The sequence below is a fragment of the Zosterops lateralis genome (assembly GCF_965231275.1).
Source record: "Zosterops lateralis genome assembly, chromosome: 1".
NCBI lineage: Eukaryota > Metazoa > Chordata > Aves > Passeriformes > Zosteropidae > Zosterops > Zosterops lateralis.
The window spans coordinates 132,168,377-132,300,416 of NC_139762.1; the positions used below are offsets into that span (position 1 = coordinate 132,168,377).

Consider the following 132,040-nt stretch of genomic DNA (forward strand, 5'->3'; position numbering starts at 1 on the left):
GGGAGGCTTATTTCTGCCAGCTCACAGCAGGATGATGAGGATAGCACAAGTGCTGAGTAAACACCTGAGGAGGGTGCTCCTCCAACATAGCAACAAGGGTTGTCAGACTTGGTCAGTCAGCACAGCTGGTCCACAGCCCCAGGGAATTCAAACCCTTCCTCTCCCACACCCCAGCATTACGCCCAAGCCACATGACTGTGGGATAGCTGGAGAGGAAGGGAACACTCTCTGTCTCATCCCATGAAAAGAAAGAAATCAAGATTCAGGCAGGAGGAGCAAAGTGAGGCTATAGGTATCATTTCCCAATGGTGGAGCTCAAAGGGGTTTTGGAGGTAGATAATTTTAAACCCCTTGCACAGACACTGCACCAATAGCATTGAGTAGGTGGTTGGTCTGAGGAAGGTCATCTAGCAAGCAACTAGCAGAACTGGGAAAAAATGTTACCTTAGACCCTTTCCAGTAATCCACTTACTTCACAGACCCTCCAATTAGGCATTCCTCTGGCAGAGACAGACCATAGTTAAATGCTTACATCTTCCTCCTATCCCCTATCCAGGCATCAGATTTTAACCAAACCTGTCCTGCCCCTGCCTAGGCCCCCTTCCACCAGCCAGATCATGCACAAAGGGCCTTACATGACTGCACTCACCCTCATACACCCTGGAGGAGTGGCATGGGACATATTCATGCTTCATGGTGGCCCACACCAGTTTATTCATTCCAGACCAACCTTGCATCTTTGGTTAAATTGATGAGACATTACACATGGGCTACAATAAAAACCCCTCATGACCTCTGGGAAATAAAATCGCTGAAGAGGGGCCTAAAGGTCTGTTTAAACCTTTGTCCTGTCATTTTTTCAGACTAAGTAGTGCATGAGCACAGCCGAAGATCCAGCCTATTTTGTAGGAAGTGTAGACTTAATAAATCTGTCTCAACTCCGGTTGTTCAATGAGAAGCTGTTATAATGGGAGGAAGTCGGCTGAGCTCAGATTCTTCCCTGAGATAAAAGTTCTGGGCTAGACGAGAAAATAGCTACAGCTTTTTCTAAAGAGCTAGTGAAATAAAATCATCAGAGGAAGTACTCCAAAACCCTTCAATACAGCAAACTATGTAAGCAAGCAGTACAAGCAAAGATTACATCATTGCCAGAAACAACCAAACAGCCCCATCAAGATAATTACCAAGTATGAGGTAAACAACTGGATGAGAGTACAGGTAAATTCTGCTAAACCAAATACTGAGCATGTTAGCCTGGAGAATTGAATAAGAGCATTTCAAGACATAATGTTAATTCATCAGCTCTCACCATTATTCTTGATCAGAAGTGCTTGTGTTTCAATACTGTCTTGGGAAGCTGTGAACATCAAAGCCCAGACACACACACACATCCAGGTCCACCAGCTCTACCAGGCAAGTATGAATCTCCAGCAAGCAGATGATAACAAATAGCAGGAAGCCCATGAAAATACATCTTAAGCCAGCTCTGGGAACAGGAATCAAAGCCACAGTTTAAGTTACTTTGATTCGGCCCCTGTGTAGAGACTAGAAACTGAAAATCAAAGTGGGGCTTGGTACCTTTTTAAAGGAGCCAATTCACCACAACCTAAATGAAAAGAGTTAGTAGCTCCCACAGAAGTGCAGGTACAATTCTCAGCTGAGATGTGAGAAGCTCTTTTCTCTTTTCAAGCTGGTTACACAAAGAAGTTTACTTTGAAATGTGTGGTGTTGCAATGTAATTGCTTCATAAAAACCAGTGTGCAGGAGCAGTCTCCAAATGAACACAGGGCTCCTTCCCGAGTCATTGTTTCTACCTGGAGACAAAAGAGCAAGGATGCTTTAGCTGGACACCAGGGCACTCCAGGGTGGAGTTGCTAGGCTGTGGGATAGCTCCAGTGGCACCCAGTGGGGCAGGTGACAGAGCATAGCCAGAAGTCACAAATTTCCACCCAGATGTTCACACCATCAAATTTCTGTGATTCACCTTTTGGGTGTATCATTGTTCAAGTTACCAACAAATCGCTATGAAGAAACCAGCTCTCCCCAAAGTAACTGGGCATAGGTGGCCATCACTGTGGGGATACTTGGCACACCAGTGTCAGACAGCTGCAAGATTTCCAGATAGGCAGAACTCTTCCATGTAATTTTGGCTGCTGTTTCCCCAGCTTCATCTGCCTCACCCAGCAGCAGTATCACAAGTACAAGGATGCAGAGGAGAAAAAGAAGGAGTTCAATATGGTGCTCTTCTGGTGGAACTGCATTTCATATGTCTTCCCTCCTTGTAATGAGCTTGGGAGAGTGGAGAGGAGTATGCTGAGGGCCACCACTGGCCCACAGAACGTGCTTCAAAGTGTGAAAAGGCACTTTTCCACAGTTACCTGAGAGATACTGCATCAGACTGCCTACTCGAAAGGATACAGTCATCACCATCCAGAAAGGTGTTGTCAGAGCAGCATGTGGGAATCCCCAGGTCTTGGAGTGTTGTTAGTTTCACCTATGAGGGTCCCTAATTTCACTGGCTTGGCACAGCCCTTGCTGTTGTTATCTCTCAGCCAAGGCTTGCATTTAACAAATACAACCAGGTATGGGTAACTGGGTGCAGTCCTGGCCTTGGTGGGGCAGACCACCCAAGAACAGGATCACTCCCACTTACCTGGACCAGTCCCATCTTGGGCTATGCCACTGATGGTACCTCGAGCCTCACAGTTTTCCAGTAAAACATCATCTAGGAGTTGTCTGTTCTATATCAGGCCTCCTGAAAACCTCACAGAGGTCTTAGCTTTACAGTGTATGTAATTCACCAGATTGTCACCTGACTCCACTACTGGTAAAAAGAGAACTACCATCTCACTTAAGAGTGTCATTAGCATTGGCAGGGTTTTTTCTTTAGTTCTTAAAAGGTTTTGTGAGCACCCTCTGTGTGTGACTCAGTAAGATATTGGTGGGACATCTGGACCATAGAAAAATCTATTTAGTGGCTGCAGGAACAGTGACAGGCTAGGAGCACAGTGCTATTCCCCATCACCACAAGCTGTGTGGAGACACCAGCCAGGCTCTATGAGCTAAGGGTGATTGGTCCCCTCTCTGCACCAGAGAAAAGGGGACTAGCTTCACCTGGAGACCAGGGTTTAGATGTTATAAGGCTGGCTTAGGAGCCTGTGTTGTTTGTCCATCAGAGTGAAAATTTCCAGAGCATGTGTCAGACAGCCCTCCTACACTGATGCTGAGAACAACACCTTGGATACAGGCCTGACATAATACTAGGAATATTTGTCATGATTTATGGTATGCAGTATCACTGATACAGTGACATGACCTGATAAGATGTGTGAGACATCTCCTTTGCTGTGATGTGCAAGTTCTGCATGCTTGGCAAGCTTTTATTAATTTTAAATAAAGTGGGGAATGTCAATTAACTGTGGGAAATATGTCAGCCTTTGTTAATGCACTTTGTAGTCCTTTATTAATTTTTCACACTGCCATGGATGCAAGTCTGCTTAGAGGAAATACCAGTTGTACACAGTGTGTTTCCCTGCAGGGTCCTGTGTTGGGAGGCAGGGAGTGGAGAGGAGTGGGAGGCTCTCTGTTATTGCTCAGTTTTCAGAGTGCCTGAGTGCACTCATGAGTGTATCAAACTGTGCAACTTGTGCATAATCAGTTTGAATGCCTGAGTGCTGCCTGTGGGGCCTCTCTCCCTGCCTGCAGCATCATTCCAAAAGCTTAGATTCTTTTCTAGGTCATGATCAATTTTATATATTGGACTACATGTTGGATAATGCTGGTGCATTAAAAAAAAGTAAAATTCAGCTTTAAAAGCACAAATCTTAGACAAAAGCTTTTTCTTCCTGGGAAGTGCAATGCTTTAATGCTGTGCAAACAGAGCAAAGGCAAAGGGCTTATAAAAGGACAAGGGAGATTCTGGTATACAGAGCTGAGTGCTCTTGGCATGCTGTGGAGAGCCCTCCAGTGTGTGTGACCAGCTTTCCTTTCCAGGAATCTTGGGAACTGGTGTGACATGGCTCTGTAATCTGCTCACAACATCAAAGGTGGATCCACCTCCACGAACAATTTTTGCACTGGTTCTTTGATATCAGTCCTGCATTCCCTGGACTCTGCCCCTCCCAAAGCATCACACCCCTGTCCTGCACATTTGCACATTTCTCAGGGCTCAGATAAGGTCACCAAATGTTTCTTTCTTCACTCTCAGTCCTCTCAGTGTGAGCCTGGAAAGGAGCAAAGTCAAACCCCTGAATTTTGCAAGAGAGAACTTCCAGCTCTTTAGGGAGTTGGTGAATAAAATTCACTGGGAAACTGTCCTTAAGGACAGAGGTGATGACCAGTGCTGGCAGCTCTTTAAGGCCCCTTTTCTTAGAGTGCAAGAGTGCTCTTCCAGTGTGTAGGAAATCAAGCAAGGCAGGCTAGAAACTGACATCAGACTGAGGAGTAAGAAAGAAATGCACTGCCAGTGGAAGCAGAAACAAGTGACCTGGGGAGAGTACAGGGACACACAGTTCACATGCCTAGGAATGGGGTCAGGAAAGCCAAGGCAAAGCTGGAACAGGACTTGGCTAGAGATGTAAGGAATTACAAGGGATTTCATAAGGACATAGGTCAGAAAAGAAAAGGCCAAGGAGAGTGTAGCCTCTGTGATAAAGAAGGGTGAAACTGATATGGAGAAGGCTGAGGTAGTCAATGAGTTCTTTGTCTCAATCTTCACTCACAGCCAGGCTTCCCACTTCTCTCAAGTCCCTGATCCTCTGGGTAGGTGTGGGGGGAGTGAAGCCCCTCCCTCTGTAAGTGAAGAGCAGGTTCAGGATCACTTGGTGAAGCTGAATAGCCACAAGTCTATGGGACCTGAGGAGATGCATCCCAGGGTCCTGAGGGAACTGGTTAGTGTTGTTGTTAAGCCACTCTCCATCGTATTTGAAAAGTCATGGTGGTCAGGTGAAGTCCTTGGTGACCAGAAAACTGGAGACATCACTCCCATTTTTAAAAATGGGAAAAAGGAAGATCCAGGGAACTACAGACCAGCTGAGCCTGAGAACACCATGTCGCAGAACCTTCTAGAAGACCTGCTAAAGCACATAAAAGACAAGGAGGCGTCAGCCAGCACATCTCTACTGAGAGCAAATCATGCTTGACCAATCTGGTGGCCTGTGTTGGAGTGATTGCAAGAGTTAGTAAGAGAAGACCAAAAGACATCAGTTATCTAGTCTTCTGTTAGGCCTTTGGTATGGTCCAACACAATTTCTTTATCTCCAGATTGAAGAGGCAAGCATTTGATGGGTGGCCCATTCAGTGGATAAGGAATTGGCTGAATGAATGCAGCTCATTCATTGTAAGAGAGTTGTGATCAATGGCTTTGTGTCTAGGTCGAGGCCAGCAGTGAGTTGTGTCCCTCAGGGCCTTGTCTTGGGACCAGTGTTCTTCAACATCTTCATCAGTGACATAGACAGTGAGATCAAGTACACTTTCATCATGTTTGTAGATGGCCTGAAGCTGAGCAGTACAGCTGAGACAAAAGAAGAACGAGATCACTTCCATGGGGACCTGGACATACTCAAGAAGTGGCTCATGAGAGCTTCCTGAAATTCAGCAAGTCCAAGTGCAAAGTGCTGCACCTGGTTCAGAGAAATCCCAGATATAAGCACAGATTGGAAGAAGTCATTGAGATCAGTTCTGCGGCAAAGGACTTGGATGTTCTCAGGGATGAAAAGCTGGGTATGACCCAAGAGCGTGTGCTCACAGCCCAGAAAGCTGACCACATCCTGAGCTACATCAAAAGAGGTGTGGCCAGCACATCGAGGGAGGTGGCTCTCCCCCTCTACCCTGCCCCAGGAGGTCACCACCTGGAGTACTATGTCCAGCTCTAGAAGCTTAAGTACAAGAAAGATGACTACTACCTGTTAGAGTGGGTCTAGAGAAGGGCCATGAATATGGTCAGAGGAATGGAGTGCCTCTACTACAAAGACAGGCTGATGTTCTGCCTCAGCTGGTAATGATCTGGTATGATCTATCCTCATAGATTTGGGATCCCAGAGGAGGCAGTGTGCTTTGGGCACCTGAAATGCTGGCCACCTCCCTTGCAGCCCTGCTCTGAGTCCAAATGGGCTTTAATGCTGCTTTTCCATGAATCTGAAGGCTCGTGGAAGTAACCTTATCAAAGCTTTACTAACAGGACTCTGCAGTATATGTCCTGCTTGGACTCCTTACAGTTCTTCTGAGAGAGAAATGCCACTTAAAAATTGTTAGCAATAGGAAATGCTTGTGTGACTATTACAGGGTTTTGCACTGGCCAAAGTGTGCTGGATGACAGGAAAATGGACTGTATGAGGTGCTGGGAGAGAGGCAGGGAAGGGGATGAAGGGCTGGCTCTGGGGCATGCAGGCTCCCTCTTGCATTCCATGTTTGGAGGGAGGGAGGCTGTAATGTGGAGTTCTTCCTCAGTACCATAAACTAGTCTCAGATGGAACTGCCAGGGGATGCATCTTCCTCTCCAGCCACAGCTGGACTGGCCTTGCACACCCAGGGCTGGCAGGGAGCTGAGCTGGCTGAAAGCCAACACTATGTGGCTCCCCCACCCAGTCATTGTGTCATTGCACTGGTGCCAGTGTTAGTGCCAGGATGGGAGATACTAAGAGTGGCTGGGCCCTCAAATTATACCAGCAGGGTGTCCCAGCTTGGAAGGTTCCTTGAAAGACATCTGGCTCCTGGCTGACTTCTTCCTTCCTTGTCCATCCAATGCTCAGTGCAGTGCCAAAGGGGAGATCAGTTCTCAAAGGCCACAGGCATGTTAATAAATCAAATGGCTGGAGCATTCTTCCTTGACCCTAAGGGCAGGTGGCACAGCTAAACTCTCCTCATCCATCTTCTTCTTGGGGAATGGTCCTTGGACTTTTCATGTCCCCCAGACTGGGCTGGACTGTAGTATGGAACCAAAGTCATGCTGGAGGGTGCTCTAGTAGCAATTAAATGGCATGATGGGGCAACGAGATGGCTCAGAAGGGTGGATGCCAGAGTGCAGGATTCAGCTGCAACACAACATGGAGGTATGGGAGGAAGCCCACAGGGAGCCACCAGTTGCCACAGGGCAACTTATCCTGCAGGATCATTCAGGGTTCTTTGAGAGGCAGTGTGCTCTCTAAGTATAGACTCCCTCCTGGCCCCAAAGTAAATATGTATCTGTAAAAATACTGTGCATTGCATAGGTGACATTGCTGTAAGGAATCATGCCTTTCAGTGTTATGCAGTGTTTGGATAGCCCAGAGACCTGAGAAATGCTGCACAGCCTGCTCCTTGAGGGCCTTTGTGGCAAGATCTTCAAATGTCCAGGCCTCTCCATGCTGATATTTAAAGGTCAGTTGTATTCTGAAAAGTTACCTTGATAGACATAGTGAAAATTTGTCTTTCTAATTAACAAATCTGCCCAGCTAATAAGTGAAAATGTTAATTTCCAGGTATGCCAGTTCAGGGTAAGTTCAGCAGAGAAAGCCAGAGCAGCTTTTTTCTGTGTCCCACCCTCAGTAGTAAGGGCTGTGTAAAAAAGGCTTCCAATTCTGCAAATGTGGCTGGAGTTGAAATAGAAATGTGCTATCTTGGGTGAGGAAGTTCTGCAGCCTTAGCTGGCATAAACTGTAGCAAATCCTTATTTTAGTGAGTGAATTCCCCAGATGTGCCTGGGAACAAGTCAACTGACTACAAAAGATCTGTTTATCCACAATCACTATTTAGAGTAAAACTGCACTTTGAAGTTTGGAAAGCACTTTCGCAATAGAGGGGTTTGCCCTGATGTCCTTGTCCAAAAATAGTGGCTTATTTTTGTCCTGCTAACACATGCCAGCTGGCTGCCACCCTCCATTCCTGACGCAGCTGCATTTCAGTTCTGCTGTTTATGTAAAGTTTGTGCAGTGTGATTTAGAGTCCTTTGGGATGAAATGTACTATGTAAATATAAACTCTTCTTTCCAAAGTCTTTCTGTAGCCATTAAGGGCCTAATTCATCACACCACCCAGGAGTTTACACCAAGAGTTGGCCAGACAGATGCAGATCCCAGCATCATCTGGCATCTCGTGGGTTCAGTCTCTGGAGGAAGCTTCCATGAGCAGCTTCTGGAAACACCACAGTACTCAGTGTTCACAGCACTCAGCCCCAGCTTGGCCCAGGATTTGGAACATCCAAGTGGAAGACTGAAGACATGGGTGTAATTTGGCATTTAACTACATAAATTTGTTGTTTGCTAACAGATTGGAATCTGGATTTGGAGTTTTGTATATTCCTTCACACTAGGCTGTAGGATAGTTTGGATCCATCTGGTCAATTTACCAGTACAGCTGAGTGGGTGATAAGGAAGAGGGTGTGCTACAGCCATCTAAGTGCTTCCCTTGAAAGGTCAGATATGTCCATAATTGGGAATAAGGTGCAAATATATTGCTTTCACAAAGAAATAAGCCCTGCTGAGGAGTTGGGAGAACTGTGAATCTGGTCCAGTTTGATTATATCTTGCCATCTATTTACAAGTATGGGCCTATCCCAGACTATATGCAACGCATATCCATAATTCACACTACACAATACCAAATGCAACATTTGCAACATAGCAAAGCAGATGATCTGCAAGATATGGCTGCCTATTTAAATAGTGTCCTGAATACATATCCATAAGAATTTCCATGTCACTTCAGTTGTAGAGACTGGGAAAATGTGGGCCAAAAAAAAAAAAAAAAAAAAAAAAAAAAAAGGTAAAGGCAAAGATTGAAAATCGAGGATGGAAAACTCAAAGGTCTAGGATCACATGCTTACAATACCCTCACAGCACTTCAGTCAGGGATATTCAGCCTCCCCTGATTGCAGCAGAAATTACATTGAACAAGAGTTTTCCCTTAGATTTTAGAAGCTACAAAACGTGGAGAAGACTTCATGCGCCTTTAACAGCAGGTGAAGTTGAAATTTCACCTGTGCCCAGCCAGCACCAACTTCTGCAAGCCCAGGCAGAGCCTGTGACATGAAATCACATCCCCATATTTGTGAGTTGATAAGCAGAATAGTTTGCAGACTTCCAGCTACACCTCCTGCAGATGATTCAACTCAGGTGAATGTCTCTGCCTCTAAGAGCAGAAGTGTGGGGCAAACCTGAAAGTGGGTCTCCTTCCCCATAAGTCTCTCTCCTTTGCAATGAATTCAGTTTTCACATGTGCAATAGCAGCAGCACATACTCTCAGGATAAGCCTTTCATGCACACTTTGAATCTGCACTGCAGCCACACAGGGGGCAAGAAAGGGGAGCTGCCTCAGACAGAGGCTGCTGAGGATCTCCTTGTCAAAACTCAAACATGAAAGGACACTTGTGGACTTCTGTCTCAGGCAAGAAAAATTACCATCAGAAGCAACTTGCTATGCCTGGTATGAAATGCTGATCATTGTTCATTAGAGCAGGGAGGTCTGCTCTGGCAGTCCGTGCTTCTCAGAACACCTTGGTCATACCAAAAAAGCTCTGCGTAAGCATTGGGACAACATTTTGAAGATGACCCGGTGCCTTTCTCAGAGAGGCTACTGGGACTTCACAAAGCAGGTGGGACTACTGCACCAAGAATTAAAACCTGGAGCTGCTGAATTTAAAACAACCAGCAAGACTAACCTGAGCATTGAAAAGGCAGAGTAAATATAATCCAGATCTCCAGGCCAGCGATGTTATCCTGCTGCATTTATGGGATGATGCAGCCCATTCCAGCAGAACCTATTTCCCTCCTGGGGAATGGACTCACTTGTCTGAAGGTAGAGGAGACCATGGCCATCAAACCCAGATCAACCTCATCCCTGACTCCACCTGCTGTCAAGTCCCACCAAAGCCCATGTAATCACCTTTTACCGTGTCCTTAAGCCTGACTGGATTCCCACTGGGCTCCTGCAGTATGTGCTGGAAGGTGAGATCTGCTCCCTGTGCTATTCTCAACCAGCAGCACACAGTCCCTCTTGTTTTGCCCTTACAAATTCAGAGAAAAAGGGAAATTATTTGATTTCTTCAAATGTGCCCAGGACTGTTTGAGTCTACCTGATCCCAGGGAAGAAGATGGAAGCATCCTGTACCCTTTCCATTTTCCTCTTTATCTCCATGACCATTACTGCTGCACCAAACTTAGAGCATATTAGATAAAAATGAATTGTGGAGGAATTTGCAGAGGAGCTTAGGAGAATATTTTGGGTCCAAATGAGCTCAGAACCAGTGAGGAGGAGAGACTGGCTGCAATGGTGATCCTCACAGACTTCCAAGACTGGGGTGACCATGATCCCCATGCTGGTCCTTTGGTTTTGTGGAGCCAAAGGCACTGTGAGATGTCAACCTGTCCTTTAAACAAAACAAAAAAATTAAGTATTACCAGAACCCTTTCATGTCTGGAGAGAGATGAAAGATTCTACTGCATGTTACCTGTACCTTGCTGCCACAGAGGTTGCTGCTTCACTCATGGTGAGCACATCACCATCACTGAAACACGGGACTGGTGCCCATAACATGACACATTCTTACCAGAAGTGTACAAAAGGGAATTACCTCTTTTAAAAACCTCCTCTTCCAGGAGCAATCCTAGCTCATTTTTTCTCTCCAGGATTCCCTCTCCTCCTTACACTCACAATGTTTTTTACCTCTTTTTTCATCCCTGTTTGGCAAAGAAAAGTTGTTAATCATCATGGGAGTTAGAGGGGAGCAGAAGGTGCATCAGAGGCTGCTGAAGGGACAGTGGTGTGTATTTGCCTATCTCTGGTGTCAGCTGGTTTTGGGATGAGTCAGGAAAATAAGTTAGGTAACAAACAAGTGGGAGAGCTAATAGACCAGTTGGTAGCGTGGCAAGGGTGCGTCCACTGCTGACTCAGAGACCTAATCAATGTCTTATAATTTCTCACACCTTCCAGCTCCAGCATCAAACCTCCAAGGGCTCTCATCAGGGGATTAATTCCTCCCTCTCATTTTCATCAGGAGCATGTGCTTGAGCCCTCTGCGTGGGAAACAGACACATCTTCTCCATGTGGCAGAAATACCCAGCCAATAATTACACCCATCAGCTAATGGATGGACACACATCCCAGCCAGTTGTACTAGGTACAGAATGCAGATATAATATCCCCAGTTGCAAGCACTATCAGGAGCCCAAGGAATTATTAGATATATTTTATAATGGAATAAAGAGATTGTAAGGGAAATGGAATCTCAAAGGAAAAAATTCAGACATCCTGAAGACAACAAGCAGAGGTACTTAGGAGAGTGCATATTATGCTTAAACACAAATCCATCACAAGCAGCTGAGTCCCATGTCACAGAATAAGGTCATCTCTTGGTATCATTCTATGAGAGCTATGAAGATTCACCTGAAGATCCATTGTGAAGGCTGGAGGTCATGTTGTCAAAGGACTTGTCCTGAGAAGAAAGACACAGGATGAATGCTAGCCCAGCGCCGTGTACGTGAACCTTGTCATACTGCAAGACTCTTCAGCACCAGGCTAAAGTAGGGCCTTCTTTGGCTCCTTGGACAAATGGACACCTCCTAAGGCTCTTTGTCTTGTCCTTGTTTTTTTCCTCACCTGCTCTCTTATGGCCCTTCACTCTGGACAGGGTTATGGTGGTTGCTGATTGCTGCTGAACATTTCAGACAGACTTTTTAGCTCCCTCAATGTTTCTGACCCTGCCCCATCCTGGACACAGCTATAAATGATGTTCCTTCTTCACATCTTGACCCAGCTTTTGTTCTATTTTCTCTCCCTCAGTCTCCAAGGTGGTTGGCATATGTCTTTCATCTACCTGGCATGAGCTCCATGGGTATGCAATGGGCACAGAAGCTAATTAGTGACTGATGCAACAGGATTTAAAATTTAACCTCGTGGTACGGCCATGCCTTGAACATAAATAAGGCACATGCTTTTGGGTGAACATGTGGGGTCCTTTGAGAGCACTTTAGAGGAAAGAAACCTGCTGCTCAGGAGAGGTGTGACCTCTGCAAAAAACCTCTGAAATACTCAGAAGACTTACTATGTGCTACTCACACACTGCTTTGAAAACTTCCCTCAGTGGCTCAACTACTTGCAGCAGCAGAAGGGCATGAAAATGTGAAAAGCGAAAAATTCACTATGAATATTTAGAAAGAGATATATAGGAGAATTTAGAAGTCAAACTTTAAGATGGCATCCATTTCTGACTCCCCTCTGGCCCTATTTACTCAAAGAAATCAAGTTCAAACAAAGGGAGCAAAATCAAGGAAAGGATGTTTCTAAAGTGAAGTTATTAACAATAAATAAAATGAGAAAACAAATCAAAATAAGTGCATCAAGATGATCTCAATAATCCCAGCACAAAACCAGTTAATCCTTGTGAGTGTTAAGAGAGGCTCTTCAGGAAGCAGCTGATCCTTTGGTTACAAACATACGAGAGTCAATTTAGCCTAGAAACTGGAGCTGCTTAAATAGTTTACTTTTGAGACATTACTATCTAATGTTCACGTCACGGAGCCAGTTATAAAGCTCCTGTCTTAGATTTCCATTCTCACATAGTAGGTAACCCTTTCCTCTCCTCTGCCAGCAGATTCCAACAGATGACACATTTCAACAGAACAACTCTAATAAACAGAATTTTGACAGATATTACCCAGAAACTATCTGGGGCAATGGCAAGCAATCTTTTAGCACAAAATAATTTTCCTTTATGAGCCAACATTTAAATCTAAAATGTTTTCTTTAGAGTACAGATTTTAGGGACAGGCACATGCATGCATGCACACAGCAATGCTTTCATGGCATAGAGTGAAGTCTAAGAAAGTCCAGGCATTTCCTAGACATCAAACACAAATAGTAAACATCACCACTTCCCAGAGGACTGGGCCTGGAGCTGCAGTTGCAGACACAGCAGATATCCTCTTGGCTCAATGCTTCTCCTGCACAGACCTTGTCTGGGCTCTGGCTGGGAAGCAGAAGACAGGGACAACATAATCAGCAGAGTTTTGATAATGTCTCTTTAAAACAACTGTACTTGGAGGGACTGGGGAGCCAGTCTTCTCTCAACAGGCTCATTGACCTTAAAGGTGATATCCCAGACTAGTCCTTAGGGTTCTTGAACTTTACTTACTCAGCCTGGTGACATCTCCCTCCTCAGGCTGCAAGCAAATCTGCTGCAAGCTCTGATTTGGAACTACCCCAGAACTAAACTTAGCAAGGGGCAGGTTTGGGAAAAGTCCCATTTGCATCCACACAATAAAAAGTATTTGATGCCTTATAGAGCAGACACTGTACGTCTGCAAACATTTCCCTAAGCCTTTGTTTCCCTCCCTCTCCCCTGTTTTGTAAGTAAAAAAATTAACATGCAAGATGTTTCCTGAAGATTTTGGCATAGTCTTATCTGGATAAAAGGTCTCATGATGACTCTGTTGCCAACTTATAGAAATTTCAACACAAAACTATTCTATAAAAATAGCTGCTTGCCAGGGTTTGTTTGTTTTCTTCCCAACCACTGATTGACATTCCCTCATCTGCAAACTCAAAAATAAACGTGTACAATTTATTACTTCTGTCATCATTCTTCTCCTAAAGAAGGCAACTTACAGTCAGTGTTCTATTTTGGAAATAAGCTAGGAGTCAAGCAGTTTGTCTCTTGTACACTTTTAGAGTAGCAAAACTTGCTAGTTATTTCTTTGCTGACTTAGCCTCTGAGTAGTGCTGGGCATGCTGCCCGAAGCTTCCACAGCTGATTCCAAAACCTCCTGTACCCCACCATGAACAGTACTTGCAGTAGCCTTTTGCAGAAGGACTGACCCTGGGGTTTCCAAGGGGCTGGGATCTTACTACCATCCCCTGAGGAGACTGCTCTGGCTGAAGGGTGAGGGACAGGGAGCAGGGGCTGAGCCCTGAGAGCTTTGCCCAGGGATGATGCTTCCTATTCGTGTTCACAACCCTGCTGATGGGCACTGAGCAGCAGTCAGGCGGTGTCACCCTGAGCCCCATTGTGAGGGAAAATCAGAGAGAGAATGGAGGCATCATGTTCCCCCCTCCACAGCTGGCTGCCCTTCTTTCCCACATTTTGGAGAAGCAATGATGATAGTACCATGCTGATACTGCCATTATACTACAATGTAATAAAAACGTATATTCTGTGCTCTGGAATCCTACATTCTTGGCCTTGCCTGGTGGGGTAGAATCCTTGTCTCTCATCCACATAGTTTGGAATCTGAGGGTGAACAATTCAGTGGGAGTGGGAAGACCCACTTTTCTACCCTCCATCACAGACTTGTTTTGTGACAAGGAAAAGATGTCCAGAGCTACAGAGAAGTGCTCACTGGGCTCATCCTTTCAGAACCAGACCCTAACTTCTGTGCCTGAGCTCTCCATCTCCAGTTAGTGAAAGAAGCACTTCCCTGTGTCCTGTTGCGAAATGTACTCAAAACTGAGGAGCACTCAGTGATGGGGACAGATGCTCACTCTAACCTGGGGATTACTGTCTTAGCATGTCTGATTGTTCTTGGTGGGTCAGGACCATGCACACTGGTGGAAACTGAGCCCTGGCTGCCACACTGGCTTTGTGGGTGAAGCAAGGGGCTGGAGGTGAGCTTCACCCAGGGCTCATGGCAAGGGCAGCTCCAGCAAGAGGAGGAAGTGGGCCCTCCAAAGAGGAAGGAAAGGGAAGATTCAGACCCAGTCACTTGGTATAAACATTAAAAGGATTTTGCATGCTTGTATTTTTTTTTTTTTTCTCAGAGAAAAATTACGCTGCTTTGGGTTTCCGTGGTTTCCTGGTTTCCCTGGTTACCTCTCAGTATGGAGTAGGGGATGAGAGATGAGGGGAAGGAAGGAGGAGCCAAAAAAGGCAGGGGCCAATTACAAAGATCCTGAGCAAGGCAGATGACGTCAGCAGAGCTTTTTTCCCGGGAAAAAGAACAAAAAGGCAGAATGGATGTCTCTCGGCAAGGACAGTGGCCGTGTTTTGTACCCTTTGATGTTTTATAATTCAAAAGAGGGAGAAGATTATACAACAAAATTAATCACCAGTGAAAGCTGACAGCCCACTGTTTAATACTTCCTTAAAGTTAGAAGCAAGAGGATCATTGGTGAGAGAACCATGATGCAAAATAGGAAATCACAGCAATGGGAGTACCTGGGACCATGGGCAGACTGGCAGGCAAGGGCAGGCTGCTGGTAAAGGCTTTTGCAATGGACCATTGCAGCCAGGCAGGAGAAAAGTGTTAATGCAATTCCATGTCCAGAGAGCTCCAGCACAGCACTCCTGGCCAGCCCCATCCTGCAGAGTCTTGTGCAAATCATCCCCTCCCAAAAATCAACAGGACAATGTATGCAAGAAAGGCTTCCTTACATGGCCAAGTTTCCAGTCCTTTAGTGAAAGTCCCATGCTGTTTTCAAGTGGTCAAGCTTTGAGTAAGGACTAAACCAAGCCTGTGTAAACCCTCTTTATACAACCACATGTTTCAGTGGTTGGACAAGAAATCCAATCTGATCCCAGTGGCAGGGTGCCAATAATCCTCTCACCTTTCTCTTAATATCCTGTGACTCAGTGATATATGTCAGGCCATTTAAACCCCAGCAGCAGAATTCAGGTGCTGCGCCAATTATATTGAGTGGATGGGGAGATCTGCTAGTTGAACAAGAAATAGGTCAGAGGAACGATTTAGCTAATAAATTATATTAATGAAAAGTTCTTTCGGGAGCTGTTGGGCTGGTAGTTCTGCAGAGGAGAAGAGGGTCAGCAGGAGCAAAAAGGAAAATGGGAGGGCCTGGAAGTAGACCTCAGTAGAGCAATGAACAGGCAACCAAGAAGACGGGAAATAGGATGAACTGAGTACATCTGGTCTCTGTGGCACAGACTGTGCTATAACGGCACTGAACAGTCTCCACATGGCACAGAGGTGCTTGGGCTAGCTTGTGTTGGGGGAAAACTGCTGCCCTAACTGAGCTTCTCTGCCCAGGTCGAAATAGAGAGTTTCTCATCAAGGCCCCTTAGCTAGAATAAAGTGTCTAACCAGTACAGCAATACTGGCCTCCAGCCCAGGCAGTGGCTCACAGCATGGGGCATCTTTGTACAACATTTCATTCACCCCTCAGAAATATCTACATCCCTGTCCAAAATCTGCTCATGTCAAGTCTTTCCAGTGCTGGGCTGCATGAAGTCCAAGTCTGGTGTCTAGATATGGAGTTAGCAAAACTGAAATCGCTGCCAGGAACACATAGAATCCTTAGGTTGCCTTCATTACCAGTTTTGCTTTGAAATAATTCCTAAGGACTACTTTGTTCTGTTCTGGGTTTTGCAGGTTTGTGTTCTGGGAAATGCAAGGGAGAGTTTCTCTGCAGAGTCCTGTGGCTGCATATGTTCTACCTGTAGATAAATAAAGACTAAACACTCCTTCCAAAGGTACTAATGGCATCTATTGAATGTTCTACAGGGAAAGCAGGACGTTACTGCATGTTGGGCAAAAATTAGAAAAATTAGTAAACAAGGTACATTTGAAGTTTTGTTTCTGCTTGTAATAACAGAGATAACTTCAAAGTTATGTTGTCATCACTACAAACAAAGGCATAGAGATTAGTGACATCTAATTTTAGGTGTTTTGAAGTTAGATGACTGTTCCTAGCCAGAGGCATAGAGAGGAGTCCAGCTGGGACTGCTCACTTTGGAGCTGTCTCTCCTGGGCACCTCTTGTAGGATGAGATAAGCTTCTCCTGGCGGTTTCTCTCCACCATTTTCAGACAAAGCCCAGCAAATTGATTTCAGTTATCTGACTGCTGAGTGCACCGTGTCAGGTGTACAAGGTCCACCTGTACTTTCTGTGGTGGCTGTTGACAAAGTAACGTCCCCTGCCCCCAGAGCTCCTGCTGATTGTGCTCAGGCCTGAAACTCCTCCTAGCAGCTAAGGACAAAACTGATGCTGGCAGGAGATGGGCAGGGAAAGGAGCACCTCCCTACAGAGAAGACATTTTGGATTTCTGGTTTCTCATTTCTCTCTGCCATACAGCATCCAGTCCACAAAGTTTATTGCATATTGTTAGTGAATTTAATTTAGGGCTGATGCTGAGCAAACCACAGAAACAGGGCCTTCATCAGAGCACTTATTTTTGCAGTAAGATGTGAAGAAGTATTTGAAAAATAATCTCCAGTATTCATGAGATGTTATAAATTCGTTCTTTTATGTATTAGAGACAAGGCAATAAATGCCAAAGGGGATTTATTGGTTATTGCTGCTCTGATAAAAGGGTCATTAAGAGTTGTAAAAGTCTAAACGATAATGGGGAGATGTTGTAAATGCTGTAAGTGAATAGAATGAAAGAACATGATATACCCGTCAGCTGAGGTCACTTCCTAATAGTTTATAACCCTCTTCTAAACACTGAAGAGAAATCTGGGTTTGTCCAGCCAGGCAACTGAAAATTCCCATCAGTCACCCCAAGCTGAGCTCCAGGAGCTTCCTAAGCAGCCCCTGACTGACAAGCATCCTGAAAAAGCCCAAGCCTGCAGAGTAAGTCTCTATACCATGTGGGCTGGTCTCTGAAAGGGCAAGTATGGGGCACGGGGGTGTGTCATCGGTGGTACAGCACCACCAGGTGCTGTTCTGAGAAAGGCACTGAAATGGTCCTGCGGAAGAACAGACCTACATGCCCCGAATCTGTATCTCTGATGCTGACAAGCCTCATCCTCCTCTTAAATGCCAAGGGAGATTTTTTGAAATATCCCAGCAGGTCTGCTGGCTATTTGCTTTATCTGCCCTGCACACAGCATCTAACTAATAAGTCCCATAAAAATTTAAATGTGAAAACCATTTTAAAATGAACACCATTAATTCCCACAGCATATTATTAGCAGAGCTGCTGAAAGCATCTGTTATTAAGGTCTTCAGCATGTCCCTTAGGAGCCTTGTTTTCTGTTGTTTGTGGTTTTGTCAAACTTGAACTGAAATTTTTCATTCTGAATCTCTGTCTCCTGCTGAATTACTGTAGAACATTTCAGGCAGAACAGTACAGCTACGAGGCTAGAGGAAAAGACATAATTTTGTCTGTGTTAAAGTAAGACACTGGTGACTTTTTCTTTGAGGAAGGCTAATTTCTCTGCACTAAGAAGTCTGTCATGACAGCTTGATTTCTTTTCAGTGATCTGCTTTTTTACAATTTCATGGGTAAATTAGGGAAGTTTAGTAAATTGCGTTCTTCAGCAGTTAAAAAAAATCAACATAACCAGTCAAGATGCAGTATATGACATCCAATTTCTTTGGTGTGTCCAGCCCAAGGTGGCCATGACCTTACCTGCAGTTACAGGAGAGAATGTCAGTCCAGCAAGGGCTAGATGTCAGATCTAAGGGGAGATTGTAAATTTAGGTCCCTAATAGGAGCTGTGAATATAGCCATAAAGAAGTTGCCCAGTGTGAACGCAGAGCTGTGAGAGATGTAGAGCCTGATTTATAGAATATAGGTGGGATAAGTTGTGGGAAAGAGGGAGAGGAGGTTTTCATCAGGGCAAGAAATTGTGGATGGAGATGGAGTGTCTGTGCAGGAGGCTTTGAATTTGCTGGAGAGTTTGCTGCAGTAGCACCTGAGGGAAGTGTCCTTGGTTTGTCCTCCCCACTCTCTTGTGTGGGTAAAACACCCCCCTCTCCTACCCCTTGGGAGTGTTATTGCAATTGTCAGGTTAAACATCTGCAGATGGGAAATGTTGTGGACCCTGCACATCCACTATTTTGCTGAACTACTCCAGCAATACAAACATACGAAAAACCCTGAGTAAGAATAAGTAGCTGCCTCCAAAGCAGAGTTTGATGAGTGTACAGTAACCAAGGGCTGGGCACACTCAGCACAGAGTAAACAAACGGCTCATCCTGAGCACCAGGGCAGGAGAAAACACCAGTGGGTGATCATATGGCTAGAGATAAAGGTATCATAAATAATTTGCCACCAGGAAACAAATGTTAGTTGAGTAAGCATCCTAATTCCGGCATTTCTTAAATTTTCAGTGTTTACCTTTGCAACCCAATCATGCTTTTGGCTTCTGTGATATATTTGATGTCGTGGCACACTGCATATTGAGACACTGCTGACTGTCTCTGACCTAGTAAGTGAGGCACGCTGGATTTATTCCCATAACAAGACTGGAGCAGGCACACTGCAGACGTTCTCTGCAGCAGATGAGCTAAGGGGCTTGACATTTCACCTGGCCTTAATTCCCCCAGACCAGGCAAAGAGCAGTCAAAGCTCCTAGTGACACCTGATGGAATGCAGAAACTCTGTTGAGCCCAGCTTGGTTAGCAACTTATGTGCTCTGGGAGGTACTGTAAGTACCTTGAAATGTCAATTACACACCCATAAACTAATCTGAAGAGGATTAAAAGATTGGTTGGCATTTGAGCAAACAAGAAGGATAGTTCTTTTCCTAGGGGGATCTATGAGTCATCTTTTATTTGACAAGTCAGACAACTTTCAGATATTAAAATACATCTTGAAAATACTTCTAAACCCTTGATTTATTTTAATCCAAAGAGAACTGTTGTTGACTATACCTGGTTTTAAAAGCTTTTCATGTTTTGGTCAGGAGCAAGTACAATGATTCATTTTACAGCTTCACTATAAAATATAAGGACTAAATAATTTCTAAATGTCATATGAAATGAAAAGTTATACTTTGAATTATTTACAGAGTACTCACAAATAAGGAATTTGTAGAGAAAATAGGGACAACTATGCATACACAATAGGGAAGAAGTTTGTCAATAAAATAGTGTAAACAACTATAAATTGTAAACAACTGTAAACAACATTTTAAAAACAAGTAACAGTATCAGAGGTTTCTCAGACAAATATCTTCAAGTAATTGACTAATGATGACATTAGTCAGAAAAAATAGGACCAGTCCCAGCCCAGCAAATTATCAGCATCCCCAGAGAGGATAACCTCATTTCCAGGGCACCACTGAGAACAGACAAACAAGTTGGTTCTGTTTTACATTTAATTTTTGTTTTCTTGTTGTTGTAAATTGTATGCTGTTGTTCTGGTTTTCAGTGCTTATGGTTAAGTTACTTACAAGCAGCATGACTGTAACTTTGAGAAAATAATTGTGGATTTATTTACAAGATATTCATTTACACTTGTGTAAATGAGTAGCGAATTCTCCTCCAACCTGTATGTTCTCACCTGGCATTCTTCCTGTTGGCTTGCTTTTAATTACTTCTAATATGCATACTAATGCTCTTAATAACTTGGCTCATGAAATCTACATCTGCACTGGGCTTTTAATTTACAACTTGAATGATATTGTTTTAATTTATTTCTTTCCAATAACAAAGCAGCTACTGAGGCTTCAGATGTGATCAAAGGGTTTAAACATTCCTTTGGTGTGCAATGGGATGCTTGCTGCTCTACCAGTACCTTTCCTAGAGTGAGGCTGGAACACACATAGGACAACCCTGCACTAGTACTGGTCAGTACTTCATCCACTGACAGGCCCTGAGCATCCTGCACACAGGAACCTTGTTCTCTTCATCAGTTCCATTCTTGACTCCTCTACACCTCTCCTTTTCCACATTTAAAACAATCTCACAACCTTCATAGAAAGCAATCTGCCACCTCTACCCCAAACCCAAACCTGCCTGTGGTTGCTGTTTCTTTGTTTGTTCATGTGGCAATCTGGCTTCCACAACTGGCAGCTCAGCAGGAGCCTCCCATGCACTAAGAAACCTCACATCCAGGGATGGCTTAGAAGTCGTGACTGTAAAAGAAAATGGGAATTTACTTCCTTTTTTTTTTTTAAGGCAAATCAGAAATATAACTGAGATTATTCGCCAGGCATGTGGCTTCTGGAATGTGAGTTGAAAGCAAAACATAAAATGAACATAATGCTTTAGAAGTCAAGAGAAGCAAAACCACTGCCAAGAATAATTTGTGGATTACTTGATTACCTTTATTGTGTTACACAGTAAATAATTAAAAAGTAAATAAATTCTGAGGTCACATAGCAAATAGTAATTGTGACAGATAATTTACATGGTAAAAAGTTCTAGGTTTGGTCTAGATATTTAAACATAAACTAGTTTTCTGAGAAACAATGTTTTATATCCGTGCACTTTAAAAGCTCTTTAACTCTGCTGTACTATGTGGAGTAAATAAAAATCAAACTCTGTATTTACATACACTGAATGTGCACAGTAATGTGTTTTGAGAGTTAATAATGCATGAAGGGTGCTCAGGGTAGAGGTGGAAGCTTGGCCTCTGGTTGTTGAAAACTTTAGATGCAAAGGGGGTCATGCAGATTTAACTGTAACCTGCAAGCTTTGTCTGGGGTTTGTTGGTTTGTTGTTTGAAAACAGAAATTTAAAAAAAAAAAAGTTTTACGAAAAGCAAAATGAGAGAAAGGTTTCAAGTGAAACAAATACCAGCTTTAAGAAAACTTTTACTACAAATTTACAAATTTATATTTATTTACATTCTATATTAAATAAAATATATTGTAATAAAATAAATCTCTTAAAAATAAACCTCTTAAAAATAAACTACTGAGAAGATATTCATAGAAGCTTTGTGAACTTCTTCATCAATAACATACTAGACAATCCACACTATATAATCTCCTTACATAGTCCCCTATATTTGCCCTATGTATCCTTGACCACCAATCTGTGCTTCCTGGTGTTTAGTCTTTTTCTCTCTTTCTAAGCCACACAGTTGTGCTCCTCAGGCACAATTCATGTGGTTCCTCACACCTTTCCCAGCCAGCTCTCTCAGAATGGGGTGAATGGCCCCCAGGAGACTCCTTTCTCTCTCCATTTTCTCAGCTGGAGCCGGGATGATGAGCTGGAGCAGCACACAGGCACTCATCTCAAGATAGGCAAGAGAAATCCTACCCTCTTCCCAGTAACTCTCATTTCCTGGTTTTCCCAGGATTAAACAGTGCTGAACTGTTTGGCCCCAGAAGAAAAAGGAGGAAACAGAACAACAAAGGAGAAATCTGGTTCCAATGGGAGCTGTTGATGAAAAGCATTTAGGCAGAGCTTTAAAAGGGAGGCAGAAATAATCACTTGTGTCTCACTTCAAGTGACACACATCAATAAAGCAGTGTGAAAGCAAAGGGATCTGCTGATCTTCAGAACAGAGCTTCCATGAGAAACCCATTTTGTGATTTGGTTCAGGTATGTCAGGAGTCATTAAATCAGGAAATTACAAAACTGAAGGCTGGTGCTATTAGGAATCAGATGGGAGCACAAAAAATGGATGAATTCTGTACTGATCAATTTAATAAAAAATAGTGGCAGTTTGAGAGCTGACAAGCAATCAAACAAGATCAAAGTTCTCCCACAATGGCTGGTATCAGATGGGGCATGGTGTTTGCTAGGTGGGAAAGGCTGCCCTGCCCTTCTCCACCATGAACCTGTTTGTGGACAAATATATTAATTCAAGGTCCCAAATGACTTCAGTATTTCAGGCTACCAGCCTGATCCTCAACTGCAATTGAAGCTCTGTTTATCAGTGCTAACAACCTATTTCGCAAGCAAGCCTTTATTTTGGCTGACATGCTGTATTCCCAAAGGCTGATGTAAGATGGCTCACAAATGTCTGGTGACAAATCTCTTCCATCCTCTCTAATTTCCATGTGAAATCAACTTGCATGTATCCCAGATTATATACAACCAAGCAAGGAGACGGTGTCTTGGCACAAGCAAGTTTAAATCCCCCAGGTGCAAGGAAGGAGAAACAAAGATTCATTACAGTAATAAAGTTTCACCCTTCTAGGGATGAGGTCAAATGAGAGCAGCACAGCGCTGGCTAACAGGAGAGCAGATCTTATGTACATGGGAGCTATCAATAAGCCCTCTGACATGTGTCTGTTGAGTAGGGTCCATTGAGGGAAAATATCTACCTTATCACTGAACATTTCACAGGGCAAGAAATGTTCATTGGGCAGTGTTGCACAAGTAGAATCTTTTTTTCTGTCTAAATTTGCTTTCTTAGCTTATTTACCTTTGAACCTGGTCAGCAAGTGGTGAGTTCTGTCAAACTGTATGTTTAGTCCAATGGAAAAATGCTATATTATTTTGTAGCAATTTTTCTACAATTTTAACAATTTTGTATTTACTGAGAATCCTTTCTTTGTAATGATGGAAATTCAGTGTTTAGGGTTGGGAACTGTTCACTGGAATCAAGTCTGGAAACTGGAAGGGTGCACGCCAGAATGCTGCCCACTTCTTTAGAATCAATGAAAACGTGCATTCTCCTTAATACACTACCAGGTATTAGTATGGTTTTCACAGACTAAAAGCTGCTGCTGAAAATGACAAAGCGAACTGAAAAGTACAACTAATATCTAGGTTGCAACATGTTGCCAGGACATTCCTGAGAAACAGGAGCCTCCTGGGAGCAGTGTAGGTGGCATTCACTCACTTCGGAGCTCCAGTGTTTATACCAAATTGCATTTCCTTGCCACTGCGCATGCCAGAGTAATTTAATTTAGACTCTGCCCTTGTAAAGACCCTGCACTCCCTCCACTGCTCCCCACTGCAGGCACAAGCAGCAGCCACAATCTCCCAAAGCCTCTTGCCCCTCCATTCAGTTCAGCAGAATTTCATGATATATACATTAACTTGGATTTAATTTGGTTCTTCTCCAAATGCCAACTGCAAAAACAGGGCTGAGGAGGAGAAGGGAAGAAAACTCCACAAACAAGTGTGATACCTGCAGGCCAATAGTTCCATTAACTTTTCCAGGGAAAGGCAGGCACTCTTGTTTTCTAGCAGTCTATCAGTTTTCTCCCTATTTATATATGTACTCTTTGCCTGAGTCATAAAGTGTCTAAATGAAAATTTATTGCAGGCACTGGCTATTGATTTGCAATCCTGCACATCTGGAAGACATGACCCTAAAAGAATGTTCATTCTTTGAACTAATGAAAATTTAAACTCTAGCATAAAAGAAAATGTTTCAGGATAAAACTGACATTTTGAATGAACATCATCAATGCTTGGGTTTATTTTATAGGTAAATCCTGTTTACTAAATACACCAGAGAAGTTTCAGTGATATTTGTGGGGCTGATTGAATTCAGTGAAGCCACACTGGAGACTTACAGAAATTAATTACACCCTCCTAAGTATATTGCAGAGAATGGTTACATGATAGCTGCTTCTCAGGATCCCTGAAGTCAACGGGATGGATACTATAATAGTCTCTCTTAAGTTCCAGAATTTTTTCTGTGAATGAAACAAGCTACTCCGTGACCAAGCAATTCAAGTAAACTCCCTCTGGGAGGGAATCCAGGTTTTTCCCTCTGTCACTTTGTGTTTCATTCAGTCATATCTCTGCCAAAACCACAGAGTTCAAGGACTAAGTGTAAATTTCCTGTCAATTCCTGTCCAAGTCATTGCTGCTGACATTCTGACTCACTGAAGAGGAAGATATTATCTATCTCTGTCAACAAACATCATTCTTCTTGCAATTCCTAGGGCAGGACCAACTCTTCACCTGTAAGGTCAGAGTTACATGAAGTTGGGAAGGATATTTAACAAATTAACATGATGTACACAGGAAAAAACAGTGCAGTCAACTAAGGCCAACCACAAAGCCTGATTTCCTCAGATTCTCCCATCAAAAAAAACATATAAACATTTGGCACTTTCACTAGCACTGTGCACCAACATGTTGACTCTTTGCTCATCTGAACTGTACATAAATTAATTTCTCCTTAAGCTTCTTAATAATAGATCTTGTATCTCCCTGCCATCCAGGTTGTCTGTTTTATATGCGTAGATTGTGCTTGACTTAACTCAAAATAACACAGATTTACAAGGAAGCAAAGAATCTGCTTTTGTTTTGAGAGTCATAGGTGGAATGGACTCTGAGGTGGAATGGACTTAAGAGTCCAACTCTTGAGTAAATACCCATCAGAGGGGATAGAACCCACAACTTTGGTGTTATTGTACCATGCTCTAACCAACCAATATCAGAAAGATGACTGTATTCTGATCAAATGTCAAATTTAACCACCTTTTGCTTGAGCAAAGCCATCACTTTCCTTCTGTCTCTCCACTTGGCAATGCATATTTTGTCTTGTGTAAGTATTGCAATAAGGTATTACAGTAACAGTGACTATAACAGTGGTAATGATATCACTAATAATAATTATCTTGAACTAATATAGTGCCTTTCTTCTGGGGATCACACTGTGCTTTAAAATCATCAATGCAGGCATCTCCTCTGGAGCTTCCATCTGAGTGGAGGAAGCTCAGATCCCTGCCTAGCCAGCTTGTCTCTCAGGGCATTGCTCCTTTTGTGGATTGCTCTCCATCTAAGCAATAAGGTTTCATCCAGAGCTGAATGACATAACAAGCTAGAGAGGGTACCAGAAGTGGGACAATGACACCTGCTAAGAGCTGAGAACAAATTCACTGCTTTCTGCACCCAAGGTTTGACCAACCTGATGCATACCAGATGGTGGGACAGCTCAAGAAGAAATATGCAACTGCAAAAATGAGCCCAAGGCAAGTGGCATAAATGGAAGGGGAGGATACTTCACATGGAGAAGGAGCAAGAGAGTCAAACCATGGTTTGTATGCTTAAATTTGTTACCCCAACTGATGAAACTGCATCTGTTAAGAAGAGGAAGAATCTGTCTGCAAACAAGCTAGTGACAGTCTAGTAACACTACGAGATTTGACAACTGGAGTAAATTATTCCACGTCTTCAGACGACCCAGTTTTATCACTGGATTTATCTCTCATCTTCATTAATTACTATTGAAATTGCAGGCAGCAATCCATTTACCATAGAACAAGCAGGAAACAGAATATTCAAAGTATGATGAATCAGTGCTTTAACTAGCCCAAACATGATGGGCAACACTTGCTGCCGTCACTGGTGATTCCCCAAGAAAAGCACTTATGTAACTGTACAGTTATACATAATTACAGAGTGATAGGCATCCTGCTTACACACTAGTTCTGTTTGTTCTCTGCATTTTTCATAGTGCCCTGTGTCTCATAAAAGCATTTATACAGACTGATAGAGGTGCCAGTCAAATTAATCATTTCAAATGGGGCCGTTCAACTCAGACAACTCCAGGCTTGGAGAGCATCAGTTCTGGAAATGATGTCAAGGCCTGGCAATGCTGGCTGGGATTGAAGAAAAGCTCAGGAAACAGAGCTGCCCTTCCTTAGAGGAATCACACTTCTCTGTAACAAACTGCCTGGCTTATGTTTCCTCCTTGGAAAATTACAGCTGGGATTATCAGAGCTCCTTCAGAGTCAAGAATCTGCATCCCAGATGGAAGTTGCACCCTACTGCCAAGTATAGTCCCATTCACTTCTTTTCCTGCTGTCTAGGAAATCCTAGCAGACAAGCAGTAGCTTGGTAATGGCTGATCTGCCTGGTCAGAGTGTGTTTTGCCTGTGCTGGAGTCTGTTTCTACTCACTCCAGTGAAAAGCAGTACCAGCTGCAGAGAGCTGCCTCAGCCCAAGATGTTTTAATAACACTAGATACAGCTTTTGAGAAGGGATCTTGTGTCTGCTTAGTGTTTGGGCTATGACTTGTATTACTGATTTATAATCTTCAAGTACCAGGCCAAATTGCTTCCTGCTTAAAGTTGGAAACCCATCAAAAGCAGTGCTATCACCCTTTCTTCTGCCAGCTGTAACATGGTCAGACAAGAATGTGGGGCTAAGACTGGTGGTTGCTATGTTGGGATGGGAGATGTGCCTGACTAGTGCATTTAGTAAGACATTAACATACATTAAAGATCACGTTGCTCCACTTCCCTGAAAAATACTTATATAAAAAAGACCAGCACAATATTCCAAGAGCAATTCCCTAGATGTAATCAGTCATTCCTTGCTGATGTCAGTGCCAGGGATGAGGTTTCAGTGACCCCAGTCATGCCAGGTCTGCCCTTCAGGGACAACATAGGGCCTGAAAAGAGACCTGAATTTTGGTGGCTTGTCTTGCACTAGCTGAAATGTTTTCTAAGTCCTTCTCAGCAGCACCTGTGTGATGACACCAACTCTGTCATCACTCAAGGTGTGTTACTGGGAATGCCACTGGAAGCAGGGGAACGAGGTGCTCCTGGTCAAGCAGCTGATGAATGGTGAGGATTCTGCAAAGGGAGGCAAGGGATGAGGCTGCCTTTCCATGTTGGCAGGACAGACTGTGTGTGGACCAGCTCCTTCACCCTCAGAAATGCAGCCCAAACAGCTGGGCACAAAAGAGCCTCCAGATCCTGAAATCTGCAGGGGATGTTCAAAAAACCAAATGGTATCAAACCCAGGAAGAGGCAGAAAGGGGAAATACAGCTTTGAGCAATCATAGAGAAAACAAGCATAGCTCTGACCCAGCAGAAATGACAGTGAAATCAAAGATGTGGGCTGCAAGGGTTGTCGTCATTAGCAATAAAAATACCCAAATTGCAGTTTAGTAAGAGCTGACCAATATACTAGGTGGCAAAGTGTGAGTCAAAGCAAGTGCAGAGCTGTGAGTCATCCACCTCAAAGGGCTTTATCCTTGGATAAAAGTCAAAGAGACAGCTCAGGGAGAAAAAAGGAGTGTGGGAAAGGACAGAGACAAGAGCAGAGCAGTGGGCCTCCTCACACAGCAGAGGCCACGTGGAGGGCAAGGCAGCTATCAGCCACTTATGCTTCCTTACTGTTATTTCTGTCCAGGTACACAATAGTCTGCATGTTTCATAAATACAAGGGTCAGCCTCCTGCTCTGGGGAACTCCACCTGCAGCAGAAACAAGAACTAGAGCAAGAGCAGAAAGAAGGAAGTGGTACAGAGAGCAAGTCACACCACTAAGGGTGTGTGTTTGTCTGTGTGTGTGTGTTTAAATGAAATAATATTTATCAAGATTTTTCTCCTGTAGTCCATTTATCATGACTTTATTACTGATACAGTGTTCTGCAGGTACTTGGGCTGAAGAAGCAACACAGCAATTAGTCAGCTGACATGGCTTGGTCTTATGAGGTAAGATTAAAAGCAAGAAACTAACAGAGAAAATTACAGGTCAAATAAAGGCAACTGATAAGGATCAATGCCATTTAAGAGGGTGAAAACACAAAGAAGGAATTCTTTCGGGTGGGATGGAGAGAGAAAAAAAAGAAAAAAAGGAATGGAGGAGATGATGAGATGGTTAGAAGGACGTAGAAGAGAAAGTGTACAGGATGGGAGGCTGTCGAGAATCACACACATCTAAGCACAGGGTGACATAAGTTAGTTCTAGATTACAGGGAAGCACAAGGAAGAAGCAAAGAAAATGAATATGCAGGATCTCATGCTGCTTCAAGGACAGTGAATACAAGAGGCAGTGTAGAAACAACAGGAACATGGTCATGGCAATCACACCTGTAGCGTCCTCCATCTGTGGAGGAGCGCTGTTTAAAGAAATTCCAAAGACCTCAGGAGAAATCAAAACATAGATTTACCACCAGAGGATTGAAGCTAAGAGAGAACAGAGCCAAAGCATGTTTCCATGTCCCCAGCTGAGTTTCAGAGTGCAAATCTAAATCAGCTCCCTTGATTTAATGTGTATTTTCCATGTTTTACAATACAGCAGATGACAATAGAACCTGGCTCACTTATATCCTAGGCAAGGCAGGCAGGAGCTGAAGCAATCAAAACCACTGGAAGCTGTGCTGAAATAAGATAGGAAAAGAATTAAATAGGTGGCGGAAAAATCCCAGAGGTTCTACATATTTTGTGTAATTTAATTTTCTTAGGACTTCCTGGGTCCAGTTTTAAGTAATGCTTCCTTATTATTATAATCCCTCAATATCCCCCCCACTTATTTCCTTGCAGTCCCCATATCACTGGGAGAGTACACCTTTCCAACTTAAAGCAAAATTTTTGTCCCACATACACTTTTGTAGGCACTTTGTTTTTTACACTTTAGTAGAAGAGGTACAATTTTGGGGAGAGAAGAATCTAAAATAATCAAAATAAGCAAAACCACTCTATACTGACAATTTAGAACCGTAAGTTAGCAGCCTGAAAATGAACCCTACAAAAGGCTGAAATTAGGAGAATGAGTGAAATATCCCCAGTCACTACCTGGTTATTGAAACACTACATATACTTCTAGGCATGGGATCTTTAACAAACAAAAATATAACTTGGTTTGTTTACAAAATAAACAACTACATAATTTTTAAATTTTGTGCAATGACAGATGTACCCAGTATTAATGCATTATACTAAGGCCTGTGTCTGTCTCCTGACAACAATCTCTAAAGGAGGGAAAGAATGACTGTTAAACTGGAAAGCATCACTACCATGAACTTGCAAATAAAAAGGAAAGTTATGTCTGCAGGGCTTAGAAATAATATGTAAACAGAGAACAAATGCCACCATGCAGATACATGATGCATGTTTGCACAGAGAAAGCTTGGAAAAAGAACACAACATCCCTGTATTTATTCATTGTAATGTATTACAGCACAATGTTTAGGGCACATAATAAGCTGTCAAATGAAATAACTTTCATATAATATTAGTTACAGAAAGCATTTTGGAAGATTGAAGTGCAACAGCAATAACATTTTCAATATTACCTTAACAATCATTTCAGCATATTCATTCTGGGAGAAAGAAACTTGCATGAAAAATGATTTTTGGTTCTCCCACCTTCAAATATGCCATTTATTTCCTTAGGAATAAATGGAAATCGAATGAGCAGGCTGGATTTTTCACTTCTCTGCTAACTATACAGTTACGCACGTAAATAACTTGATGTGCATTTATAATTTTACTGAGATCAAGGTGTGGGATGATCCATACTGGAGCATCAGCAGAAAACTGAAGTTGCACAATAAATGCAACAAGGTAAACTATAAAACAGCAAAGAAGGCTTAAGAAAAAAGAATATCTAGAGCATGACTGAGCAATTATTTATGTCTGTCCCATGTGCAGATGGTCTGAGCACAAATATTTAAAACTGCTTTTTACTGTTCTTTTCATTGCAATTATTATTGTTGCTTATTCCAGGAACTTAAAAAAATCCTTAAACTAACAAACAAACAAAAAACCCCAGATCAAACACGATGCCTCAGCAACGCAACGGACAATTTGTGGATCATTAAAAACATAAGCAACTCCTTTCACTATGCAATAAATCAACAACTGCAGAAGTATTTTAGATTTTATTAAAAAACCCAGGAAACTTATAAATCTCATTTTACACTGCGACAAGACGCACATATTGCTTTAGTTTTTCCTTGCAGCTGCCAGACAAGCAGTCAGTTTTCCAGCAGCTGATGGGCTATTGGCCTGAGGGCAGGGCAGGAGAGACATGGAGCCTCCGGGGGCAATTCCCATAAACCTCCCAGGGGCAATTCCTATAAACCTCCAAGGGGCAATTCCCATAAACCTCTTCCACAGGACTGTTACCAGCTCTGTAATCACAGAATCAATGAGGTTTGAAAAGGCCTCTGAGACCATCGAGGCCTATCTCTGACCCAACACCAAGTGTCACATCCAGCCTTTCCTCCTCCAGGGACAGCGACTCCACCGCTCCCCCGGGCAGCCCATTCCAATGTCTGACCAGCCTTTCTGTGAAAAAACTCCTCCTGATGCCCAACCTAAACCTTCCTGGGCACAGACTGAGGCCATGTCCTCTCTCTGTCCCATCTCTGGCTGCCTGGGAAAAGAGACCGGCGCTCCCCGGGCTACAACCTCCTTTCAGGTAGAGAGCGATCAGGTCTCTACCTGAGCCCGGAGCCTTCTCTTGTCCAAGCTAACCTGGGGCCCCGCGGCCTCTGGAGCGGGGCTGGAGGCAGGAGCTGCCGCAGGGGAGCCCTGACACGGCCCGGCTGTGCCCCGGTGCATCCGCCGTGCCCCGGTACGCCACCGCTGTGCTCCGGCCGCCCCCCGCGCTCGGCAGCCGCAGTTCCGCCGGTGGGAGGAGGCGCGGGCCCGCTCGGCTCGGCTCGGCTCGGCTCGGCTCGGCTCGGCTCGGCTCGGCTCGGCTCGGCTCGGCTCGGCTCGGCTGGCCGGAGGATGCGGGAGCACTCCCGCCCCCGCTGCCGGCGGGAGGCGGGCGGTGGTGGTGGCGGTGCGGGTGAGGCGGACGCGTCTCCCCGCAGAGAGCGGCGGGGGGAGCCGGCGGAGGGCGGCGAGCCCGGGGCAGCGATGGAGGAGGAAGGTGAGGGGCGGCTCCTGGGGCCGCGGGGCCAGGCGGAGGCGGCCGGGGCCAGGCCGGTGGTTCAGGCCGGCGGTGCGGCCGCCCCTGGCGGTTTGTGGAGCTCTGGGCTGCAGGACACGGGCCGCCTCCCGGGCCAGGCCAAGGCAGCCCGTCCCTTGCAGCCCCGAGCGGGAGGCCGGGCCGGTCTCTAGGGGCTATGGGGTCTTTTTATCTTCCCTGGCCTGGCATAGTTTCTGGGCAGAGCGCTGTGGATGCTTCCCTGGGTGTACTTTCTCTTTGGCATCCTTCCGTATGTTTTAGCCAGTCCTCTCGTCTCGTTAAGTGTTAGCATCCAGAAGAGGGCTAGGGAGGTGGTGAAGGGCCTGGAGGGGAAGCTGTATGTAAGTCACTTGGTTTGTTCAGCCTGGAGGAGACTGATGGAGACCTGATGGGAGTCTGCAGCTTGCTCAGGAAGGAAGAGGAGGGACAGGCACTCTCTTCTCTGTGGTGACCAGTGGCAGGACCCGAGGGAATGGCCTGGAGCTGCCATGGGAGGTTTAGGTTGCTGTTAGGAAGAGATTCTTTACCCAGAAGGTTGCTGGGCACTGCAACAGGCTCCCAAGGGAAGTGGTCACAGCACCAGCCTGACAGAGCTCAAGAAGCACTTTGACAGTGCTCTCCGGCACATGGTGTGGTTATTGAGGTGTCCTGTGCAGGGTCAAGAGCTGGACTTGGACCATCCTTGTGGGTCCCTTCCAACTCAAAGTGATTCTGTTTCACTTTTAGCACCTACACGAGCATTCTTCTCCATGTCTTTTCAGTGCAAACCCCCTTTGTAGGGGGTAGGAGATGGCGTTTAGTTTTCTTGGAGAAATCAGCAGAAATAAAACTGTTAATAGGCACCCAGAAAAAGGCAGGAGCAAAACAAGCATATGCAAATCTGTCCCATGGCGTTTTCCAGCCTTCCAGCTGTTTGAGGATTTCTGTATCCTTAGGAGTCTCCTGTTGCTTGTCCTCCACAACTGTGTCCATCTTCTTATGAATCTATGCAAACTCTTGGTTTTACAGGATGTTCTTTGAGTAGGAGTGTTCTTCATGAAGGTGCTGTGCAATGAGCTGGTTCTTTTTAGCCTGACTCATTAGGTTTATTTGTGAACTTCTCATATTAGAAAAGGTAAATCACTGCTCTCTATTCAGAGTGTGTTTGTGCAGTTCATTAACTAGTAGACATCTGGCAAGTTTCTGCTGGTCATCCTCTTTTCTAGACTGAGGCATCTTCAGTTTGTTTCTTCATTCCTTGTATGGGAGCCATTGCACAATTTAAATCACCCTCATGGCCCTTCTCTGAATGTTTCCCTGCTCTATCTTATCCTCCTTTAGATGAGAAGACAAAAATTACAGACAGTGCTCAATTAGTAGGTGAAAAGTAGATGAGTATAGTGGCACAAGGTAGGAATGAGTTATGTTTTTCTGCAGTTGAAACACAAAAATAAGTGGAATGCATGTTTTCTGAACAAGAACTTGTTTGAACTGGGGACTTAGAGGGAACTGAAAAGCAGATGGAAAATTATGGGCTGGATAGAGAGTTACTAGAGGCTGTCATCAGTTTAAAATTCTAGATAATTTTTAATTGTTACCTTGTTTGACTTTAATTTCTGATGAAAGTATTCTCTGAAGGATTCATTTAAGTGAAAACAGCACTTTTCTTTGTGGCAGCAGCAGCAAGAAACAGAAGTAACACACTCACATCTTGTGTTATTGCTTTGGGGGGGAATATGTTGAACAGTCTTGAAAACCAAGGCGAAGATCATTTGCTGATTGAGATGTTGTTGTTTCAGAAGTAGAATTTTAAATTGTTACTTCTTTGGGAGCTTTCTATTACTGCTATTAATGCTTTATACATTTGTTACACTTCTGCTATGGTTCACTTCTCTGCCAGAGGAGCAAAGACCTTTTCCTCCAGTGCTCTCAGTACTGGTGCCTTGGTCATAACTAGGATGGCAGGGGCACTCAGTTGTCCTTCCAGGCACATACCTGCCCACCTTTGTGATCTAGAGTTTTCTCCCACTGTGTTTTGCATGATTTTTAACTGCAGTGCACTTGGTGCACAAATTATCATTGCTGATAAATTTCTGATATACATGTCACGAAGAGATGCTGGTATAGATATTATTTTTATATGGTTGATATGATGATCAATGAAAACATTTGTTATTTGTTAAATGCTGTTTTTAAACAACATTTTGTGTTGTTTAAAAACTTTCCAGTTCTAGTCTTGGTTAGGAAGGTAGACATTTTCTGTTCGTTCCATGAAAAATGTTACCATTGACATCTTGGTTTGCTCAGAATGATTTATAAACTGCTCTGTTAGCACACAGGTGTCCTGATACAGGCAGACATCATTTTAACCATTTATATTTCTATCTGTAGTTTCTAACTTTTAGATCTAGTGGCTGGGAATTAAAAGCAGACTGAATTAGAATTGAAGTAATACACAACCAGAGTACTTAAAAGCTTTGTTGTGGGGTGTGAAGATTGACACTTCAAGTTTGAAGTTGAATGGGTTTATGAAGGAGCTGTTTTAAGTCCAGAAGAAAATTGGAAAATCTCAAGCAATGTTGGACAGTTGGTCAAACATAAGAGCTAAAAATTCTGGAGCATGAGTTGCAGTTATATTAAGTTCATTACACTTTCAGAATGACATAAATATTGTGGGGTATCTTTAATATAGGAATTATAAAATACTTTTTGCAATGAGTCTTTTTGTATGCAGATTTGCAGTCTGTGAATTAGCCTCGTTGCCTTTCAGACTGTAAAATAAATGGGCCAGGACTTCAAACTGTTGCTGCTCTCAAAAAAGTTAACAGAAGCCCTTGGTCTTGTGATGTGATCTATGTGGCTGAGCAGGCTGGGCTTTTTAATTATATGTTAGACTAAATAATCATAAATCTGCTTAGTTGCAGTCGATCCAAAAACAGGAAAAAAGTGATATTACATTTCCTTTATAAAAGCCTTTGCCATATAAATAATAGACATCTCAATTTAAAAGTAATGGACTAGCCCAATTTTTGTATGACACTGCTATAGCAGCCTAAAACCAGGATGAGAGTAGAATGGAATTGGCACCAGTTTCTCCCAGTGTCTGCATCAGCTTATCTAAACTACTGATTTCCTTCATTTCTGTTCATCAAATGAAATAAAACCAGTTAGCTTCCAGTTTGGATTCTGGCTAATCCAAGAGTATGGCCTCAAGAGAGTACTGTGGTTTTTTTCTAAGGAATAACATAAGAATTGATTTCTGTAGTTATATTTGTATTTATGTAGTTATATTTATATTTAATCTGTTTTATTGTTATTTTAGTTAGGCATGTGACGTACTTTAATTGAGACTTTGTCAGATATATCTTCCATGGGATTGAATCAGGAGCAGTAACTGGCTGCTCCCTGCTGCTGTGTGAATTTCCCAGTGTGATTTTAGGTATTGTGTTGCAGTAACTTAAAAAAAAAAAAATGTCTTCAGGGGCAGCAGACCTGCGACAGAGAAAGAAACAAAACTGCACTGAATCTGACAAAATGGCTCCAGAGGAGAGAAACAAAGAAAATTCAAAGCTGGGAAGGTCGCCAAAATGTAAGCTACAGAGTTTTTAGCTGACTTGATTGTTTTTTTCATTATTCTCTTACATTTTATGGGAAGATATTTGTAGCACAGTAATTTATAACAGACTTCCTTTGAATGAGGTTTTTGAATATTTCAAGAGGGAACAGTCATGCACATTAGAGTTCTTTAATAATTTTATGTATTGGAGAGTGAAATGGTAGTCTTGGACTGTTTTAAGCTTGGGGAGGTAGAGGCAGGGGAGTTAAGAAATTTATTATTACTGTTTGCTTACAAATAAATATTTTTATTGTTCCTGGAATGATCTTCTGGTTGGAAGCTGATACACATGAAGTAATGGTACTGAAACAAGAACAGACAAAAAGTCCTTACAGCTTTTCAGGAAACAGAACTAAAACTAGGATTAATTTTAGGCAAATGCTCACCAAGCTACCAAAAACTTTTATGTTAAAAGTACACAATAACTCAAGGGAGCTACAGATGAAGTAGAAACCCTTTGAATGAGTTTGGTAAAATTCAGATTTTTCTGTTCTTATACTCAAAAACAGAATGGAAAATAGAATTTCTCAGAAATCATGTTAGATGTGGTATGCTACTTCTGTCTGTTAATGTCCTTAAGAAGTTTGTGGTGTTTTGTGTAGAATCTAGAGTTTGCTCTATTTATCTGGAAGAGGCATTTCCTTCTTGGAATTCATCTGAAAACAAAGTTTGCTGGAGAAAATTTGCAGTGTAGTGTGTGAGTGAGTATTTTGTCTGAGTGTCCTATGAAGCAGTGATAACAACTGGGAAAGAAAACTGCAGGACAGGAGTAGCAAAACAGTTTTCAATGTATCTGTGCTGCTGATGGTGTGATAATACTCATGCCAGTAAGTTCACTTGATGCTCAGCAATAAGAGTCATGTGTAGGATGTACTGTTTGTTTCTCAGTCCTCTGGGCTATTTTAGCTTTTCAACTGTTCATTTTCAGATATGTTAATCCAGCGTTTTGCAAAGCTTTTCTTTGGCTGTCTCGCAGCAGTCACCAGTGGAATGATGTATGCTGTGTACCTCTCCACATATCATGAGCGGAAATTCTGGTTTTCCAGCAGGCAGGTAAAGATAAACTACTGAAACAAAAGCCAGATTGTGTCCTTGAAATCAAATCTGAGCCATGTCATGTTGAAACTACTTGCAGAATCCTGTGTTCTTCTATTGAGGCCTCTGTCTTTGAAACAGCTGCTTTTTTTTTTTTATTTTATTTTTTTTTCTTTTTTTTTGGTCTTCTTTATTTTCTTTTTTTCCCTCCTTCTAACAGTTGTTGTGGCTTGTCATGCTTCTTTATGTTTTTCCATGCCACCCTTTATCCTTAAAATACCTTTCTGAAATATGAAAAAATAACTGAAGCATACTGGGATTGCAGAAGCTAATCAACAGAAATAGGTGTTGGCTTTTGGGGGTGTTTTTTTTTGTTTGTTTCTTTTGGGATTTGGGAGGTTTTGGGGAGGTTTTTTTTGTGGTTTTTTGGTTGGTTGGTTTTGTTTTCTTAAGAACTCCATTATTAAGGGAAGTAGAGAAAGTTGAATGAAATTTCTGAATATGAAAAGATGCTGTGGATTTTGTGCTGACTTAAGTGTGGATTTGAGTTGCTCTGATTCTGAGCATGTTTGCTAAGTTACGGAGAGCATTATGTACCTGATAGAAATACTGTGAAAATTAATGTTCTGTAGAATATTCTGAAGATGTACAGTGAAGTCATAACCATGTACTGTGTTACAAAACCAGTCTATCTGAAAGTATATTATCTTCTCTGGAAAGAGATTACAGGAGATTAATTTTTTTTTCTAGGAACTTGAACGAGAAATTACATTTCAGGGTGACAGTGCCATTTATTACTCATTCTATAAAGAACTGCTAAAGGCTCCATCCTTTGAAAGAGGTACACAACTCATTTGTTTTATTAACTTTTAAAAGTCCTGTTTTCTTTGGAGACAGTAAAAAACCTGCAGACTTGGGAGACTGATTTTATTCTCTTATGTAGGTATATTGGTCAGGTTAATTAAAAGCCACACACTGTCCTAACTTTTCAATGCCTTTTCAAAACCAGTATTTAACTCTCCTGTATTCCAGCAGATTGCCTTTAATCAATACTCTAGGATAGGTTTAGTATTACGCTTATGGTCCTCTGTATCAAAGTTATCATTGGGTTTGCCTGTGTCACAGTAATGGATTTTCTGCCTTGTAAATATAATTTATGTTGAATTTGGGAATGAGGGATGAAAATGACTGTTTTCCTCCTCTGTCAGAAGACAGATCAGTTTCTGTCACAAGCTGATCTGCTCCATCCTGTCCCTGCCAGAAGTTTTTACTCTTGTCAGCTGTGATGAATGGATGTTGATGAGCACTGAGTGGTAGGGACAGAAAGCAACAGGAAAGAGAACAGACTGAGTGACAATGATCTCTCCTTCCTTTTTGCTCTTGTTCTTTTTCCTGCACTGGCTCTTGGGCTCACTGACCCTGGGTCCCTAAACCAAAGGGAGACTAAAGCAGTGAAGAGAAGAAGGAGCACTTCCATGTTAATTCAGGAAGTTCAGAAGTGCACTGCACTGGCGTGGAGCTGGAACTCCAGAGGCAAGAGGATGAACTGCCCTATCTTGCAATGGTCTGCCACTGAATTAGTTCAGTCCCTTTGTGAAACCTCACTGAAGCCAGTAAAAGTAAACTTTGTGGTTAGCATTTTATTGGTTGAACATTTTCCCAGCTGAAACATAGCACATCAGCAATATCTGAGGTCTTTGGTACACTCAGTGCCTCTTGACCTCTGGGGATGTTGCCCATGCTGTGAGTGGATGGACTGCATGCCTCACTCAGGGATGCTGTCTCTGCAAACAGGTGGACTCATGTGTCCATAAGGTATTACAAGACATCCAGTCTTCAAGAGTGTATTACAGCTGTGCTGAGCCCAGTTATAAGTCATGAAAGACCTGGTTTGGCCTACAGAGGACCAACTGCAGACCATACACTAAGATATGCTCAGAGCTGGAAACAGTTGTCTGGTTTGACTGTGGCATTGTTTTTGAGTCTTTTGTTCTCCCCCGTATCTTGATTCGGATTGTTTTTGGTCTTCCCTCTATGGTCCTAACTATTGACAAGTCTTTCCTTTATTTATAATGTTTTGGAATGATCTTTCAAGTATGGCAGCTTCAATTCCGTCTTAACCCCGTAGAAAGTCACACTGTGTTTGGTGAATGATTTTTAGAAACCTCAGAAACCCAGAGCTGAAAGGGGTGATGAGGCCATCATACCTGATGTCCTTCTGGAGATGGGTTTAATACATCTTGCTCATCCCTGTTAGATCTGTCTCACTCCTTAAGATCTTCTTGTGAAGGTGATCTATTGTCAAGTACTTCCAGGACTGCATCAGTGTGTTACTGAAAAGACTGTGCTTCAGATGATTAGTTTTGGGCCTTCTATTTAAAGACTAGATGAAAAAAGGGTAATAACTTTATAGCCAGATCAGTAGGTGGAATGACATCTAACACGGAAATTTCTCCATCCTTTAAAATGAAGCATGGTGGATCAGTCAGTAGCTTTAATGATCAAATCTGTTTCCCCTGCCTTTGAATACACTTTGGCCTCTTTTAGGAACAGCAGTAGTAAGTGATTCCAAGAATAATATATTTTTTTTTTATCTGTAGGTGTTTATGAGTTGACACACAACAATAAGACAGTATCACTGAAGACCATAAACGCTGTCCAGCAAATGACTTTGTACCCAGAGTTGATTGCCAGTGTTTTATATCAAGCATCTGGTAGCGAAGTATGTGCATTTCTCCTACTTTCTGTACTTCCATTGTGGTTATATCTGTGTATGTGTGTATTAGACTTTCTGTGCTGTATCCAGTGAACACAAAAACAAAACAATTTTTTGTTGAATGAATTGAGCTAAGGCTCTCACTAGTTCCAGGTTCTCCTCAGTTCTGATTAGTCTCTGGCATAGGATTTTGAGAGTTTAATACTAACCGCTAACATTTTCTGTTATTCTTTACTTCTACAAACTGCTGAAAAAAATCAGGAGTATCTGTGCTATCCAACAGGAATGTTAACTCCTTTGGAGTACAGAAGTCTGTTATAATGGTACCTGTCTGCCCATTCTCACAGGGGAAAGCACTTCTGTAGATTAACCTTTTGTCAGTTTCCACTCCACTCTACTCAGGCTTTGTTCTGCTTATGCTGCATACTTGGGTCCTTTCATTATCTTTCCTTTTTTATTATTTACTTATTTTAGAATCATTTTTGCCACATCTTTACCTCTTCAAGTTCTTTTCTTTTCTAACTTCTTCTAGTAGTCCTTTGAACTTTATATCCCACTGCAGCACAGATTTATTAAATCCGACACATAGAGTGTTCAAGCTAAAGCAGATTCTAAAATCATAGCACTGGCAAGCTGAGTCCTGAAGTGTGCACTTAATTCACACTGCTTTGTTCTTCCTGAGCCCCAAATAAAAGCATGCCCAGTACTTTTCTAGATTAGGAGGCGTCTCTTACCTGTTTGTAAAGCACCTAGCACATTGTTAGCAATAACAAATTGTAAATAGTAATAATTTCCAGCTTCAGCTCAGTTGCCACTATGTCTCTTCGTTTTTATTTGTAATTTCAGGAAGTTATTGAACCAGTGTATTTCTACATTGGTATAGTTTTTGGACTGCAGGGAATTTATGTGACTGCATTGTTTGTAACCAGTTGGGTTATGAGTGGGACTTGGCTGGCAGGAATGCTGACTGTAGCATGGTTCATTATTAACAGGTAAGAAAAACATCTTTATACAATCTAGTTTGTCAATAAGGCTTTTTAAAATACTAGTGGATTGAAGTGATTTTAATTAGTGGATTGAAATGCTTTTATTAAGATTTGTGTTCTCACTGTGAGACCAAAATCTTATGGTGAATAGAAAACATTTCCAAGAGATTCATTGACTCTCATGATGATTTTTTTAATGGAAAGGCCTCCTGTTGTCCAAACCATCCACCTTACCAGTTGTACTGACTTTATGTATGTGTGAATACAGAAGTATTCACACACAATTTCATTTTTCAAAAATATTCCTCAGAAGGTTTAGTTTTGTGCTGATAAAGAATGAAGACAAATGGTCAAAACAGCTGTAAAATAGAACTGCACTCTCTGGCCAGCTCTAAACATTGTGACAGTTGTCCAGTGGCATAGAAATAAATGATGAAGTGCCTTTTTTTTTTTTTTTTTCAAGAATATTTTGTTTTTAAATCTTTTTGTAGTGGGTTTTTCTGCTTAGTGGATTTTTCTTAGATGATCCTAATATCAAGACTTCTTTTTTTTTATTTTAAAACAATTCACTTGGAATTCCTCTTCACCTTATGAAGCACCACAACAATAGGGAGTCTCATTTGGGCAATGAAAACCGATGTTCATGCTCTTGGTTTGTCACCATGGAGCTCTGGGGCTTTCTGTGAACTTGAGTGCACTTGAAATAAAAGAACTATGGAGCAAAATGTTGGAGATATACCTTTAAAGTTGAACTGTTGGGAAACATCTTCTAGGACTGTGAAGTCATGACAGATTCTGTGATTAGTAGCTGAAAATACTGTTCGTCAAGCTGGTGTGGACAGTGGAAAATAGGAAAAATAGTGAATAAATCTGTAATTTTTTTCAACGGTGAGTAAGATTAAACAGTATCAACAAAATGAAAGGTTTAGTAGTTAAAAAAGCTCCGAACATGCCTCTGTAAGAGGCTTCAGATAAAAAAAATGAAAGGTGACACTTTTAAATACCTAAATGATAAAGGAGCTTGAGGTTCCTTTTTAAAGGCATAGTAGACACAAAGAAGACTATGTAGCTCTGAGACTGATGCCTTTGATCACATTTGAAAGCGTGGCTTGAGCTTCTGAGTCACTTTAGCACTTTAAAAAACTTTCACCTACACCTCTAATTGTGTGGATACTGTCAAGTCATTCCATGAGAAAACCCTGCATGCTCCCCATCCATCTTTAATCTCTTGTTTTGCTGGGCAGAATTTTTCCCTGTAGACAGAATATTTGCTGCTGCTGCTTTGAGGAAGCACCAGTTTGTATCCTAAGTATGTTGTGTTCAACTGCCTAAATCACTTGTTTAAAACACACTGTATGGGAACTGAAAGGAATCTTTTCTCTCAGCTGTGAGCTGATTTTCATTGCAGGTCAGAAAAGGCTCGAGGCAGATGCTTTTTGCTTCAGTCCTATAAATGCCAGCTAACATGGAAACCTGCTAAATAGATGAGGAAAGATTGGGCCTTCCATGCTGTTAATAATTTTGTGAATTGTATCAGCAGCAAAATTGTGTCAGTGTTACTTTGCACCAAAATAAGGAAAAGTTTGCTTGCAAGGCCACATTTACAACTGGAAGTAACATTTAGGCTTTCCTTGATATTTTTGTTACATAAATATTTTAATATTTTTGTTTCTTTGTACTTTATTCTAGGACAGATACAACAAGAATTGATTACTCCATCCCATCAAGAGAAAATTGGGCTTTGCCGTATTTTGCATGTCAAGTAGCAGCTCTCACAGGCTATTTAAAAAAGAACCTAAACTGTTCTGCTGAGGTAAAGCAAAATTAGTTTCTTAATAAAGAGCTGCTGGTAAAACTACTCTAGGGTAGTTACTTCTCCTATTGTTGCCCTTCTGGACAGAAAACAGTAGATGTTTTGTTTCTTTACAAAAGAGCCAGTTGGATGTCACCTAGGCATGTGCAGATTTTGCTGAGCAACTTGTTCCCTACCTTCTTATGCCCTCAGGAGGGTTCAGAGAGAGCAGTGTCCTAATGGGCCATGTGCTGCTTTTTATTTGCATAAACTGAGGCAGAATTTTTCTCATGTAAACTGTTTTTCTTGAAGAAGATGGTTGTTACTTTCTTACCTTGACTCTCTCTCAAAGATTTTTCTTCTGATTGGCTTGAAATGGTTTTGAATATTTCAGTAATTACTTTCTTCCATCTGAAAGTTAAGCACATTTGAAGTCAGTATTTTAATTATTTTCCGAAATAATAATTAATATCCATAGTTTATGTTTTATTGAACTCTCAGTTACTTGCATGGCAGACATGCATGGGTGCAAAATTAATGCTTTTCCTTTTCTTTTTTTCATCTAGAAGTTTTGTTATCTTTTGGTGAATGCCTCAACATATACCTTCATGATGATGTGGGAATACAGTCATTATCTCCTGTTTGTCCAGGCTGTTTCTCTTTTCCTGCTAGACAGCTTTGCTCTAGCACAGACAGAGAAGGTATTGGAACTTTTCAGCCTTCTGATAGTTGGGGGCTTAGAGGCAGCCTCTGAGGTGCCTGCCATTCATACTGGTCAGGAGCTCCAGAGGGCACAGGAGACTGAGGGATGAGTGTCTTGCAGTCTGGGCCCAGCTGAACTGCATGTGAAGAACTGAACTGCATCAGAAGAATAAAATAGCTTTAAACTGAGTCTCTTTTGGAGTGCTGTGTTGGGATAGAAGCTGAGACCTGAAACATCCTTGGAGAACTAAAAGAGTGATGAACGATACTCCTCCATTTTTGACATAGCTGCCTCTTTTCTTTCTCTTATTCACAGCAGGGTGGGCAGACCAAAGAAGTGCTCTGTTGGCTCTGTGCAGTTAAAGGGCTCATTTTCACCCTCCATGGCCTGTCCTGCACTGATTTGCCAATTAATAGACTAGACAGATGTTGAAGGCCAATTGATTTTTCAATACAAGGAAGTATTTAAATTTGTTCTGTAAAATGGTTCTTAGAAATGTTGCAACAATAAGGCATTTTTATTCTTCCTGTTGCAGTTGTACATATGCTCCTTTGTACATGCATGCCTTCTAGTTTTATTAGATATCAAACTGCATGCAATTTTAATTCTTCACCCCTTCTTTCAGTGTCTTTTTATTCTGTTCCTCAGCAGTGGGGAATGTTTGATCTATTGTAGAGCACTCAAAGCAGAGTATATAAGGGAGAAAATGGATGTTTTGGTAAAAGTCTGAAGAATCAAGCATCAAGGTTTATAAGATCTGTTTATCAAATAGTAAATAACAGCAGGTGTTAATAGTAGTCTGGATATTCCTGAGACAGGTTAATGAACAAATTATTTTGAGGGCAAGGAAAGCACCTGTTTGCAGGTGGGCTTTGTCACAAATTGCGTGTTCTTACTGGTGCCTTGTAGTTCCTGTAGTTACTGCTTCATGCTGCATCACAGGGAGGTGTTACTGAATGGGGAGACCTGGTAAAATACTCCTGCTTCTGGCATTTTTGCAGAATTCTTATGAAGTAATTTCCCAGTAATTACTGAGGCTGACCAGGATCATTTTCATGTGGAATTCTTTCCAGAGCCAAATGGTACCCTGACAGACTCATGAGTTGAAGGATTGAGATCTCTTAATCCCCTGATTAACAGAAGAATGCATGAGCTGTCTACTGCTCTAAAAAGCAAGATTTATATCCGCTGTGGTTTTATTTTATTGTTTATCTTTTTCTTCAACAGGTGCACGAGGTATACAGAATCTACCTGTTTTCTCTCATTGGGGGGTACCTTCTGCAATTTGAAAATTCAGCCTTACTAGTGTCACCATTACTGAGTCTTGTAGCAGCTTTAATGCTCTCCAAGTCCCTTCAGGTAACTAGACTTTCTTCTAACCCTGAGTGTAGTTTTAAAATTTAAGCTGAATTCCAAATGATACAGCGTTCTTTAAATATTTTTGCAGATGAATATGAAAAAAAGTGCATTTGTGTCAAGATTGCTGAAAATAATGTATATTTATTTGGTACTTACAGTAGCAGTGACACTAAACTTCATATTAAAGGTAAGATTCCTCTGAAGAAGTGATTTTAATTTCAGAGTCTAAATGGAAAGTTGCAGATATATTTTTGAAAAAAATATTTTGAAGTGTTGCTTATTGATATAATAGTTCATCACTTAATTCATAGTTAGTATGATTACTCAGTTACAAAAATTGAGTAATTTTGTAGCAACTCAAACAGCTTGTCTTGTTGGGGTTTTGGTTGTTTGTGTTGAAACAGTATAGAAATACTCTTTAAAAGACATTTTATCTATTTTATAAATATGGGGTTTGTTATAACTTGAATGGCCTCTACAGACTAGGCTAAATATTAAAGCAGTATTCTTGTGCATGGTAATACAGTGAACAAGGAACAAGTATAAGTAGTCTTAGGGTAGATATTAATTTTCAATTGCATTTCAAGTAGAACATGGGAACAGAGGCTTTCACTTTGTGTAGGGGTCAGTTAGGGATTGAGATTACACAGTGGGATTTTAGCCTGGTCTTTGATTAGCAATTTCCTCTTGTGCTGGCCTTTTACACATATTATTGTGCTTTTCTTCTATCTCAAACTCACCATGGTTGTGTTAATTAACAGTGTTAACTTAAAAGTAAAGAAACTACTGAACCCCAGAAGGCTTGAAAGAATGCTCACATGTAATTATTTCCTTAATTCATTCAGAATGAATGAATGCCATTCAGAATGACTAGCCTTGATGTATCTCCAGGAAAATAAAATCTAACCTTGAAAAATATGAGTTAAATTACAGTTATGAGTAAGTTACAGAACTTCAGGGAGCTCAGACATTCTGTGTGAAGATTACAAATACTCATGACTTTTGATCAGCTGCAGTCCTATTTTCTAGTGGAGCCAAGCACAGCACTCTTAGGCTTGCTTGGGAGTAAGTCTGTCTGTTTTTCATGATCCTTTTTACAGTGCTCAGTAGTCTTTTGACAAGTTATTGTCAGCTTTTCACTTGCCCTCCTATTGTGGTGTCGGATTGGCATGAAGGGAATAGCATTGGCAAGGAAACCCTAAATATAGATTTATTGAAGTGAAGGTTTACAATACTATATCAGTACCTTAATTAGCATCCATTTTGTTAGTTCTAACTAAATCTTGAATAGTTGATCATTACCTGACATTCTGTAGTCTGAATGACCATGTTAAAGCTGCTTCCAGCATTTTGTATGATTTTTCTCTGCTAAATTAATTTTCAGATGTTCATTCCTCATAAAGAAAATGGGCATTTGCTGAAGTTCATTGAAGTAAAACTTGGCTTAAACACAACTAAGTAAGTTTATTTAGACTCTTTACACCTCCCAAGATAGCCAAACTTTTGAAACTGCTCTGAGAAACGTAACATTTAAGTGGCTTGTGAGAGTTAGGAGCTAGGGAAATAGTTATTTGTTGTCTGGTTGTAAGATTGAAATTAAAAAAAAAAATGCACATGCAAAATTTACTTAGGGTATTGAGGTTTCCAAGGCATTCAATATTTTTCATGCCTTGGGGTGAAAGCATTTCATGGATTTTTTTTTCTCTTGTGATGTTGAAGAGCGAGAACTTTCTGTACCCTGACTAGTGTTTTTAACAAGACTTGAAAGCAAAGATAATAGGGTAAAGGTGGCAGTATGAGCTTTTTATACCTGGAAAAGAGGGCTTTGGAAAGAGTCAAGAACACAACCTCAAAAGTGGCTTGGGTTGTGGGTAGCCCCAAGCCCCCTCCTATGTTTTGGAAGAAATTAGGACAAGGGACATCTTCAAAGTCAGAGGGAATTGTTGTGATTCGGATAAAAAACCATGAATATCTGTGAAAGAGTTGGATGTTGGACTGCAAGATGTCGTGGCAACAGATTTTCTGGAAAACTTCCAATGGAGTGTTGGTAAGGACTGACACACTCCTGGAGCCAAGCCAAGACTTGCAATTCTGAGCAGGAATTGAAGCTCTCTCCGAAGAACTGCATCTCTCTTACAAAAAAACTACTTCACAGCCTTTCAGGGGAACAAGTGGAAAATGACATCACACCCAACTGAAGCTGTTGGGGAACTTTTGGAAGACAAGATGCAGTGACATTGACTATGATGCATTGTTTAACACACACACATACCCATTCTTAAGTGTTTTGAAGAAAAGAAAGGACTCCTAGTCAGGATTTCAGTTTATTCAGCTCCCAGGTATTAATGGATTTCCCTTTTTTTCCCCTTGGAGCCTTGCTAAATGTCACTTTTCAGGCTGTCAGACTGCAATGAAGCCAGAGATTGAGACAAACTGGGTGCCTGGAACACTCTGTAGCTGTGTATTGGAATCATGATTTGCAGCACAAGAGCTTCAAGATCTCTCTTTTAAGGCCAGTTTGGACACACCCATCTGTAAACTGATTCTGTCTAATTGAAAATGGTTCTGTCCTCTGGTCTTCCCTTGGGAGAAAATTAAGAGGGAGGAAAGCAAAACAAAGTAAGACAAGAATGCATTCACAGCACCACCATGCTGCACCACTTCCAGTTGAGAATACACTGACTGCTTCTTGGCAGAATGTATTATCTTCCTGCTGGCTAACTGAGAAAGAAGAATGATCAAGTGGCTTCAGCTACAGAACTAGAATTTCAACATTAAGGATTTTATTCCTGGCAATGCCTCAGGCTTCTTTGTGATCTCAGATGACCACTTCCCCTTCTTCATCTCCTTGTTTGGAATGAGGACAAGCATACCTTCTTGCCTCAGTATCTCTAGAATCTTAATCCACTGTGACAACAAGATTCTTTTGGTTCCCATAAAGGAGTTATATGGGAGGTTGGGCTTTTGTGATATAAAAGACTTAGTCTTGTCTCTTCAGATCACAGATACTTTTTGGGAAGATAAACTTCTGACAGTTACTCCAAAGAGTATTTGGAAAGTGGTTTCAAAAGATAAAAAGATAACTTTTCAAAGATTAATTTCAAGTAGTTTCCTATAACATTAATAGGTTAAACTGTGATTGTTTTGTGCTGGGTTGTTGGGGTTTTTTTCTCATCTATGGGATGTTGTTATTGTTTTTAATGGAATGTTTTTGCCTTACTAGGAATTTTACAATGAATTGGCTCCTTTGTCAAGAATCTCTTCAGGCACCCTCCCAAGACTTTTTTTTGCGACTAACACAGTCATCACTGTTGCCTTTTTATATTTTAGTATTAATTATCTGCCTTTTTTCTGTAACTCAGGTTATTTTTAGGAGAATTTGGTAAGTAACTTGTTTATGTGAAAAATAAGTTAAAAGTAAGAGGCTCCTGGATGCCTCAGGGAATGGTCATTATGTTTGTTGCTACAAAATTTGTTGTACAATTGAGCTTGTCAGCACCCGTAAGAAGACCCACCAGAGCCTCCTAAAGAAAAGTCCTTTAGTGAGGAGGTTCTTGAGCATCCTCCTGTCAAGACAGGGAGTTGTCACTGGTTTGTTTCCCCGCAGGTGCAGTTCCTGCAGAGCTCTGGCCAATGTTTGCTGATGTGTTTGTCTCTTCCCACTGACAGAGAAAGGTGTTATATCTGTAATTCTCCTTCCAACAGCAAAGTTATCTAATTGTTGCTAGAATTTGTTTTTCTGTTTTAGATTTGGAGTTTTTGGGGGTTTTTTCAAGTTTACATGTTGAGAAAGATGAGATGGCTGGAGCTGAGAGGACTTTGGATTTCTAATGCTTCACTGTTGTTTTTTAAGAACACTTATTTGTTGTGACAAGGTCCACTAGCCTTCACTGTTTGGAACAGAACTGAAGTAAAACTGACTCACTTAGTTTCAGTTTCACAGTGATTCACAGTTCCCTTGAGAGAAGGGTTAGTGGAACTGTCTTTGTAAAAAGACTAAGAATACCAACACAGTAGATCCTAGTATAACTTGTCTTGGAAACTAAGTGGTTAGGAAATTATCTCTTCCTAGTAGAAGATGAATGGTGTAACTGCTCAGATACTGGAACAAGTTTCTCAGTTGTCTGCAGCAAAAATCAATAGATTTATTCAAGGATGAAGGCTTCTAACAGATAAAGCTTATGCTGCTATAAATGAAAATGTTTGTCAGGTTGGATGTGTGATAGGATATTCAGAGCAACGGAGCAAACTTCTTATTGTTTGTTCATGGTTGGCATAACTATTTATTACTTTGTAATGAGAAGTGACTACACTATGTCTAACACCTTTTAAAAAAAAAGCTTAAAATAAACCTTCCCTCTTTTTTTTTAATTTTTGAATGAGTTAATAATCTCAAAATAAATTTTCTAATTTTTATAAGGAAGCTTATTATAAAAATGTAACCTGAAATCACATAATGGTAGAAAGAATTGTTACCTATTCTGTGCCTTGCCATCTTGTTAGTAGTAAACCTTTCATTGCGAGATTTTGGCTATGATTTTTATTTATAATATGTTTTTATTTAATACATTACTAGAATTTATAATAATGTGACTAAAAGCTACTTTTGTTATCTTTGTTGTGCACACATTCCATACACAATTATCATGCTACAGATTCCATAATTCTTTACCAAGCTAATGGTATGAGGGAACTTAAAATGCATGTTCAGCATGATTTGTCTAAATGTTTGTAGAGTGTACATGCTCTTAAATTAGACTGTCTCTTGGTGCTGAATTACCTTAAAGTAAGATTTACAGTCATAGGCAGTGATCCCATTGTATTAATTTACAGCCATTGCTCCAGAGAGGTTTGCAGTCTAAAACAAGGGACAGTGGGTGCTGATAGGTCATTGATCAAGTACAAAGAGCAAGTAAACAGTGCAACAATATTATATGCTATGATATGGAATGATCTCAGTACACTGCTGACTTAAAAGTATTTGTATTGGCACCTTTTCCTGGGATAATATCTGAATTAAATGATGTCTCATTTTCTCCATCTGCAGTGGTGAACCACTGAGAGAGGCAGTTAAACTTGAGGATGGTCGAATTGGAGAGAGGCCAGAAATAGTTTATCATGTAATTCACACAATTTTGCTTGGTTGTCTAGCCATGTGTTTGGAAGGGTAAGTCTGATTTTCATGTCTCTCTTTTGAAAGCAACAGAGTTCCTTGCTGAACATGATATGCTGTTTACTGCTTTGAAATTCACCCTTTTCCAGAAATAATTTTGGCATATAGTATCACTATAGGAGTGATTAGGAGTAGTCAAAGGTAATTTTGGTTATAATTTGAATATGGTTATATGAACACTTGTGCTTGGTCTCTTTAACATGTTTTCCAAGCTTTAATGTAGCCAAGATCAAAAACATTAATTGAATCACATTTTAATCACTTTTTTAATGGTGTTTAAGAGTAGAACTGTGCTGTAATTATTTTTAGCAAGAGCTCGTGTTGTGTTTGGATGAAAAAATAGAGCACAGAATAGTGCTGGAATATTGGGACATAGAAGATTTCTTGTCCCTCTTCTTGTGTGTAGGCTACCACGAGGTGTACCTTTGCTTGACACATTAAGGCAGTAACAGAACTAATTTCAAAAGTATTGTGTTAGTCCTTAAAGCTAGAGAAGCTGAGGTTTGGAGGACATTATTGTTCTAATCTTGTTTCTTAGCTTAATCAGCTTGAAGATGTCAGGCTTTTGTTTTTATTAGGCTCCTCATCTTAAAATCTAGATATTCATAAATACTGCTTAAAGTGAACAGACTGTTGTGTTATCCTGTAGTTGTTCTAAGTTGACTAGTCTACCCTTAAGAGGCAGACAACACGAGCAAATCATAAATTGTTAATTAAATATTTTCCTTTCTTCAGGAACTCTCTTGTAGTAAATTTTCTGTACAGTTTGCCAAATAGCCGCTTTTTATCCCTTCTTGGCTGGAAAACCACAATAGCCAAGTGACTACTATTCTCTGTTTTTCTTTCATCCTCCCCTGAACTCCATGAAGGATTTTGTCATCTTTTACCTTGGATCTTGCTCCTCCATCTCACAGATAGATAATCAGATGCCAGCTCTTCTGCTAGAGCTTTCCTTGGTTTACCTTCCCATACCATCAAAGTTGACCTCAGATTGTTTGAACAGCCAGACTGTGTTTGACATAAGAAAAAAAATTGAATGTTTTTATAATAGCTTGAGTACAGAGGCATACACAGGGTCCCAACTAAGTTATTGCAGTGTTTTTCAGAATGAAATATCTATGGACACCTTATGTTTGCATGCTTGCTGCATTTGGTGTGTGCTCTCCTGAACTTTGGATGACGCTTTTCAAGTGGCTTAGACTGAAAGCTGTGCACCCAATACTGCTGGTGAGTTGTTGTTGCCAAGGTCTTGGAAAATAAGCTAGCAAGCATATAGCTTTGCAAACAACAGTTACCTAAGACCCATGAAAGAACCCATGAAAACAACAGGTTGTTCTGTGAGCAGTGGATTGCACATGGTCTGCTTTTTCCATGTCTTTCATTCTTAGTATCACATGTTCTCTGGTACCTGGTGATAAAGTTGTGTTCACACTACAACCTTTCCTTATAAAAAGCAGAGCTGTCTTCATCTCCCTTTCACTATTCTCAGCTTCTTTTAAAAAATCTTTGAGAACTCAATCTCTCTGTCATATCTAGTTGAGATTGCTCAAAAACGTCATGCACTTTTTAGGAGGAATACAGGAGAAAAAGTACTCGTGCACAGGGAAGACATATAAGCTTTGTTTCACTGAAAAATGGGTCTTAAAATGGTATAGTAAGGTGTATTTAACTGCTGAGAGTGAAGCTACTTCATAAGAAATGGTAAGTCAAACTGCTTTGACTAAGATTTGTTCATGTATGGCCGTTATAGAGAAGTGTTGAGACTGAAGATAAGCTTGCGTTGCAAAGCAAACAACTCCCCTGCTTCCAACCCTAGCTTTATTCTCAGTATGACAAGAGTTGCTTTGTTTGATTTTTAGCAGCTTTGTGCATTGGTTTTATTAATAAAATAGGGATAAGATATTGCTTACCCTAAATTCAAGAGGCTTACAGGAATGAATATACTTAGAGGTTCATTATGTCTCATGTGAAAATACCATACACTGCTATATCAGAAACACTGACTGTGTTCTTTCAGTTCAGGAGTAACAATATGTTCAGGTACATGGTGAGCACATTCTTTTATATACTTCATGTTTTCTGTGATGTAGATCTGCTTTTTAACTGTTAACACAGTAGATGTGTTAGTAGCTTATTATCAGAGGAATGCCTTGTGTGTATTCCTTACCAAACATTTTCTGTACCATACAAGCTACTTTCTCCTTTCAAAGCAAAAATTGTATCAGCTAGAATAATTGCATGCTGAGACATGGGTTTCTGGGTTTTGTGTATCAATAATGCTAATCTGAACAAAAGGATCAACAAGATCAAAGGTTTGAAATGCTTGCTTTTTTTCCTTTCTCATAGCATTTGAATGGGAGGTGTTTACCTTCTATTCCCTACCTCATGTGCACATGGAATCATTGATACTTGAGTAGTAATTAACTCTCCCTAAAATTGATGATAACGTTTCTGTGAGTCAAGTGAAGCCTTCCATGCTAAATTAGGCAAATTCTTGTTTGAGGGAAGTTTTTTTGCCTGGTAGAAAACCACAAAGTTTCACCTACTGTCACCTAAGGTTTCAGGTATAAATATTGCTCATTGTATGAGCAGAATCAACAGACACCTCAGTCGTGGAGAATGGTGCATAATCCATTTTCTCTAACGTGTGCTTTTTTAGGCTCTTATTCTAAGTATGGCAGTTCCCACCATAATTGGATTCAGCTTGTGGAAAGAGGTGAGAAAAGTACCTTTGTGGAGTTTTCTTTGTATGTGGGCACAATACGAGTCAAAATGATAAGCAAATATAATGAAATGTACTCAGTGAAATTAAATATATGTGACGAAATTGAAGCTGTCATCCATTGAAAATATGTTTCGTTTTTAAAAAAAACTTCACTTTTTTCAGTACAAGGTATTTGACAATTTAATTTTTAACGATCACTTATTGTAATTAAATTTAAATGAAGGCTTTATTATATTCAGCTTAATAGGCTTAATAAGCTGAATATAATAACTTTGGATGTATAAACTGACTCAACAAAGAAAATTCTGCCAAATGAAAACTCAGGATATTGAAAACTGTTGCCTCGATCTTAGTGAAAGTTAAATGAAATAAAATTACAGGAGGCCATATGCAAATAAACTGTTTGAAAAGCTCTCTTCAAATTAGAATGGAGTTAAATTCTTTGTGCAGACCGTTGTGTCGAGGTGTGTACCTACTACAATACAGGGAAGAAAAGCCACAGATGTTTCCATGTTTAAAATGAATTCTTAGTTCTTTATTGCAAGTCAGACTGGGGGTCGAGTATTTGAAAATTATTTTTTAAGCTCCTGTGAATGCAAAAAATATGTGAAATGTCTCATAAAGTGTAATCCTCTGTTATGCTGGCACAGCCTTAAAATAGTTTGGATAGTCTAAGAATTCATATATAGAAGCCAATCTTGCCCAACAATATTTTAACAGATTTTGTAACATCTATCTTATATTGCATCCAAATTTTCTATTGTAGCCTGACTTTTTACATGTTTTGGATGGAGCAATAGATACTGTCTGTAAAAAAAGCTAGAGTTGGTCAAAAGAGTTATGAAATATATTACAATAGAGGAAATTAATTTAGTTAACCAAGTAATTCTTTTCCAGATTATTTTAATGAAAGCAGTGTGGGGGTTTGGACTCTAGAGGGCTTCATCCATTGCAGATCCAGCTCCTGCTTTTAAGCAGTGGTGAACAGTTTCCTCTCCAGATTCATAACTCATCCCTGAGGTTGGGAATGTTGATTAGAAGTAACACAGCAGCAAAAATGCCTTGAGGCTTCTAATCTGTTACCATGGCTATAAAAGGTGCATAGCTCAGCATCTTCTTGCTTGGCTGCCTTCTGACTGTGTCTGGCATAGTCCCTCCTCTAACTAGGTTTTTCCAGGTGCTGTGATCGATGAGTGAAGCAAGTTCTCCTTGGGGTGGCAGTAGCAGTAACTCTTTCCATCCCTCTGTTCTGGGAGTAGTTTTATGTGTAGCAGCAGTGCTGTTTGTCCCTGACACAAACATATGGCAGCTGTTCCTGTGCTGGCTGTAGGCTGCTGTCACTTGACAGCTAAGTTGTCCTGGTAGTGGGGGTAGAAACTCCTCTGTTAAAAGCAGGTTCCCACTTCTAACTGTCTGCCCACTGTGGCTGTCCCAAAGTAAATTGTCTCTTTAATCTGGCATAACCTGTAAACTATTCTTTCCAAAAGAGATGACATCCAGTAATTTTCACTTAGCATTTACAACAGCATGTACATGTGCCTGCTCCAGCCCGTCAAGGCCAGCCTTTTTCAGATAAATGCTCCAAATGGCTCAAGGACTGACAAAATCTCCCATCTTAGTAAAGAAGGAGCTCAAACCTGACAGGGTAGGGAAGCCATGGAGCATGCAAGGTTGCAATCTGGCCTGGTTTGAAAGAGGTGACATTCTATCTCACTTCACAGAATGCCGCCTTTTCCCAAAATATTTTTCAAGAGCATAAACTGAGATAACCCACTTCACACAATGTAGTGTGCTTTCCTTCACTGCAGTGATTGAAGTCAGAAGCAAGTCTGGGGCATGTTACCAGAGCTTTTCTAGGAAATTTCTTCTCCCCTGTCTTGCTTGTATAACACTTTTCCATCAAGTCACAACAGTCAAGCCAATCCCTCCTGCTGAAGCAGGTTTACCATGAGAGATTTATCATCTTCTTGGTTTAGTGTCTTTATTTGTAGACATTTGCAAATGACCACCTGAACTATGGTTTTGATGCATTTAAGGCCACTTGATGTTGATAAATGCTGTTGCTGCTATTTGTTTATTTATTTTAATTTTAAGTATTCTAATAAAATAGAGATGAGAACTTATGTTTAATATACTTATTTTGGAGAGCGTCTCCTGCTGTCAGGTAAGTAAATGTAAGCTGAGTTTTGTAAAATACTCAAGCAAAAGTACCAGTCGGGGGAAAACTGTTGAAACTGATTTGTGTTGTGTCACTTAAGGCCTTAATATGATGAGATGCTCTATAGATATTTTTTTAAACTGTAAGTAACAAAAAACATTTCCATCAGTTTTTCCCTAGAATAATGACAGAGCTTACAGAACTGCAAGAATTCTATGATCCTGATACAGTAGAGCTTATGACATGGATAAAGTAAGCATGAAGTCCAACATTTCTATTTTGCTGCTTTTTGTAAGGGTATTTTTACCTCAGTGGTTTGTGGAGCTACTACTATGAAGTTGGGTTTTCCCTTGCTAAGTCATTCAATAGTGCATGGGGGAAGACGTTTTATATTTTAAGTTTGGTATTGTTCCCATGAAAAGAAACAGGAGCTTATCATGGATTACAAGAGGAGATCCTGAAACACACAAGCAAGTCATGAAACACACAAGCAAGTCAGGTTTAATGTCATTGCAGACCTAGTTTCCAAATAGAGGTGGAGGTCTTAGTAAGATCTTAGATCTTGCTTCTTTGCATGCTAACTTTTCATTAGGTTACAGGATTCATGTTGATTGTAATGCTACTGGGGGACAAAAACTCTGAAATGTTATGTGCCTGAGCCAATAAAATGAAATGCTTGAATGTGAGGATTTAGAGACTTTTGTCAGGATACATGGAGAGGAACATTTGTGATTCAGATTTCTCCTTTGACCACAGCAAATATGGAGCAGTATTATATGGCTCATACTGAACATATACACAGCTAATACCAAGTCAAGTTATTTTCACAGGTATATTTTTCTTGCCACCAAAAGTTTCAGAATTGCATTCTGCCTCATTCACTTTAATTTCAAGCTATGTCATTAGGAACTGCACTTTTCTGAAAATTAGATCCCTTGTGTTCAGATCACTTAGCTTTAACTGTATTTTTTTAGAATATTACTTTCTGTATTTATGTAGTCTTTAATGTCAACCTGTTAATCTTCACAAAAGGCAAGGCTGGTAATTAGTGTCTTCTTGTTGTTGTTGTAGTGTATGTTGTTTGTCACTGCTGTAGCTCTTCAAGACAGCAAGTGGAATAGTGCCAAGTACCTAATGGCTTTTATGTTAGTCTGCATATACTTCAAGTACGCAATTAATCATGGTGAATTTAATTGAGATTCACTCAGCTACAAGCAATTTGACTACCCTTATTTGTAGCAGCTGTTCTAATTTTTAAAGAAAATAAAGGTTTCTTTTTTTTTCTTCCAGATATACTTAGCTATCCACATTGAAATTTTAATTCAATGTTATTATTACAGTATATTTTCTCAAAGTCTTCTCTCTGATAATATGAGTTTAATTTGAATTTTCTGTGGAGAAGTTGCCAAAGTCTGTAATAAAGTGTGACAAAGACTGTTTTCTTTCACTAATACAGAAAGACAAATAGTCAAAAAATTCTACCAAACCCAGAAACACATTTACTGAGACATTATTCTGTATGCTGACATTATTTTCTCATAGATTATGAAATACATAATCAGAGATTACATATGAAATACGTTACAGAGATCAACAATCACAAATCTTTCCCTTGCAAGATAACATCATGTTCTTTCTCCTTCTACCTACCATCTCTCCCAAGCTTGTTTTGTCATGAGTTGGCAACCATTTAGAAAAGCAATACTTGGATCCATTCCAGGACCTCTCTGAATGGTGCTTGGTGGGTTGCATGGAGGGGAGAACAACCATTAGCCCTTGTCCTTTCAAACTCCATATTGCTGCAGGTCTGCATTTTCCCTGGCAAGGAGAGTGCCGCCACAGCAGCACCATCACCAATTGTAATGAGACTCCCAATTATACCTTTTATACCCCCATTCATTCTGCACCACCCCAACAGACCCCACAGTACATAAAATTGTTTTGATGAGTGCATGCAGTACTTATGCATGTTGGTGTTGCTTTTGCAGACGACAGGCTCCTGTGGCTGCAGTGTTTGCAGGCAGCCCACAGCTCATGGGTGTGATTAAGCTCTGTACAGGATGGATGGTGTCGAGCTTGCCTTTGTATAATGATGATGACCTCCTGAAAAGAAATGAGAATGTAAGTAACCAATTCCATAAATGTGGCATCTCAAGGAACTGTCTTCCTCTTCACCCAAGTGTAAGGCAAAAATCAAATGTATTAGAAGGGAGGAGGACATAGGAGTCCAGCAGACATGGAAGGGATTATCAAGTAGATTATCAGTGCTTCACTCTGCACAGAAACAAATATCAAAATATTATTTCTGAAGACTTTTCAGGCCACTTGAAGTATGTAAGACAAGAACTTGCCATCATCAGAGACAAATATTTCCCATTCAGCTGGCCATCGCCTCCCTGTTTTGGAGATTTCAGAACCAAACTTTTTATAGCTTGATGTGTACATGGAGATTGTCATTGCAGATTGGTCATCATTGTGGGGGGTGTGTGTGTCCCAGTATTTAAGGTATCACTGAATTGTGGATTGCATTAACATGTTTTCTTCATTTATAGATTTATCAAATCTATTCAAAGAGGTCAGCAGAGGATATTTATAAGATACTCACATCTTACAAAGCCAACTTTCTGGTTATTGAAGATTCAATCTGCAATGAAGTGGGACCTGCAAGAGGATGTAGAGTTAAAGATCTGTTGGATATTGCTAATGGTCATGTAAGTATTTGTGAGAAAAAATGAATGTTCGAATGCATAAATAATTAAATGAAAAATAAATCTTTAAATGCTGGTCTTCTTTTTCTTGTTGTAATTGACATGTAGACAAAGACTCGAGTTTTAAAAGTGATCAGTTAAGTTTTGGATTGTCTATTTCTTAAACTTGTAATCTTACCCAATACTATTAACTTTCTTAATCCCTCCTAACACATTAGTATCTACCTGTGCTGCTTTTCTGCCAATTATTAAATACCATTTAACTATATATTAATGTTCAAGACTGACACCTGAAGAGGTTATTACAAAAGCAGTGAAATCTGTCTCAGAAGGCATTCTTTACTAGCTTTGAAGATGAAATTCTAAAATGGATAAACTCAGTTCTCCTGAAACTTTGGCTGGGATGAGGACCAGCCTGCCATTTAGTTCAGTACAGACTGGTTCTGATGAGAGTGCAAGTCTGTTCAGTTCAGCCTTGCAGATAGGTTAGCACACCAGCAGATAGTTTAAACCACATCTGCTAGAAAGATTGGTTAAATAAACTGCACCATGAATGCTGCTTCAGTCATTTACATGTTCTGTTTCTTTGGGTGTTGGTAGTGCTGATCTTGCTGCTAAAGTAGGGAGTAAGATGGGGTTTATAAGGTGATCTCACTGCCACTTGTTCATTGGCTTCCTGGAAATCCAGCAAAAATTTCGGTTTTAGAAAGGCATGGGGTGGCCTTAAACTTACTTAGAGTTTCATTGCTTATTCTCAGGTCAGTAGAAAAGAGGGAGTCACCAGTTACCTCTAAGCAGTATAGGAGTGGTATGTTATTAGGGGATTACTCTATATTTACTCAGAAATCTACAGCTGGTGTCAGTTTCACTTCTGGGTTTCCTAACTACTTTATCCATGAAGGATATTGTCTCCATTTTTCTATTAACTTCCTTACCATTGCTGAAATCTATTATTTATTTCCTTGTCTTGCTGCTAAAATCATGTATGCTGTGATTATTCCAGGATATATCCAATATACTGTACCATAACTAGAGTGTGTGTTTATGAATAACCTCCAATGTTGTTAATCTGCACGTTACCTCTCAGTTTCTTCTCAGATCTGTGTTTGCATGAGTGAGTTCCTGTTTCCTCTTCACACTTAGGATCTCCACTGGAGCAATTAACCACAGTTTCTGGATTCCATTCCCACATATCCCTGCATCTCTCATCTCCATGCTTCCTGCATGCTTCTCTCTCACACATAAGATTGATAATCCTTGTCTTTTCTGTTGTGGATTTTGTTGTTGTTGTTTTAGGGAGAGTGGTTGGTTTGGGTATTTTGGGGATTTTTTTTTTTTTTTTTCAGAAAACTGACATAGTTTGTTCTGGAAAATTGATAGAGTGTATTGTCTCAGGAAGCTTTAAACAATTCTCTCCATTTGCTTGCTAACAAAAATTGTTAAAGTCATATTGGAAGATTATTGAGACATTCCAAAGTAGTGGAAGCTAGTGCATACATATTTGGAGACCGCAACTGCAGCATTTACTTATTCCCAGAGTTAAGTGAGACAGTGGATAGATAATGTGTTGACAGGTCTGTGGATGTGTTTTGAATTGCTGTGTTTAAGAAGATAAGTACTACTTTCTATCTTGTGCTATATCCTGTAGTCCTAGTCCAGTATCTTGTTTCTGACACTGGCTGAGAGCATAGCTTTACTGATAGGGAAAGACAAATGTTTTCCAGCAGTCTGTTACTGAAGGACTATAGCTCAGGGCGATTATCTTTGTGTTTGGCAGCCACTGGTGGATTTTTGTTCATGAGTTTGTCTACCACCTTTTTTTAAAACCATGTAAATTTGTGCCATCAGAAGGAATAATGAAGGGATTTCTTCAGGGATGTCAGACAGTAGATGCTACAACATGTAGTTTGCTTCCAAGTCAATTGGTTGGAATTTGTAGGGCAATGTGTGTGTGTGCTTGGTCTTTATTAGGTATGTCAAACTTAATTGGCCTGGGAAAGGTAATTGAGATTTTCCTTTCCCTCATACTGGTATGCCCTGTGCAGGTCAGGTTTGAACTCTTGGGTAAACAGGGCATGTGCATAATTTCCACTGCTGCTGTTCTTTATAGTATGAACAGAGTACACTGGTTTGAATGTCTGCTACCTTGACAAAGGGATTAATTCACAGAGGCTATTTTAGATGGTTAAACACATGACAGGGGAATGTGTTTTCAGTTTATTGGAACTGTACAATGTGGAAATTAAATGTCTATCATAAATGAAATGTACAGAATACAAAAGTTAATTAAATGTACAGAATTACATTCTGTAACCACTTATCTTCAGTAATGTAATTAGGTCTTTTTTCTTTCTGGCAGGTGGTTTGTGAGGAAGGTGACAACTATGCCTACTCAAAATATGGACGATTTTGTCATGAAATCAAAATGAACTATTCTCCATATGTGAACTATTTCACTCGAGTATACTGGAATAGATCCTACTTTGTATATAAAATCAACACTGTGATATCCTTCCAGTCATGAAAAAGCATGCAAGCTTCTTTCTGAGGATTGATTGTGAATGAATTTCAGTTGGAGAAGTTCCTTTTGAGCAAAGAAGTTTATTTTTGCAGATAGATGTGCACACATGCAGTGTACCGACAACTTTATTCTACCAAACTGAAATTCTTTGATCTACAGATCAGCAGACGCATATACCATCCTTGAAGGAAATGGGAACATTTATCAGTTTTACAATCTCTGTAATGTGTTACAGTCTTCCATGTTTTTACATTTTTCTTTCAATTATAAATCATCCTAATCTTCATGTAAATGAGGTTTCTAACTTTAGTGTTAGAGAGTTGATATGTGTAGACTTCAGTAAATACAGAAAATTTATTTGAAGAGCTCATTTAAGTCATATAGCTTTTAATTTTTAGCAAGAAAGCAATTTCTGTCCCAAGTCTTTTCAAGTAAGTGTTTGGATTTTTAGTTTGGGGTTTCTTTTTGTTTTGTTTTAATTCTTCCTGTCTTCCATGGTAAACATTTCTGTGTTTATCAAACACACATTTATACATCTTATGTGTAGCTATATTTATCAAGCACACATGTATACATCTTACGTGTAGCTATATAGTTTATATAAATCAAATAAGGAAGGTTTTACTTAAGCAACACTTCCACAGATTAAAGCACTGATCTCTACATTATTGTCTACAGAGACATGTTGGTGGAAATGCTAGGAATTAGACCTAGCAATAGGAGCTGACAAGCTCAGATCTTCAGTTTGGAAAGAACTTGTCTTCAGCATTTTTCCACACTTAAGTGTGCATATGTGTATGCATAAGTGTGTCTTTCTTAGCAGCCACCAGAATGGGCCAGTATACCACAGTATGCCATACTTGTTTTCAGGCAAGTGTAGCAGGACAGCCAGGTTTGCTACTGAGACTTCTGCACTTCAGTTTCACTGCACTTCAGTGTGTGTGCTGGTACATGTTTGTGTGTGTGTGGATGGATGGGTGATACTCATTTCATTCAACTTATTATGCAATAACTATATTAAGATAGTGCCATAACTGTCATTTAAAACATTATAATCATCACCATTAATAAATAATGGTACAGATGTTCATAGCTATTTTTATATCAATTATGCAAATACACAGATTCTTGAAAATTTGGGAAAGTACTCTGCAGTTTTGCTTCCCTCTAAAACTTGTCTTTGTTATATGACCTTCTTTGCCTGTACAACTCCTTTTCTTAACAAGTTATCTGTTCATCCTGTTTGTTGCTAGATGATAGACTTTCAAGAAAATGAATGATGCTTTAATTACAACTCTGGGCCTAAACCTAGTGTTGAGAATGGAAACTCCAGCAAAAGGTAACAGTAGCTTTGCTTAATGTAGGTGAAGCTGGACAGAAAGCCAGATCTAAATTTTGGAAAAAGTTGCTCACCCCATAGGAATTACCTGCAGTTACAAATAACACCTGGCCCAGGGAGCAGTCTGTCAGGCATGTGTTGGAGCCCAGATGTCTTAATGAAGGATCTGGAAAAATAGGGTGAGCCCTCAGCTGAATAATCTGCAAACCATTCTGCAAGTGTAAGCTGCAAAACAATCCTTTCTGCAATCGGAGATTTTAACTCTGAAATTATTAGGAACTGCAGCATGTTGTTGTATGTGCATGATTCTTCTCTGCTTATGCAGATACACTTGCTTACTTTACACTGACATGTAGTGCTGAGATTTTTTTAAAACTTGTTATCACTTTTGGAGTGATTTAAAAGAGAAAAGCTTTATTGTTGTAAAAGCCAACGTGTCTGTAATCTGTTTTTTACTTTTAGTTATATTTTTAGGCCTAAGACTCTTGACAAAATGTTAAATTATACATTTTATTTGAAACCAATGTTCAGATAAATCCATCAAATATATGGAATGTTGTCACTGAGAGAAACATTTATCCATATAACTGAGTTACAAGTTATAAGTAAATATCCTTTCTGGGCATACAGACATCATGCTGGGGATAATGTGTACCTGTGTGTCTGCTGGAGTGCAGGCTGCATTTATTTGCTTGTGCACAGGTGCATGTTTTACTGCACTGGGCTGTTTCAGATTACTCAATTCCGTATACCAACAGAAGCTTGTGTATTAACTTGAGCTATGGCAGGCCTGCAGGAACCCCCTCTGTATGTGTGGATACAGATGTAATATTTGGAAGTATGTCTAGAGTTCCTTTTTCAATTTAAGTTTGTGTGAATCACTGTCAAGGAATTACATGTCTGTGTGTCTCAGTCATTGAATCTCTTGAAGTTAGTAATTCATGAATATCATTTCATATCAGCAATAAGGCATTCCAGGTGCAAACTTCAGGGTTACAGCTGTACTTGGGTAGATGAAGTCGCAGAGTTTACATCTTCATGCCTTAGACTGCCATGCCAGGATGCAACATTCAACTGTCCTTGACTGCTTGTCATGTTTTACTGCAGTGTTGTGTGTTACCACGTAGAATGTAGTTTGAACACCTACATGTAGAGCACACGTATTAAGAAAACCACAAATGAGGCCACCCACACATCTAAACAAAACTGTCTTGTAGCACATTGGCCTTTATATGTGTTTAAATGAACGAGTTGAACTTTATTTGAACTGTGACATAGTTATTGTTATTAGTTTTGTCATCGTTTTTTTAAATGTATTCTTGATACTTCAATTGATTCTGCTTTGGGAGAATCGTTTAAGATTTTTACCTTGCTTTTTATATTAGAGAAAATTATATTGCAGCACCATTGGCACAGCAGCCTTAAGTAACAGAAGAAGCCTTTTATTTGGGAGAACATTGTGGTTGTTCCTGTAAAAAGGCATAATTAAAACGAGTGACCGAAAGAATCGTATCTTACAAAGAAAGTGAATTAATTTCTTATCCAGCTGTGGACTAGCAAAAATACTGTCAAATCTCCAGCTTCTGTGAAAAATAATGAGTTCCAGTGATATCCCTCAGTGGGACAACAATAGGGCATAATTACACCAGACTTGTGCAGACAACCCTGGCTTGGTTTTCCACCAGATCACAGGTTTAAATCCCTGGAAGGGTTATGGGAAAGTTTTGCAAATTTTGATCTGCTTTGCTGTAGATGTTGCAATTCAGTTGAAACATGTGCCTTGCAAGCTTTTATTAAACAAACAAAAACCTCAATTCATGTTTCTTTTTGTGATTTTTTTTTTTTAAATTCCTGTCCCTTTGATTTCTAGCGTTTCTGTTGTGTCTTTATATGCCAGCCTCCGAGGATGCCCAGGTGGTGCAGCTGGGATGTGTGACAGCCATCTAACAGCTGTTCTCTGGGAAGAATGAGAATTTGCCCAGCAATTCCGTGACTATTCTGCTGGCTTATTTCCTCCTTCACATTTCCACTTTCTGATATACTTGATCTTAGTAAATGCAGAAAAATTACATTGAAAGAATAAATTAGTATTGTATTTTCAGGCACCCACCTGTTATCATTAGACTTGTGATTTGAAGTTTGACCAACCCACAGCTAAACTAACATACAGTTTTGTCTTAATCTCAAAAAAATAATCTTTCACTTCCTGAATTTCCACATACTTGAACTCAGATTTGACAGGAGATGCTTGAGACTAAGGAAAGGTATTTCTGAGCATAAACTTATATTCATATTATTTAAAGAAAACATTGATTTCATTTCTTCCAAAGTAAATAGAAATACAGCTTAATACAACACAATCTTAAATACATTTTCCATGAGGGTGGGAATAAGGAGAAGATACACAAATGTGGAAGAAGGTGGGCCAAAAGGTTTCACAGGTACTGAAAGTTTTTCCAACTATTCACTCTGGTGGCATTACTATTTACTGAAAGGTAGAGGCAAGGGACCAAGTCTTGTTCTTACCACCTTATTTTCACTAAGTCATCTTCAAGTGTCCAGACCTTGTAACATTGCATTAGCTTTTCCATGCAATTCACGTGAAGAGAAGCTGCAAGATCAGGTTGTAGGGATTATAAGGTATCCCTGAAATCCTTCTTAAAACTTCATATAACCTGTCCTTTGGCCAAAACTCCAGCAGGAGAAAGTGTAGGCTGTGCTTGTGAATGCATGGGTGTGTGCACACATGATGTGTTTGCATTTACAGGTGTCTGTTTTACTGTTGTGTTTTGGAGATGGAATGAGGAACTTCTCTTATCACTAGTGGTGATTGAATCTGTAAATCTGGTAAATATTGATGGGCAAGTGGATTCTGGAGTACTGTGATATTCGAGATGAAAGAGAAGCAGAACTTTATTCCAACACAAGCAATATTTAATGTGAAATAATACCTCAACATAAATCTGCATAATCATGCTTTAACATAAATCTGCATAATCATGCTTTAATACTCTTTTTAAAACCTAACTTTAGAGGGGGAAAAAGTGGGAATTCTAAGACATGTATTGTGTGTTATCTTTATAATCTTTACTACTTCATCAGTACAGCTAAAAAAAACAATCACCGTTGCGTTGCTGTGCTCTAACTATGCCAAATTGCAGAGCTAGTGATGCCTGAAGGTCTTCTGATTTTTGTACCTCAGCAATGTGTTTAAATGTAATTAATCTGGCAATGGTTTTGGTTTCAGCACAGTTAAGTATATGTATTTCTGCCTTTCAAGTGATGTGTAAGGTTACCTATTTATTTGATGGGACAGAAAGTTTATTGCCTTTCAAAGTTTCAAACCTGTTTACTTCAATAATGCAGAAGAATAACTGGTGGTGCTTTACTTGTTAACAGTGACATTTAGCAGTAGCGTGTATGGCATATGGACTTATCTATGTGCAGCTATTTAATAACAAGTCTAAGGAATATAAGTCCTTTTACCCTGTTTGTTGTCTCAGACAGTTTTTTTAATCCAAGTAATGTATACATAGTAAATATTTTTCTCTTGTAACAATTATTTTTTTTTCTGTGGAAAAAAAAAAAATAATTAATAAAAGCCAAGTCCAGAAAGTATGGATTGTTTGGGACACAAACCATTTCATCCTTTTGGAAGTCAAGGGAAGACTGTGCAGCACAGCTCAAATGTTTGTCTTGACGGGCAGCATAAACAGTCTTGCAGCTCTTGAGGACAAGCAGCCTGCTCAGACTGGATCCATATGTCGTGCTGACTGTGACTGCCTGTTGAGACATACTTGTGTGAGGATGAACAGCAAAATGTGAGCTGCTTCATATGGAATTACTGAACTCGTGACATTCTCCCTAAAGATCTTCCTACAGCAAGCATGTCACCTGGAAATAAAGTGCTATGCAACATCATATGCTTACTGATTTAATTTTTTGATCCACTAATGTATTACCTGCCTTGAATGTTTACAGATTATGATTATATATTTTGGACCTCTCTATTGTTTTATACAATATTAGTAGTGGAAATCTTTGAATGCAGATTACTTCCTAATAATTTAGCATGCAATGATACAAAAATCTTGATTTTTTTTTTTAGTTAAATTCCTAGGACAGTAGAAATACCCTACAGAGCACTTCTCCAGAAACAAATCATTTAGCACCTGAAAAAAAAATTACATATTTACATCTTTAATTTATAATGGTTCTGAGTTTGAGCATTTATCAGACTGCTTTTTTTGAGGCTAGTTGGGAAGTGAGCTGATGTTGAGGTATCCAAGTTTAGCCATTCAAGCAACCAGGCTTTGTGGTTGCTTAGCTCAAATGGGAATGGAGCTTCCTGGCAGCATGATATTCATGTTGGTATCTATCTATTCTTTTATGCCTTTATGCAAAACTGAGGCTGTGGTTAGTAGCTGTGAAACAGAACATTCTATTATATGTAATAGAATTTGTATTAATACATGTCTATAAATAGGTGTATATGTGTTTTATGTGAGTCTGTATCTCTCTACAGAATACATGTTCTGCTTATAATCATTGACTGAGAGGTGTTAGGTAAAATTATTGTTGATTTGGATTATTTTCCACCTAAATAGTGGTTCTGGAATCTGTTTGCAGGACCTAGTTTCCCAGATTTTCCCATTTTTGCAGTGACCCAGCCTATCATACTTCAACCCCTGTTGCTTTCAGGTTGCTTAATAAATGGTAATAAATGTCATGGACGTTTTTTAATAGTGATGAGATGCATCTTGTTATGGATTAAATTGCATATATAGAATATACAAGCATTAAGCAATCCTGAGTATTACAGAGCTATTCAGTAGGTTGTGACATGCTATCAGTACATATATTTACTTACAGAACTTTGAGCAGCTTTTCAATGCCTTGAAATTTCTTCCATTTCACAGTTACACAGTATTGTCTGCTGTCAAGCCATGACTCCTGCTGGTGTTGTACTGACTGGTAATAGACCCAAAGCATGTTAAAACTGACTTTATTTTTTAACTGTAATAAATACCAGAATATTCTGTAAGGTGAGGGTGAATGTAAAGTGATGCCTTAAGCTATTCTCCTCTCTGAAGTAAGTTGAAAAAGGACAGGTAAGAATGCAGCTCCACTCTTCACTGCCTCATGTTACGCTCTCCATGAGACTCGGAGCACAGAAGCTGTGGTCTCCCTGGAGTAACTGCTGCTGGGTGCACCTGTGGTTTGCATGGCTGTCTTCAGTTCTGGAAAGTAAGACAGAATCACTGCAGCAGAAGTGACTAAACCATTTATGCAATTTTAGAAAGGTACATTAAAATTGAGCCTGTTTTTAATTTCATCATGAAACCTCTTTCTGAAACACACACAGTTCTGAAACACTGTTAATTTCATCTATTTCAGCATTGTTAGCATATGGATAAATGCCTCTCCTTTCTTTTTTCTTTCCTTTCTTTCCTTTTTCTCTCCTCCCAAGTTGGCCCATTTTATAATCTGAGCTGTAGTCCAAACTGCTGGCTGCATTCCAGGGGCTTTGTCCCAGCTGAGGGAAGGCCAGAGGCAGGCTGTTGCGCTTGCTGATGTTTTAGCTTCACAATGGCAGATCTTAGATTTAGTGGTTGCAGTTCACAGTCCTCAGTTCACTAGATCAGCTTTCCTTAAGAAGAACCCTAAAACTAAATTTCACTATGATTCTTCAGCAATAGAAGCTGACAGTGCCTTGAAGATATCTCTGTTGGTTTAGACAATATCTAAGGAGCTTATTTATTTGTATTTATTTCGTGTCTATGTTGTTTCCTATTGAAGCCAAGAGCCATCTCCACTATCTTTACTGAAATGTTCTCTTGTATTAGCACTGAATCAGTTTCTGTGGATTCTGCTTCAGTTTTGCAGGAACAGATAAGTTCCTTTGGAAAACATGGCTACACTCAAGTGTGTTTGCATCTCTTTAAATGGTATGGTGGGATCTGTGGCCACAAATATCTGTACATTTGTTTTGTTGTCACACAGGTTTTGTGTAATTGGATGTTGAAAATAACACAACTGTGCTAGTGAGTATCCACAAGATGAGCTTGGCTCTGGTTCTGCTCTGTAAGGTGTGCCCTAAATTCTGGCAATGGGAGTGACATGCAGGAGAAGCCTGAATTTCCATCACTAAAATGCTGTGTTAATGAATTAGAAATACATGAGTTTATAGGTGAGAGGGAATACTGTGAATAAAATCTAATTTATATCTTCACAGGCTGTAGGGGAAACTGCACATTTCTAAGTGCTTGAATAGAAGATAATAGAAAGTGAGGTATTGTATAGCAGATTGTGTGTCCTGTAATGTAAGCTAAAAATGGGAACTTGATTTTGAGAGGATTTAATTTGCTTGTTGAAAGTTGTGTAAGGATGTGACACACTTCAAAAGAGGGAATGCTGTGCTGTGTCTCCATATAGAGCTAAGCTTGTCCTAAACTGAACGATTGTTTGCATGGTCTGACTAGCTCATTAGGTGTTTTAAATTAATGAGCCTTCTAGTGCCTTTGTGAAAGATTAGGGCACAAAGAGCAAACTCAAAGCTTGCTACAGCAGATTAACCAGGCATGGATCTGGATGATTACTTTCATTGTTGTTACTGGTGAACCCTTCTGTAAAACTTTAGTTTTACCTTTTGCCTTCCCAGTCTGAAATCTTGCATTGTGCCACATTTTAGAAGCCATTATCCCTTCACCTCGAGGGGGTAAAAAAATAAAGTTTGACAGCTTGTAATAATGGGATGTGATCTCCCAATAATTACCTCTCCTTAAAACTGGTGGTTCCCTGAGTGGCGCAGGTGCAGGTCTGGCGGTTCGTTGTCACCTTTGACTGTTGCCCGCAATATTTGAATAAAGATGAGTGAAATGGCTTCTGGCTTTCTTGAGCAGAGCTTCACTTCCAGCCTAGGTATGTCATCACTGAAGTTACAACACAGCTGGCAACACCCCTGCCTTCCTAACAACCTTCTGGTAAAACTAGCGAGCCTGTTTGAAGCAGGAAGGGGAAGCATTTCTGATGGAACAACACCTAACACAGTTTGACCAGCTGGATGTGGAGGCTCCACAAAAGGCTGTTCCTGAGCTGTTGCCATCACTGTGTGAAGGGACACACTCTTGTTTTTTTAACAGGAAGATGCTGCTGGGAAATCATGCTTGGAGCAATGAGAAAATGAGTACTGTTTGATTTGATGAGTAGTGATTGACACTGGAGTGGTCTGGCTGGTATTCACATTTCCATTGACCACAGACTAACCAGAGCAGTGAGTTCCGTGCCCAGATTGTTTTATGCATCTTTAGTGGGACTGATGTGTTCCCTCGGTACTTTCAGAAGGAGAATTTCAGTCTTGCTCTCAACAACAGCACACCCTGTTCTTGTCCCAAAAATATTGCATCTTTCCTCAAGGAACAGCAACCTGAATGTGCACTTTTGGGAGGCTCTGCTTCCAAGATAAACCCAGCTTGCAACAGAGAAGCATGTCTGAGGGGTGACAACTACTCTTATGATTTAACTGTCCCAAGGTCTGCTCTCCTTTACATAATGGTGTTTTTTCCCCCCTCTGTTTCTTTTATGATGCTTCTTGTAGCTTGGCTAGTTGGGGTTTTTTTCATACAGACTCAGGAGACCTGGAGATTGCCCATTTTCTCCCAAGTCACCCTCCACCCAGGAAGTGCAGTTCATCCTGTGTCTGCTCAGCTTGCAGAAGAGCCAGAGAGAGCAGCTGGATGAGTGTGGTGGTTTGACCCCGGCTGAACTCCAGGCAGTCGCCAAACCTGTTCTATCTACTCCTCTCTGCAGCTGGACAAGCGGAGAGAAAACACAGCAAAAACTTCACGAGTTGAAACGGGGCCAGGGAGAGACCACTCACAGACGATCTTCACGGGCAACGTGAAACGGGAGGAAGATGAGGAATTCGCCAAGCATCACTGCGCTCTTTGCCACGGGCGGGGTCCCCGCTGGACCAGGCGGGGCGGGCTCACTCCATCCCCGCCCACGGCCGTGAGTGGCCGGGGATGCCGGAGCGGTGTGTGCCCGAGCCTTGGTGCCCGCGGCGGGACGGGCAGAGCCGGGCTGCGCTCCGCTCGCCGGGCGGGATGTGCCGGGCGCGGCGGGGCGGCCGCGGGCTGCTCCCGCTCCTGCTGCTGTTCTTGCCGCTGCTGGCCGGGGCGGCGGGCCCGGGCTGCGGCGGCTCCCCCGGCCCGCTGCGGTTCTGCGGGCAGGTTCCCGAGAACAGCCCTGCGGGGACGCGGGTGCGCGGCTTGCGGGTGCCGCTGCGGCGGCTGCTGCGCCCCGGGGAGCCGGCCGGGGAGTGGGCGCTGGAAGGCGACGGCGCCTCCCGCTTCTCCCTGCAGCGGGGCCCGAGTACGGGCGGCGGGGGGTGGCTGCTGCTCCGCACGGCCGAGCCGCTGGACCGGGAGGCGCGTCCCGAATACGGGCTGCGGCTGCGCTGGCGGGCGGGCCGGGCCCCGCGGGAGGCGCTGCTGCGGGTGCGGGTCCTGGACCGCAACGACCACCGGCCGCGGCTGCCGCCGGCGGGGCGGCTGGAGGTGGCGGAGCTGGCCCCGCTGGGCACGGAGGTGGCCCGGCTGCGCGCCTCGGACGGCGACGAGGGCGCCAACGCGCGGCTCACCTACCGCTCCTGGCCGCCGGGCGCGGGCAGCCGCCGGCTGTTCGTGGTGCCCCGCAGCGGGCAGGTGCTGACCGTGGGCTCGCTGCTGGGGCTGCGCCAGCTCCGCCTCTGCGTGGCCGCCCTGGACCACGGGCGGCCGCGGGCGCTGCGCAGCCCCGCGCGGTGCCTGCGCCTGGCCGTGCGCGCCCCCGGAGCGGCGGGAGGAGCGCGGGGGCGGCGGCGGGAGCCGCGCTCGGTACAGCCATCCCCGGGGCCCGGCGCACGGCGCTACACTGCCCGCCTGCCCGCCGGCGCCAGGGTGGGCGACACCGTCTTCACCCTGCCCCGGAGCCGAGACCCGGCGGGCAGGGGAGGCTGGTTCGAGCTGGCCTCTCCCGGAGCCATCCCCGTGGGCATCGACAGGACCTCGGGGCGGCTCTTCCTGCGGCGGGAGCTGCGGGCCGGCGGACGGGCGGAGGTGCTGGTCAAGGTGCACCGCGGCCCAGGAGGAGCAGCAGGGGCAGGAGGAGGAGCAGGTAGCGGCCCGGGACGGGAACCCGGGGATGGGCTCGGTTCTCCCCGCCGCGCTGGCACGGGTGGGTCTGAAGGGTTGCCCGAAGGAGGAGGATGCTGACCAGGCACGGCCCTGCCGAGCATTTGCCATTCGAGAACCGCAGGCGGCTGTGGGAGCTGTCCCATGGCTGCGGGAGCTGTCCCAAGGCTGCAGGAGCTGCCCCCAGGCTGTGGGAGCTGTCCCCAGGCTGTGGGAGCTCAGTAGGTGACATGGGAATGTGCCAGCTCTTCCCCGGTACCACCCGCAGAGTTTCTGCCTCTTGCCTGTGAAGGAGCAGCTGGAAATGCAGGGAATGATGTTTGGGGTATCTTTTCTAGTAAGGAATTTTTGTCACAGTAGGTTCACTTTTGTGGGACCAGAGGTGTCTGCTCAGGGGTTAACAAGCAATCAGGGCCCGGTAAAGAAGGGTCCACGCCACAACAGAGAGCTTGTCTCCTGGTAGGGGCTTGTTTCCTCGCTCTGGTCCTGCTGGAAGGACCTGAGAAGGAGGAGGGGAAAGGAATCGTTACAAAATAGGTGTCAACGAGCCTAGGACAAGAAAAAGAAAGGAAAAAAAAATCTGAATCAGGAATGCTAGGAGTTGCTGTGGAGAACTAAATTGAGATATTGTAGTTATATCTATATGTCAAGAGCTCGTTCACTGTTGTGTATGGTTTTCCTAATAAGATAGCAAAGAGAATGGCTAGACTTGATAAACTTCTTAAACCACATTGAGCTCGAGGTGTGTTATGGTTGCAAGAGCCATCCTTTTCATGTGTTACTTTCATCTTAGAATAACTTTTAGAGTGTGTTTGTAAGTGCAGCTCAGGTCGCTGATAAAACAACTGGTTACCATTTGCTTGCCTTTGTTTAGTATTGTTTGCTTGCCTTTTTTTTAGATGCTTGCAACTTTACTAAACAGCGAATATTTACCAGTTTGTACCAATGAATTTTACAGCCTGGTGCTCAGGAAATGTGAAACATAGAGCTGGGATGAAAAGAAATATGTTGAAGCAAGCTGGGGGCTGTGATCCTTACCAGACTGCTGTGTGCAGTCTGCCAGTCCAGAGCTGCCTGCCTGAGAAACTATTTCTTGCAGGAATGGGATATGTTGTGCAAGTGACAAACATTTAACATGAGAAAAACTCTGAGTGGTATTTCCAGCTATTAACTTTAAACAAATCACCTGATGTTTATAGTAGAACTTCTCATTCAAGCTAAAGATGGAGTTGGAAATGGGACACACAGCTTAATTGCCTTGGTTATTTGTAATGAAAGCAAATAACCTTGTGAATAGTGTTCAACATATGACTGTGTTGTCCTCTCCAGTCTGGTGGTGCACAGCATGTTTTGACCACTGTTTGTGTGCTAATAATGTATTGACAAGACATGAGCCTCGGGGAGAAAGGAATTCAATGATCAACTGGGACAAGGTCATTTAGACACTCCTTTAAGCTACTTTGAAAATCAAAACTCTCTCCCAACTTTGTACTGCAACAAACTTGGGATCTTTTTCTATCTGCTTATTTTACAAAAATATGGTAAAATGGTGAGAGGATTTGAGCATCCATTTTTTTATCTGAAGAGACCCAGTGAACTGTCGAAAGTCAAACAGAATTAACTTTGGTCTGCTCCTCATTTCTCCTCACATCTCTTACTAAATGTAATTAACAATCACTCACAAAGCAATCAATATTATAGAACATGTGCCAAACTTTTAATCACCTCTTTAACTGAAAAACAAAGCTATCAGACCTTTATTAATTGCCATCTCTTATGTAAAAGACATGAGTGGACTTAGACATTTTACAGGTGCCACTTCTCCAAGGAAGTGTGTGTCTTGGGGTTTTGGATGTGTTTGCCTTTTTTTTTCCCAAGAAAATAAAAGCTTTTTTAAAAATAAGCATTAAAAAAATAAAACAGTAGGTCAAATAGTAACTTAGAGCACTGTTTCCAACAACAGTAGTCCTAGGAAGACATGGTACTTCTGTGCACAGTTGAAATACTGAAATAAACTGAGTGCAGAGTACAATAACCTTCTGAATCTTCCCAGTCACTGAGTAGCACACATAGCAGTGATAGGGAGGGGGCTGCCATCTGTTTTGTGGGGATCTTGTTGCAGGCATTGCCAAAACACAGCTGTTCTCCCACTGAATATACACTTGGTACATGGACTGTGCATCGTAAAGATGTTTGCACAACTTCTGTGAGTGGCCTTATCTACCTGCAGCAAGCGGTTTACATCTTCTTTAGGAATCTGGCAGCCTATGTCTGTCTGTCAGAGCCTTGTTTTTCTGTGCATGGATAGTGGACTTGGAGTTTAGATAAGACTTTTATACAAACGTATGAACTGCAGACCCAACATTTCTCATCCAGGTTTTCTTTTGGGACATTTCCTGGAAACACCGACTGCACCATCAGAACAGTGTAAGTCCTGAGCATGGAAAGGCTGGGGGTGGTGAGGAGTTGAAGCTCCCTTTCTCTTCCATGTCTGCCTCTGTTTATGCACACCTACAAGTACCTACAGAGGTTCTCGTAGCTGTTATCTACTTACACAGGGTGGGATGTGCAGTTGCAGTTTCCTCTTCTGCCCCCTCAGCTGCCCTCTCTGATGCTGACAATAGGTACTGGTGCACACTGTGTAGAAGTTTGACATTTAGGACTTTGCCTATCATGCTTCAAAAAGCAATTTCTTACCCCTGTTCTTCAACTCTAGAAAGCTTTTAGCTCTCTCTTTGGTTTGGTTGCTTTTGTTTGTTTGTTTTGTTTTACGGGGTTCTTTCTTTGTTTGGTTTGGGTTTTTTGTTGCTTTAAACTTAAGAGCCTGTCACAAAGGGCTTACAGACTGTGCACTGCCTTGGCTTGGAATAGTGAGCCCCAGTGGGAGATAGATGTCTGTGTTCCTGCACACACTCACACTGCAGATGTACTCCACATGCTAAATAACTGAAAACAACTGTGAAGAAGTCACTCCATAATCTCCAAAGGGTAATTTTGTTTGGCAAGAGTATGAACTCAAAAAATGCATGACAAGACAAATCTCTTTCCTTCCCGTGTGTCTGTAGTGCACTGAAGGATTAGAGGGTTAATTTTGGCAGCCCTTTAACTCTGGGATGCCTCAGGACATGAAAGAAGGATAAACACCAGCAGGTAGTTTCAGACTGAAGTGAGTAGAACAGTTGCAGGGCTGTTCAGCATTTTCCTGGTTTTGGAGGTGAGATGGATATCTCATTCCCTCTTCTCTTTCAGGTGAGATAACAATTGTTTGCTACTGTGAGTGAATTCCAAGGAGGCAGATCTTAAATCTGCCTGAGGAGGCTGTAGCATAATGCAATTCCTTCAGTGCAGTGTCTTATGGTAGAATATGATCACAGTTGAACTCTTACAACTCACTGGAAGCAAACTGCATTTTAAAAAGACATTTGTCAGATCTTGATATTCCTGTAAATACAACCTAAACTGCACAGGGAAAGAATATGTGGTTTGAATCCCTTCTACTTTCTTAAGAAACTTCCATCAGGATGCCTACTGGGAAGGGAAGTCTTTCAATCCATGTAATACAGCTTTTGTAAAAGCTGACAAGTAATTTGTGTATGTTGCTGGCCATGATTTTGAATCAAGACATAGCTTAGGTTTGGAGGGTTGTTTTTTTTTTTCATTTTCTTTGTTAACAGAGCCAGAAATGGCCCGCTGCTTCCTGGAACCCCCTGGCAATTTTAGAAAATAAATCTCACTCCAGAAACAGAAATTTGACCTGATCAGATATTGAGGTCATATTATATGTTGCTTTTTTTCTTTTGTGGGGGGGTGTGTGTGTGGGGGGGGGGTTTTCCTCCTGGTATCAGACTGATTAAAACCATCTGTGGATGCCATTAGTGTGCCTCCAAATTCAGGTACTGAGAGAAAAAGCTTGCTTCATTTAACCCGTGAAACCACTTTAATGGCCAGGGATCACTGGATGAAAGAGCAAGCTCAGGGATGAAGGTTATTACATTACCCTGTCTGTACCTATCTTTGGAAATACCTTGCTGTAAAAAAAAAAAAAAAAAAAAAAAAAAAAAAAAGTAAACATATATAATGATCAATGATCCAGAGGCAATAAAGAAGTCTTAAGAGTATCTGATAAAGCAAGACATTTTGAGAAGCCTAGAAAAAGCTTAAAACTGAAGAGGTAAATGTAAAGCTTATGTTACAAGTAGTCTTGGTAAGCTATTTAAACAATGAAAAACACTCTAATGTAACAAGTTTGAGAGAAAGGCAGTGGGAGACCTTAAAAATAGAACATTCAGCCCTTTATTCTTAAGATTAGCATCATGAATCCCTCTATAGAGACTATGATATAGTATTTCTGAGTTTTCATTACATTCCAACGGCTGGAAGGCATTTAAAAATCTGGTTTTAGACCTAGATCAATCTGAATACCTTTATTTGGGGTGCTCATCTTCTGGCCAGCTACTGATGTTCAATCTTGTAGGAAAACTTACCACCGAATTCAAAAGCTACTTGGGCAAGAGGGAGTGGCACAGTGGGCAGCATGACTGTGTCAATATCAGTGCCATTAAAATGAAAAAAAAAAAAAAAATCCCCAGCATTTCTAAAAGTGATGATGAATGCTGGTTAAAGATCAATTACTGCCACAAGAAATTTTGTTTTAAGTTTAAATATCCCTTAGTAGATTATGCCTATGGTCCTGAAGATGATGAGGGGATTTTAGCATGATAGTAACCATTTCTCAGGTGTAGATTTTTCTGGTTATGGTTCAATAATGAGCCAAAGCTCCTGATGTGTTGCCCTACCACGGAGGACTAGTGGTGTGGCCTGACAGCACAATGAGAGGCTTTCTAGGCATCTCACCTTGGTGTTTTATTTCAGGCTGGGTACTTCAAAAACTTCTTCACATACCACAGTCTCACTTTTCAATTCAAATGATTCTTTTTGCCTGAGGGGATAGACACAAAACATAAGCTACCATTTTAATGCACATTTTTTAGTTCTTAATTTTTCAACATTAGTCTCCTCAAACCCATATCAGTCAGTGCAGCTCTAATCCTAATCTTAGGGAAAGAGATTCTGTTCTCTTATGTTTCTTTTTCTGGTTAGGGAGGAAACTAAATGATAAAGGAATGAAATTGATGCAGACTTGCAAGAATAGCCACTTGCAGTTTCAAAACCCTTTCCAGTTCTTTTTTTGCTTTCATGTTCTTGTCCAAGGAAGGTGTGGGTGTATCTGCTCTGATCTGCTGAAGAGCGTTTAGCCCTCCAAGACACAAACTTGGTATCTCTTCGTTACCCCCTGTTCTTGCACTTACTACATCCTAACATTTTTATTTAGGATGCTCTTAACTGGTGATTAGGTGACATCCCTTTTGTTTACATGTCTTTTTTAGATGTGAGAAGGAGGTAAAGCTGGAGCCTTGGGGATACACCAGTATTTCCAGGAGAATCAGCACTCCTTAATATTCTCTCCCAGACTTTTTCCAATGTGTGGTGCAGAGGCCAGACCATCCTGTTGATAGTCTGGTTTCACAGGGTATAGAGCCTGGATTCCTGATTATTTCCTTCCTTGCAGTGGATGATTCATATTGACAAAATGGGTGAATGCAGCATCACTGGGTGATGTTGCATTTTGATTTAATAGGATGCTGTGGTTGTGTCAGGAACAAAATAAAACACTATTGATTTCAGAGGCTTGATCTGTTAATGCCTTTGCAGCTATGACAGTTGAACACCCAATGCATTCCTGGGGAAAAAATTCTACTTGGTCAAGGCTGATTTTGTTTCACTCACTTGTTTCAAGACAGTGTGATGATTTTACACAGTATCTGGTTACCATGTGTCTGTAACACCTTAAATCCTTGAGTTTCTCAGACTTGGTGTGTGTGTAGAGGAGAGTGACCAGAACAAAAATGTCCATACTCATAATGCTACTTCTGAACAGTTCTTTCTGGATGGTAGGGGAAATTAGTGCTGTTTGACTGACCTCCTGTTAGTCTCCAGACCATGTTCAACACTTCTTTGGGGTTTTGGACTTGAATTGATAAAATCTGCTCTTTGTAACTATCTTTTTTTCCATTTATGCCTTGCTAGAATTAGAGCTCTGCTCTGTATAGATATAATGTGGACGGTTTTGTCAGAATGCTTGCAGGTTGCTTCAATTTAAATTTTGTTTACTTGCATGGAGAAAACATCTTCAAGTCTGAAAATCTGAAATAAATGCTGAGGGTCTGAAGGAGTGAGCCAGGTTTCAGCTGCCGAAAGATACTCCACCCTATAGCTGCAGTTTATTACCCCTGCTGCTGTACTACAGCCCTGCAAGTTTGGCTTCATCCCATTTTTCCTTTCATATGTGGTGCTGGATATTTCTAGACTGCCATTCACTCCTTTTCTCACTTCTTACCCTTAAGCAAAGAGCAAAATTGAAACACAAAGCCCAAAGAATGTTTGTGTTAGAAGTTCCTTGAAGCTTCAGGGGAATGGTGACATGTGGACATGTATGCCTCAAAAATCAATGAGATGTGGAAGCTGAAGGGCAGGGAGATTAATGTGTGATGGAAAGGATTTAATAGTCTTGCTGGTTCCACACTTCTGCCTAGAGGCAGGTTTTGTCACAACAAAGCAATTGCCAGCAGGTATTTGTCTAGTCAGGCCTTAAAGATCTCAGTGATGGATGCTGTCCCACCTCTCTGGCCACTGTCAAGGGCTCCATTGTCCTTACAATTAAAAACATGCTGGGGGATCCCATGCCCAACATCCAATGCCAGTCTTTTCTTTTGGAATGAGAGTTAGTAATTTTTTGGTTTGCAGGTTATGGAACAGCTGACTGACTTTATACCTCAGTCCTGAATCCCTGGTGATATAAGAATAAGATATAAGAACATCACTGTTTGCATGTCTCTTGCAGTCTCCTGAAAATCTCCACATCTTTTCACCTCTCTTGAAGGGCATCCTTTCTGGTTATGCTCTTGCCTTTTTTTTCTGGACACTTGCCAGCTGGTTCATGAGTTTCTTGACATCCAGCCCTTAGAACTTTAGTTCACTGGATTGCCCAGGGCGGTTTTTGAGTCTTCCTCCTTGGAGATATTCAAAAACCTTGTGGAGATTTTTCTGAGCAGCCAGCTCTAGGTAGTCTGGCTTGAGCAGAGCGGTTGGACCAGATGATCTCCAGAGGTCCTGCCACCTTCACCCATCCCATGAATCTGTGATCTATGGCTTTGCTAAGTGTCACAATTTTATCAGTGTTCAGTGAGGGTTGAACATGAGCTGGTGTGTGCCCAGGTGGCCAAGGAGGCCAGTGGCATCCTGGCCTGTGTCAGCACTAGTGTGGCCAGCAGGAGCAGGGCAGGGATTGTCCCCTGTACTGGGCTCTGGTGAGGGCACACCTCGAGTGCTGTGTCCAGTTCTGGGCCCCTCAATTCAGGAAGGACAGAGAGGTGCTGGAGTGTGTCCAGAGAAGGGTCTGGAGCACAAGTCCTATGAGGAGCAGCTGAGAGAACTGGGGGTATTTAGTCTGGAGAAAAGGAGGCTCATTGCTCTCTACAACTGCCTGAAAGAAAGTTGTAGCCAGGAGTGGCTCAATCTCCTTTCCCAGGTAACAAGAGGACAAGAGGAAATGGTCCCAAGTTGTGCCAGAAGAGGCTTAGATTCAATATTAGGGGAAAAATTTTTCACAGAAAAGGTTGCCAAGTATTAGAACAGACTGTTCAGGGAAGTGGTTGAGTCACCATCCCTGGAGGTATCTAAAGGACATGTGGATGTGGCTTTAGGGACATGGTTTCATGGAATTGTAGAATTCTTAACGTTTGAAAAGACCTTTAAAATTATCAAGTCTGACTGTCAGCCTAACACCAGCACCATGTTCACCATTAAATTGTGTGCCATATCCACATGCTTTTTCAACATTTCCAGGGATGGTGAATCCCAGGTTTAATTGTGAAGTTGGCAGTACCAGGTTAATGGTTGGACTTGATAATCTTAGAGTCTTTTCCAACCTAGATTCTTCTATGTTTCTATTTAAATACACCTTTCATAGAGAAGAAAGATGAGGTGTTTGTAAAAGTCCAGAAAATGATGGCTGATTTGACCAACACAATTTTTTCCCTGACATGCTGTCCTGAATTCAGTGAAATTTGTTCCCTTGTCTGTTTTTTTAAAAATGTAAATCTCTGTTTTACTGCTGACTTTTGGTGGGGTTTACAATACCTACAGCAAGATTAGGACCTCATTATTCATTGGTACTTAACAATTGGCTCACCTACATGGAGCAATATTAAGAATAATCTGTGTAATTATAATTTTAAAAATCATTCTCCAGGTTTCACTAAATGGGAAAAATACTTGGCTAGATATTCAATCTCTGGAGAAATTAGAACTGCCTGAATTAGACAAATAAAGGAACAAAAATGTCTTTAAATGTTCATGCCTGTAGGTTTTCATCCCTTTATTAACAAAATAACACTGTCTGTAACTGGCTGAATTAGGATATGTATTTCTGAACCCTCCTTCTTGGTTATAGATAAAATAGTGACTGCTCCAGCTGCTCTTATGAGCTACTACTATGCTGTGGGTTGTGTCTTGTCCTACTCAGCAATACAGAGGGGGGGAAAAAAAAGTGAACCAACGTTCTCCTTGTATACATACAGTGCTGGTACATGAGAAAACCAGAAAACATGTAATCTAAGAAAAACTGAGGAAACCATGTCTTAAATGATTTTAAATACTTTAAACCCCACAAAACTTCAGTTAAGTTTTTTCATTCCTGGGAATGATTTTCTCTGGGAAATTTGTCTAGCATGTATTTTTACTGCGGCATCAGGCTGCTTGTAAGTACAGGTCTGGTGTGTCAGGGAGTGTCTATCTGTGGGCTGCCTTTTATTTAGTATTATATCCCTGAATAGAATTCCCATTTACATACACTTAAAATTGTTTGGAATTTCTGGCTTACTTCTTGCCTTTGGTGCTAGTCTTGTCCACGTGCTCCTGTCTTCTTCCATCCTGTGTGAAATGGCCTTCTTAAAGGGAGAGATGAAGGGTTTCCTGTATGAGACACACATACACATGGATGGGTGTTTCATTTTGTAGTGGTGTAACCCTTAACAGACCTGCAACCTCAGTGCAGTTTGTTGAAATACGTGATCACATTTTAACAGGCAGAAAACGTGCATTTCTCCAATGTACCTTTCTGTATAGCCCTCTTTCTACATTTAGTTTCTCTTTTTATTCAAATTTATTCTCTACACTCAATAATACAATCCTTTTAATTTGAAGCCAAATCTTAAAGCCACTTTAAGAACACAAATGTGCTTAGGAAAATTTCTTCAGTGAGCCCATATATACCTTTAGCATCTGTTAGTGACTTGCTGTGAATTAAAAAGGCTTGAATTCAGGTCTCCCTAGAGGTAACAATACTGTGATTAAATCTCTACGTGTCCTTAGCAGTGGAAGCTTCCTTCTCAACTTGTTTACAGATACTAACGGACAAGATCTTAACTTTCCTGGCTGCAGTTTGTGGCCAGGCTGTCTAGAAATCCTTGCGTCTTTTGCAGATGATGACTGGTACCTGTGCCACGTGACACTCCTTGCCCCAGAGGAGGACCTCCTGTCCTGGGCCATGTACCCGTACCCGTACCTGGCGCGTGTCGACCCCGATGCGCACAAAGGCACCCTCGTCTACCAGCTCGTCGCGCGTTACAGCGGCCACGAGAACACCACTGCTGGCATAGCTTACACTCTCATTGCAGGTAGGGCCAGTCTGAAAAAAGGGTAAAATTCTGTTGAGTTGCAGATGTTTCTTACCAAATTCCCGTTTTATAATTCCATTGGTAGATTTTTTACCTTGGGGAAGCCTTAAAGATACAGCAAGTAGGAGCTGGAAGTGCTGTAAGCAAAAGTTGTGTAGATGGGAATCTTCCTTGTTGCCATTTCCTTTGCTTATTTTGAAATTGATGGCAGCTTTACTGTTGGCTTAAGGCTCCATTTCTTACTCATTTTTGTCTCTTTTGCACCACACTGGTCAACAAAGCAGTGTGAGTGAAAGAAAAGGTGAACAACTAGAACAGTAAAAAGAAGTGCATACAGGGACATAGGTGGGTGAGTTGAGGATGGCTTACCTTGAAATGGTGAAGGTGCAAATGTTCTTGCTGTGGGGCACATCTCAGACCAGCTTTGTGCATGTATTGATAGGTGGTGAGGAGCGATTCCGAGTGGACAAGGACACTGGCATTATCATGACGACTGGTTTGCCTTTGGCATGGAACAAGGAGTATGTGGTTACTGTGGAAGCCTCTGACGAGTACGGCAACAAAAGCCCCTATGCCTCCGTTTCCATCCTGGCAGGCTCCCGACCTCCACAGTTCACTAACATGTCCTACAGTGTGTTTGTCCCTGAAAATACTCCAGCAGGAGAGAAGTAAGTTGTACTTGCTTAGGTGACTCCCTCCCTGCAGTCTGAGAGGAGCTTCACAGAGCACAACAGAGTGAAACTTTTGTGGTTTTGCTTCTCAGGGCTATGCATATACATTTGCCTATCACACTTTTAAAATAATGTTGTGTTTTCTAAAAGAAATTACACCTCTTCTGATGTTTCAGAGTCTCCAATGTGACATGAGTCTCTATGTGTCAGATGTAGTCTGGGCACTGGAATTTTTTTAATGCTTTTGGGGTCTTAGTGCATTGCATTGTGAATTAGAACAGCCAGACTACTGGCTATGCATCTCCTGGTGATTTAAACAGATGCTGGAAAAATAGTCTTTTAATTTACCCGATCTGGAGTTGGTTGTTTCCCGTTTGACTTGTATTTAAATTTCTTGTCTAAAAGACAAGTCATTGCCAGACTCTTGAGATAACAGCATTGGTGTGAAGTACAAATAGATAAGGCTTAATCTCCAAGGGGCTCTGCTGTTGCATGAAGAGTAGCTAAGCCAAGCCACAGTGGGGAGATGCTCTCAAGCTGGCTCTGGGTTTATTGTCACTGTTCAGCTACTTGAGATCAGAATGGGGTTTAAGGCCTCTAAGGAGCAGGTGGAATGGTGCCATAAGGCCTCTAAGGAGCAGGAAACCTCAAAATAAACAGATGACCTAGGAAAAATTGCTGGAGATGTGCCACTAATCCTTAAGAGAGACTGAATGAGAAGGAGGAGGGATATTTCTCTACTTCCCAGGAGCTTTCAGTGAGATGAGCTAAAAGTGTATTATGCTGGTGAAAGACTGGTGTAAGAGGTGGAGCTTCAAAACATAAGTCACAATAGGGAGACAAACATTCCTTTGATGTCCTGCCAAGGTGGACAGCAGGATCTGGAAAGCCATGTGCTCCATGTGTTTCCCATCCATGTCTGAACCTATTTCTTTTCTGAATGTACAACTACAGAGAAACTCAAAAGTATAGTAGGTCACTTATTTCTAAACAACTGAGAAACTGGGGGTAAACCAGTAACTGCTGTCAAGTATTTAAAAGGCTACAATAGGGAAGAAAAAGATGTTTTAGTGTTAGTGGGGGTTTGAATGGGTTGTTATTTCAGCCCTGCTATGTCAGTTAAGCAGTTTGGTGAGAGAAGAGAAGGTAGATGGGCTCCCTGTAGCAAAAGAGGTTTCCAGGCTAAATACAAAGCTGAGCCAAGCATTGACAGAGAGTGAACAAGACACCTCTCCTCATCCTACCCTCCTCCTCTAGGTGCTGAGGAGACATCTTTTGTTGTTATTGTTTTGAAGCAAAGGGTTGTTCTCTCATTCTTTGCAGAGTAGCAGTTGTTGAGGCTGTTTCTTTCCAGAGCCAGCCTCTTTCCTACACTCTCCTGACAAACCCCTCTGGGCTCTTCTGGGTGAGGCAAGAGAGTGGAGAGCTCAGTCTGACCCACCCCGTGGACTACGAGAGTGAGCACCACCTCTACCACCTCCTGCTGAAAGCCATGGAAGTTGAGAGCACTCTCAGCAGCGTGACTGAGGTACATGAGTCTCTTCATGTCCTACCCGTGGTCTGCAGTCCCTTGCTCTGGGACCAGTTACACAGATGGATAGCCCAGGACATTTGTGGGGATGCTGGGCAGGGAGGAGGCCTTGTAGTACAGGAAGAACTCTGTGCTCTGGCCTGGGTTCACGTCTAGGCTCTGCAAATACTTCTTATTACTTTTTGGCTTTGCCTTGCATCTTGGGAGTGGAGAAAACACTTCTCTGTGTTACAGGAGTGGTGTGAGAAGAATAGCATCAGAGGTGTAAGGATGGGACAGCACCAAAGGCACTGACTGCCACTGCAGTGTCCAGAAAGAGATGCTCTTTCAGCAATGTAGAAGCTAAAATCCATTCTCACTTTATCCCTTTTCCTCAGGTCGTGGTCCATATCACCGATGAAAATGACTGTTCTCCTGAATTCCAGCGCTCCATTTACAGCAGAGACAACGTTCCTGAAACCATTCCTGTTGGTACATCTCTTCTGCAAGGTGGGGACCATCCTGTCACCTTTCATTTCAGTCTTGCCACAGACCTGCTAGTGTGTTACCTTTTCATGTTTTGGCCATCAGGAAGTGCTCTCTTCCACAAGGCACTGCCTTTGTAAGACGTGGATGGCAGCCTTCCTGGATGCATTTTAGGTATCCTGGAAGTACAGTTGTGAGTGTCTTCAGGTGGGGATCACTGTACTGTGCCCAAGGAGAGATCCTGTGGTATCCAAGGGCAGTTAAAGCAGCTGATAGGAGGTGGCTTCTTTTCCTTTAAACATTGTAGCTGCCTTTTAACTCATCTTGCTAATCTTTTTGTGTCCCAGAAGCAGCTGCAATTAGTTTGTCTTTTCTTAATGTGTTAAGAAAAAAACAGGTTTTTTTAAAATGGGCGAATGTTTTTGTCAAATGGGCATTAATGCTGTCCTATGTTTGTTGTTTTTAACATGGCTGTGTGTGACTTGCATATAAACCCTGAGTGCACAGATGACATTTTTAGAGGCTAAAATAGTATCCTGATAAATGACTTCAGGGAGTATGAACCCTGAGAAATGAGTATGTGCCAAGACAAGACTTAGCAAAAAGACTAAACTGGAAATTTCCCAAAGCTGGAGCTGAACTCTGCAGGTTGCAGAGGTGATAAGGAGCTTAGCTTCCCTTGTGAAGGGGGGCTGCAGGGCCTGATTCTCTAAATACTTGCTAAGAGAGTTCAGAGCTTGTCATACTTAATTTTTAGATTTAATTGCTCTTGGGAAGAAAGAAATTGGTCAGAATAACCAAATCCTAAAATTCCTAAGCATGTGATTTTCCTTGAAGAGATGGAAGTTCTGTCCAGAGGACTTGTAAAGCTCATCAAAATTCCTCTTGTGGGGGAAAAAATGTATGCCCCATGTCCAAAGCAAGCAGAAAGTCAAAGCTGTGCAATTGCATCCCATGTTGTTGTCTTGCCACATGGAGTACATTTCAAGAGAAACAGCCATCTTAGAAAAGAAAATGTGAGGTGGAAGTATAGTGACAGTCAGTGGAAATGGGTGTGTGGAGACTCACTTGCTGTAGAAGGACTGAGCAGAATTGTTGGTGGCTGCAAGGAAGCTGTACCTTGTGCAGGAGAAGACCTGTGCCACTAACTCTGACTTCCAAAGTAAGTATCTCAGGAACAGAAAAGACAAGCAGCTCTTACCCTCATCATAGTTCCTTGAGGTGTGGGTTGTTGTATCCTCAGAAATATCCACAAAAAAAAAAAAAAAAAAAAAAAAAAAAAAAAAAAAAAAAAAAAAAAGATGGCTTTTGCCATTGTGGGCATGCCTGCAGCTGTTGATGGCAGAGGAAAAGGTAGTGTGATATAATCTTCTGTTAAAACTGTGCATGATGCAAATGTAGGTTTCAGCTGTCAGCCACTTTTGTTTTATCACACTCGAGGTCTGAAGCACAGAGGGTGCTCTCAGCAGGGCCCTCAGCCTTCAGCTGCATCGCTGTCCCAGCAGAGCAAGGCTTGGAGTTGTAGCTGGCAGCTCAGCCAGCTTCTGAGCCAGAGTTAGCTTGCACTGAGCTAGCTCAGAACACGTGCAAAACCAGCAGAGAGCTGGTTGTGGCTGGCATATGATCCTTAAAACATCCTTTGCATTGCACACTGGTTTCCAGGATGGAATGAAATGGAGGGGAATAGAATTCCCCGTTGCTATTGGGAGGTGAGGCATGTTTCTGTTATGTACAAGTAAGCACCACATTCCCTATTTGCCAGAAAACATCTGAGGGAAAAGAAGCATATAGTTAGCACATAGAATGTATTTTTGTGAATGGTTACAATGGCTCGCTAATGACTGTAGATTAAATCAGAATTTTTCAAATCAAATAAGTTTTTCACATTCTGCATGCCTTTCTAAAATTAATACTTAACCACTGTATTTGACAGATTTAAATCACTGTCATTTTAGGCTTTCTTGAGTTTTTAATGTATTTTGTCTGTCAGTGGAGCAAGAGAGTGATTAACTCTAGAGCCCTTGATTTTGTAGTCTGTAACACACACAAACATTGATTCACAACAGGATTTGGAGAGATCTTAAACAAAACGTTGCAACCACTATAAATATCCATGTAAACAAAGATGAGTAACTTTCCACACTGGCAGATGTAGCTGAATTTTTTTTACAACTAAGTAGAACAGTTCTTCAGTGTACTTTTGAAATAATTCTCTGCTCCTTTCCTATTTTGAGTTAATATTCTGATAGAGATGGGCTGTTTCTGCCGCCCCTCTGTGGATGATGCTGCAGCTGTTTGCTGGGGTGTCCACGCACTGCAATCACTGTTCTGCTTCCAGAAGGCTCTGTGCTACCACGGTGGCTGCATCTGGATCCTATTGGTAGAATAAGGAGTTTGTTTGTTATCAGTGTACGTATGCTGTGAAGCCTCATTGCTAGGCTAGAAAAATTGCAAGGTAATTGGAGAGATGAGCTTCCGCTCTTAAAAATCACTTTTGATGCTATGCTGTGAGCTCCAGGTCTTTGTTGTGCTGCTTTGCTGCTTCTGACAGATGAGACATTCAGTCTACTGAATAAACAGTTACTAGGGAAGAATGTTTAATCACTCTTTGTACTTTGAAGTACCAGGTGATTAAAAAGTATATAACTAGCTGAGAGCTAATTAAATTTGAACAAGGCATTCCTGGAAAGAGTGAGGAACCGGTTTATTACTGATAATGTTCAATCAACGTGCATACTGATTGTGTGCTAATTGCCAGCGTTGACTGCTATTTGTACAAAGCATTTTGTGCAGTGCTGGGATCACAGCTCTCTTGCAAACTCATTTGGGCTGGGTTGGAGCCGAGGAAAGACTTGTTTGGATTTTTCACTCCCAGCCTCCTGCTGAGTTCCCAGACTCTAACCACAAAAAAAAAAAACAAACCCAAAACAAAACAAAAAGCCCCAAACAAACAAACAAACAAAAACCAAACCAACCAAACAAAAATCCAACCAAACAAAAATAAATAAACAAACAAAAAACCCCACCCAAAACTTTTATGGATTAAATAGGTTTAGGTGATGGCTGTTCTCAAAAACTAACAAAAAAACCCCAGAGCTGTCTTGGTGGGAAACAGCATAAGCAAACTTCCTTTGCAGTATGACTGTTCTGTTAAATGTGTTCTCTAACAGTGCTTGCCACAGACTGCGACTCTGGCTCCAACTCTGAGATCTCTTACTTCATCCAGAGCACTGATTTTTCCATCACACGTCACGGGGTCATCAATTCTAACCAGAGGCTGAACTTTGAGCGGGCGAACCACATGTACGAGTTTGTGGTGATCGCTGTCGATAAAGGACATCCCCCTCGGACAGGGACGGCGTCCGTGCGCATCCGGATGGCCAACGTCAACGATGAGGCTCCTGTCTTCTCCCAGCCCGTGTAAGGCACCCTCAACACCTCCTTTGCTCTTAAAATTCATACATGTAACCTTAATTCATGCATATAACCTTAATTCATATGTGTAACCTTAATAGCACTTGGCTAAATGGTCACTTGTTGTTTTGTGCAGCTCTAAGTACCAGTGAAATTGAAGGCTAATTCCTTTATAGAAAGGCTTTAGGAGTTGGACTTTTATTTCTAGATCGTATGTAAAAAAAAGATATAATTTGTGATACCAGTATATTGACTCTATAGAGAGAGAACAGAATGAATCGAAGACCTATCTATACAGGGAATGATTTTCACTGTGTTGACTCCTAGGTCTCATAGTGATTATCCAGGTATAAATAGATGACAAATAAATATGGTAGTTAGCAAACACTAAAAGTTAATTTTAGCATCAACAGATTGTATTGTAAGCTAATTTCATGAGCCCCTGCTTGTTTAAGACTCCTTTTTCTTTCCTGTCCCTGATCAATACAATTTCTATTCTTTGCACAATTTTGAAGTATGATCACGTTTAAAATACAAAACATACATATATTTATTTACCAAATTAAATACTCTTTTTACATTCATCTCTGTAGTATGTGGTGCTTTCCATTAATATATAGGGACATAAGAAACACTGCATGGCAGATACTAGTTCTTTTTCTCAACTTTAGGAGATATATGATCCTGTTTTACAGTACAATGTGGTATGGTGCATATTATTATCCTCCAAAGGATCCTTTGAAATTATGTATACCAAAAGTACACAATTACAATCCTAAAATAAGTACCCTATGTTGAACAAAGAAGACCTAAGTCATATCTTAAACCAATTTAAGATTCCATGGTTTCATGGCCAAAAGCTTTAAAAAACCATTTGTAATGAATTCATAATCTTGCTGATGGTTGACATGTTGATGGCTGTTCTGCCATTGCTCCCTTGTGTCCATCAGTTACAGGACTTTCCTTTCGGAAGATGCTGGTCCCGGCACCTTGGCGGCTACTGTTTGGGCAGAGGACCCTGATGGAGATGGGGTGCTTTATCTGATTACAGGAGGCAATGAGGAGGGCAACTTTGAGCTGGATAGCCAGAAAGGTAAGGAAAGAGTTTTTAGAACACAGTTATTTACTATCTAATCTCTACTGACTCTGCCAGTATGTCAAAAACCATAAGAAAGCACCATATTTATATAATACTCAAATGGGGATGCTTTGTATCAATGAGGATTAGTTCTTTGATGTGATGGTTGTTCTTCAACTATCAGCCAAAACTTGGGATCCTGTTCCAAGGCTGTGCAGACTAAGATGACTAAGATGACAACCAAAACACAAACTGAGGCAGCAATACAGCGATGGAGAAATGCAATGCTCGCTTGAATTTGTGTGTTTGCACAGTGAATTAACATGACACTTTATGCTTCCAAATTCAGGTATCATTAAACTCCGCAGAAACCCACCACCCAGTCTGAAAGGGCCACAGTACACCCTGAATGTCACTGCCATAGATGACAATGCCTCAGGAGGACCCACTCCTCTCAGCAGTTTTGCTGAGGTTATTGTTGGAGTTAACGACATTAATAACAACAAGCCTGTCTTTAGAGAGGTAAGATGTCTTTCTGCAGGTATTCTTTTCCTGTCCAAGCTATACTTGGGGTAATAGAGTCTGCATGGCTACTGGTGATTGCTGGTGGGCTGAAGGGTCTGTGTGTGCAGAGCAGAATGAACTTGTAAGTGAACAACAGTCAGCTTTCTTCATAGAGGAAGTGTAAAGCCTTCATCCTCCTTTTTTCTTCCTCTCCCTTAGAGACTGATTTCTTTGTGTGCTTAAGTAACAGTAGTGATTTTCTTCCAAGTTTTTCTCAGACGTGCTGGAAAAAATACTGACACTATGCAGCAAATTCATGTGACTCTGTGTAATATTTAGGGTCGGATGTTTGGGTGTATTTTTAGTGCGCTTACTACAGTGACAGCACGTGGGTTCTGGAGAATCAGCCCCCAGGCACTCACGTGCTGCAGGTGGAAGCTTATGATGCAGACCTTGGCATCAATGGAGAGGTGAAGTACGGGCTCATGCACCGAGATGGAGCTTTCCTAGGCTTCAGCATTGACCCAGACACAGGTCAGTGGCTTCATGTTACTGGGAAGGAATGAAAACTACATTGTCTTGTAGTGAAAATGCTGCTGTATGAGTATGTCCACTTAGATTAGATTAGATTAAAAATTGTAGTGATTCAAATCATAGTAGCACAGAATGGTTTGTGTTGGAAGAGACCTGAAACAGCATTTATTTCCAATACCCCTGCTCTGGGCAGGGACACCTTCCACTAGACCAGGTTGCCCAATGCCCCATCCAACCTGGCCTTGAACACTTCTAGGGATGGGGCTTCCACAGCTTCCCTGAGCAACCTGTGTTGGGCAGTGTCTCACCATCCTCACAGTAAAGAATTTCTTCCTGATCTAAACCTGTTCTCCCTCAGTTTAAAGCCATTACCCCTTGTCCAATCACTACATGCCCACAGACATTCTCCAGCTCTTGTGTAGGCCACCTTAAGGTACTGGAAGGTGCTGTAAGGTCTCACTGGGACTTCCTCTTCTCCAGGCTGAAAAATCCCAACTCAGTCTGTCTTCACAGGAGAGATGTTCCAACCCTCTGGTCATCTTCATGTCCCTCCTCTGGATTCACTCCAACAGATCCACATCCTTCCTATATTGGGGGTCCTAAATGCAAATAAAATTGGGAAACAAACCCCAGTTCAATAAGATAAAAACCTGCTCTGTATCACCTTCCTATTTGGATCAACGGTAGCTATAAAAATGCAGAGCAGAAAGTGTGATTTTTACAGGTTAAGTTTATTCTTCCCTATGATGTGGCCAAAGTTTATTTCTCATTACATGCACAAATAGGAGATCCAGTGCACTGTAGGCAAAACCCTCATATCAAAACAGGGCAACGATGTCTTAATATATGATTTATTTCAAATGAAGATATTACATAGTTGTTGATGTTTCTATAGTCAAAATAGGAAAATGGGATATTGTTATGTCCAGTACTGTGCAGGAGTCTGGAAGGGATTACAACAGAGCTGAAGAACTCTGAGCATAGTAGAGAAATAGGTCTAGAAGTGACTTTAAGAAGGCCAGTTAGAAATCTGCTAACCAGAAGAAAATAGCTGAGGTACGGAGAGACTTTATTAGTAGGGAGGAAAACCTGAAGATTTGGAGAAAATTGTTTGATTTATCCACTCCATGATTTTACCCAATTTTAATCTGTTCAATGAGGCAGCCTCCAGCTCCTGTAGCAGAGGTTACTTTGGTCACATCACTTGTGTCTTCTGTGGTGTGACTCTTCCTCAAAGAGCTTCCTCAATGAGCTGATTCAGTTACTTGGACTACCACTGGAGTAAACCTAGAGAGGCTGTTCAGTGAGAAGGAGAAAGTCCTTCTGTGCTACATGAGCCATAAGGTAACAAGATACTCAGACTGAGCTTCTTATCAGGGCAGCAGGAAAAAGGTGACATGTGAAGAGAGGAGAGACAAGAGAACTGGAGTTGGTCTAGTCCAAGACATGCGTTGCAGGGTCATTGAGGATCAAGCTTCATGGTTGTGTTGCATGTGGTCAGAGCTTCCTTTTGCGCAGGAGATGTGCAGATTCCTCTCTGCAAACTCAGTCCCGAGGCTGTGGCAGGCAGAACAGGAGGTGTCTGTGTTTGCAGGAGTCATCACCACCACGCAGAGTTTTGACCGGGAGCAGCAGAGGGAGTACACCCTGTCTGTCACGGCCACTGACCAGGCACAGGAGCCGCTGATCGGCGTGTGCCGGGTCACCGTCCTCATCGCTGACGTCAACGACAACGATCCCAAGTTTGAGAACAGTCGCTATCAGTGTGAGTGTTACTTAACTGCTTGTCCTGGTACTGCCGCATCAGTCTTGTTAGAAGGTTATTCCTTACAACAGTGGTCAGTTTGTTAGGTGACTGATCTTCCTTTGTTGCCCACTAAGCCAGTTTAACCCATCATCAGTGGAAATGTGCAGATTTAACCAGTTCTCTTTAGTCATTCCAGTTCTCTTAAAAACATTGACATACTTCACTCTTACAGATGAGGCAGATTTGATCCCTTCTCTTTGCAGCTTTTCTCTGCCTAGCTTTTTTCCACACTGAATTTTTATTTGATGTCCCAAAACAAAACATGACATCCTAGCTGGGAAATCATCAAAACTCTGACTAGAAGTACAATTGTCATCTGTGTCTCTGTAGCACAGCACCTCTGTTTGAATAGAGCGAAGTGGCATTTATGTCTTGTCAAACAGCACAAAATCCTTGGTTTCTAGGCTGCCTTTGGCTGGGAGCCAATGCCTGCTAGCTTTTTCTGTTGAGTTAGCTTTTCCCATTTGCCCTGGTGACATTCCCTTTTTCATCCCCACATGATATGCTTTACATCAGTCTTTCATTTAATTTGATATGATGCTTCTCCAGTAGAACCCTGCATTTCATTAGACTTGGACTCTTTACATCTATTGTCATCCAGAAATCAGGAGCATAATATCTAGTTGTTGGACTGGAACAGGTCCTTCCTTTCATAATTGCTTAAAATGGAAAAAAAAAAAATTGTTACTGATGCATCTACCAACAACTTCATTTTGGAGTTGTTTCCCACTTGTGTGGAAATATCAGGGAGGGCAAAGCAGTGACCAATGCCTTATTAAAATGGAGATGGCTTATAAGAAAATTGTCTTAACATCATAGATGCCAGCATTGTAGAAGCATTCAAAAATAAGTTGGATGATTATATTTTAGGACTTTAACAAGAAGTGACCTGCTGGGAAATAAGCTAAATACACATCCACACTTCAGAGTTATGTACGAGGACAGAAGGAAAATTGTGTTGCACTTTTTTAAAGTATCTCGTAGTGACTAATTCTAAGTGCCAAATTCATTAAAATGTGTAGATTTGGAATAGCCATTTCTACATTCTTACCAGCATCCTCTGCAAACCTGGCCAAAGCAGCACTGAGAAGTTGAGTAGGAATTATCCTTCTGGAGAGAAATATTTTTGAGCAGAGCAGACAAGTCCCTGAGGTAAAGGTAATGTTTGTGCAAAGGTGAATCTTTCTATTCTACATCACATGTGTCCTTCAGGTGAAACTGCCCAGGGTTTTTCTTTTACAAAAGCTGTGAAGCTGAGAGGTTGCATTTGTAATTATGGTGGCTTCAGCACTTCTGAAGAGCAGGCAGATTTTTTTTCTTTTTCATGAATGGAGGGTAGCAGCAAATGTTCTGAAGCGAAGGCAGCTTTTTGAGATGGCAAAACTGCAGATAATGAGGTCACATTATGCCTAGCACTTTCCCAACATCTCTACATAAGTAATCAATGCTTGAACGTCACAGAACTAAAAATAGCTTCTTCCCTAACAAGATCAAATGCCATTAGTCATAGGTTTCTATTCATCCTGGAAACTGCTGGTTCTTTACTCTCAGCACTAGGATGTTGGTCAAATTCCTGATTTAGCCGTGCATCTTATAATCTGTCTGCAAAACAGGCATTAAAGAAGCACTTAATTGTATGAGGAATGGTACAGTAAACGTCAAAGCTGTGTCAGCAGCAAGCAAAGCACATGAAATTTGTAATTACCAAATTAATTAAAGAGAGTACCACCCTTCCAAGTAACTGTCTTCCAAGTAACTTACAATGCAGTTTAACTGAATTTGACTTTTAAGACAGCATAAATGCACACACACACACAAAAGCATAAACACAAAAAAGGAGTATTTTATAGTGATTCATGGCAGTTAACTCAATTTTCATTAATCTATCTTAGTGCTGGTAAATCTCTTGTGAGATTAGCTTTGTCTGTTACTGACATACCAAAGACAAGAATCCCAGGATAATTAAGTGACACAGGGACTAGTGAAGCCAATTAAATCTCAGATTATTGTTCATGGAGCAAATGGTTGCTGTTGTTTAAAGTTGTACTGCTCCACTACTACAGGCTATAGACATTAAAGGAGAAGACCAAAACAGTACCACTCCATAAGTAGTGTTCAGTTCTGATTTTCTCACCTCAAAAATGCTAAAGGAGACACATATAAGGGAGATAAAAGATATGAAATAGTTTCTGAACAAGACATGAATTAACAGACCGACTGGGTAGCCTAAGCCCAAATGCAACCACCTTCCCACTGCCAGTTTTAATACACTGGGCTGATGGAGTCTTAGTACAAGAAACAGCTCAAAACCACAATCAGCAAGCACACATAGCTACTTGAAGGAGTAATTGGGGCTGTATGGCTGAGAATAGAGGGAAGAGCTGGACCAAAAATCAGCGTAATGTAAATATGGGTGTGGAAAAAAGACAGCTGGCAGGGATGTGATAGCTTCATGTAAAACTGTGCCTTGCAGAGTGGAGGAGAGCAGGAAATGACTGCTCAGGATTTCCCATCATTTTGTTGGTGTGCCTTCCAGAAATCAGGCTTTAAGAAGACAAAACAAATTACTCTTCTGTGCAGTGGGCTCTTCAAATGCGTGACTTTGCCACCAGATTTTTAGATGACAGTTATCCAAGCAGGTTCAAAGAAGGATTGGTCTCTCTAGAACTATGGGCAGAAAGACATAACCTCTGACACAGGTGGATTTCTGGGAACAGGGAGTGAAACCTAAGGAAAGGGACATATATAAAAGGTTCATTGTACTTGCCCTGGGCAGCTTCTCCAAGACACTTGGGGGCTAGAGGTGTCTTCACTGTGACCTGAGTCTTTATGCTTTGCAATTACCTAATGCCTCCCACTGGCAGTGCTGCTGGCACCACTCGTGTTTAAGGTTAATTCAACTCACACAGGATTCCCTTTGATGCCAGCCTGCTTTTATCATCAGCTGAGCCCAGCAGGCTGGGCTGTTATCTGCAGCAGTGGGCATAGGAGCCACTGTGGGGCTTGCCAGTGCAGCTGTGGAGAGGCACAAGTGCTGGCAGCAGCAGTGTCAGTAAATCTGCATCACCAGCAGCTCATTTAACAACCCAGCGTCGCAGGGGAGAGGGAAGGGAAAGCTAAAAGAGGAGTATAGACACTGCTGGTGACAATACTTTATAACTGCTCAGTACAGAAATGTTTAATCTCCCATGAAGGGAACAATGATGTTTTACAGGGGTATTTCTTTACAAATACAGCCTGCTAAACCAGAGCAGCCCTGCTGACAATACTTTTGTCTTTTCAAAGACTTCCTTAGTGAAGACACTCCGGTGGGGATGAGTTTCCTCCGAGTTGCAGCTCACGACAGTGACCAGGGTGTGAATGCTGCTGTCACATACTCAATGTTAGAGGATCAGCTGGAATACTTCCAGATCAACCCCAGCACAGGCTGGGTGTATGTGAATTGCCCGCTACCCAAGGTAATGTGAGATTCCAACCCCTCAAATCCACTGCAGAGGGTTAATTACAATCTCTTGGTTGGTACAAGATGGTTTTCAAGTATCCTCTGTCTTTGTTTGGCAGACAATGCGCGTTAGCCGCTATATTGTCGCGACAGATGGTGGGAACAGAAGCAGCACCGTGGAGCTGACTGTGACTGTCACCAGTGCACTGAGCCAGCCACCCCTATGGGAGCAGAGCACATACTGGGTAACCATCCCCGAAAACACCATTCGTGACACCAAGATTGTGGTAGGTTAAAAGTGTGATTACTTTCCTCCCTCTTCATTTCCACTTCTTTCCTACTGCATTGCACGGTTCCCTTATGAGCCTTCACTGCTATGTACCCATTAAAGTTTGTCAGGTGTACTTGTCACAGAATAGGCTGGCATTTCAGCTGGCAGCAGTTTTCCCAGTGAATTCTTACACTAATGGCCCTCAAGGTGTGCTTCCACAGGAGCAAGACTAGTGTGCTGCCAGAGAAGGAAATCCTTGAGTGTTCCCTCCAAGAGCCAGGTCCTTACTCCTCCATCCTCAGTGGGCTGTGTTATCTGCTTGTGTCTTCCTTAAAGCTTTTCTCAGTTTAGCAGGAGAGCATGGAGTGAAATAATTTGCTTCAGACTCTTCTAATTCAAACTAATTACTTTTTAACCCATAGAGGCTTAGTCTTTAAGAACAGTACCTTCTATATATTGCCACATAATTCCTGCCTTCCTCCTCCTACATGTAATATCCAAGCACTTGGAAACAATTTAGGGTTTGATTTCTTTTTCTGTAACTTGCTGGGTAAAATGTACAACTCAGTGGAGAAATGGTCTCCTTATGGATTGGTTTTGCTTTGGAAGGAGGAGAGAGGGGGGATTTCCTTCAGCTGTGCAGCAGTTCTGGCTTGGCACATTTACAGGCAGATAATTTTCCTGTTGATTAAACACCTGCATCAAACCTAGATATTATAAAATAAAACTCAGCTCTGTAAATGTTTCTATTTTGTCTGTTATCTGAGTCATACAGGCATGTGTGTTCTTGGAGAACTTACATGTGTGTATGTTTCTGCCATCAAACTCAACACATAACACTTGCAACCCCGTGCTTCATGAATGTATTGGTGGCTCTTTTCTTCTTCAGACCATCAAAGCCACATCCCCTCTTGGTGATCCCAGGGTTACGTATAATCTGGAGGAGGGTCAAGTTCCAGAGACTAACATGCCAGTTCGTTTCTATCTGAAGCCAAACAGAGCTGATGGATCTGCTTCTCTTCTAGTCGCTGAACCACTTGACTTTGAGACAACTAAGTTTTTCACCCTGACAGTCCGGGCACAAAACGTAGCAATGACTCCTTTAGCTTCCTTTGCCACTGTTTTTGTGAATGTAACAGGTAAGCTTTGCTGCTGTTCAGAACAACATTCTTGTTATTTTTAGTAAAATGCCATGAATTAAGGTAACATCCATGAAATGCCAAGCCACCTCAAAATGCTTTGTACATTTATATACTGTAAAAAGTTCTGCAGTCATTAAAAAGGTCTGTTTGGGATAATTCCTAAGTACAACTCTCAAATGTGGAGATGTGATAGTGCAAAAATTGGCTGTCTGAATGTTTAGGCAGCACTAGTTCCTGATTCTGTAAAGGTAATTAGAAAGATTTTCTTTCGAAAGGAGGAGAAATCTAGTACTTGTTCCCAAGCTATTGAAAGGAGATGAGTATTACCAGAAATAGTCTGTGCTATAGAAAGAGAAACAGCCCAGGTAGGCTGGGTTTGTGTTGGATATATGTTTAGGAGTTTTTGCTACATTCAGAATTTTCCATTGCACACTGAGATTAAAACTGTAGAAATTAAATCTACAAGGATCCTTATGATAGGTGCAATTTTCAAAAATTTGATCCAAACCTCCTTATAGTAGGATCTTTTCATAAGGCTCTGTTCTTGTAGATCCACATAAAACTATAAATCTGATATTAATCCCTGCTTTTTGCAGGATTAGTGGGTTTACTTTTGTTAGGCAGACATTCAGATGAAAATATGAATAAGTGAAGTCTCCAGCAAAAAACATTTGTCTTGCCCACCACCATGGAAATGAGAATGGGGTAGTAATTTAAAAGGGAATCAAACTTTCCTGCTTCACTTTGCCACAGCATTGTCCTGTCTTTCATAATCCACCAATGCAAAACCCCTTCAGGCTGTAGAGCAGGTTTTTCCTGTGGTGCAGTTATTGGTACCAGAATTTGGCAGAAACTTCATTCTGCTCACAAGAAAAAAAAAAATCCTTTTTCAGTAACTTAGCTGTGGATGAAAGCCCTCCTGGTCCTGGCATTCTTGGACTTAGTATATCTCTGGCCAAATCATTAGCCAGTATCTCAGCTGGGATTAGGCCATTGTCTCCCAGAAGCTGCCCAGTGTCTATAAAATGCCTCCTGACTGCTACCATGAGAAAACTATGGGAAAACCCAAAGCAGGATTGCTTATTACTATAAACAATGTAAGTTCTTCCTCCAAGCAAAATACAACTGTTGGGGGAAAAGAATAAAACCACAGTAAACAAAAAAGTCTTCAAATATTTTCTTACCCTGATCCTCATCACCTCCTTTTTCAGATGTCAATGATAATGTTCCATTCTTCATGTCTTTTAACTACGAGGTGTCTGTGCCAGAAGGAGCTGATGTTGGCACGTCCGTGGTTCAAGTGGTAGCTATGGACTTGGATTCTGGCCTACATGGAGAGGTTTGACCTTAATCCAGTTCTTTTCCTCACAATACCGAAATTGTAACATTAGTGAGAATGTGCAGTCAGCAGATGGCAGGGTTATTATGAGCTACCAGCATTTCTTACAGCACTTGTCAAGCATTTGTCTATCTCATGGCTGGTGTGCATCACACGGGATGCAGGCAGAGATGCTGTTCGTGATCTCAGGGTCCTGCAGCCCTGGCAAAGCACTGCTGCATGATTCTCAGGATTGCTCACATGACAAGACAAGTGGATGTGGCTGCAGGATATGTTTCCAAACTCTTGCCTCTTTAGCTCATTTTTTTAATTGACCATCAGTGATTATTGTCAGTTTAAATTACCAGCCATTTAAATATGGTCAATTAAATACCATTGTTGGTCAAACCAATATTTGACCATCATAGCAATCATGACCCAAACCTAGGAAAAAGCAGAATTCTGAATGGAATTGATAATTTGCTTTGCATTTTTCTGAGCCTAAAAATCCTACTAGCTCTTTTGTGAAGAAACTCAAGCTAGTGGAGATCTGCTGTTTTGAAACTGTCATTTTGCAATTTCTGAAGAGCAGCCTGTGTGGTAGAACAGTCTGGTGCTGCTCTGAACATGACTTGGGGGTGGGGATGGAGATGGTGTTTTTTCAGAGAATGACCTTTATTAAAGGGAAAAATGTGAATAGCTTTCATTGGTGGAGGTTTTCATTTATGCAGTCTTATTGAACAGGACCCAAATTATGAGCTTATTAGCTATTATTATTATTATTTGAGATCAGAAGCACAGTGGATTACTAGAAGCTGAGGAGAAACCAGGGAAAATTCCAGTCCATACATTCTCTCTCCTTCTATTATTCATCATCTTTCTTAACTGCTCCTACTGGCCACTGTTGGAGATCAGATGCTGGGCTTGATGGACTTTGATATCACTGGTACACATGTTCTTCTGTTTGAGAATTCTGTACTTTTTATATCAAAATTAACAAAATACTTAGAAAAATTATGTTCAGATGATCTGTCTTTCTTCAGTGTTGCTACTTTGCAGGCAGAACCAGGAGACTTCTGAGGAAGGGGGAGGTCACAGCACTTGGACATACAAATGAAAATTGAAGATGTAACCTCTTTTAACTATTTCCTTTTTAGGTTCACTACTTAATATTAAAAGATGCTAATAAGGATTATCAGTTCTTCTCCATTGAACCTGAGACAGGAATTATTTCCACCCAGGCATCTTTTGACAGAGAGAAAAGAGCCTCTTACCTGATTGAAGTTCAGTCTCAGGACTTATCAGAATCTGCTAGACCTGGTGTTCATGGGCAGCCCAACACAGGTAAAACTAAGAAGGAATTCTATATTGGGCTTTTTAACTTTCGTGGGCTTGGCAGGTATGTGAGCTGTTTGGAATAACACAAAGTATTCCACCTCTGCCATTTCTCCTCTGCGTGTTCCTGTTGCCTGTCCCCCTCAGACACAGCCTACGTGAGGGTTTTTGTCAGCGATGTGAACGACAACGCCCCAGCTTTTCCTCAGTTGGTGTATGAGGTCAGTGTGGATGAGGACAGGGATGTTGGAAGTCCTGTCGTGACAGCAACAGCAGATGACAAAGATGAGGGTGAGTGGACCCTGCATGTCTTTTTATGTCCTGTTAATGTGTGTAGGGCTACTTCCTTCTAGGACAAACAGTTTTCTGCGCTCAGGAGGCAATTCCACATTTCAAACATTTGTAAAAGTGGGGAGAGAAGTTCTGGGCACATGTGAGCGTTTTCTGTAATTAAGTGCTCAGGTTTGTAGTGCAAAGTTTAAGTTAACTGGTAATGTGTTTGGGGTAGAATGAAATCAACTGGAATCACAGCACTGCTGTAACTTTACACTCACTCATTCTTGCTTTTTGCTGACTTCTGTGCTTTCAAGATCTCCTTAGGAGTCAGTTCTATTTACCACTATGTAAGAAAACCAAATGTGTGCCTTTTGCTGAGTTAGTGGGTTAAATATGCTTGTGGAAGAATCTGACAAACAGTGAAAAATGTGGGATGATATGACCAGAAGTGAAGCCAGGAAAAAAGGGAAAGTCACACCTTCCATTTGAGCTCAGACTGACACCAGCTCTAATGGTGGGAAGGGTAGCTGCCCCTACATTGTAGTGAGACTAGATGGGCAGAGCCAGTCCAATAGCATATATCACTAGTCACTCCCTGTCTTTGCGTTTTGGTTACTTTTGTGAGCTGGTCCAGCTCAACTTGCTCAAGAGAAACAAATCTATTGATTAAAAGAAGACAAGCTGGTGACAGAGCCCAAATGAGAACCAGAGGGATGTGTTCCTGGGAGCAGGTGAGGTTGTTCCTTTTTGTGGCAGTGCTGCAATTCCTGTGCCTCTTAGTGCCCATGAGGGAGGTGTAAAGAGGCCATTTGAAACCAGCTGCTGCACCTGGGAGAATTTGACAAAAGCTGCTGGCAACTGATGTTCAAACTTCTGCTGAAAACGCAGCCAAGTCCTTCCAAGCACTAATGCAGAGCACAGCCTTTTCACTTTCTAGACATCCATATTGCTCATAGTCTTCTCATGTGCAGCTGACTCACAACTTAAAAAGCTGAATGTTCTTTTCGTTCCTAGCAGTTCATCTATTTAATTTAGGAAATGACTTTGTATACTGCATTGCAATGTATTTTTTTACCTTTCCAAATAAGTAAACAGGAAGCACTAAACTATTTGTTGTTGTTCCTAAAAGTTTCTCAGCAATCCATCAACTGCTGTTGCACAGGTGAAATGTTCTAAGATGAATTCTTGCTCAAAATAGTGGACTTATGTTATATTTTAGCACCACCCAGTGGTTCAAAAAAAGTTAAGGAATACTGGCATTTGAAATGAGTGGCTTAGGGACCATAGAGTAAAAATAGCTTCTTGTATTTTCATAGTATGTTACTTTTTTATTACTGGCAAATTAATGCACAATAATTTAGAGGCACACAATTTCTCCATTATCAATCAACAAGTGCTTGTCTGTGTCTGTAAATTATACTTGTAAATATAAATGCAAACCTAACCTCCCATCTACCACACACAAAACCTTCAAATTACATATACAGATCATTCTGTGTATGTTTTTATGTTTTCTCTCTCTCACACACACCGCAGCAGTCTGGACAAATAAGGTTTCTCTTGGATACATTTCCATTGTGCATAGCTGGATTGAGCATTCATAGAGTGAACAAAGGGGGCAGTTGTTTCTTTCTCTTATAGGTGCAAATGCCAAACTAAGGTATCAGATCACTTCAGGAAATGTGAAAGGGGTTTTTGATGTGGAACCTGAGATTGGAACTGTCTTCATTGCTCAGCCTCTGGATTATGAAGAAGAACAGCATTATGAGCTCCGGCTTGTAGCTTCTGATGGAAAATGGGAAAACCACACCCTTATCATCATCAATGTTGTCAATAAGAATGATGAAGCACCAGTCTTCACTCAGAATGAATACCAGGGCAGTGTCTTGGAGGAGCTCACAGATCTGCCTGTACTTGTCCTAAAGGTAAAGCAATTTCCACAAGGCAGGGCTAAACCTGGCTTTGTGTTCAGCTCAGTCACATTCATTCACACAAATCCAAAAAGATCATTTATTTAGGGTGAGTGAGGCTTGATATTAGGACTTAATTAGCACCTTTCTGTAAAGAACAGAATAAAGTAAGCCTAGTAATTTTGCATGGTGGACTTGCTCTCTTGACCAACATAAATATCGGTTGGTTTTGATCTTAAGGGTCTTTTGCAAACTGATTTTAAAATTATGTGATTCTAAGTATTGAAAAATGTCATAACTTTCCTTTATAAAGAAGATTTGGCCCGTTTTGAGTAATTGTATAAGCACAGAATGGTTGGCATGTGTACCTCATGCATGCAATGAGGTTAAATTTATGCTACCAAATAAACATTACCAGGGACAGTTCTTTGACTCCAGCTCAATCATCTTCATTGTTTTGTTGTTAGAGCAACAATAAAAGGTTGGAAGGCCCAACTAGCAATCTCACAAACAATCCCTGGATGCAAATCAGGAGCTGGGAATTCTCTCTGGCCTGTGCTGATCATCAGCTTGGATGTGTGGCCTGTTTTCACAGCAGTCAGAGAGAATCGGCCTCTGCTTGCCTTTGTATTCCAGCTCCAAAGAATTTCACAAGAAATATTTGCTCAGCACAACTGTTATTATTTTCACTTGATTCTTCCTACAGTTTTTTCTCTTTCCAAAATATACTGGGATGCAGAATGTATTAGTCTGTTGAAATGTCCTCTTTTAGTTTCTCTAGGCTGTTCATGATGTTTATTAAAAGAGTAGTTGAATGACTCAAACCAATAGATGCTTGCTGTTGAAATGAACACTATCCATTTAGCCTGCACTGTAGCAGCTGCCATCAATAAGACAACTGTGATTTCCCCTTTTTTTAACATACACACTTGCCTACTGTGGCTTGTTCCAGGTTTCTGCAACGGATCCTGACCAAGCAGCAGATCAAAATGCCATTAGCTATTCCCTGCACGGACAGGGAGCCAGCAGTGAATTCAGCATCAATGAGAACACGGGTGAGATCAGCGCACACAAAAGGTTGGATCGGGAGAAGCGATCCACATGGCGCTTCCTTGTTCTTGCGACGGATGAAGGAGGAGAGGGCCTGACTGGCTTTGCAGATGTGATCATAGAAGTGAGGGATGTGAATGATAACTCACCTCTTTTCCTCTGTGTGTCAGATGGCTGCTTCACGGGCCACATCCCTGAGGACTCTCCAGCTGACACCCCTATCATGGAAATGACAGCAGTGGACCTCGATGACCCCAAGGCTGGTATAAATGCTGTCCTTACATACAGTATCATTCAGAACGTCAAAAACGAAATAAATTTGAACTTGTTCTCCATTGATTCAGTTAGTGGCACCATCTCTACGGTGCTGGGGGCCCTGGACCGTGAGAAGGAAGACAAATACCTAGTGGTGGTTGAGGCCAGAGATGGAGGAGGGCTCACTGGGACAGGCACCGCCACTATTTTGGTGACTGATGTAAACGATCATGCTCCAGTCTTCCTGCAAAGGATTTACACGGCATTTGTCTCTGAGAATGCGAGTATTAACACTGAGGTGGTGGTGGTGTCTGCTGTGGACAGAGATGAGGGAGAAAATGCCGTGGTGACGTTCAGCATCATTGATGGGGACAATGACCGCAAGTTCTCCATAGAGACAGATGAAATCAACAACTGTGGGTTCATCCGGCTACGCAAACGGATTGACTTTGAGAAACCTCATGAGAGGGTGTTCAATTTGACTGTGAAAGCAGAGGACATGGATTTCTTCAGCATCACTCACTGTGTGATCTATGTGGAGGACTCGAATGATCATGCTCCCATCTTCTATCCCCAGTTCTATGAAGTGGCTGCACTTGCGGAAGATGTACCAGTTGGCACCAAAGTTATTCAGGTTTCTGCTGTTGACTTGGATTCTGGCCTGAATGGGAGGTTTTCTTTCCACCTGCAAAACAAGTCTGATCCAGGTGGCCAGTTCTCTTTGGCTAGTGATGGCTGGCTGATGGTTGCAGGATTGCTGGATCATGAGACAGTGGCTCAGTACAAACTCATTGTGATTGGCACTGATATGGGACAGCCCCCTCTGACCGGCAGTGCCACTGTTTTAGTGACTCTGCAGGATGTAAATGACAATGGGCCAGAGTTTGAGGCACACTATAACCCAGTGGTCTGGGAAAACACAGCTTCTCCACAGGTTGTCCAAATGAATGAGACCTCCACACTGCTGTTTGCCAAGGACCGAGACACTGCTGCGAATGGAGCCCCTTTCTCCTTTCGCCTTCTCAGTGATTCCGATGGCCTGACCAGCTTCAGCTTGCAGGACTTCCACAATGGAAGTGCCATGCTCACTGCACTGCATACCTTTGACAGGGAGGTGCACAAGGCGTTCTACCTGCCCATCCTGATCACAGACAGCGGGATCCCACCCATGAGCTCCACCAACACACTGACCGTGAACATCGGGGACCAAAATGACCACCCGCATTCTGCCGGCTACATGGAATGTCTCATTTACAGCTATGATGGTAAGTCACTCCCTGATGTTTGCTTCCAAGGGTGACATAAGGTCAAAATAGGCAGCTTTAAGTTTTACAGGAGGACTCTCGTGTTCCACATAAGCTGTCAGTAGAGGTGCTACTGAAGTTTATTTAAACCCCGACAGAAAGCAGTAGGTATGTGGGGCACAGAACTCTGGACCACTTGATTTGTGGAAGAAGGAGCCTTGAAGAAGGAGCATAACTGGCTGCATTTCTTGGCACCTTTCTGTCAAACTTGAGTAATGATCTCTTGGTTTCCAATACAGTTTTTCAGCAACATTACATATCAGGGGAGAAAAAATTACCAAAGTTCATAATGTTGCTGAGAAATGATGAGAGAAATGATGAATACTGAGAACCTTTTTTCTCCTCCTTAAACCTTTTTCCTTCTCTAGACTGAATTGAATTTTAGTGAATACACTTAAATTGAACTCATATGTAAACAGCTGAAACATTCATCCAAGTCTTCAGCTGAAAAATGCTGTTATGGAGGAATTTTCTGTGAATTCTGGCTTCATGGGAAGTGAGAGAAGCCCTCTTTCCCTTCTTGCTTTGGCAATGAGGCAGCAGTATTCTTGTGATTTGGTGCCACCCATAATAAGCCCATCAGGAAAATAAAACACACAGGTCACAATATTTTGGGATGCTTGCATCCATGTTGGCTCAGGGCATTTCTTCCTCTTCTACCCTGCTCTGTGTCCTATGGTTTGCTGGCACATTGAATAGATTGTCTTTGTGGCACACTAGGAGCTACTTCTGAGTAGATGCTGTTCACATTTATTTATACTGAAACGTTGTACTGCCTCTTGCATGAATATTCAAGTTCAGCTTATTGTTAAATTGAAACCAAGTCTGTTTCTATTTGCTGAGAAACTCTGCCTGTAGCTTAAATACCGAACATTTTCATTAAGCCTGAATTCTGTTTTAATTGTTTCTTTAAAACTATTGGTACAATGGTTAATTTCTGGGAGGGGCTATTCAAAACCTCAGATCTTTGATTAATTAAAATATAAAGGAGACACAGAATCAAAAGACTATCATATTATGTGTCACATTTCTATCCTGTGGGAATCAAACACGAGGGCATCCTGTATACTGTCTCCTGAAAAATATCCAGTGAATGTCACCACGGTTGCCAGAGAGGTACAGTTTTCTGTCCTTGCATTCAGTTCCTTGGTTGTTGAGATTTGTGCTGTTCCCTGTCACACAGTGAAGTCCTGTATTTATCCTCTGTGTATTCTTGATTATTTATTCAGTAGGTTTATTAATTCAGATAACTATGGACCTTTCCTTCAGAAGTAAGTTTTGTAAATCCAGACTAATACTAATTTGTCAGTTTTGCTGAGAGGACGCAAAACCAGCAGCCTACATGCTGCTTTCCATCTCACCCCATGTCTCACCATTTACTCAAAATTATTCTGGCCATTGTATTTTGGACATCCTCTCTATCTTGCTGTAATTTTTAATCTTTCTGTAATTGCTATTGTTTTTTGCCCTTTATTACCCAGTCTGCATTTTGGTTCTTTTTCCTGACAAACACCAATGCCTGTCTAAACCACTCTGTAAGTTGGTTGAATAATGCAGATAAAACAGTGAAAATTCTCAGAGGTGGCTTTTCTTTTTTCCTTCCCATTCCTTTTTATTGGAGTCACCCATAGAATTAAATCTATGTAGTCACACAGCAAGCATCTGATAAGCAGGACACCATGTGGCATTTGCAAACTGGTGCACATTTCTTGAGAACTACCACAACTATTTTTGTAGAGGTCTTAGGCTTATGACACATGTGCTTAGAGCAGTACATGTTTGTGTACCTGTGAGAGGTCTGACTGTGCCACTTGTGTGCTATGTTGTTCTAGGTATTCTCCCCACGACAGTACTGGGCCAGGTCAGTGCTCCTGATGCTGATGACTGGGATCGCAAAATCTACCAATTTGAAGGGAAAACATCAAGGTATTTGCAGAGAAAAATGGGAGTTGAGTAAATTTTATGGGAAAATTGAACACACACAAAATCATAGCAAGCATTTACACTGACTTTTTTTTGAGAACAAGAGTACAAAAGCATTTTGTTGGTTAGACACTTCTGTGTGTAGGTCTCCAAAAGCCCTTCTGAGTGTGAGGCTGCAGTAAATAACAGCATGATGAAGCAGTCTGCTTCCCATTGCCTCATGGGCCAGAATTCTAAATTGCTGTTCACACTCATACTCACAATCTGTATCAGTGAGCTGCTACAGGGAACATACCTACTAACTTCTAAATTCCTCCATGCAGACTCCTGGAGTTTCCATGTCTGGTTTTAAGACCTTATTTATACTAGATGTACAGACTTGGGAGTGTCTGGATTGTGACTGGGACTGAGATGTACATGTGCCACTCAGAGGTTTTGACAGGGATGTCACTCTCAGTGAATGTATCTACACTAGGAGTTTGCATTGTTTCCCAAGTTATGGCTATTGCAGCTTTAGTCTTCCTACACAGTTAATACAGCATAGCAGCAGGAAGAAACCTTCATGATACGCTGGTGGAGAGTCATTAGGAGCCAATAGGAGACAGTGTAAAAAAGTTCTGTTCTGCTCTGTCCCTTCATAAGGAAATGTATCTGCTTTCTTTGATAAATAGAAAGTGGTTCAGAAAAAGCATCAGTGATGATAAGTAGTACTTAGGTTTTGAACTTCTCATAGCTTGTTCCTTGGCTTAACTCTTATTACAGGTACTTTATCCTTAATGATAACTCAGGTTTGCTGACTATTAAAGAAGGAACCCCACCAGGAACATACAACATTAGAGTTAGAGTTATTGATGGAGTCTGGCCAGATGTTATCTCAACTGTAAAGGTTATAGTGAAGGAAATCAAAGATGATGCCCTGCATAATGCTGGTTCTGTACGAATAAAAGGTAAGCAATGTGCTCAAGTACAGTCTACATCTTTAATGTTACCCCTGTGATACTTAGAATTCTGCTTAGAATGCTCTTATACATGGGATGAGAATGAATAGTTTTCTAGCTAAGGATTTGAAAATGCATGGTCCTCTGATGCTGCATGTGAAGGAATGTCTATGGAGAAAAAATACAGCAAGGAAAAGTTCTCTGATTTCTGCACCAACTTTATGAACCCCAACAACTTATATTTCAGAAGAAAAAATTTAGTCAAACAAATGTCTGCCTGAAATTCACCAAATTCTTTCAAGCTTTGAGGAGAAGTAGAATCTTCTTAAACATGTTTCTGATAAAAAAAATAATTAAAAAATGGAAATTAGTGAGTCAAAAAAGTTTCAGAGCAGGTTTAGCAGAAGCAAGCACAAAAAATTTCAGAGCCTAAAAATGAAAATACTCCTGAACTTGCAGTTGAATTCATTTTCTGCAACCTTATGATTTATTCTGTGATGCTCCTCTCTTCTATTGCTACAACATTGCAAGAAACAAGTGTGTCAAGGTTTCAATTTCTGTTACAGGTATCACACCAGAGGAGTTCATATCCCAGTCCCCTGAAAAACAAAGTAAATACTACCAGATGAAGAAGCTCCTTTCAGAAATTATCTCCGTTCAACTGGCAAATGTTCACATTTTCAGTGTACTGAATAGCCCAAGTCCAATCCGAGGGGTTGATATTTGGTTTGCAGTTTATGGTCCACCTTATTATAAAGCAGAAAAACTTAATGGCAATGTAGCAGCTTCCAGAGCCTGGGTAAGTATCCATCCTGTATATGAAACCACAGCCTCTTCTCATTGTGTCTATTCAGGTAATGCCCATTGCCTAGTGAATGTGAACAACTAGAATGATTAAGGGAGTAATGTGTGAGAAAAATATATAGTTTTAATCAGTAAAATCAAACAGTCCTTTTGCACTTATACTAAAGGTTTCAAATACTAATGTTTTGAAAGCCAGACTCTAAATACATATTAAATCACCTAAACACAATATGCTTTTACGACTTTAAATATATTTTCCTATTGAAAAGACTGTAAAACACTGTATAAAGAATGTGTTTAGCTGTTGCCTTTTTACATGATGCCTTAATGTTTCGATTTTTAGTTCTCTAGTTGAAACTCCCAAACCAGTCAAACATTTCAAGTTTCTAGACTTAAGACAGCAAAGTAGTAAAAGAGCCACTCTCCAGTACAAAATCAGGTTTGAAATATGTGTTTAAAATTTAGTAAAGTTCCTTTCCCTCTAGGAAAAAAAACAAAAACAAAAAACCAAAAACAAAACAAACCACAAAACAAAACAAACAAAAAACCCCAACAACAAACAACAACAACAAAAAAAACCAACCACCCTCCCCAAACTTAAGTTATTTGTTCTGTTGGAAACATATTGGTGCAGAGCTGTACCAACTCATTCTTCCCAGAGAAGATATTTATTCCCTATCCAGTGCCAATTTCCACTATCTTTAAGTCAGAAGTTCAGATAAAAAATATAGTTCAGATCCCATGAAAATGATGAATCAGAACCATTAGTGATAAAAAATTATCTTCTCAGTCTCTAATGAATATTGACAGTATTTTTGCCCTCATAACGCTTATTCATGCTGTAACTGACTTCGATCAAGGCTTTGGCTTTAACAGATGCCAGACTGAGCTGGCTTTGGCTGTATAGGGTGAGGTAGACATTGGAAGGAATTGGCACAGCAACCAGTTTTGAAGATGAGCAAGACTTGGGCTTTTCATTGCTGTCATTGGTGAACTCAGGGGAAAAGTCAGATGAATACAACTAATTGTTTTTCCTCTTCTTCAGCTGGAAAGCATTCTGGACATAAATATCACCCAGATTGGCATTGATGAATGTGTGACTGCAGACTGCACTCACAGCAGCGGATGCATCAGTAAGCATGAACAGAACCATGTACCAACCATAACCACATCTGGAAGTGTTTCACTGGTGTCTGTGACGGTGCTGAGTCATGCTGTGTGTGGCTGTGCTGCTCGGGAGAATCCTCATCTTTCCTGCTCCTCATACCAGACAAACCCTTGTCTCAATGGTGGCACGTGTGTGGATACTGATCTGGGCTACAGGTTGGTAAAGCCTCATAAGGTGTGCAAACAAAATGTAGTGCAGACTGTAAGGAGGATGAGTAAAAGCCTCAGGAACCATAATTGCATGTTGTCTTGGTTTGGAAAGACAGGTGTCTGCCAGGGAAATCTGGAGCTTCTCTTGGAATGGAGAATGTAAACCCCCTCCCTCCAAATTATTATAATTTTGAAATTAAAGGGCTTTCAGGCAAAGATATGGGAATAGAAATAACAGTTCTTTACTAAGAATATCAAAAATAAAAATGTAGTGGTACAAAAAAAGCAAACAAACAGAAAAAGAGAACACTGACAGTCAGAATACAACCTGACACCTTGTTGGTCAGGGTGTTGGTAACAATCCAATTAAATCCTTCTGGAGTGACAAATGTGGTTCTCTTGGAGCAGAGATGATCCTGTAGAAGGGTGTAGTTTTCTCTGAAGATCCAGTGGTGGTGAGATAGGTCCAGTCTTCCTCTGGGAATCCAGTGGAAACAGGCTGTGCTGGTGTTCTGAATCTCCAATTTTTATCCAGGTAGGAATGCTGGGCTCCTCCCACTGGGTGGAGCATTTCACAATGCAGATCTAAGTTTTGTTAAACTTCACACACAGGTCTTGTAAAATAACTTCTATTTTCAGGTACATATATTTTATGTTTGACATAGTCTCCAGGAAAGCCCTTGGGAATATTCCAGGCTGCACCAGTTCCATTAATGCCATGCTGCAAAATGCTGTTAGTTTGTGCAGCCTGCCTTAAACATTTTAATGCTGTTAAATGTTTTAACATATTAAGTGACATCTCTTATGTCACTTAATAACCTCTTCCCCACATTTCTTACCTTATTTGTTTCTCCAAAAATGAGATCTTGTAGATAATATAGTATAAAGATGAAAAAACCGATAGGACTGTACTAGCTCAGAATTAGCCTGATCACCTTCCAGAATGTGGCTTCCAGCATGTTTGATTAAAAATAAGATAGGAAAGCAGAAACACTGGCCAGTGTCTTCATAGCACTCTGGGGTGACAGGACTCAGGCTGAAGCTGCAGAAGTTCTTGTCATGCTAAAGTTCTCATTGCTGCTCAGGTACAATCAGACAGGGAAATTTTACTGCCCAGAAACTCTAGGTAGGCTCTGTCACCTGTTGTTGGTTCATCTCTGAGGTCCATTTTCAGTAGTTTTATATGTCATCTTTTCCTGCATCCTGCCCCCATCATTCTGCTCTCAAAGGTACTAGAAATCTATGGGAAACAGAAACTAAGGAATAGGAGCCCAGCTGATCTCCCTTCCTGTCCTTCTGCCCATTTCTGTTGTTCCTTTGGTTTCCCACTTACAGGTTCTGTTATTGTCATACTGTGGCTACTTTTTTCTACATTCTAAGGAAAGAACTCCAAGCATTTCTTGTTTGATAGTGTAAAAGAAATAAACTAGCAAGCATCATCAAGATCTATGACTGCCACACCCTACTTGTTCTGGGTGATATTACCTTCCCACACCCTTCCTGCAGAGACTAATTGGACACAAGCAGATTTTTTTCCCAATGAGAATAATCAACCATTATATTAATCTCCCCAGGGAGGTGGTGGTCTACCCAGTGATGGACACTTCTGATATTTGACTACCAGGATGCTAGGCCATCTTGTCTAGATTATTCTTTTGCCAAGAAAAGTTGGGCCAAATTATACTTGTGGCCCTTTCAGTCTGGTATTCTATGATTCTGTGATTCCTTTGCTTTTCCTGTCAGTAGCATTAGAAAGTCTTCAGACAAGCTGATAACTAAGCCTAGTGAAAAGCATGTTTTTCTTTTTTTATGCTGAAGAGGTAAGAAGTTTTCATGGGCTTTATATATTGCAACAGGTCAATCATTTAGTCACAGAATATCCTCGCATAGACATATTATAATTTAGACTAAACTTATTTTGTGTTTGTACAAACAAGTCAAAACATTTTTTGGCAGAATTTTTGCTAGTGCTTTACCTGTACTATAGCCTAGGGAACAGAGTCCTGTTGTCAGAAGAGACCTCTGCATCTTCTGTTTGCATGGTGGATATTTACTTTTTTTCTTTTTTTATTAAATAGATGCAAATGTGTTGCAAATTTTCATGGACCAGACTGCCAGCAGACAAAGCACAGCTTCAGAGGCCATGGTTATGCCTGGTTCCCTCCTCTTCAGCCTTGCTTTGAGAGCCGCATCTCCTTAGAGTTCATCACTGAAGTTGTTGATGGCCTTCTCTTGTACCATGGACCAGCAGCACAAGGGCAGCCTGGAGAGCAGGAAAACTTCCTTGCTTTAGGTTAGCTCCTTATAAAGTATTTGTGTTTATGTGAAGGTGAGATTCTGCTTAGTTCATAGGTTTGGAGTTTTTATTTTTAAAAAGACTCAGAAAGTTACTTTTGGAGACTAAGGAGAATGCACAATAGTTTGCCAGTATGCCTAATTCATATCTTTGTGTCATTGTTAGAAGCTGGACTTTTTAAAAGCTGTCTAAAGATCTTCTCCAACTAAGATTTAACTGCAACAGTCATTTCAACTTCATTTGAATGGGAACATGGTCACTGCATATCCAATAAGACTCTTTCCTTTTCAGAACTCTCTGGTGGTGTCCCGTCGCTGACCGTGAGCCACAGCTCTGGTGAGCTTTTCCTGCAGCTGTCACAAAAAGTTAATGTTGCAGATCGCCACTGGCACAACATTAAAATTATAAATGATGGAAAGGCAAGTGTAAATATGGGCAGCCCTGTGTAAGCATTAATTCATGTACCGAGTTATTCCTTCCAAATCCTTCCTCCCTTCTGTACAACTCTTATCAATCAATCAATCAATTTTCCATAATCTCTGAAACAGCAGGGGTAGAAGTTTGTCAGTTTAGACATCCTCTTAGGTAGAATTTTGTCAATTCAGACATCATCTTAGTCTTGAAGCAGTGAAACAGAACAAGGCCTGAAGAAGTCTGATCCAGTTATGAAACTGGCCATGCTATTTCATTTATTTAGTTATCCTGTCTGCTGCTTAGACAACAGAGTTGTGATAGTTCAGGGGTTAAATGCTTCCTGATGTGATTGAGTGAAATATTCATACTTTATCTGAGTGAGAAGCCCTGCCTCACCAAGAGACTTTAGATGTGTAGCACAAAGGAGGTAGATGCACTTTGTGTACAGGGAGTATCTTGCTGATATAACACTGCTGAAGGCATCTGCTAGGCTTCCCCTTCTCTCCCACATAAGACAAGCTGAAGGGCATCAGAATCTGGGATGGAGCCTGACAGACCTTCTGCTCTGCTAGGTTATTTCTCTGTGTTCTCGTCTTGCAGAAAACTCCAAGAATGTCCCATGCTCCCTCTACTATGTCAATGATTTGGCATGGTCATGGCAGAGTCAGATCTTTCTTTTGTGTGGCTCTTTAGTTAAATGCCATGTGCAATAACTTTCCAGATTAGTATGTGGAGTATTTTATTATTTTAACAAAGCTTCTGACACTGTAATTGCTAGTTACTCTTCTACCTTCTGCTAAGTGAAAGAAAATATATAATTATAATATATGCATGTCTCTGGATATAATTGTTTTAAATAATGCCTTTTTCTAGGAAGTAAAGCTGATTCTTGACAACTGTGTGAATGTCTCAGTTAGAGACAATGGCAGTGTCACTAAGAAGATTTCCCAGATGGATCTATCTGCCTGTGAAGCCTCTGGAGTGATTGTGGGATCTCAAAGGTAAAACAAAACAAACAAAAAAAGCACAAAAATACCCTCAAAATTTTTTTTTGAAACACAACTACTCAAAAGAACTACAGAAAAGGGTGGGAATGGGGTGGTGAAATCAGCCCATTAATTTGTAGCGCTGTATTTTGCATGCCACTAATTCTTTCTTTCCCTACCTCCTCTCCAGCATGGGTAAGCTCTTCAGTGGCCATCAGCCCCTGCAGCTGGGTGGAGTTAAGAGGACTCTGCCTTACCACAACTCACAAAGGCACTTCAGAGGGTTTGTGGGCTGCATACGCAATGTCATCATTGATAGTAAGGTAGGGACAGAAAGATCAGGTTTTGGTTTACTGCTGAGAATTGTAGGCACCTGCTGTGATGGTTTCCTTTGACCTTTTTCAGGTCTATGATTTGGAGCACCCTGCAGAGTCCCTGAACAGTTCTCCTGGCTGTGTCCTTATGGATGAAATGTGTCAGAGTGGTGGGGTGGCCTCCTGTGGCACCCATGGCAAGTGTGTTGGTGGCTGGGATTTCTTTCGCTGTGACTGTTCCCCAGGATATGCTGGATTAGCATGTGAAAAAGGTACTGAAGGTTCTAGGGAGAAATTTGTGGTGAGGATCTGTGGGAACAGCATCAGACACACTGTTCCAACGTTCAAAGTCATACTGCCATGACTTTGAACTGAATGGAATAATAACACCATGCTGTACTCTGGGAATGATTTAGATCTTCAAAGATGTAAAGATCCTACTAACTCTTGTTAAATAAAGATAATGTCACAGATGGGGGTTATGTTAAGAGCTGCTTTATTTTGCAGGGTAGGGAAGTGATCAGGTTGTTTTGTCCTTTTTGTCACTATCTTATTTCTCAGTGACAGAAAGGGAAATATTCTGCATTGTGCCTTTTTCCTCTGCTCATGCTGATCAAAAAATGAAGTTTAATGAATGTGTGAAACCTGTGGGCATACCCTTATTGTTATCCTCAGGCCCCATTACCCACTTCTAAAATGGTGATAATTGCATTTGCATCTGTTTTTAGAATGAATTGCAAGTTGAGCAACACCCCTAGACCACAGCAGTGGGTGTATGTGGGAGCATAATATCAGGCTGACTGCAACAAACGTGTTATCCTGTACAAAGTCAGCATGAAATATGTATCAGAGAACAAAAGCTTCTCTGGTGCATAATGAAAACCTCAAAGATGTTGTATCAAAGCAGAAAATTTTAGCACAATTCAAAAACTTAGGAAATAAATTATTTAACTCCTGGTAGCCCACACCCATGTTCAGGGTACAGGGGATATACACTTGAAGTTGGCTCTGTCCCCTCTATCTTAAAACCTTCATCAGCCAAACAGGAATCAGAAGTGAGTGACAGATGTTTATTGGGACTTTAGCTGCCTCTAGGTACAAGGTACAAATGATGTGATTGATCAAACCAGTCTGTAAGGAGCACCAGTGCCCCAAAGCTCTGGGGGCTTTTGTTGGAAGAGAACTATCCCACTCGGTCCTGTAGTTTGAGTGAGCTACAGGTGAGGATGAGCAGCAGTGAGCAGCTGGAAAGGAGTGCTTGCAAGCTAGTGTTGGATCAATATTTTGGAATTAATTAAAGGACAATGGTGCATTATACATATCCTTTCAGCTCAATGCACCTTATTTTTCTTCTTGTATACAGAACAATAATACCCTAGGCAAGCAGCCAGACTCTCTCTTCTTTCTCCATCTAAGACCTAAAAAGTGTGGCAGGAAATTATTCAGTGGAAGCCCTGTCTGTCCAATGAGGGTGAGGGCTGGAATTGTAACTGGCGTGGTCTAGGCCTGGAGCATTCACTTTTCAAGGTGTTCATAATGACCACAAAACTGGTTAATAGAGTTAAGTTATTTGTATTACAGACAGATGATACTGGTTTATAAACATCTTCCTGAATTCAAATCCTACTCTGTTTTGCATTATGTTGAAATGCTGCTTCACAAGCCCAGCTACTATATTGGTTCTACCCCTCATTACTGTGGGACAAACCAAGGGCTCAGAAAGTAGTAATTCAAAATCTGTAAGTCATATCCTGATGTAAGAGAAAAACTTTGATTGGCACCAACTTCTTCTAATATATTGGGCTGCAAAATGCTGGTGTGCAGCTGGTGCTTTGTGAAGGACTGTGACATGCTCACAGCAAGGAGCAGACAGCCGAGGACAGGAGTCACTGGAGTATCCCAGGGAAACCCATGCCTGCTCATCAGCTAGAGCTTGTAGCTGCAGAGACACTGAAAAAGAGAGAACTGGATTGGGAACAATAATATGGGGGGAAAAGCTAGAGGAAAAAATAAAACATGCTTCAAGAAAGGAAAGAGAGAAGTCAAACAGTGAAAGGAAAAGAGTGAAGAAATTAAGTCTCCTGATTATTAGATATTTCATGTCCTGGGAATCAAACTAAATGCACCAGGATGAGCTGGGTACTCTTTGGATTTCTACTGCATGACACTGACGTCTGATGAGTCATTGGTGACCCAGCATCTGTCTTGTCTATTAACTAACTTGAACCATCTCTTTATTTGGTGAAAGGAAATTTCCTTTTTTTATCTAAGCTTGGCCCAAAACAGATCTAGATTTGCTGACAGCCGATAAGACTGAAATAGGTGCTTTCTCTGCAAGAGCATCAGGGCTTGGGTAGTTTAGTGGTGTTTGATTTGCACAGAAGTGGGCAGTGCAACTTCATCAAACTCTGTGCTGGACCCTGGGCTCCTCACAGGAATAAGGAAACAAATAATTTCAGTGCATTTTCCCTAGTTAAAATAGTAAACACTAATTTAATCTCCCTTTGTAGTTAAAAAAATCCTGTGCCTTCCCTGAGGCTTTCTCTTGTGCCAACTGAAATGGGAAGTAAGGTGCATGTTTTCTAACAGTGGGGGTTTCAGTGTGGTACTAAACTACTGAAAGACACATTTGATTCTTTTCTTTGGTCAGGGTTTTTTTTTTGGGAGTTGTTTGGTTTTTCTGTTTTTCAGATCAACATGAGCTACTTTACTGGAAATATGCTTCAAATTAAAAAAAAAAAAAAAAAAGAGTTTTGGACACAGTGTAGGAGTGTTTGAGTAGAACATACAGCTTGTAACAGGCAGACTGCAAGAGACAGTATCTAATTGTCCTTTTCCTACCTAAATTCTGAATCCTTAATTTGTTGGTTTTCTCTTAATTCTCTTTGAAATGGCTCAGAGGTTGCTTTCCATGATGCTTCATTGTATTGCCAGAATTCCTTAAGAACTAAAACTCTGACATTCAGAGCTAGTAAATTCTCAAAGAGCAGAAATCTGAGTGAGCAGCCATTTCTGAGATTTTCACTTTGATTTTGTGTGCTGTGCTCAGTTCTTCCAGAATGGGCTTTTGGAAGGGACAGCTGGATCCATTATGAGCCAAGGAGCATCCTCAGCACTCGGAGCACGCGGATCCAGCTGATGGTGCGCACGCGGATCTCGCACAGCACCCTTCTCAGCCTGGCCTCTGCAAATGGGAACGGACACATCCAACTGGAGGTGAGCTGAGCTGCTCTGCCTGAGTGCTCTTAATTTGTCATGGAGTACCACAGTGAGAGAAAAAGATGCAGTTTCTGATTAAAGACACCTGTTCTGTCATGTAATAAAGAGCAAGAATTTTCCATGTGAGGGTAACCACTCTCATTTATGTTGTCCTTCTCACTATTCTTTTATGGCATAAATTCTAGTTTGCACTGTCTGTAAAATGTCCTTGTGATGCATGTGAATGAAGAAGATTGTTCTGCTCATCCTGCTTGCTTTTTCCCTTGGCTTCTATCTCTCCCTGTCTGTAAAACTTGCCTCTACATTTTTGTTGCTGTTGAAAAAAGATGTCTGGATTATATTAGCTAGAGAGAGGCTAATTAGTCTAATTAAAACAGGATGGTCAGCTGGGAAAACTTAGAGGTAGATACCAGTAGGGAGAAGGCTGATTAAAGAGTTCATGTCAGTTAGAAGAGTGACTTGTAAAAAAAAGAGTTGATAATTCCTGCATCTGCAGTTCTCTTGTGGTAACTTTTATCTGGGAATAAAGCACTTAAAAATAAGAGTGCCATTTCCATTTTAAAAACTCACATTCATTTCTTGAGGCAGGACTGTGTAATGACATTTAGAAGTGTATTTCTGTTATTAAAGGTCTTTATCATCTTCTTCTAGGTGGTTGAGGGTTTCTTTAGTGTTAACTTCAGTTTGGGGGACAAAAATCACTCTTTGAGAATGAGAACATTACGTATAAACAATGGCCAGTGGGTTCTTCTGACCATGGAGCGCTACAACAATGAATTTACCCTCCGTGTTAACAGTGGTGGAGGTGATCAAGAAGTCACCTCTGTCTTGGGTGTGAACAGATGGTTTGAAATGGATTGGGCAAGCATTGTGCTAGGAAACCGCCTTCCCAGTCATTCAGAGAGTGATTTCCAAGGTAAGTGACATGATGGATTCCTAAGAGGGGGGAATTAAAGCCTGAAAGTGGCATCTTTGAGTGTGTTGGATAGTCTAAAACCCAGGAAACAATTCCCATATAGACTACTATGCCCTTCCTTTACTGGGGAATTCAGTGTGCAACCCTATGTGCCATTGTATCTGGTTCTAGTGAAAACATGAGATTTCCTGTAAATATTTTAAAAATAGCACTTCAGTTTTTTGTTTCATAGAATGAGTTGGAAGAGGTCTTAAAGATCATCTTGTTCCAAACCCTCTGTCAGGGGCAGGGGCACTTCCACTAGATCATGGTTTCCCATGCCTCAAGCAGTGTACACATGGTGTGATCTTCACTCCTGGTTTTGCCTCATTAAGGAGCCGGCAAAACAACTCTTGGCAGGAGGAGAAAGAATTGCAAGGCGATTTGTGGTGTTCTTTTTGTTTCCTAGGGTTGAGTGCTGGGACTTTGAGATTGTGATTCAACAAGAAGACAGCTTTTTCCATTCTGTTGCTTTTTATTCAGCCCCACTTTTAAGATTATATCTTAAATCTAGATTAATTTACTGGAGCCGTTCTGATTCATAGCACAGTTCTGCTGAACTGTGGTATTGGTACAGTGCAGCTCTCCTGGAGAAGTATTGTCAACCTGTGGATTGACCAGAGCATGATATAGCTCTCCTAAAATAAAACTGAGGAGCATAAGGATGTTTTTAAACAATGTTTTAAGTTCTCTGCAATACTCTAAGCACTCCTGCTTATGTGCTGGGAACAAGGCTTGAGGTGGGGAAGTACCTAACTTAATGTCCTTCCTCTGCTTTGTTGCAGGTTGTATGCGTGATGTCCAGCTGGATGGTCAGCCGCTCCTCGTGGAAGGCAGGAGCACAGAGTTTGGATTGATTCTGAGGCGGCAAGGGGTCACCATGGGATGCCATTCCAGTGCCTGCAGCAGCCAGCCCTGTTACAGCCCCTTCCTTTGCGTAGACCTTTGGAGAAAATATGAATGCCGGTACACAAAGATTTGTTTTCATTCAGGGATGGCTGGGAAGCTCTTTCTTTCCACCTTTGACCAGGCAACTTGCTTCTAACAGTGAGATTCCCTGTGGCTGCTGGCCAGAGAGAGCCATTCCAAAGACAAATCCTTCTCTCCATCTCATCTCCTATTATGGACTAGACTTGCCTTTTTCTGCAAGTCTGATATGAACCTAATTACTCCACCCTTTTTTTCCATGGTGCGATCATCACCAGAAGGCCAGTGAGAAAATGAAATGTCCTTTGATAAAAGGTGGATTGCAAAAGCTTTGGTCTGTCCTCTGCATGAAAATACTAAAATAGTGTATATATACACTTACAGTGTATATAGACTCTGTGTGTGTGTGTATAGACACATCGATACATACATATATGTATATAAAAGATATATCTGTATTTATAAATATATATATATTTATATTGCAAATACAATACATATTTACATATATTTCCAAATAAAGAAGTTGAAATTAACCCTAATTTGTATGAAACTTTCATACTTTCAATGAGACTTTCAAAATTAGTTTGTCACAAAACCAGATTCTAAAATTTGCTTTCCAGGGCCAGATTCAAAGCCCAACAGCTCTTATCCTACACAGTTCATTTCTTGGAGAAAATCCACTATTTAAATTAAAAAAAATCAAAATATTTATTAAAATATGCAAATCAAATACAGACATTTCTCTTTTAAAAACCCAAAGATAAATACATGCAGGACTGAGAGGTGGAGTCACTTGAATTCTTGGAATTCAGACAAAATTTGGCACTTCTGAAGTCTGGTGATTCTTTGCTAGAAGAGGCTGTGAGATGGTTTTAAGTGTCCCTGGGGACACTCTATTCTTCAGACTGCTTCTGAAAGAACAATATGAAGCCTCTTCCTTTTTTTCAGTTGAATTTCTTCTTTGGATTGCAGAAAGAAAGTCTGTGACCTCATACTATACCTCCAGGGCCTCTCCAATTACACGCAAGAAGAAATCAATCCTAAAAGACAAGTCATTCTGGGGAGGTCAATGGCATTTCTCTCCAGGGTCCAAATGAACATTACTAAACTTAACTACCACATGCTTGCTAGCTCTTTTCCTATTGATGTCAGCTGTCTGTTTTCTTTCAGGGGCTTTGATTAGAACATGGATGTAGAAAAAGGGTTAGAAAGTAATGGCTTCCTCTTTTAAGGAAAGAGTGAAGCTCTTCTGCATATCTTCTGGATCAAGAAACCAGAACATGCATCCATGTTTTCATAAGTCTAGTACCTCACTAAGTTAGACTTTTCATGTCTTTCAAACCTTCAATGTGGATTTGTGGTTTGCTTGAAAATAATTAAATTTTACTTTAAAGAAACAGTAACAAGCTTTGCGCAAAACAACATACAGCTTCAGATACTTTGCTTGCCTATAAGATGTTATCTGCTTTGGTTGTTCAGGTGCCCAGCTGGGAAAGTAGAAGTGACTGACACCCTTACAGGGCTCAGACACTGTACCTCATCCCCTTGTGGACACTGGACCTGTAGGAATGGGGGTACCTGTGTGGCTCAATCTCAAGACAAGACTATCTGCCAGTGCCCTGAAGGTTACAAGGGAAGATGGTGTGAAATTAGCCAGGTGAAGGCTGGAAGACCTGTTGGACTAAGCTCTGGCTCTATTCTGGCAATCAGCATGTGCCTCCTTGTCTTCCTAGGTAGGAGTTCATGTACCCTTTTTCTTTATTTTTAATCTTGTACCTTGTTACACTGAATTAAGTCTGCTTTACCTTTGAAAGTTCATGGGTTTTGAGTGCTGTGATCAGTGTTCCACCTTTTCTGGAGATCACTATTTGAACATGCTAAGAGACAGACAATAGCACATAGTTACAGTTTATTTGCTTTGAAGACAGTTCAAGCAAAGTTAGGACTTTTCCAGAGTCACTTACTTTCAATCCTTCTTAAGTAAGAGCTTTCCATCTTTGTGTGCAATTCTGTGTGCAACTCTGTGTGCAGCCCCATGCATTTGAAACTCCCACCTGCCCTGAGCCCTTACACTTGCAGTAAGTAGGAACTACAGCTACATATGCTCTTCACATATTAAAAAGGAGGAGGTCTTCTGGAAAGTTCATGGTCTTAAAAGGCAAGCTTCATTTAAAGTGTGGGCAGAGATATTCACAGTGTATCCTTTTTCAGCTGCACTTTGGCTGAAAAATTAATAACACCATACAACTGTGTTCATGTTGATAAACTGTATACACATCTCATAATAGCAAAGACTCCATGATTATATTACACTTGTAACCTTCATTAAAACAGTGGTTTACTTACTTTGGGTATCTTATTTACTCAGGATTGGTGAAAGGCCAGAGATTGGCCAAAATGCCTTCTATTTAAATGGATTCCTTTAGGTAAGTAAAATACCCTTTTAATGAAGTTTATGATGTAATATACATAGATTATTCTTTACATTCATGAATTTAAGTTGTTTATATATTAACAATACTCATTTCTTACCTGCAAATTTAGTTGTCAAATTAAGAGTTGATTTAATATCTCAGGAATCATATAACTACTTGTTTATCATGCAACGTACATTGCCATACATCATATAACAAATGTGTGTCTTTTTTTCTTCCAGCACTCTTGGTTTCCTACACAGTGTGGAGTCAGTGGGGAAGTTCAGGGTTTCGGAAAGGAGGAATTTACCACATTCCTGAAGAGCGTGAAAGCTGGGAGGATGTTAGAGAAAATGTCTTCAATTATAATGAAGAAGGAGGTGGAGAACGTGACCAGGTATGATGCAGCTTCAATCCAGCTTTGCAAATCCAACCTCTCTTCACTTTCCTTACCCAGAACTTTTAGTCAACTTATTATCAAATTGGCTTTTTTTTCTTCTTCTTTTTTTTTTAACCTGAAGTCCTCTTAAGTGGGAGGTTTTTATTTCAATCTGGTTTGTACTTTTAATGATGCTGGTCATGTGTGTCCACTTTCAAGGGAGGTGCTCTGGACACATCATTGTTGCTTTAGCTGAAAACTATCATTACACAAAGGGATTTGGTATGATCTGAACTTAGTCCTCTGAACTAGGCCCTCTCTTCTTCATCTTGTAGAAAACTAACAGAATTTAGTCTTGTGTTGCCTTGTGTTGTAAAACATTTTTTGAATTGGTTTTCTTTCTCTCTGATAATTGCGTTCTCTTTGTTTCCAGAATGCCTACAATATAGATGAACTGAAGAAACCTCTCCATAAAATTCCCCACTCCTCTTTGCAAGCAGCTGCTCCACACTCCAGGACACCAACTGGCCCCAAAAGAGACTCACTCCCAAAACATGCACATCAAAAGCAATCAATATCAGCTGTTACCAGCATCCCAGACTTCAAGGAATATGTGTCTCAAATCATACGGGATGCAGACAATGATCTAAAGGGTCTTCCAGCTGACACTATTCATTTTTACTGCTTGGAAGGGCAATGCTCTCTGGCAGGGAGCCTTAGCTCATTAGATTCCATCAGTGGGGATGAAGATGTAAATTACGATTTCCTCCAAGAGTGGGGGTCAAAGTTTGAGAAGCTTAAAGAACTCTATGTGGCCTCAAATGAAAATTTGTAACCGGAGTTAAAGGAACATGACATGACACATTGTCATGACATATGGACACTACTTTTTAAAATGCCCTTTTTTATGTATGTTACATCAAGTAACTTATGTGATGCAAGGTTTTAGTTACAATAGCATTATATACTCACTTTTCTCAGGAGTGCTTATCTGAATGATCTTTTTTATATGCACTGTACAAAGTTATTTCATTATATAAGTGCAAAAACTTTTAAAGCATGAATTTTCTTGAAAACTTTGGAATGTAGAATTTCTATAGAATAATATTATAATATCCTTTTTTATTTGTGTAGCCCACGGTGGCTTACTAGAATTATCCTGGATGCAAGAACTTGAATTATTTTTCTCCCTAGTATTAATATGAAACCTATCAAGTGGGTAACAATGGAAAGAATAGGGCATTCTTTTTTTTAATTGAATTAATTTTAGACTGTGAAATAATTATTACCAATGTTAAATATAAAACATTTACAATTTCTGGTTTCTTGTCAGCTTTTGTTTTATCCTCCTAAACTGTGCTCTTCTGTGACATGACACACATGACGTCACTCACTTTTACAGGCTGCTCAACTCTATGGGACTTTTTCTGTCTGACCCTTTTTCTCATTACCAAGGGGAAAAGAATAGCAAGATCCCATCTGTGAACATGACTTTGTGACAATTTTACACTCTTAAAGGTAATTGTGATACCTGGAAGAAGTTTCTGTTCAGTAAACTTTTATGTCCAACTTTGCTTTTCACATGGAACCCTTCTTCAATATGTGTAGCTGGAAAACAATAGCTGATAGCAGGTGTGAAGACAAGCTAGAAGGGCATCCAGGAAAAAGCTGGAACTGAATTCTTTCAGTCAGGACAGTCATTGTTAAAACTGGGCTCCTCAAAACAGAAAGCATGGGAAACCTAGCCTCAACTCCTTTGCCTCCTCCTGCTCTCCAAAAAATGACTGGTTTTAGTATGGAAAAAAGGCAATCAGAAGCTTCTAATATTGACATGGATTTGAACACTCACCTCTATGACCATGGGTAAATCACCTTGTTCTTTCCCTTTCTCTCTTGACCTCTCTGAAGTGAGGCAGCTACCAAAGGGTGATGTGTGAATGTTAATAGATGTTTACAGAGTGCTTGTAAGCTCTGAAGAGACAAGGGGTTTTAAACTGTTTTCAATTCAGTGGGATTTTTTAATTACCATAATACTCAACATTTCTTTTTATCAGTCTTGACATTGCTCTGATTTATAATTAATGTTTTAAAATTAGATCTTTCATCACTCTTTGTCATTTTACTTGGTATAAAGAATGCAAATGTAAATTAGTTTTGTACCTAGAAGGAAGGTTTTGATACTATTAGAATAAATAGTTTACGTCAAAAATTGTTTGAACAAAAGTACCTTTAAAGCGCTGTAAAGCGCTCTTTTGCCCGAGAAAAGCAACTCTCAGGGGGACTTCTGTAACTTTGCTTGCAGCAGCACCTTGGTGTGTTTTCTGTCTTCTCCAAGTGAAAAGAAGCCTGTCCGGAGCCCGTGGTAGCTCCAGCTGCTTTGGAACACATTCTGCCACACTTGCTCTTTCTGCATGTCTCTAGCAGCCAGAAAGCGCTGTAAAGCGCTCTTTTCTCGAGAAAAGCAACACTCAGGGGGACTTCTGTAACTTTGCTTGCAGCAGCACCTTGGTGTGTTTTCTGTGTTCTCCAAGTGAAAAGAAGCCTGTCAGGAGCCCGTGGTAGCTCCAGCTGCTTTGGAACACATTCTGCCACACTTGCTCTTTCTGCATGTCTCTAGCAGCCAGAAAGCGCTGTAAAGCGCTCTTTTGCCCGAGAAAAGCAACTCTCAGGGCGACTTCTGTAACTTTGCTTGCAGCAGCACCTTGGTGTGTTTTCTGTGTTCTCCAAGTGAAAAGAAGCCTGTCAGGAGCCCGTGGTAGCTCCAGCTGCTTGGGAACACATTCTGCCACACTTGCTCTTTCTGCATGTCTCTAGCAGCCAGAAAGCGCTGTAAAGCGCTCTTTTCTCGAGAAAAGCAACTCTCAGGGGGACTTCTGTAACTTTGCTTGCAGCAGCACCTTGGTGTGTTTTCTGAGTTCTCAAGTGAAAAGAAGCCTGTCATGAGCCTGTGGTAGCTCCAGCTGCTTTGGAACACATTCTGCCACACTTGCTCTTTCTGCATGTCTCTAGCAGCCAGAAAGCGCTGTAAAGCGTTCTTTTGCCCGAGAAAAGCAACTCTCAGGGGGGGTTCTGTAACTTTGCTTGCAGCAGCACCTTGGTGTGTTTTCTGTGTTCTCCAAGTGAAAATAAGCCTGTCAGGAGCCCGTGGTAGCTCCAGCTGCTTTGGAACACATTCTGCCACACTTGCTCTTTCTGCATGTCTCTAGCAGCCAGAAAGCGCTGTAAAGCGCTCTTTTGCCCGAGAAAAGCAACTCTCAGGGGGACTTCTGTAACTTTGCTTGCAGCAGCACCTTGGTGTGTTTTCTGTGTTCTCCAAGTGAAAAGAAGCCTGTCAGGAGCCCGTGGTAGCTCCAGCTGCTTTGGAACACATTCTGCCACACTTGCTCTTTCTGCATGTCTCTAGCAGCCAGAAAGCGCTGTAAAGCGCTCTTTTGCCCGAGAAAAGCAACTCTCAGGGGGGGTTCTGTAACTTTGCTTGCAGCAGCACCTTGGTGTGTTTTCTGTGTTCTCAAGTGAAAAGAAGCCTGTCCGGAGCCTGTGGTAGCTCCAGCTGCTTTGGAACACATTCTGCCACACTTGCTCTTTCTGCATGTCTCTAGCAGCCAGAAAGCGCTGTAAAGCGCTCTTTTCTCGAGAAAAGCAACACTCTGGGAAACCTCTGTAACTTTGCTTGCAGCAGCACCTTGGTGTGTTTTCTGTGTTCTCCAAGTGAAAATAAGCCTGTCCGGAGCCCGTGGTAGCTCCAGCTGCTTTGGAACACATTCTGCCACACTTGCTCTTTCTGCATGTCTCTAGCAGCCAGAAAGCGCTGTAAAGCGCTCTTTTCTCGAGAAAAGCAACACTCTGGGAAACCTCTGTAACTTTGCTTGCAGCAGCACCTTGGTGTGTTTTCTGTGTTCTCCAAGTGAAAAGAAGCCTGTCCGGAGCCCGTGGTAGCTCCAGCTGCTTTGGAACACATTCTGCCACACTTGCTCTTTCTGCATGTCTCTAGCAGCCAGAAAGCGCTGTAAAGCGCTCTTTCCTCGAGAAAAGCAACACTCAGGGGGACTTGTGTAACTTTGCTTGCAGCAGCACCTTGGTGTGTTTTCTGTGTTCTCCAAGTGAAAAGAAGCCTGTCAGGAGCCCGTGGTAGCTCCAGCTGCTTTGGATCACATTCTGCCACACTTGCTCTTTCTGCATGTCTCTAGCAGCCAGAAAGCGCTGTAAAGCGCTCTTTTGCCCGAGAAAAGCAACTCTCAGGGGGGGTTCTGTAACTTTGCTTGCAGCAGCACCTTGGTGTGTTTTCTGTGTTCTCCAAGTGAAAATAAGCCTGTCCGGAGCCCGTGGTAGCTCCAGCTGCTTTGGAACACATTCTGCCACACTTGCTCTTTCTGCATGTCTCTAGCAGCCAGAAAGCGCTGTAAAGCGCTCTTTTCTCGAGAAAAGCAACACTCAGGGGGACTTGTGTAACTTTGCTTGCAGCAGCACCTTGGTGTGTTTTCTGTGTTCTCCAAGTGAAAAGAAGCCTGTCAGGAGCCCGTGGTAGCTCCAGCTGCTTTGGAACACATTCTGCCACACTTGCTCTTTCTGCATGTCTCTAGCAGCCAGAAAGCGCTGTAAAGCGCTCTTTTGCCCGAGAAAAGCAACTCTCAGGGCGACTTCTGTAACTTTGCTTGCAGCAGCACCTTGGTGTGTTTTCTGTGTTCTCCAAGTGAAAATAAGCCTGTCAGGAGCCCGTGGTAGCTCCAGCTGCTTTGGAACACATTCTGCCACACTTGCTCTTTCTGCATGTCTCTAGCAGCCAGAAAGCGCTGTAAAGCGCTCTTTTGCCTGAGAAAAACAACTCTCAGGGGGGGCTCTGTAACTTTGCTTGCAGCAGCACCTTGGTGTGTTTTCTGTGTTCTCCAAGTGAAAATAAGCCTGTCCGGAGCCCGTGGTAGCTCCAGCTGCTTTGGAACACATTCTGCCACACTTGCTCTTTCTGCATGTCTCTAGCAGCCAGAAAGCGCTGTAAAGCGCTCTTTTCTCGAGAAAAGCAACTCTCAGGGGGACTTCTGTAACTTTGCTTGCAGCAGCACCTTGGTGTGTTTTCTGTGTTCTCCAAGTGAAAATAAGCCTGTCCGGAGCCCGTGGTAGCTCCAGCTGCTTTGGAACACATTCTGCCACACTTGCTCTTTCTGCATGTCTCTAGCAGCCAGAAAGCGCTGTAAAGCGCTCTTTTCTCGAGAAAAGCAACACTCAGGGGGACTTGTGTAACTTTGCTTGCAGCAGCACCTTGGTGTGTTTTCTGTGTTCTCCAAGTGAAAATAAGCCTGTCCGGAGCCCGTGGTAGCTCCAGCTGCTTTGGAACACATTCTGCCACACTTGCTCTTTCTGCATGTCTCTAGCAGCCAGAAAGCGCTGTAAAGCGCTCTTTTCTCGAGAAAAGCAACACTCTGGGAAACCTCTGTAACTTTGCTTGCAGCAGCACCTTGGTGTGTTTTCTGTGTTCTCCAAGTGAAAATAAGCCTGTCCGGAGCCCGTGGTAGCTCCAGCTGCTTTGGATCACATTCTGCCACACTTGCTCTTTCTGCATGTCTCTAGCAGCCAGAAAGCGCTGTAAAGCGCTCTTTTCTCGAGAAAAGCAACACTCTGGGAAACCTCTGTAACTTTGCTTGCAGCAGCACCTTGGTGTGTTTTCTGTGTTCTCCAAGTGAAAATAAGCCTGTCCGGAGCCCGTGGTAGCTCCAGCTGCTTTGGAACACATTCTGCCACACTTGCTCTTTCTGCATGTCTCTAGCAGCCAGAAAGCGCTGTAAAGTGCTCTTTTCTCGAGAAAAGCAACACTCTGGGAAACCTCTGTAACTTTGCTTGCAGCAGCACCTTGGTGTGTTTTCTGTGTTCTCCAAGTGAAAATAAGCCTGTCCGGAGCCCGTGGTAGCTCCAGCTGCTTTGGAACACATTCTGCCACACTTGCTCTTTCTGCATGTCTCTAGCAGCCAGAAAGCGCTGTAAAGCGCTCTTTTCTCGAGAAAAGCAACACTCTGGGAAACCTCTGTAACTTTGCTTGCAGCAGCACCTTGGTGTGTTTTCTGTGTTCTCCAAGTGAAAATAAGCCTGTCCGGAGCCCGTGGTAGCTCCAGCTGCTTTGGAACACATTCTGCCACACTTGCTCTTTCTGCATGTCTCTAGCAGCCAGAAAGCGCTGTAAAGCGCTCTTTTCTCGAGAAAAGCAACACTCAGGGGGACTTGTGTAACTTTGCTTGCAGCAGCACCTTGGTGTGTTTTCTGTGTTCTCCAAGTGAAAATAAGCCTGTCCGGAGCCCGTGGTAGCTCCAGCTGCTTTGGAACACATTCTGCCACACTTGCTCTTTCTGCATGTCTCTAGCAGCCAGAAAGCGCTGTAAAGCGCTCTTTTCTCGAGAAAAGCAACACTCTGGGAAACCTCTGTAACTTTGCTTGCAGCAGCACCTTGGTGTGTTTTCTGTGTTCTCCAAGTGAAAATAAGCCTGTCCGGAGCCCGTGGTAGCTCCAGCTGCTTTGGAACACATTCTGCCACACTTGCTCTTTCTGCATGTCTCTAGCAGCCAGAAAGCGCTGTAAAGCGCTCTTTTCTCGAGAAAAGCAACACTCTGGGAAACCTCTGTAACTTTGCTTGCAGCAGCACCTTGGTGTGTTTTCTGTGTTCTCCAAGTGAAAATAAGCCTGTCCGGAGCCCGTGGTAGCTCCAGCTGCTTTGGAACACATTCTGCCACACTTGCTCTTTCTGCATGTCTCTAGCAGCCAGAAAGCGCTGTAAAGCGCTCTTTTCTCGAGAAAAGCAACACTCTGGGAAACCTCTGTAACTTTGCTTGCAGCAGCACCTTGGTGTGTTTTCTGTGTTCTCCAAGTGAAAAGAAGCCTGTCCGGAGCCCGTGGTAGCTCCAGCTGCTTTGGAACACATTCTGCCACACTTGCTCTTTCTGCATGTCTCTAGCAGCCAGAAAGCGCTGTAAAGCGCTCTTTTCTCGAGAAAAACAACACTCTGGGAAACCTCTGTAACTTTGCTTGCAGCAGCACCTTGGTGTGTTTTCTGTGTTCTCCAAGTGAAAAGAAGCCTGTCAGGAGCCCGTGGTAGCTCCAGCTGCTTGGGATCACATTCTGCCACACTTGCTCTTTCTGCATGTCTCTAGCAGCCAGAAAGCGCTGTAAAGCGCTCTTTTGCCCGAGAAAAGCAACTCTCAGGGGGGGTTCTGTAACTTTGCTTGCAGCAGCACCTTGGTGTGTTTTCTGTGTTCTCCAAGTGAAAATAAGCCTGTCCGGAGCCCGTGGTAGCTCCAGCTGCTTTGGAACACATTCTGCCACACTTGCTCTTTCTGCATGTCTCTAGCAGCCAGAAAGCGCTGTAAAGCGCTCTTTTCTCGAGAAAAGCAACACTCAGGGGGACTTGTGTAACTTTGCTTGCAGCAGCACCTTGGTGTGTTTTCTGTGTTCTCCAAGTGAAAAGAAGCCTGTCCGGAGCCCGTGGTAGCTCCAGCTGCTTTGGAACACATTCTGCCACACTTGCTCTTTCTGCATGTCTCTAGCAGCCAGAAAGCGCTGTAAAGCGCTCTTTTGCCCGAGAAAAGCAACTCTCAGGGCGACTTCTGTAACTTTGCTTGCAGCAGCACCTTGGTGTGTTTTCTGTGTTCTCCAAGTGAAAATAAGCCTGTCAGGAGCCCGTGGTAGCTCCAGCTGCTTTGGAACACATTCTGCCACACTTGCTCTTTCTGCATGTCTCTAGCAGCCAGAAAGCGCTGTAAAGCGCTCTTTTGCCTGAGAAAAACAACTCTCAGGGGGGGCTCTGTAACTTTGCTTGCAGCAGCACCTTGGTGTGTTTTCTGTGTTCTCCAAGTGAAAATAAGCCTGTCCGGAGCCCGTGGTAGCTCCAGCTGCTTTGGAACACATTCTGCCACACTTGCTCTTTCTGCATGTCTCTAGCAGCCAGAAAGCGCTGTAAAGCGCTCTTTTCTCGAGAAAAGCAACTCTCAGGGGGACTTCTGTAACTTTGCTTGCAGCAGCACCTTGGTGTGTTTTCTGTGTTCTCCAAGTGAAAATAAGCCTGTCCGGAGCCCGTGGTAGCTCCAGCTGCTTTGGAACACATTCTGCCACACTTGCTCTTTCTGCATGTCTCTAGCAGCCAGAAAGCGCTGTAAAGCGCTCTTTTCTCGAGAAAAGCAACACTCAGGGGGACTTGTGTAACTTTGCTTGCAGCAGCACCTTGGTGTGTTTTCTGTGTTCTCCAAGTGAAAATAAGCCTGTCCGGAGCCCGTGGTAGCTCCAGCTGCTTTGGAACACATTCTGCCACACTTGCTCTTTCTGCATGTCTCTAGCAGCCAGAAAGCGCTGTAAAGCGCTCTTTTCTCGAGAAAAGCAACACTCTGGGAAACCTCTGTAACTTTGCTTGCAGCAGCACCTTGGTGTGTTTTCTGTGTTCTCCAAGTGAAAATAAGCCTGTCCGGAGCCCGTGGTAGCTCCAGCTGCTTTGGAACACATTCTGCCACACTTGCTCTTTCTGCATGTCTCTAGCAGCCAGAAAGCGCTGTAAAGCGCTCTTTTCTCGAGAAAAGCAACACTCTGGGAATCCTCTGTAACTTTGCTTGCAGCAGCACCTTGGTGTGTTTTCTGTGTTCTCCAAGTGAAAATAAGCCTGTCCGGAGCCCGTGGTAGCTCCAGCTGCTTTGGAACACATTCTGCCACACTTGCTCTTTCTGCATGTCTCTAGCAGCCAGAAAGCGCTGTAAAGCGCTCTTTTCTCGAGAAAAGCAACACTCTGGGAAACCTCTGTAACTTTGCTTGCAGCAGCACCTTGGTGTGTTTTCTGTGTTCTCCAAGTGAAAATAAGCCTGTCCGGAGCCCGTGGTAGCTCCAGCTGCTTTGGAACACATTCTGCCACACTTGCTCTTTCTGCATGTCTCTAGCAGCCAGAAAGCGCTGTAAAGCGCTCTTTTCTCGAGAAAAGCAACACTCTGGGAAACCTCTGTAACTTTGCTTGCAGCAGCACCTTGGTGTGTTTTCTGTGTTCTCCAAGTGAAAATAAGCCTGTCCGGAGCCCGTGGTAGCTCCAGCTGCTTTGGAACACATTCTGCCACACTTGCTCTTTCTGCATGTCTCTAGCAGCCAGAAAGCGCTGTAAAGCGCTCTTTTCTCGAGAAAAGCAACACTCAGGGGGACTTGTGTAACTTTGCTTGCAGCAGCACCTTGGTGTGTTTTCTGTGTTCTCCAAGTGAAAATAAGCCTGTCCGGAGCCCGTGGTAGCTCCAGCTGCTTTGGAACACATTCTGCCACACTTGCTCTTTCTGCATGTCTCTAGCAGCCAGAAAGCGCTGTAAAGCGCTCTTTTCTCGAGAAAAGCAACACTCTGGGAAACCTCTGTAACTTTGCTTGCAGCAGCACCTTGGTGTGTTTTCTGTGTTCTCCAAGTGAAAATAAGCCTGTCCGGAGCCCGTGGTAGCTCCAGCTGCTTTGGAACACATTCTGCCACACTTGCTCTTTCTGCATGTCTCTAGCAGCCAGAAAGCGCTGTAAAGCGCTCTTTTCTCGAGAAAAGCAACACTCTGGGAAACCTCTGTAACTTTGCTTGCAGCAGCACCTTGGTGTGTTTTCTGTGTTCTCCAAGTGAAAATAAGCCTGTCCGGAGCCCGTGGTAGCTCCAGCTGCTTTGGAACACATTCTGCCACACTTGCTCTTTCTGCATGTCTCTAGCAGCCAGAAAGCGCTGTAAAGCGCTCTTTTCTCGAGAAAAGCAACACTCTGGGAAACCTCTGTAACTTTGCTTGCAGCAGCACCTTGGTGTGTTTTCTGTGTTCTCCAAGTGAAAATAAGCCTGTCCGGAGCCCGTGGTAGCTCCAGCTGCTTTGGAACACATTCTGCCACACTTGCTCTTTCTGCATGTCTCTAGCAGCCAGAAAGCGCTGTAAAGCGCTCTTTTCTCGAGAAAAACAACACTCTGGGAAACCTCTGTAACTTTGCTTGCAGCAGCACCTTGGTGTGTTTTCTGTGTTCTCCAAGTGAAAATAAGCCTGTCCGGAGCCCGTGGTAGCTCCAGCTGCTTTGGAACACATTCTGCCACACTTGCTCTTTCTGCATGTCTCTAGCAGCCAGAAAGCGCTGTAAAGCGCTCTTTTCTCGAGAAAAGCAACACTCTTGGAAACCTCTGTAACTTTGCTTGCAGCAGCACCTTGGTGTGTTTCTGTGTTCTCCAAGTGAAAAGAAGCCTGTCCGGAGCCCGTGGTAGCTCCAGCTGCTTTGGAACACATTCTGCCACACTTGCTCTTTCTGCATGTCTCTAGCAGCCAGAAAGCGCTGTAAAGCGCTCTTTTCTCGAGAAAAGCAACACTCAGGGGGACTTGTGTAACTTTGCTTGCAGCAGCACCTTGGTGTGTTTTCTGTGTTCTCCAAGTGAAAATAAGCCTGTCCGGAGCCCGTGGTAGCTCCAGCTGCTTTGGAACACATTCTGCCACACTTGCTCTTTCTGCATGTCTCTAGCAGCCAGAAAGCGCTGTAAAGCGCTCTTTTCTCGAGAAAAGCAACACTCTGGGAAACCTCTGTAACTTTGCTTGCAGCAGCACCTTGGTGTGTTTTCTGTGTTCTCCAAGTGAAAAGAAGCCTGTCCGGAGCCCGTGGTAGCTCCAGCTGCTTTGGAACACATTCTGCCACACTTGCTCTTTCTGCATGTCTCTAGCAGCCAGAAAGCGCTGTAAAGCGCTCTTTTCTCGAGAAAAGCAACACTCTTGGAAACCTCTGTAACTTTGCTTGCAGCAGCACCTTGGTGTGTTTTCTGTGTTCTCCAAGTGAAAAGAAGCCTGTCCGGAGCCCGTGGTAGCTCCAGCTGCTTTGGAACACATTCTGCCACACTTGCTCTTTCTGCATGTCTCTAGCAGCCAGAAAGCGCTGTAAAGCGCTCTTTTCTCGAGAAAAGCAACACTCTGGGAAACCTCTGTAACTTTGCTTGCAGCAGCACCTTGGTGTGTTTTCTGTGTTCTCCAAGTGAAAAGAAGCCTGTCCGGAGCCCGTGGTAGCTCCAGCTGCTTTGGAACACATTCTGCCACACTTGCTCTTTCTGCATGTCTCTAGCAGCCAGAAAGCGCTGTAAAGCGCTCTTTTCTCGAGAAAAGCAACACTCTGGGAAACCTCTGTAACTTTGCTTGCAGCAGCACCTTGGTGTGTTTTCTGTGTTCTCCAAGTGAAAATAAGCCTGTCCGGAGCCCGTGGTAGCTCCAGCTGCTTTGGAACACATTCTGCCACACTTGCTCTTTCTGCATGTCTCTAGCAGCCAGAAAGCGCTGTAAAGCGCTCTTTTCTCGAGAAAAGCAACACTCTGGGAAACCTCTGTAACTTTGCTTGCAGCAGCACCTTGGTGTGTTTTCTGTGTTCTCCAAGTGAAAAGAAGCCTGTCCGGAGCCCGTGGTAGCTCCAGCTGCTTTGGAACACATTCTGCCACACTTGCTCTTTCTGCATGTCTCTAGCAGCCAGAAAGCGCTGTAAAGCGCTCTTTTCTCGAGAAAAGCAACACTCTGGGAAACCTCTGTAACTTTGCTTGCAGCAGCACCTTGGTGTGTTTTCTGTGTTCTCCAAGTGAAAAGAAGCCTGTCCGGAGCCCGTGGTAGCTCCAGCTGCTTTGGAACACATTCTGCCACACTTGCTCTTTCTGCATGTCTCTAGCAGCCAGAAAGCGCTGTAAAGCGCTCTTTTCTCGAGAAAAGCAACACTCTGGGAAACCTCTGTAACTTTGCTTGCAGCAGCACCTTGGTGTGTTTTCTGTGTTCTCCAAGTGAAAATAAGCCTGTCCGGAGCCCGTGGTAGCTCCAGCTGCTTTGGAACACATTCTGCCACACTTGCTCTTTCTGCATGTCTCTAGCAGCCAGAAAGCGCTGTAAAGTGCTCTTTTCTCGAGAAAAGCAACACTCTGGGAAACCTCTGTAACTTTGCTTGCAGCAGCACCTTGGTGTGTTTTCTGTGTTCTCCAAGTGAAAATAAGCCTGTCCGGAGCCCGTGGTAGCTCCAGCTGCTTTGGAACACATTCTGCCACACTTGCTCTTTCTGCATGTCTCTAGCAGCCAGAAAGCGCTGTAAAGCGCTCTTTTCTCGAGAAAAGCAACACTCTGGAAACCTCTGTAACTTTGCTTGCAGCAGCACCTTGGTGTGTTTTCTGTGTTCTCCAAGTGAAAATAAGCCTGTCCAGAGCCCGTGGTAGCTCCAGCTGCTTTGGAACACATTCTGCCACACTTGCTCTTTCTGCATGTCTCTAGCAGCCAGAAAGCGCTGTAAAGCGCTCTTTTCTCGAGAAAAGCAACACTCTGGGAAACCTCTGTAACTTTGCTTGCAGCAGCACCTTGGTGTGTTTTCTGTGTTCTCCAAGTGAAAATAAGCCTGTCCGGAGCCCGTGGTAGCTCCAGCTGCTTTGGAACACATTCTGCCACACTTGCTCTTTCTGCATGTCTCTAGCAGCCAGAAAGCGCTGTAAAGCGCTCTTTTCTCGAGAAAAGCAACACTCTGGGAAACCTCTGTAACTTTGCTTGCAGCAGCACCTTGGTGTGTTTTCTGTGTTCTCCAGGTGAAAATAAGCCTGTCCGGAGCCCGTGGTAGCTCCAGCTGCTTTGGAACACATTCTGCCACACTTGCTCTTTCTGCATGTCTCTAGCAGCCAGAAAGCGCTGTAAAGCGCTCTTTTCTCGAGAAAAGCAACACTCAGGGGGACTTGTGTAACTTTGCTTGCAGCAGCACCTTGGTGTGTTTTCTGTGTTCTCCAAGTGAAAATAAGCCTGTCCGGAGCCCGTGGTAGCTCCAGCTGCTTTGGAACACATTCTGCCACACTTGCTCTTTCTGCATGTCTCTAGCAGCCAGAAAGCGCTGTAAAGTGCTCTTTTCTCGAGAAAAGCAACACTCTGGGAAACCTCTGTAACTTTGCTTGCAGCAGCACCTTGGTGTGTTTTCTGTGTTCTCCAAGTGAAAAGAAGCCTGTCCGGAGCCCGTGGTAGCTCCAGCTGCTTTGGAACACATTCTGCCACACTTGCTCTTTCTGCATGTCTCTAGCAGCCAGAAAGCGCTGTAAAGCGCTCTTTTCTCGAGAAAAGCAACACTCTGGGAAACCTCTGTAACTTTGCTTGCAGCAGCACCTTGGTGTGTTTTCTGTGTTCTCCAAGTGAAAAGAAGCCTGTCCGGAGCCCGTGGTAGCTCCAGCTGCTTTGGAACACATTCTGCCACACTTGCTCTTTCTGCATGTCTCTAGCAGCCAGAAAGCGCTGTAAAGCGCTCTTTTCTCGAGAAAAGCAACACTCTGGGAAACCTCTGTAACTTTGCTTGCAGCAGCACCTTGGTGTGTTTTCTGTGTTCTCCAAGTGAAAATAAGCCTGTCCGGAGCCCGTGGTAGCTCCAGCTGCTTTGGAACACATTCTGCCACACTTGCTCTTTCTGCATGTCTCTAGCAGCCAGAAAGCGCTGTAAAGCGCTCTTTTCTCGAGAAAAGCAACACTCTGGGAAACCTCTGTAACTTTGCTTGCAGCAGCACCTTGGTGTGTTTTCTGTGTTCTCCAAGTGAAAATAAGCCTGTCCGGAGCCCGTGGTAGCTCCAGCTGCTTTGGAACACATTCTGCCACACTTGCTCTTTCTGCATGTCTCTAGCAGCCAGAAAGCGCTGTAAAGCGCTCTTTTCTCGAGAAAAGCAACACTCTGGGAAACCTCTGTAACTTTGCTTGCAGCAGCACCTTGGTGTGTTTTCTGTGTTCTCCAAGTGAAAATAAGCCTGTCCGGAGCCCGTGGTAGCTCCAGCTGCTTTGGAACACATTCTGCCACACTTGCTCTTTCTGCATGTCTCTAGCAGCCAGAAAGCGCTGTAAAGCGCTCTTTTCTCGAGAAAAGCAACACTCTGGGAAACCTCTGTAACTTTGCTTGCAGCAGCACCTTGGTGTGTTTTCTGTGTTCTCCAAGTGAAAAGTAAGCCTGTCCGGAGCCCGTGGTAGCTCCAGCTGCTTTGGAAC

At 42.0% G+C, this 132,040-nt stretch overlaps 2 protein-coding genes across 3 annotated transcripts; both read left to right on the plus strand.

Annotated features, from left to right (window-relative positions):
• Positions 1-30,985: 30,985 nt before the first annotated feature.
• On the plus strand, positions 30,986-63,437 carry DPY19L4 (dpy-19 like 4; the record flags this gene model as incomplete). Of its 2 annotated transcripts, none has more annotated exons than XM_083863271.1 (19): positions 30,986-31,130; positions 34,630-34,737; positions 35,693-35,817; positions 36,550-36,640; positions 38,400-38,521; positions 39,362-39,507; positions 41,191-41,314; positions 41,860-41,994; positions 43,224-43,355; positions 43,444-43,542; positions 44,740-44,813; positions 46,579-46,737; positions 48,403-48,522; positions 49,635-49,755; positions 51,188-51,244; positions 53,581-53,663; positions 55,400-55,532; positions 55,964-56,122; positions 58,479-63,437. In XM_083863271.1, the coding sequence occupies 19 exons, from the start codon at positions 30,986-30,988 to the stop codon at positions 58,641-58,643; spliced, it is 2,298 nt and encodes a 765-aa protein (XP_083719397.1). In that variant the 3' UTR covers positions 58,644-63,437. The 2 variants fall into 2 exon arrangements, with proteins under 2 accessions (XP_083719397.1, XP_083719398.1); XM_083863272.1 differs by having other exon boundaries at positions 31,113-31,130; positions 34,602-34,737.
• Positions 63,438-78,744: 15,307 nt separating this feature from the next.
• LOC310916288 (neural-cadherin-like) lies at positions 78,745-118,978 on the plus strand. The gene is made up of 32 exons (XM_083873695.1): positions 78,745-78,889; positions 79,332-79,557; positions 80,884-81,088; positions 81,469-81,580; positions 84,727-84,976; positions 85,921-86,063; positions 86,398-86,570; positions 86,918-87,086; positions 88,681-88,851; positions 92,179-92,351; positions 92,455-92,622; positions 93,496-93,745; positions 94,960-95,087; positions 96,224-96,410; positions 96,549-96,692; positions 98,319-98,602; positions 99,540-101,157; positions 103,029-103,122; positions 103,882-104,066; positions 104,624-104,856; positions 105,907-106,184; positions 108,257-108,471; positions 108,766-108,893; positions 109,762-109,889; positions 110,065-110,197; positions 110,280-110,460; positions 113,238-113,404; positions 114,059-114,323; positions 115,148-115,328; positions 116,772-117,025; positions 117,949-118,103; positions 118,519-118,978. The coding sequence occupies exons 1-32, from the start codon at positions 78,760-78,762 to the stop codon at positions 118,918-118,920; spliced, it is 7,530 nt and encodes a 2,509-aa protein (XP_083729821.1). The 5' UTR covers positions 78,745-78,759; the 3' UTR covers positions 118,921-118,978.
• Positions 118,979-132,040: the final 13,062 nt, after the last annotated feature.

What these genes read in the sequence shown, in the direction of transcription:
- LOC310916288 (XM_083873695.1), top strand. Translation starts at nt 78,760, where the DNA reads ATGTACCCGTACCCGTACCTGGCGCGTGTCGACCCCGATGCGCACAAA. An exon ending in CAGCATTGACCCAGACACAG is followed by an intron (nt 87,087 to 88,680) that starts GTCAGTGGCTTC and finishes CTGTGTTTGCAG; the next exon opens with GAGTCATCACCACCACGCAG. An exon ending in TGTTTTTGTGAATGTAACAG is followed by an intron (nt 93,746 to 94,959) that starts GTAAGCTTTGCT and finishes CTCCTTTTTCAG; the next exon opens with ATGTCAATGATAATGTTCCA.